Source organism: Rhea pennata, chromosome 2, assembly GCF_028389875.1.
Source record: "Rhea pennata isolate bPtePen1 chromosome 2, bPtePen1.pri, whole genome shotgun sequence".
In the NCBI taxonomy this organism is placed as follows: domain Eukaryota; kingdom Metazoa; phylum Chordata; class Aves; order Rheiformes; family Rheidae; genus Rhea; species Rhea pennata.
In genome coordinates, this window is record NC_084664.1 from 33,015,750 (window position 1) to 33,132,496 (window position 116,747).

The following is a 116,747-nucleotide window of genomic DNA, read 5'->3' on the forward strand; positions in this document are numbered from 1 at the left end:
CCAGGCCCAGGAGTCTCACCTGGGGTAACAGGGTCAGGACTGCAAAGCACATCATGGTGCATGCCTGTCCTACAGAGTAAATATGGTCCTAGGCAAAATCCTGGCAGATTACAACTGACTGGCACATTTTCTATGCTTTCCAGACCTGCTGTTCTCCCTGCCTGAGGCCACATGCTGTCCCAGAGCCCTAGAGCTAGAGACAGGCTCCTTGCCTAACTCCTTTAATGCAGCTTTCTGTAACAGGCGTTGAAAATCATATCCTCTGTCCACATCTGGTATCCAGTGATTCCCGTAGTGGTCACAGGCTTGGCTGACTGTGTAACTGCAGGACTTGTGTAACTATTTTCTGGTATAGCCTAGCATCACTTTCTCTTTTTCCATCAAGGGACAAGTTTGAACATGCAAGTATTAAATCTGTGGGAAAAGACCATGAGAAAGCTCTTTGTGTCTTTTACATTAATCACCATTACCACCCACATCATTAAAAATATTTCAGAGAACTCTGTGTTAGGTAACACTGGTAAAGATATGAATTCTTAATCTTTCAGTTATCAATAAAGGACAATGTATATACATACATATTATGCTGCTAGTCATGATTTAACAATCTATTTTATCAATATTAAATAAGGCAGGCATCAAAAAAAAAAAAACAATTGGCTTTTCTTTAACTACAATCTCTTGTTATTCTACAAGACAAACAGGCTTAAAAGAGAGAACTTCATAATATTAAGTGCTCTAGAATGAGACTTTTTGCACATGTAAGAACTAGCGCAGAGTATAACTCCAGGCAAGCTTATTTTGATGAAAAGTCTCACAGGTTGCCAACTCAGTTATAAATGATGTGTGACATTGAACTGGTTATTTTTCTTTTTCCTTTTTTTTGTTTTTTTTTTCTCTTGAATTATTATACTGCTTAAGCTGGCATTTGGAATTAAACCAGCAAGGAGAAAAATCTACAAAGGAAGGGGGGAAAATACAATTCAATTGAAAATTTCCATCTGTTTCTAAAACTCTAAAATAAATAAACTTAGGTCCAAATAGTGTTAGAAACCATGTCAACCAAATTTGAAAATACACTAGTAGATATGAAGTTCTCGTTTAAACAAAAATGTCTCTCTACACAAAGCAGAGGCCGAGTATTTAATTCATTTTATTAACCTGATAAAAGACAAAGAAATATGTGCTGCACCCTGTGAGGAAAGACTACCATTGAACACACTTGTTCCACATGCTGGGGATACTTTTGCAGCTACTATCCCCAGCTGGGTGAGAAATAAAGCTACTCTTTCAAAGGAGAGTCAATAATTACCTAGCATGGAGAACAGAGTTGTTTCCTCATTAAAGAGAAATGTCATCATCGAAACTTCCTGTAGAATTTATTCTATTTCCTCAGCTTGGTAACATTGCTGATTAATGATGCTCCCTTTTCCTCAGTTTGTTCTTTATTCTATGATGGAGTATAAAATAGGAACTGAGGAAAAGTGATAATCATATTTGATAGAAAGCCTTTAATACCCGAGAGTCACAGATTAGAGGCTTTTTCGTCTTTTATGATAGACAGATCAGTGGTACACTACAGATTTATACTCCGTTTCCTTTCGTATCTATGAATGACATGAAGATATTTTTGAGTTATATGTAGAGACCTAAGGAACCTAATTCTAGACTTGAAATCTTTTTCAGAGGTGAAACAAGGAGATAATTTGGTTTTGATGATTTTTGTTACTCAGTTCCTCCTTTCTCCCGACACGGTACTCTGCTTTCCTACTTCTCCAGCTCATCTGAATAATAGTATATCTTATAGATTTATCTTTAAGTCTCTATTAAAATGGGAAAAATAATGCTTGGGCCTTATTTTATGGCTTTCTGCTTGTGCCTTTTAATTTTTGACCCATTAGAATTTCCTGGAGTACACTGTCTTCTGCAAGCAGAAGCACTATCTGGTCCAACCACACAGTACTTTCATAAGCAATGCATTAAAATTGTTTATGCAACATCGTTGCATATTGCCATTCAGTTATCTTGTCTTTTGATGTGCATAATGCATTAGAAGATGTTGAGTAAATAATTTCCGCTCTTTGAAGTGCTGGCCTTATTTCCATTCTGCAGATGGAAATCACAGATCATAAAAACAAGCACCTCAGTTACAGTGGATCACAACTCAGAGTATAAATTTACCTGTGTAAGAAATGTGTGATCCTGGGTATTCACAGAGCAGTCCAGATCTGTGGGGAGGTCTCTGGGTGTTTGGAGTGGTGTGCTGGTTAGATACACAGTGTGACCTATAGAGAGTAACTCAAACACACGCGCACACACTCCCACCTTTTATTATTTACAAAAGTGACCTCCTGATCAATGAAGGCAAAGTTCAGCAACACATTTATCAGGTAAGTAAAGGCCTTTAATACCTTAATAGCAACATTACTAATGTTGAAAGCATACTTTATATATATTTTCTAGTCGTAAGTTTTTATAGGTATACAGTGCTGTAAGACCACAGTTTCAGAGGACTCAGCATTCTTGCTGTGCCTTGAGGAAAGAAGAGTTTACCTGCAACATGTATGACAGTAGCCTGATCTGGTTCCTTTTAATGCACGTCATTGCCTTCAGTAGGAGCTGAATCATGTTCCTATAACATGGTCATTTGCCTTGAGAGGCTCACTTACAGCCTCTTAAATTGCCTTTCTGGAAGCTTTCAAATTGTTCAGGCTAAGAGTTTGCCAGATGTTTGAAACTGAGCAAAATTCCTGGCATCATATACCTAGTAGCATCATTAATCCCTGGTGCAAAAAAAGAGTCCAGGAACATGGTGCCAAATCCTTGCTTGGCTCCATTAGATATTTATGTAATGGGTGTGAATGATGGCTTATCAAAACACAAAAATCACTTTTCTTCAACAGATGAATACATAATGCTTTAAGCATTAAAGAAAAAAATAAAATCATGAGTTCTCTTATGTGCCAAATGAAGATTTTTTTTTTCCTCTCAAGTGAATTTCTGAATTAAACTGCAGTCTGTATCTATTGTATGGTCAATAGGTCTGCATGGTCCCAAAGAGTGCCTCTGTATCTACAATCTCTCCCTTGTGATAACTGCCACGATATTATCATTTGCTCCTGCAGCAGCAGGAAATAGTATTCAAATTTTGCCTTTCTGCTTAGCCCACATAGATATTTAGTCAGAGATAATAAGAAAATACTTTGCAATTATGCTAGCTGAGAGTCTATTATCCTTCAAATCCATGGTCTGCACAGAAGAGAAAGCTGAAAAGACTATTTCAGTCATTTAGGGTATATGTTTCTCTGGCACACTCATAATCTGACCCAAGCCATTATTTGGAAGTCATTTGCACTCAATCATTTTGCCTGTTAATGAGGAGTTACTGAATCCTCCAAGCATTAATCCCATTTAGGAAAACACAAAGGCAATCTGTACCCTGTATCAAGCAATTATGATTGCACTGAGCTTGAGGAATTCAGTCATTTGTTGGAGGTTGTTTTTCCCACAACAGACCCTCTAAATAGAATTACCAAGTCTTTCAAATGTTAATTTGTTAAGAAAAATATAATAGCTAATAAAGACAATTAGGTTTGTATTGTAAATACTGGACTACAGGACTAAAGCTGTCATGGCTTGTAAGGAAAGCGTGGCAGAATATGTACTAGTAAGGGTGGAAACTATCTTCCTGCCTTAATATAGAGCATGCAGATACTAACGGCTGTCCCAAAAATAGATTTTATCAATGTAACACAGGGCTGGAGAAAGCCAGGTCTGAACCGAATATTCTCTTCCACAGAGAAGCGGGCTAGGCATGTAGTACTGTATGTCTGAGCCTGCAAATGAAAGACATCACTAATACGACACTCCTGGAAAAAAGCAGAAGTCATTCAGAGATGTGCTAGCACACAGCGCTGGCCGTGCCTCAGCCGCTGCTCTCAGCTGGAGCACTTCGTCCGCATCTGGGTCCTGGACTTCATGAAATATGTAGATGGCTCAGAGGCAGTCCAGAGGAGAGCAGCACAGATAAGTTTAGAAAACATTATGTATGAGGAGTATTCTAGAAAAGAGAAGCCTGAAAGGCAGTGGTGGGCAGGGTAGGACACTGATATGTGAATGCTGATAGGTATTTGATATGTGAAAGTTGCTGTGAGGAAGATCAGTTATTCTTTTCCACTAAGACAGAAGAAGAAAAAAATCACTTTTTTTAAACTAAAAAGATATTTGTGATAGAATTTTTTCAAAAGCCCTAGCTATAAAAGTAGCCAAGAGTGAAAGAAGTAACCAAACAACTTTGGGAAACCTCCTTCACTGGGTGTTTTTACCAATTGGTTGAAGACACATTTGGAAGGATGTTCTAAATATATTTTACCTAAGTCCAGAAAGAAATTATATGATCTATTAAAGGTTCTCCTAGCTCTGTCTTCAGAACAAAATTGGACAAAAATATTTTTAATTAATCTCTTTCACTTCTGAATATTACAGAAAAATCCTACCCTGAATTTTCATTCTTTTATTAAATTGATCTCATGCAGTTACTTTCTTTTTAACAAGCAATTTATTCCCCAAGACAAAAGCTCATAGGAAAACTAAACAAAACAGAGAAACCCTTAAAATCATTCAGGAGCAAATTCAGATGTATGTCTAGATCTAATTTTAGGGTCTCGGTGTCTCAGGAGGTATGGATAACCACAAGGGTTTTTTTTTTGGGGGGGGGGGGGATGGGGGAAAGGGAGGAGCTGTTTGTTTGCTTTTTTTCCATCAGCATCTGGATGGGTATTTGTAACACATCAAAATGTCAGGGCAATTATTCATGATTCAGCTGGCAGCTGGATTACTGCAATGCACTGTGCGTAGGGCTGCCTGTCCATCCAGGTCACTCTGGCTTCAGCCAGTGCAGCGTGCTCTACTGGGTTTGGCCCCGAGTGCCAAATAGTGTTATCTCTCTCCTCCTTCCTCTTTTTCTCCCTATATTCTGCTATTATACACCATACAAGCTGATCTCCCTCTACTCTGTAACTATATATATTCAGGGTCTCAGCTAGTTCAAAGATTTACTTTTCTGAAACTCTCAGCTGTCCGATTTAAGGAGCTATTCCTGACAGAGACTATGTATATTTGCACCAAAAAGCATAACTAAAAGCACAGAGCTTAGGTTTTTGCTTCTGAGTTCAGGGTTGTCAAAATTTATCCAGGACGAAAAAAATGAAAGCTACTTTTCCTTTAAGAAAAAAAAGTGATTGTAGATTTTGATTTATTTCCTTTTACTATTTTTCATTCAGAAGACAAACATGGTTTATATAAACGTAGAGTAGAGGTAAAATGTAATACAATGCTTATAAGTCATGGAGTCCTCGATGTCTACAAGTTCATACTCACATTCATAATTTGTCTAGCATGGCTGCGTTACCAGAAAAGCTGTTTGCTTGTCCTTAGGGTGTGCAAAACTGGACAGAAGATTTCCAGTGCTTAGTGTTTCTATTTCATCCAGAAATACTGTGAGAAAAGTTCACCACTGTTTCAACACTTCCTCTTTCAATTTCACTTGGAACCGAGGAGCACAGAGAAGTGAGCAAATGAAAAAATTGGCAATAGAAGGGCAGATACCTGAATTGCTTTAATTATTGGAAAATCACGTTTTATTTTGTTTGCTTGTTTTTTTTCCTCTCCACGTTAGGCATTGTAGGAACCTAGTTCAATGGAGTCATATTTGTATTTCAGCTCTGTTACAGTCGGAGAGAGGCAGAGACATCTGAGGAGAAAACAGTGCCTGCTATGGTAAGGAACTACAAAAGGGAAGGAGGTGCCTCAGTCTCTCCAGGAACTGTAGAGGAACATCTACCCAGTGTCTAACCTTCAGGCAGACAAAGCAAGGTAAGGTGAATCCCATTCCTTCTAGTCATCCTGAAACACCCCTAACTGAGACTCTTATAGGATGGAGAGATTAGGGAAAAAATGCTGGAAACCACGAGACTGTGAAGCCCACCGCATAACTTCATGTATATCCAGTATTAGGTTGTGTTAGCAGAAGACAACCAAACAGAGCACAGCAGACTCACTAGACTCCTAAAACAAAAACTACGAGCGCATGTTGTGAAAATTCAAGGCAATTGTGAAAGCTGCACTACAAATTAACCATATTTAAATCACCCCTCCCTGTTTTTCTAATCGCTTTAGAGTTCTCAGATATTTTTTAAGCTCTTCAGCCTTTTCCAAGTCTTACTTTATATCTAGGCAAAGCAGAAAGACTGCTAAAGTAACACACACTTATTTCAAACATCAGCGACAAAAGATCAGCTCACTGCAGGTTGTGTCAGACTTCATATCGCTCTTCCTGAGCAAGAGCAACAGGATGAGACAAAAAAGACTAGACATGTGGCATGAGACTGTTTTAATGACCACAAATAAACAAATGAAGAAAGACAATTGTTGGATGCAGGTGTCCTCCACCTCAGCAGCAAGGCTGAGCAGGAAGTGCTGAGATACGTGCATGGAGCAAGTCCCCAATTACTTAATTAGCTCTGACCTCCAGCCGAGTGAGCTAGCTCCAGTTACTGCTGGATGTAGCTCACATGCACAACTTGTGCTCGCTTGCTCGCTCTCTCCTTTTTTTTTTTTTTTTGATTTTTTTTAATTCACTGCTCTCACAGACTTGGTGTCTGCTTACAGAACTCGCTCTGAACTCCAAGGGCATGACCAGGGTCCACCTTCTCCATCTTTCCTCTGGTGGCTCAGCACCAACTCTGAGCAGTACTGAGAGGACTGGGGGAGAGCAGAAGTTCACATGGACAACCCCATGGGCAGCAGAGGAGCCCACGCCTTTCTCCCCTTAGGGCAGCTGATGTCAGCTCAGCTGTGCTTGCTCTAGCAGCTACCCACTAGTCTGAGTAGGAAGAGCAACATCTGAGCTAAATGAAAGTAGCTCTAAAATGAGGAAGGAAATAAATTAGGTCTTTTTACTTTCCTAAGAGTGTGTGGGGGCCAAGAAAAGGGCTGACCCCACATTTAGGCATTACTCAGGATGAGAAAGTTAGTAGATACAAACATCTGTAAAATTATAACTCACTACAATATCAGGTCTTCTTACCAGCACTGCTTTTCTCTGTGTACTATGAAAATAAATTGGCATGTGTGCAGGACTGATTGCTACTTTTGGTTATATTAGGGCTCCTACTGCCAGTCTACATGGCAGCCTATAAACTTAATTAAATTAATCATCTATGAACAGTCATTTTTACTATCTTTCCCTGTGTATATTCTAAGGCATATCCTCCTGTTGTTCATGTCAGATTTTTATTCATCAAGTAAGGTATGTACAGTGCTGCTGTCACTAGTTTGATGTGGTTATATACTTCAGCTATGCATCATATGCAAATACCATGGAATGAAGATATGAAATACATACGCATATTTATACAGGTGCTTTTTGCTGAGATAAGATAGTTTGCTATCTCTTCCTAATACTACTATCTAAGATAAATAGAGTTAACTTTATAATGGTATACTCCATTATCCATTAGTATAATACATGCTCGAGAGGCAGATCTAACAGCTGACTTCCATCCCACCAGAGCTGCTGCATTCAGCAACCTGAGTTGATTCAGCCATGATTTTTGGCATCATTCCCTCCACTCCCCCACCAACACTTTTCCAACCTTTGGAATAAGGATTTGGCTCTGCATAATAATATACCTATATTATTATTCACAAAATATTTTGAACTGCAAGTCACTACTATGCTCTGTTAGCCAGCTTCTAAACAACCACTCAAATGCAATTCTAGAGATACTACCTCTGGCAGAGAAATTGTGATTGACACTTGCCCTTCAATGTTCAAGAAAAAAGTTCTCTCCTGTTTGGCTGTGCTTCTACTTCCATGCAAAAGGCATTTTCAGCTGACAGTCTTTGTTAACATTCCTGCGATAAGTAATAATACAGTGCAGTGACTAACACAGGGATCTGATGCAGCTGTCATTCACTGTAGGACAACAACCAACGCCACCGGTTAGACTTTGGTTAGACAAGGAGCTATTCCAGTTTTGCTGACGTCAATGGGAAGATCACCTCTCATGGCTGGGCCCACATCCTTGAGCAGTCCTCGGCCTGTCCTCTGGCTCTGAAGCTAAGCAATGTGGCCCAGCTTGTGTCGATGTGTCTCCGTGCTTTCCCCACACCCAGAGCAGGGCAATGGCTTCTGAATGGTCAATAGAAAATGTCCCTTGTCCCACACCTGGGCCAGGAGCTGTGCCTGGGCCTTGCTGGGAGACTTAGCATGAGCGAAAGAGGTGCCAGGGACTGTGCAAAGGGTTGAACAGTTAGGATGATCCTGGACTAGAACGTGACTTTGTGTTCTGAATCTGATTCAGTTACTGGTAAAGACATAGCTGGTGAGAGCTAGATTAGACCCAGAGGTGGGTGTAGTTTCCCAGAGAAAGCCAAAGCATGTGATAAACATTTTTGTTTAAATAACATGCTGAACAGAATTACATCTATCCAACAACATTAAAATGACACTACTATTTCTGCTAGTCTCTACAGACAACATAGTTCTGGGCTGTTCTTTCTCTAAAATAACACAAGGACAAATTTTGAAAATATGTAGCTTGCATAGCTGCTAAAAGAAATACTTTCATTTGCAGGTCCTTTAAAAGAAGGATGTAAAAAATTCACATAGCTAACCACAGTAACTAAAGAGATATATTTTAAATTCATGTTTATTAATTTTCAGGGCTGATAATTCAGCTTTCATTGCAAAATCAAGTAAGTCTGTAAAGAACTAGTGCAGAATGAGTAGAAAAATGTCAGAGCAGATACATGCCATGAAAACAAGTTGGAAAAAACAGATTGTAGTTGATAATAGGAAATGGTCATATCAAAACAAACTATCTGAGACAGTAATTGGATGATCTAAATTTTAAGAAACTAGAGTAAGTGTAAAGCAAGTCACTGCCTTTCAAATTATGCACGATCTTAGAGACTAGCTCAGAGGCATTTTTGTCTTGTCATTGTAGTCACAGAAGGTGGTGTCTCACATGATAGAGTGATAACTATATTTCTGTCAAGAGATTATATTTATTAATGACTTGAAAATAATGTTTTGCTTATAATTTTTTAAAACTATTCATACTTCTATGGAAGTGATTGAGGACAAGCAAGCACAGACCACCCTGCAGTCTGCAAAAGCAGAATAGGAGGTGGCCCCAGCTCCAAGTCGCTCACTGTCTAAACAGGCAAGAGGAACATGTGGGAAGAGAACAGACATGATGCATGAGTGGAATAAAGCTTGCCATAGTAGCAAACACCACTGTTTTTCCATGCTTTTCCTTGAGTTGGAAGGGTTACACCAAGCAGGATAAGTGCAATGAAAGAGAAAATGAAAAATGGATATAGGGCATATGGAAGTACAGTGGGGAAAAGGCAAATAAGTGAGGGAAAGGAGTCTACTCCTACAAAGAACCAGCAAATTCTAGCTAGTCTCAGGTGAAGAAAGTTACCTGAGGAAAAAAAAAATTATAACAAGAGCTGTCCTCATCTCCATGTGACACTGAGAAACAGCAAATGCCTGCAGTCCCTAAGCAGAGAGCAGGGACATTGCTGCATTAGCACAGTGATTAACAAGACCCACACAAAAAAGGGGTGCCAGGAGCATTCACAGGTAGGGCGTGCAGCTGCAAACAAGAAATCCTGCAGACCAAAGTGAATTGTAAATCCTTTGTAGGAGAAGAATTTGTCTGTGATCCACAGCCTGGGCATCTCTCTCAAGTATGTAGTTTGGTAAGTATGTAAGCAAGTATGGGCCTTCTGTAGTTTATTCTGAAGAAATGAGCTGGCCTTGCTTTCTTTTTCCCTTGTTTTTATTCAGTGTGGTTGAGAAGTTGGGGTACCTATAGTGTGATATGACCATGCAGCTGATTAATGGCTAGAGTGGGGATAAAGGAAACTTGGATTGGGTAATTTTTTTAGTTTATGGAAGTTTAACCTGCACATCTTATACATTCCAGAAAATGAACTAAAACCTTACTGCAGGTATGTTTGTCATACTGATACTGTGCTTCACATTAAAATAAGGCAGTCATGGCAGTTCTTCTCTGTCTGGCTGTGCCTTAAAGGAAAGTTACGGCTCTCACAGCATTTTGTGGAGAGCTCCGTCAGCTGTGTGGGTAATGGTGTGCTAAACCCACGTAGATCCCTTCCCACGGCTGCTTGTCCCTTCATAGGAACATCTGGTTCCCAGGGCTTGGGTGCAAGCACAGAGTCAAGCGAGCAGTTCTGTCAAAACAGAGGTACTTTAGAAAAAGCCCCAAAGTAGATCTTTTAGGGAGCTGTGAAACTTAATAATAATAATAATAATAAAAAAGCAAATACTTAACTAAAATACATCTGACTGATGGAAGTTGTTTCAACAGTAAAATGTTTTACTGAATTAGAGCCTCTGAGTATTGAGATTTTGCCTGCAAAAGGACTTGGGAACTACCCCCTGAAAGTCAGAAATTAGCAAGCACTATACACAGTCTATTATAGATTTGTAATAAAATCATTATTTGCAGTAAAGTAAAATGACAAATAAACTAACAAAAAAATGTTGGACTACAGTGTCAGTTTATAAAGGGTGAAATGGGGAAATGATCGTGTATGGTACAAAAGGAAATGTAAATAGATTCTGAGACAAATCCTGGAACATTTGGTATATGAAGATTTTTCAAATACTGAGATAGAAATAACTATTGGAATGGATACTATAAATCACTGTAGCTTATTGTGATTCTAACAAATTGAGGAACTACTTCAAAGGTCGTATTTATATTCTGAAATTCAGGAAAATGTACCCTCAGTAAATCAGAATAGGAAGACAGTCTTTAAAGAGGAAGTGGCCACTTCTTGCAAATTGCCAGATTTTTAGCTTCCTTTTTATAATGAGCTCCTTCTAGCAATCTTACAAGTGCAGAATAGAAGTGTGATTTCCTGTAATCTACATTTTTTTTCTCTCTTCAGATTGAATCGACCACAACTGATTAAAGTTCTTGTTCTACTTTCATTGCTAATGCTGGAGAAAAACAAAAAAAATAGTGTCAGTTCCTTCTATTCCACATATGACTGCATTGGAAATATTTTTGGAGTAGAGTCATCATTTGACTCCAAATAACAAAAAAATATTTATTCTGCCTTTGGGCATAATATAATCTAAAGAGAGACAAGTGAGATTTCAAAAGGTAAGGTTTTTCCTTCTCCCAAATTTCTGCTTCTAATAAACACAGTGTGAAAATTCCTTTCATTTCCCCTCCTCTCCTTTTTCTCTCAGTACAGGAACTTTAAATGCTATACCAAAATTGAAGAAGAAGCTGCTTGCTATCAGCCTCTGCAGAGCACTGCCACTACCTCTAAGAACATTACCATGTTTATCACACTTGGCAGATTGCTCCTGTCACCACTGGATGCTGTTCACCTTCATTTTAATGTGTTCTTTGCACTCTGCTCTAAATAAACAATACTGCTGGTTTGTGATGTCTGCTTTTCTCGTTAAGACACAAATGCCCCAATTTCACATCAGCAGAAATGCTGATGAGATACCTTTTCCAAACGCGTCTCTGTTTATCGCAGGGATTATCACATTTTCAAGAAGCATATTTTTTTTCTCAAAATTGCAGCAGAAAGTTTGTCTGATGGAATTTACTGATCTAAAATATTTAGCAAAATAGCAAGGCAGAAAGTCCTTTAGCGCTTGTCACTTAGGTGTGGGTTTGCTTGTGGTTTCCCAGTGTACTCATTAACTGGAGGTAATATTTACAGAACAGCCCCGAAACTAATGGGAATAACATTTCTTATGGAGGAACTAAATATTTAGCACTCATAGAGGAGCTGCCTGAATTCCCTGTACCTTCCTCCTCTCTGTACATCATTAGATGATGTTTCCAGCTGAGGCAGACCAAGCCACCAATGTTACATCTCCCAGTGAGCTGGTGACTTTTTGTGGCTTTTTAGTGAAGATTCGGGTGATAGGCGCTTGCTCCTCATAAATTTGGTCTTGTGGGCAGGAGAAGGGAAACATTCTCCCACAGTTTACTGAGAAAAAATAACGGGGCACAAGTACCCCCTGGGAGCAAGGGGTGCAGGTGCAAATGCAGTGTTTGCTGCAGGGGTGCCCAGCTGCCTCCGCGTGCAGGGCCGCACGGTTACTTACAGCAAACCCAGGGCTGTGCTGCTTGGTGTTAAGCCAGGGTTTTCTATAGAGCACCGGTTTACAGACTGGCTCAGTTTGGTGCTCTCCAAAGGGAGATAATCTGCTCTCTCTGAGTCCTGCCAGTACTGATAAGCTAGTGCAGGACAAGTGTATGCTGTAACTCAATAACTCGGGAGCAGCTTTGTAGATAAATGGTCTGAGACAAATCTGCAAATGAAACACCACTCCTTTTCTTTTAAGGAAAGGAGAATTGCTTCCCTTTCCTACACACCTTCTCCTTAGCTGGCAGCCAGGTCTCTGTCTTGCTGAAAAAGATGCATCTTGTGACTCACATGTGTCTTGACTCCCTCGGACCAGTCTCATGAGATGTCAAGTAAGAGCCTGGCAGGAAGAACAAGACCTATTTTGTCTTCTTATTCCAAGAAGCTGATATATACAATAACATACTATCAGACTGTACAATTTGCCTTTGATTTGATCTTGCTTTTGGCTTCTAATTCTTCCTATCCAGCTTCTAAACCTTGGATGTTGTTTCAAGACATATTTTCTGCTTACACACCTTATAGCAGTAGTAGATAGTTACATAACTTAAAAGTATACAGAAATTACATCGGAAATAAATATATTATGAAGATTTGGGGACAAATCAATTTTGGCAATAGTTTTCAGACTTCTGCTTAAAATGCAAACTAGATCTACCATGAAACTCAAGAAAAGTTTGATTAATTGCTCTTCTTGCTTACTTAACCTGTCTCTTATTACATATCTCTGTGTGCCTTTGCTTTTTCTGGTGCTGATCAGAAGCAGAAGTACAATACTGATGCATTGAAATAAATGTTACTCTGAAACTCTTTTTTGCATTTTAATACGAATAAGGAAGTACCAGAAATTTCATTTGAAAGCCAGCTGTTGCAAAATTTCTAACACAATTTTGCAGACCAAGGACATTAAAATACAGAAGTTACAGATGAAGAGCTATTGTTTAGGTGCTTATTCCAGCACAGGGCTTATAAAATATCCAGTCATGGATAATGTAATTTGAGGCTTAAGTTTTTAGAAGTTTAACTTAATCTCTGCAAGCTTTTCCAAACATAGATTTCAAATCATTCCTTGTTTCTGAAAATCATAGGTGTTGAAGACAGGATCTCTCCCTCAAATAACTATGAGTGGCTATCTGTCATCTCCATAATCCATGAATATTTGGAATAATCATTAGCCATGTTAGTGTAATCACAGTGAAATTTCTTTAACACAGAATTTTGATCCAAAATGTGAATTTTATGTTGCACTTCCATCAAACACTATGAAATAAAAGGCAGTAAACAAGTTTAGTATTTCAAGCAATTTCAACACATTGCTGCTACCACAAAAAAAAGATATTTGTACTAATGTGCTAATGAGTAACAGATACATGCTCTCTGTTACTGTATATCTTTAAAAAACCCTACTAATGCAAATTGCTTTTATCATAATAGGAGTAAAATATCATAATTTCCTTAGAATTATGTTTAGCAAAACTAGCATAATATTATTATTGCTTGCGTGACAAAGTTTGCTACCCTTTACTGTATAAATAATATATTTAAGATAAAATTATCTGGATACCCAGCACTGTGAAGAAATTGCAGCAAATTATTGCAGTGTTTACAGTGGCATTTTGTTGATCGTTTCTTGGTTCAAATGAGTAATAGTGTCTTACTTTTTATTTCCAAAATACATAGATTTTGTTTTGTTGCTGTGATTAATTCTAAGCAGAACTACAGTGCCACTTGTTGAGTAATTTCTAGCCTGGCCCTAGAGCACCAGTGGATAATTCTGTTTTGGATCCCACAGAGCCATAGTGCTGTAGCCTGAATAAACCACTCAGTATTGGTGGCATTTTGGTCCTGGGGCTGTGGTGAACAGTAAGTTCCTTCTGTATATGAATGGCTTTAGAGAGGTTAGTCTTCATATACACTGTTGTAGATGATTCCTGAATTAGGTCTTTCATGGCAAAGGTCTGTTGAATTAGGTCTTTCATGGCAAAGGGCTGAATAGCTAAGAAATGAGGGAATAAGGACACAACCTACAGGTCATTGTAATTTGTATTTCTTGTAGATTCTGCTTTCATATATCAAAAAAGTGAACTCTTTCAGTCCACATCTCTTCTACAGTATTTTCTTGGGAAGTGTGGGTTAGAGGAGTGGACAGTGAGGTGGACTGAGAACTGGCTGAAAGGCAGAGCTCAGGCGGTTGTCATCAGTGGTGTGGAGTCTAGTTGGAGGCCTGTGGCTAGTGGCGTCCCCCAGGGCTCAGTACTGGCTCCCATCCTGTTCAAGTTCTTCATCAATGGCCTGATGAGGGGACAGAGTGCCTCCTCAGCAGGTTTGCCGATGATACCAAGCTGGGAGGAGTGGCTGATACACCTGAGGGCTGTGCTGTCATTCAGAGAGACCTGAACAGGCTGGAGAGTTGGGCGGAGAGGAACCTCCTGAGGTTCAACAAGGGCAAGTACAAGGTCCTGCACCTAGGGAAAAATAACCCTAGGCATCAGTACAAGCTGGGGTCTGACCTTCTGGAGAGCAGCTCTGCAGAGAAGGACCTGGGAATGCTGGTGGATGACAGGTTGACCATGAGCCAGCAATGTGCCCTTGTGGCCAAGAAGGCCAATGGCATCCTGGGGTGCATTGGGAAGAGTGTTGCCAGCAGGTGGAGGGAGGTGATCCTGCCCCTCTACTCAGCCCTGGGGAGGCCTCATCCCAAGTACTGTATCCAGTTCTGGGCTTCCCAGGACAAGAGAGACATGTAGCTCCTGGAGAGAGTCCAGCACAGGGCTACGAAGATGATCAGAGGGCTGGAGCATCTGCCCTATGAGGAATGGCTGTGAGAGCTGGGGCTTGAGGTGTTAATTATTCATGTATATGTGTGGGGTTGGCTAGTGTAAATAGTGCTAAATGACCTACATGTGTAACCTGTGATGTTATTGCTTAGTTTCCTAAGAGATTCTTTGCTGGCCTTCAGCCTCCAGATAATCTAAGCTCTTCCAGTGCACACCATACAATCTTTCTTAATGTAATATATTTTTAATAAGTTTTTGTGGGTGTTGTAGATGTAGTCCCCGGCAGGGTGGTGTTATCCCTCTGTAACCCTGTCAGATAGAAAAACCACAGCTGCGCGCCCTCGGTACAGGGACTGCTGGGATCTGGCGTTGAGGAAAGCTAGACTGGTCCAGCTTTGTTGAGTTGCATCCCTTATGGTGTTGCTTGAAGGAAGAATGCTGAAGTTCACAAAAATAACTAGTATTTTGTTCCTCTTGGAGAGGACTTAACAACAAAGTCATCTGAATACAGTATTTGGATTCTAGCTGAATGGTCAGTTGTTGATCATTGTAAGAGGATTTGAACTTCTAGTGGGGTACCTGACGTGTTGAAAATTCTTTTATCATACATTGAGTTGTTTATACTAGACAACGGGGGAGAAAAAGCCTGTTTGGCTCAACTTATGCAGGCTCTTTGCCCCCAGCAAAAATCCCTGGAGTGTGTCTTGAGGGATATTGCTAATGGCAGTCACAAAGGTCAATATACTCAATATTTGTGATCTAACACTCTTCTAATCAAACAGCTATGTAGGCAAGAAGAATGTGGACAATCGCAGTTCGTTAGCTTTGGCTTTGATGGACTTGGATCTGGAGCTAGAACTAAAACGTTACATGTCACAGAGGACTAGGAGGAGAGTACAGTGTTTCAACCTTCCTCCTCATCGGGCATACAAAATGGTAAGGAACAGGTTTAGATTCCCGTTCCTACTTTTGTACAGTTGTGGAAAGTTGCATTTTGATTGTCTGCTCTATTAAAGGTGAAGAGTAAGGCCTCGTGCTTTTGACAATAGCCAGCACTGCTCATCAAATGAGAAGCCGTATATTGATTTTGGCACTATACATAGATTGTTATACTTTCAATATACTAGGAGCAAAGCAGATATTTTCAGATTAGTCACTGTTCTTCCCTTAATGCTAAGGGAGAAATACATTTTTTTATCTGTTAGAAAGTGTTTATTCTCATTTCTGAGAACCATACAGATTTCTTTCCTTTAGGTGATGCATTTCTTGCATAAAAATGCAATACACACATCCAGAAAATGGCTGGCTAGTCATCATCTATTAAATTTAGGGCCATACATACTCTAGATGTGAAAAAGTAGAATATAAGAGAGTGCTGTTACAAACAAGATGCATTTTTTCCCCTAGACTCCTTAGTTTTATGAATTTAACTAATACTTATTTCACAATGTATTTTTAGGTAAGTAAACCATTTAGCATATTTTCTCATGTCTCAAGTAGGATAGATAATTTTTAGTTGCAGAAGATAAAGAGGTCAAGAGGACAGGTGATGTTATTTGTATTATTGATTATTATCTATACTTGTACAAGAGAGATCAGTACTTGTTGAATTATCCAAGCAACTTTATGAGACACTTTCTTGCTCCTAGCCCCAGTTTACTAAGCAAACTTGCATTCATCTTGAGGGGTGTGTGTGTGTGTGTGTGTGTAGATGTAAACAGAGAGAGAACAAGAATATGTCCTGAAGAGTCAGGTCTTTGGCTAAGTCACTGCAGCAAACTTCGTAGCAGTACAAAATAATTATTGCAAGCAACTCTTGCAAAAGCTCTTAACAGAAACTTGGCTGGGTAAGAAAGAAAACAAGGAGCTTTAAGATGTCATCTCTGTTGTTGATGAGTAATCTTCACTTTGAGTCTTTTCTTGTACTTTGGATGAAATATCAGACATGATTTCTTATGAAGCTCTAGTACTTTCACAAGGTTAGAGATGTTAGCTCTGGAGTCCTGGGCACATTTCTGTTGGTACGACACATGCAGATCTGATAGTTTTAAATAGACATCTTATTCCTTCTTCTATTCTGCACTTCTCTTCTTGAAATGTTGTCCCAGATGTTTCAGTCCTAAATGAAATGATCCCTAAAATATTAACTTTGTAACTCAATTGTAAAATATGGCGAGTGCCTTGATCTTTTCTGGATTAGAGGTGCTCTATAAATAATCATCCTTATTATAAATAATGTTTTTAACTTAACAGCCAGCACTGTCACACTGCTAAATGAATTACGTTTCTAGCCTGTTATTTTACAATGCCATGTCTGAGCACATAAATCATCAAGGTCTGCAGGATGATCTTTCTCCATGGACAGCAAATGTGTGTGGTACAGAGTAGTAACAGCAGTAGACGCAGCAGCAGGACACTGGGGAGCCCTTGAGCATGGGATTAGCCTGCTCTTATTGAGGTGGATAACAAGTTTTCCACTGACTTTGCAGCTTTATTAAGACCCAGTGGTTGCAGAAAAAAGTCCTCCGGGTTGATTTTTATTAGCCTTTGCTTACAGAATACTGGTCTTTATTTATTTATTTTACAGCACTAGCTGCACTTATTAGTACATCCTAAAGTCTTCTTTTACCTAAAACATAAAATGCAACAGTATTGTGATGGCTAAAAAAGTTATTTATGAAGAAATTGGAGACTTTAGGATATTTAACAAAATTTCTTATGGAGCAGGCCAAGCTTAGTTAGCTATATGCTGGAGACAACTTGTTTTGAAAACAAGACAAAAATGTTGGTTTCTAATGAGCCTATTGCAAAAAAATAAAATAAAAAAATAAATCCTGTGTTCATATACTTGAAAAACAGCTATATAAAATCAGGGTTTTTTATCCCTGTCTTTCACTAGAAGCAGCTGAATGAACCATTGTCATAAAATACAAGACTAAATTTAGGACCTAAGAAGTTCTCTCAATTCACCACTTCCTCTAAATGTTAGGGGGGGAAAAAAAAGATGTTTTCATTTTGTCTTTGTATCCAAGCATAGATGCTTAAGACCAGAAAAGAACAAACTTTTTCAAGCTAGTTAGACTTCCAAATCTACATATATTGTATGTATGTACATATGTGCTGTATATATAGATACAGTTTATATCTATATAGCATTTACATATTACATATACATTTTTTATATGTAGATTGGTCATGCTATAGTATTATATTCTTTCCTTTTAGTAATTTTTCTTCTTTTTGGGTGGTTTTCCTGTTTAGCCATTACACCTAAAGAAGGAGATCTTCCAGTATTCTGTAAAGAATTTATTATTTGTAAGCAGAGGTATGTTTTCTTTTTTATTTTGCCTGTGCCAAAAGACTGTTCCTGTGATTATATTTCTAATTGTCAGAACCTGCATCCCTTTGTTTTCCTATTTTAAGCTTTCCATGCTGGTGGGAAGTTGACTTAATTGCCTGTTCTGAAAATTAGTTTTCTACTTAGGCTCCCAAAAATCACAAATACTTTTTTAAAATGTAAACTATAACACTACAACTGTGATGCTTTTCAAACCATAAGACTGAAAAAAATAAAAACCACTAGATTTTCAGTTAGCTAGGTAATACTAGCCAGATGCATAAGTGCAGGGAATCATCCAATGAGGGTCTTTCAGGTTGTATAGATTTATTATATTAAATAATTACTGTCTACAGCAGATTAACATTAGTATCCCCAGGAAATACATGTATTAGGAAGGAACTGAGTGAATGCTGTTACTTATTAGTAGCAAGCTGACAGACTGCCTAAAAGAAAAGGTGGTACAACTGAGTATTAGACATAAGTGAAAGGAAGAGGCAAAAAAGATACTAAGATCAGTCTGCTTAAGCAGTCTGGGTACAGGAATTAGCAAAACATAAAAATATGACACAGATACAATTTCATTATCTAGAATAGGGACTAGAAGGCTTGGCATTTATACAGACAGTCGTATCATCCACGGGGGCAAATCTCTATCTCCAAGATCTGGGCTGAAAGTACTATGTGAAATCACAGACACAGATTATTAAATAGGAGAAAAATATTCTACAGAAAAATATTAAAGCATTTCCTTCTCGTGAAATTTATATGTAATATGTAAATGCTATATAGATATACACTGTATCTATATATACAGCACATATGTACATACATACAATATATGTAGATTTGGAAGTCTAACTAGCTTGAAAAAGTTTGTTCTTTTCTGGTCTTAAGCATCTATTTTCTCTTTGAGTTTCCCTGAGACAGGGATCGTTTAACTACAGTGTGAATTACACTGGCTGCAAGCTATTTCCCATAAAGAATCATCTGAGTTGCCTAATCTGTTAAATTCTAGCATCTTTTGCTTCATAGTATTTTCTTTACCAGAATTTGCTGATAACAACTAATACACTTAGAAGACCACCTACCTTGCTACCATGCCTTTCAGCAATAACAGCTTTCCAAGAAATGCATTCACTAATTTATGAGCACTGAATAATAGTCTATTGTGTCTGAATGAACACTCCCATTCTTCCTCTAACAAAGCACCTATTTTCAACATATGGTTCTCAGTATGGTTATTTACAACTTCAGTATTTTTGGAAGAGAAGTCTTCCATGAAGAAGATAGAAGGTTGCAAGAAATTAAGTCCTTTCTCTTGTGAAATAGTCCGATACTCTGGGAGAAATCTGTAAAGCCGTATTAACTGTAACAGGGTCCCCTCACATTAGAAAATACATGGTTCTTTCTTAATTTTTTTCCAAATAAAATCCAATGGTCTTTATATTATGCTTTTCTTTTCCCACATGTGATAGCTACTTGTGGCTGACAACAGTGCTAGAAATTTTATCAATATTAAGTTTTGGAGCAAAGTTCACATATCCCTAAAGAAAACACACCATCCAGACAGGACCATCTAAACTTCCAGCAAACAGGTAGATGTTCCATCCCCTTTTTAATGAGGTGTCGCTGTTCTCTTAATGTACAACAAATGTCAACGAGTCAAGTCATTCAGTCAAATTTGCAAATCCAGTCATGACAAAACTCCCACTTCATTGCATGGTGAAGAGAGCCATGATTTAAAATAGTTCTTACAGTCCTTCTGGTTTTGACTCTTAGGTTCCCAGTTCAGCAGAGCATGAATATATTCCTGAGGCACGAGGCAGGAAGCAAATAGAAGTGATATGAAAGGATGATTACTTTAATCATTAATAGAAAGACACCATAGAGACAAATTTTATAGTGGGACATTGTTAGTATGCTGGTTTACACTGCTGAAATTTTTTCAAGAGGTATTTTCTCAAGATAAAGCTGTTCAGTATTCTGAACAAAGCAAAATACTCTTAAAAATATTCAGAAGTTATGAAATCTGTATTTGTCTTAAATATATAATAAGACATGGACAATGAAGAGAGAGGGAGATTCAGCGAACTTTCAAGCCTCCTATATCATGCGATAAGGCCCTAGGGCAACTCCAAGCAGCAGTGGATAAATAAGAGTTCTTGTCAGAGAATTTACAGTCTGTGGCCTTTCTCCAAAGCTGAGCAAATGCAACCAAAATCTTACTAGGGACTCAAAGGGGGCTGAGAGAGAATATCAGTCTAAATAATTTCTGAATTAGCACTGACAATTGACTTAATAAATAAATAATAATAAATAAATATTTTAAATAAACTTTCAATAAATAAACTTTATATAAACTTAGAAGTTAAAAGGAGAAATAAAAGTAGTTTCATGGAGATTTCTGCTATCTTCTGCCTGCATGAACATTAGAAATTCTGAAACATTTTTACAGCTGGCAAATTCCTGTCAAGAGTCACTCAAAATAAAGTGCTTAACATTTTAAGGGAACTAGAAAGTTAGAAAAAGAGCTCCATTTCAAATGAGCAAAAGTGGAGGACATTTAGAAAAGAAATTTTGAATTAAAAATCACAATATTAGACTTAGAAAAATCTTGAAATGAAATATTCTACCTTCTGGGGAAAATTGTTCTTATCTCTTTCCCCATCTCTGCCAAGTGCAAGCCACATAATTCAGCAAAACTGACACTCACAAAGCTTTCCAGTACCACTCATCTGATGTTTTTAATGGAGGACATTCGACCTGTTAGCTTTCAACCAGTTATGTTGTTAAGATATTTAATATCTTTCAAATTACTGACGTAAAATACATCTTTCGTTTCTTCTGTCTATGTTTTTGGAATTGTTTTCTCATCATCTATCTATTGGTCTATCACTTTACTCCTATCTATTTTTTGGTGTCAGAAAATCGGTTTGTGACTCACACCCTGTTCCTTTCTCTGTGGCCAGCTCTTGCCTCGGCTGATATATTTGCCTTCTTCACTATTTCCTGTGTTCTCGTTGTTTCGGTCTCACTCCTCGCCTTTTCTCCTCTTAGCCATTCTTGACCTATAATCATAATTCAGACTTTCTCACTGATGAAGATTTGCAACTCTCAGTTTTCCTGTTTTGCTTTTTTTGCTTTGTGCCCTTCCTCCCCAGCATCTCTGTCGCTCAGGTCCGCAGCATTTCACCTGGAAGACCTGAAAGAACAGGCTGACGCTTTCCCTCTGGGATCTGCCCTGCCTCCTGACTTCGGGCTTCGTTAAGAGCATTTACGCGTTGCTGTGAGTGCCAGAGTGTCAGAACAGAGGTGCGTCTCCAGCATTTATTAGGACGTCAGTCAGAGTATGCAACAGGGAAAGATGAAAAACAGCTTTCTGTTTAAAGTTTATATTGATCTGACATCCTGATTCATCTTGCAAGAGTTTAACCCGCAAACACTCAAAGTCACTGTTTGGCATCACTCCAGAGCTGCTTCTGGCTGCAGTTTGCTTGCTGAATTTTGTTGAATTTTGGACAAATCCATGTTTCCCACATGTTCCATGAATGCATGAAGACATTTTCATTTGACCATTTGGCATGGCAAATCCTACTGAATACTTTGTGTAATCAGTATTAGCAATACTAGCAATACTCTCTGGTTTATTTACTGTACACAAATTGCTTCATGCCTTGTAAGAGCAGATGACCTTTAACTTAAGCGCTGCAGTTGTTGTACTGCAAGAGGATTAAAGCACTTTCATGTCAGGCTACTGCCTATCATCTGCCATTAATGATAGTATTTTATTATAGCTCTTAATATGGCTGAAACGATGGGTTTGTGAAATCATTCTAGGTATCTCAAGACAGTGCATCACTAACTGTGTGGCCTCTTTTTATTTAATAAATGCCAGTGTCTGAGGGCAAGCTGGCAAGTATAAACCTTTCAACCCTCATCTAGTTTTGAGATGCGAAGGGGAAAAATAAGCTGGTCTGTATGTAAACAACATTTAAGGTGCAATTTCTGATTCTTTAGAAAAACAAAACAAAATAAAACAAAACCCCCCATCATATTAGCTGTGCTCAAAAAGAAAATATGGGGATGATGCTTGGATACAGGACTTCTAGTAAGTTAACTCTTTTGGTTCTCACAAATTACAAAACTGATGGACATTTTCAAGAAAATTAGAAATGAAAAACTCTCTTTCTATATCCATCCACCTGCAATGGGGTGTTGACCTTTGACCAGGCCAGTGTCCATGCCTGGGAGAAGGAAAAAATCAATATCTGTTCCCTGAGATATTTTTCTGAGGTTTCAGTTCTGATCTCTCCCCAGTGACTGGAGACAACATATTGAAGTGAAGAGTAAAATGATGCAGGTGAGCATTATTTGTGGCTGGGTGGTTGTTCATATGATGACTCAGAAAAAAAAAAAAAAAAAAGAAAAAGAAAAAGAAAGAAAAAGGAAAAGCAATGGGAAGGGAGGCTTTTAAATTCAAGTACCAGCTCCCTTCTCTATTCACCCCTTGCCCAGCAAGCCATCACTTATTGCTCTATTGGTCATGCACCAGTCATGCTTCTGTTATTTGTATGAGGAACCTGATATTGCACCCTGAAGGGAAATAGGATTTTTTTGCATTGATTTCAAAGAGAGCATGTTTAGAGATTTGGATTCCTCTGCATAGACACAGGCACAAATGCTTACAGATGTGTACCTCTCGTTGCTTTATGTGCCAGTGCTGACTTTGGCCCTAAGTCTGTATTATCACCCCATATAATTGATAACCTTCTCTTCCAGCTCAAAAATGTCAACTGTAGCTGTTTTAAGAAGTATGCTTTTTCTTACTTAAGTATTGACTAACATAATCTATTGCAACGTGTGACTTTTCTTGAGGACATTTAACAGTGTTAAACTTTTTGGTTCTGCTCTCCAAAATGAGCTATAATAAAGAGCATGTAACTCTCATAATATTTTCTTTCCAATGTACATATAAAACCACTAGAGCATTTTAACATTTTACCTCTAACTTAAGCCAGTATTAAATATAATATATCTTGGCCACCATAGAGCCAACAGGAAAAAGGTCAGTTTACATTAAAAAAAAAAAGTTGGAGAGTAACATTTTGGAAACTGGGCTTTGTAACATTACCACATCAAACACATTTCACAACATTAAAACTGCTATCACTGGAAAATGTTAGCTTAGCAGATGTGTTTATTTAGGTGATTTTCAACTTAGTCTGTGAGTATCGATTGCAAGTCTATGAAGAATGGTGCACATACTATTCGGCTTTTGTCTAGCTTGTCTTGACATTTCTCATACCTAAGTATTTGTGAACCAACTGAGATCAGACTAGAGCACCCATCTAAAACTTGAATCAAAGCAAAATATTTGGCTGTGTTTCTTTCTGGTCACTCGGAAACGAAGACTTTTGACTGCTTGTAGGCAGTAGTGTAGATTCGCTCTGCAATCTGGCCTCTTTGCACTGCTCTGGCAGCACAAAAGCTCCCAAACTCCATCTGACCTTACCAAGAAAATACCCTTCAGTGGCACTTTAAATGATACCCTGAATCTGTGGCACAGAGAAAGTTTGGGGCTCTTCTAAATTACTCCAGCACTAGATTACAGTCACCACAGGTCCGTCAGATCGAGGTAGGTACCAGGTTGCTTTGTTTTGCCTTTCAGTGCCTAGTATTAAGTTATAGGTCTCATTTTTTTAGTACTGTACAGTTATCAAATCTAGAACTATTCATGGCATATTTCCCTCTCTTTTGAAAATAAAACAAAACAAAACAAAACACTTTCTGGAAATCCGAAGATCTCTTCAAGCCAACCAGGTTAAGCAGTGCAGAATCTTCAGTAGCATCTCAGACTGACTTGACTTAAACCATGCTTGTAGTACCATGTTTTCACAACTTCTAGACTCTGTTTCTCATTCTGTAAGTAAAACTCTGTGGCGATGACTGAAGTGAATGCACATATCTGTGGAAAATGCTGTCTTGAAAGGGATTCTCAGTAATTTGCATTGCTAGGTCAGAATAAGATGAAGGAAAACTGTTGATTTGGTTTCATTTTAGTATTTGGTAATAAGTGATTTGGCGTTTGGGCAATGTATTTATATTTTCTTTAAAACAAATGCATATAGATAGATTAGTCGGGGGGAAAGATGCTGAAGTGCTAATAAAGATGAAGTTTGGTTAAGGAGGGCATCCTTACACTAGCCCTATTCCGATGTCCCTTGCAATCAGCAGAATCAGTGTACCGTGACCTCAGGTCTTTAGGGCTGTCTCTGTTCTGCTTACAACACAAGTTGGCCTAATGCTGTCATATAGCCTAGCACTCTCTAGCTTTGTAATTTTTCTAGTACCCAGGATTTCTGTATTTGTGCTTCAACGCTTTTGCCTTTCTGGTGGTAAGAATTTGTCCAAACTTCATTTTTTTAAAATAAAATCTTAAGAAAAAAAGAGATCTTGCCTGAGGTTTTTTTTTTTTTTTTTTTTTTTTTTTTTTTTTTTTTTTCCTTCATTCTGAGAATCAGGGCTCATAAGAGGCTATTTCACACACTCTTTTGTTCAAGCCACTGGCTCAGTTACTAAGGACTTTCGTAATCCTCTGTCCACCCACTCACTCCATCCCCTCAAAGCCTAGAGTTGTGCCAATACAAAAAGCCATGAGGCACCAGAATTACCTAGTTTGTGTAGCTACAGTGTGGGAAGGCTCCTTCCTAATGTGAGCCATGATAGTCATTCTATGTGACTGATATTTCAGCTGTGCATATTCTCTGAATCAGGCATTATAGGTAATTGGCATTGCTTGGTTATTGCAGCTAGAAGCTGTAAATCCTGGACTTTTAGTTAATAAGATGTGTAAAGGGCCTCTGATGAGCCTTCATTAAGTATTTCCCAATAATGTTAGTAACCATAGCCAGGGAAGAAGCTAATTTAATTTTCCTTGTTCAAATATGCTAAGACAAGGGATTATTCTTAAATATAATTGTTCCCTGGGGAAATAGGGAGAGAAGAAAAAGACAGGGATGAGGTTACATGACCCCCCCTTCCCCCCCAAACTGCTTTTATGGTGTGTGTTACTGTTTTCTGTCTATTTTTTATCCAGTAAATCTGCAGCTGAATTGTATATAGTCAGCCATTATCACTGATTGTCGTCATAGGCCCAGAGCAAGGCAACCACAGAGGAAGTGGAATAAGACCCAAACAGGGCAAAAAATGAGTATAAACATACATTAGTTCCTCTAGGGTGCCTTGAAGCAAAGTAGTACATGTCCATCGCACTCTACCCTCATTATATCACCATCTTTTGAAGCCCCGCATTTTCATGTTAGAGAGCGTAGTTAATGAGGATAATTACAATAGGTTTTAATTTAGCTGGAAGCCACATCTAAGTTAGTAGCCTTAGAGTTAAAACAAAGAAACTGTGTAAGCACTGAAAGCCTTTGTGCAGCTCACGGTTTGTCATACAGCTTCAGTTTAGTGGTTTATTATAGCTATACACTTTGTCTCCATCCTGTTAAAAGCTAGTCTGCCACAGCTCTTGCAAACTGTGCTCTACAGGGCAGAGTTGTAACTTGATAATAAATACACTGCGTGCTAAAACCTGAAACTGGGTCATACAGGCTCCAAGATATTAACCAGTGTAGATTTCTCCTTCCTATGTCCTTCCCAAAAAGCTGTGGAAAAATTTCCAAGTCATCAAAGAATAAAAAATAAAAACAAAGAAAGAAAGAATATGCTGAATGAGCTCAAACTCTCCTTCTCAAATGAAAATCCCTGTCAAATAAAAATGTTTAGATGTTTTTAATGTAAACCAATGGACAGTATGTGATTACTCGTTTTATTTAGAAAAGTCTTCTGAAAGACTTTGATTTTCAGATACGAGCTAGTGTGCAGGTTGTGGGTAAGGTCATTAACCAGATACTCCACAAACAAAATATCCAAAACAAAAAAGTTGCTTTGGGCTTTGAGCCTTTGATTTTTGACTTTTTCCTGCTTATCTGCAGGAGCATGGCTCTCTTCCAGTTCAGCTGTAGCCCTGACTAGGATTAAAGGTAGAAATACTCTCTGTGTGGACTACCACATGTAAGAGCTGCACGACACCTGCAGCATGACAGAAAATCTCTTAGAAGTTTTTGCAAAAATATTGTTACTGTGGGAAGGTGCCCCTACTTGAATTGTCTGGAAGACTGCATGTATGACCTTTTAACGCAGAAAATAGCAGCCTTAATCATTTGTATTGAGTGACTGACTCCATTTTTATCCTCGGATGTCCCTTTATGTGCACTGACTACAACAGCAGATGTAGGTAAATTATGGCTCTTGAAACTCTTGAGCTATTTCCATGCAGTTCCTCACTGGGGTGCTTTGTACTCCTGGAAGCGGGGCTGTGGCAAAAAGCGTGCCAAAAAGGAGCCTGAAAAACAGTTCCCAGACTGCCCTGAGATCAAGACAGTTGCTTACTGAGCTGTGGAGGACACCTGGAGAACAGTTATTTCCCCCTGGAATTCCCCCCTTCTCCGCTTTCCAAGGTATGTAGCATGTATCCACGGGCTTTCTGAAATGGTTTCAGGGAAGACTGTATGGTTGCTTTCTGCTTCCAAAGCTGGCATGTGTCTTTCCTTCCTCCTTCCTCTACCTTGGTGACCCGGTAGCTGAAACTTTTCACATCATTACAGGTTGTCGTCCACAGAAGGCAGAGTCAGACTGGCAAGACCTCTCTGGATACTGCTGTCTTCTTTTCCTACCTCCGCATGTGCAGAAACAGCACTTTGACACCAAGGACAAAGAGGATTCCTTCATGTGTTTCTTGATTACGTAACCAAATAGTATCAGTGAGCCACCAGGTAATGAACTTGCAGTACAGCTATTTTAAGAATCAAAAAGACAACATATAAAGAGGGAAAGAAAATGTGCAGGCCCATGAGAAACTATTATTTTGCATTAAAACACAACCTAATATTCTGAGATACTGTTACAAAGAAGTTGTGATCAATGCAGAAGTTCCTCAGCCCTAGAATATAGTTTAGGATATTCTAAATAATACATTTGCGGTTAAGCCATGGACTTGGGAGACAAGCTGTCAATATTTTCCTGTAGAGGTTTAATTCTGATTGCTCAGTTCTATCAGTTTTTTGTATGCCTTTTCCAATAGTCACAAAGACCATTTCATTTCCCGCTCTTTTGGAAGGGTGAAATATGTACAGCTCCATCTAACACAATACAATTTCTAGATTTCTGGTATCTCGATTCTTGGTATCTCTTAAGAATATATATCAGGAAGTCTATTACTGAAGATTCAAACCAAGAATTCCTTGTATAAAATAATGAGTGAGAATAATTCAAAGTGAGATACTACCTGTGTTATATAATCATCATGAGGATTAATTCAGTCGTATTTTAGATGCTTTGGGAATCTCAGAAAGAGTAATAATAACTCATCATTTTGAATTGCTGTTATACATTTCAACACAATGCTTGACAGGTTTGCATAATGTATGATTAATCAATTAGAAATTTTGTACATATGCATGATACCACATGAATATTCTTCTGATCCTTCTCCAACACACTTGTAGACAGAGGGTTCTGTACAGTAGTTGAAAAAAGGAATTTCTTTTGATTCAGCTCTCACCTATGAACAGTTACAAAAAGAAACAGCTTTGCAATCACTAATCAAAGAAAAAATATTGTGTCTATCAGGAAATCTGAAATACTCTACACTTGCTAAATGCTTTTTTCAGTGAAATTGATTAAGGAGATCTTGCAGAAAAACGTAAGTGAAAAAAATGGGATAATAAATTACATACTTTAAATAGAAGATAGGATTATACTCATTGCTCTGGATAAAAAGATGTTCTTTGTGCTGTAGAAGAAAAAGAAGTTCTATATGTACTCTAAACCTTCATTCTGGACCTCAGCTTTCAACCGATTTACTTAAGTACGATGTTACTTAAACATGTCTTGAGATTTCAATGGCCAGAGCTTACGTTTCATTCTTTGGAAGGTACATGAAACTTCAGCTGCCACCAATAACATTTGTAACTGTATGCCAGTGGGCAGGAACTGGATATGAAAAAGTCTTATTTTGTGAATTATTAGACCTAATCCATAACTAAGATTCTATACTTGAAAAGGTCCAAAAACTAGAAGAATTTGAAATGGATCTGAATCCAACTCAAGAAGTTCTTAATTCAGTGAACTGAAATCTCTATATTAGATCTTAAAACCAAAACAAAAACCTTATCAATTGCCTCTTAGTGAACTTTATTTACCCATTTCAGTTTTGCATGGATAGAGTTGCAAAAGCAAATCACTCATCTGATACTAATTCTTGTATAACAGATCAAGATGGCTGAGCAAAGACAAGCTAATGGAGAAAGGAATGCAATTTGTTGACAAACACTTCAGCTAACATGTGCAAAGTGTATGCTTATGCATGCCACTTCAGTGGTCTCAGTGGCCAGTTGGAGGGAAAAAAGGAAATAGCAGTGAAGTTAATCATACTGACGCCTGTTTGTCTGATATTTTTGGCATATTGCAGAGCATTAACTACAGTGAAATTTGGCAAAGAGTTCTGATTTTCAGTGAAATCATCTATTCTGTAACATATTCTTCTCTATAATATCTTAATCTTTGGCATGTAACATACTTAGAGATTAGAAGATCAGATTAAAATATTCATTAGTCACCTAAAAATGATTACAAAATCTGACAAGGAAGAAATCAAGTCACAGAAATCCCTTCCAGTGTAGGCTGCGAAAGGCTGGACCTGGTGCCAAATGTGGGCCTGGTCAGACCTATGTTTAGAAACCCATGATAAGTTCTAAACACAGTTTGATGAAAACCTGATGCAAGTCTCTCCTTTCGCTGTCATCTGCTGACATTAATCTGTGAAGTTGCCTGTGATGTCAGTTCCGAATTATTCCCTCTTGACTGCTGACTCAAAAGCTGGATGCTAATGTAGAACTGAGATTTTTAAGGATCATCAGAGAAGGCATTAAAAATCTGAAAAATATGCATATCTCTTTGGCTGGAATATATTCACATAGCTTTTCTGTGCTCAGTTAACTGTTCTTCAACAGTAATGTTGTATTTTTTTTTCCCCTGAGGGCTGATTTCTTTTTGTTTTTGTCTTCTTGTTCAGCCCATGGAGAGGGACTATTGGCTTAAAGGTAGAAATTCTTTGCCTGAATTTGAGCATTTAAGGGAAATTGCATGTGGGAAAGTCACTACTCACTCTACACTAATAAGAAAGCTTAAAAGGAATATTAAAGCTACTTTAATAAACTTTGGAATATTTGGACTATTCAGAGGAATAAGTCAACAGAAGCTATGAGATTTTTGCTCTTGAATCATCTCAGACAAAATTTTAAGTCCTTGCAAAATAAATATCTAGTCCTGCAGAGACGAGTGAAATTTAATTCAATAAAACTGCTCATTTAGCTCTTTGTAATCACAGTGGGGTCCCAACAAGACAGCTGGCAGTCTAGGCTTGACTTCTTCAGACAGCCCAAAGGTACCTTTGTCTCAGTGTCGTTCCAGAATAATTCTCTACTTCAGAACATGCTCGTTTTAAAATTGCTACTCTGCCCCTAGTTCCCAAGCCTTTTCTTGTCCTGTTACTGACTCTAACAATCTTCCTTTGGCCACACAGAAGCGACTTATCTGTCCCTATGTTGCTTTCTGTTCTAGTTGTTTCTTTCCAACAGTAAACAAAACCAATCTGTAACTATTCCAATAAACAGGTCAGCATTCAATGTTCATAATTACTACAGAGCAGATACAAATCTGTTCATGTTCAACTCGTGCTTTTCAAATTTGGCACATTCTTAATGTTGGAAGCATTTCACAGATACTAGCGGGTTATACTTTCCAAGAAATCTAGTGCAGTTAAAATAGTATAGTTTCCATTCAAAATAAACTTTTATCCCTTTTTTCCTGTTATTAGAAGAAGTGGCACTCTATGGAAGTTCAAACACAGATGTGATGTAATTTTGAAGAAAGGATACCTCTTTATAACTACTTCTAACACTTGTTTGGAAACTATTGCATACTGTGTGATAGGGCTGTGGTGGAAGAGCAAAGATTTTGGAATAAAACCCAGAATGCGTAATCAGCCAAAGAGGAAAGGGAAAGAGGTGAATGAATGAGGGGAGAAAAAGAAACAGGCTTAACTTTTAAAAGTTAAAAAGGAAACTATCAGCTGGAAAATGAAATAGTGTAAAAACTCTGAGAATGAGACCAAATATAGGGAATTACAACAGGATGTGAAAAGAGGACAGAAAAAATATTCAAATACCTGAAAAAACGGTAATCCAAGAATGTATAAATCATAGAGGAGAAATACAAAGATAAAACAGATATTAGCAATCAACAGGAACAGGAGATGAAGGGAGTAAAATGGGAGAGAATAAATCAGAACCGATGTACAAAGTTTAGATTTCAACTATCTATCTGATATTAATAGGAAAGCATCCATAAAGCTCATGGAATACATAGAATTCCATAACTTTCTTATTCTCCTTGATGCTTGCATTAGTATTATTTCTCCAGCCTGGCAGAAATAGTGTTAGTTTCAAGAGAAATAAATTGTCTGAATTATTGTTTACTGATTTTCAGCATGGTAAGAAAAAGAGGCCAAAAATGGAACATTTTTATCTTCTCTTCTTCTCTTCTCTTCTCCTCAGCAAACAATCCTTCTCTTCTCTTGCAAGCAAGATCCAAAGCTTTCTGCTAACATTGGCAGAAGGAAACAAAAGCTGTCTTGAATACTTTATAGCCTAAATTTCCAGAGTTTCTTCTGATAACTTTTTTAAAATTCAAATTTAAGTTATAAACTTTTCAGGTCATCTCCTATTAACAGTGAGACATTTTTTGACATTGGGCTGTGGTGCTGAAAAACCTTTGTTATTGTCACCCACTTGGCCAAAATCTCAAATCCTTTGCCTGGCATGGCCCTACTTTGGTAACTGTGCCCCCAAGCAGGGCTGAGCTTTCTGGGCTAGGTGGCACAACCGGTTCAGTGTCTATAGGCACAAGAATGGACTGTGGGCTGTCAGGTCTTCCTGCAGATGAGCTCTGTGCTCAGGGAGATGATGAGATAAAGTTATCTGCTGGTGAGAATCCATTCAAAGCCAAAATCACATCATCTGAGAGCGTAGCTCAGGCATTCTGTATATTCCAGGCAGCTGCTGCAGAGCTGAGCTTTGAAGAGAGAGAAGGAAAAGCAAAACTAGCTGTTTCTTGAGGACTTAATTTAAAGCTTATTGAGGTCAACAGAAATCTTTTGATTAATACAAATCACCTCTGAAACAGAAAGGCCACAAAGTGTTCATTTAGAGACCAAAAGAAAATAGAAATCAGAAAACAGAAAATAGAAACATCATTATGTGCTGATAGACAGCTCGTGCTTCTTCCTCTTTCACTGCTACCAGGGCAGGTTGCCTTACTGTATTTTTTTCTTTAAAAGAGCAATAAGTTTGCCCCTGTCGGGCCAGAATCTGATTATTTCCACTGTAACTGCCATATGCCACTTGCACTGGCTGCAGTTTAATACCTACTCTCTTTTCAGTAATACAACATGGTGGCTTTTTAATGAGATACACACAAATAGTTTTTTTTTATGAAAAGACACATCACACCAGTGTTCTATTCATGCCAGAAACACAAGACTTTCTCTGAGATTTTTCAGGACTTTGTGCTGTTAGGTCTTTGAATCTTATTATGCCCAGACTCTAGGTAAACAAATTCCTTCTATTAGAGTCCGACATTTCAAGGCTTCTGAGGGAGAGAAACGGGATAATGTTAAAGCACACAGAATTTCGGATATGTTTTTAGGTTATGTTTATGACAGCAGTGTAATTTGGCATAGTGGTCATTGTTTGTCTGGATATTTATTATTCACAGCTCTGGATGAAGAACGCTCTTTATACAAGCAATAATTTATGCTGAATGTCTGAAAGCCATTCTAACTCAAACATCAGTGAAGAGGCAGGTCCGTGACTTAAAACCTTAATGGCTGTAATTCAGGGGAATCTTAAATGTACACTTGCATTCAGAGTAATAGAAATTTTAATCAGCTGAGCAACAGGGAAGTGTTTTATTGTTGCTTTTACGCTTTAATGCTATTAGTGAAGCATAGTTATGAAGTGATTGACTATTTTACAGTGTGTTAACAGTGCATCTTCCAGAATTTCAAAACTACTTGATATGATGTTTCATTCATAAACTGCGAGAGGAATTCCAAAGATGCCCACTGTCACAGCAAGCCAGGGACTTGGCTGCTTTATAAGTCTCTTCAGAAAAATGACTTCACTGGAGCCATGGTGCAATTTGCATCTGCCCATGGCTCAAACACACCCAAGGACCAAAATTGAACTTCCTAAAATGGAGCATACTGAAGATGAGGAAAATGTTTCCACGCTCAAGTCCAGTCTCAGATTTTAATATCATAGGCTATAATTTCTAACTTTCCTGCCAAGAATGTATTTAAAAGCTGCAAAATATGGACTGAAAATCAATGCCAGATTATGGGCAGCTGGAGTATTTTCAGTGAAGAACAATGTTTAAGCCATCATTTATATCATAAACAAAACATGGTGGAAAATGTGTGCAATCTTTCAATTTAGTTAAAAGAAGGTTCTAAAACTTTCCTTTGCAGTTTGCTTGTTAGCCTTCAGCAAGCATCCTAGGGGCTTCTGCACAAAAAGAGGCCCGCAGCACACAGATCAGCCTCTGTCTAAGCAAGAAAAATAAAGATGCCGCTGCGCTATTTTTATATCACTCTATCAGCTATTTCTAAGCCTTTTATCTACCAAGTTTTCTCTTTCTAGGTCAGATTCAAGACCTGTTGGAACCATTGGGCTTACTGCTCACTGCCAAGGCTGCAGGATCACACCCCTGGTCATTTTTTATACAGAGCACTGTTAAAGACAGAAGAAGAAGGAAAGTACAAGCTTGCTATCAATGCTGTGGCTGCTCATGTTGCAGGAGAACAAAAAGAGGGATACACGGTCTGTGCAGCTATCCTGTCTGAAAACTGCCAATGCTGCTGTTTCAGTTAGAATCTGAGCTGGGTTCATGGTATTTTGAACCATGCTTTCTTACAGCTTGTTTCTTGACAATAGTTCAAGTCCCACATTAGATTAACTTAAGATTCTTGTGTTTACAAATTAAACTGTGTACATATTTGAAAATGTTTTGTGTTTGTCATATCTGACAAAGGGGACCAAGGTACTGGCTTGTTTCATTATAAATATATTGAAGTCTCAGAAATATAGAAAAGGAGCAGATAGCGGACTTTCATTTCCTGTTGTTGTTGTGGCAGTTTTCTGTAAGGCTGGTTGTGTTGGCACAAAAGATATGGCAGAAATTGTTTGCATTTCTGATGTATTGACACTAGCGTGTTTTGATACAAACTACTGGAGGAGTTTTTACTCACTGGAACCCAGTGTTTGCTTAACTTTCCCCATTAAAGTCAAAAGATTGCTTCAGTACCTAGTGCTTGGCTGGATCAGGGCCGGGAAGAAGATTGCCAGAGAGTTCTTCAGTTTTATTTCTATTGAATTACCCCTACAGCCTCTACCAGTTACAGGTGACATAAAGAAGAAATCATAAACATGACTAGCATAAATAATTTAATAAATAAAAAAGGTCTTATCTCATGCGTTAAGGCTGAGGTAGATGAGATGGAATGGGATGAAATGGGATGGGATGGCACAGAAAAGGACAAGAGGGCAAGAATACACAGAACCACAATGCTGACCTCTTAGGTAGCTCAGCAATGGCTGACGCAATGGCTTGAGCTTTATCATACAGAAGATACAGGTTAGAATTCATTTTTTAAAAAAACATATTAGTATACTTGACCTTTTGCCTGTTTGGCAGGGTTTTTTGGGCAGATTTCTAATTTTTTTGTTTTCAGTGAGAGAGAAAGGGCAAGACTTTAAGCTCTTACTGCTAGTTAGACAGGACTGCATGGTAATAGCTCTCTCTCTCTCTCTCTCTCTCTCTCTTTTTTTTTTTAATTCCCTCTGTACGTAGAGCAAGTAGAACCACTAGATCACAGTTAACTATGCAATTTCTTCTACAGTCTATGGTCTCTACTGATTCACTTTGATACTGCTAATCTCTGGAGGTTGGCTGGAGATTGTAGTATGGAGACTTCATTGCTATTGAGCATAGCTTTGGCATGCAAGTGAAATTTGAGAGCAGAGAGGCTGAACCTTCAAGATTTTCTTTCAAGGTCAAGAGAAAGTTATGGCTGCTTAGAGAATGGCTATTAGTTAATTAACAGTAAGTGAAGTGGCAGGAATACAACAATGAAGAAAAGATATCTGCATAAAAATCCCAGGAGACCACATTTAGACCTAAGGTTCCTGTGTTAGCTTCTCAGCCCCTTCACCCAGCTTGCGTTACTGAGGCTTTGATGTAGCAGCAACCTAGGTCCACCTTAAATTTCTGCCACTTTCTCCATATCTGTCCATCATATATTAGGTGTAGGCAAAACTGACAGTGGAAGGGTCTATTGCACTAATGCAGAGCCCTGTGGGCTGTGGTATTGACTTGCTTTTTTCAGCAACTCAATCTAGTCAAGAGTTCCTGAGAGTCTCTGCATTATGCGAAGGAATTAAGTTCTGTGACAATGAGATGGATGTTCTGTCTAAATTGGAAAGAGGAGGAGGAACAGTAGGTATGAGTCACTTCTCCGTGCAGCATGTTTCCCCTCATACCTTCAAATCAACAGCCAGCAAAAAGAAAATATTAACAATATATTTTATATTATTAATATATTAGAACTTTAGTTCCAGAAAGGAAAGAATGTTTATTGGGGTTTTCAAAGGCTTGTCTAGTTTATAGTCCTATGCAGTATGAAAAACAGCAAAACGAGAAAACTAGAAGATTTTAACTGAAAGCTGGCATAAAGAACCACGTCCCTACGGATGAATTCCTGCTAGAACCAAGTTTACCAGGACTGTGTTATGACAACTTCCCCTAGTTATCGAAGTGAGAAGCAGGGAATATCAGAGCCCTAATAATCCAAGCTACAAACAGTCTCTTCCTGGCCAAATGGGGGAAGAAATTGTTCTTGGGCAGAAGCACAGCTCCACCTCTATGGGCAGCAATTACGAGGAACTTATATAGAAATCTCACAGATGACCATTCTTTCACTGTCACTATTACAGCTTTGTGATCTCCTTGCAACATTACTTCACTGTAGAGCTCCCATCATTGCTGTGCTTGATAGAACTACACGATGGTGGGGAGCTGACTGAAAGGTTTGTGTGTGTAGATATTGAGCAGTTCATAAGTAAAATACGTTCCTTGGAATTCTCCAGGAGCTATTAGATCAAGAGAAATGTTAGTAAGTAGTTAAAATGATACAGTACCTAAGGTCTTGGGAGTGATTTTTGTTGCTCAGGTGTAGTTGCTTGGAATCCCAAATTGAAAAGGCATTAATTCCAAACAGAAGTAGGGATAAGTGTGGTGAAAAGATAAACAATCCACGTTAAGAAAAAACAAATCCACCTTGTTCAAGCGATAGAGAGCCTTTTAACTTACAAGGCTGTCTATTTCTACATATTCTTGAACAATTTCTTTAAGAAACATGCTGGAATGATTTCCTGAATCCTGCCAGAGTGTCTGCAGTTCTACTTAAGACTGGCATTTTACTGTAGTTCAGTGACCATGTGTATATAAATTCACACACTCATGCATATAAATGATTTTTAGATGCCAATGTTAAAAATACATACAACAGGATAATGGATTTCTGGCAGTTTGTCTCAATCAAAAAAATGTAAAAAATAGTGTCCTGCATGGAAATTATCAATAGAAGTATAGCTTTTGAATGCAAGACTTAAAATACATGCCATTTCTTTCTCCTATAAAATTAAATAGTTCAAAAAACCCACAAAATGTTCTGTGAAAGTGCAGCAGCACCTTGGAATTTGTAGTGCTATACTAAAGCACTCAAATTTGAGTCTGGTTGGTACCAAAAACATTACATTCCTATTGATTTCGAGCTTTAAATGCAACATACTTTGAAAGAGCCTTCTATACCAAGAGTATAAAAGAATGAATCAAAAGTCTCTTGTATCTCAAGCTAGAACCAAAAACAAATCTGAGGAATCAAATTTGTGAGGACTGAACAAAATCGCTATCTTTCCAAAGGGGATGAGATATACAGTCACTTTTATCTGTATATTTGCAGTACCTGAGTTTATGCCATTTATGGTAATCCAGTTTAGGGCTTGACGATCTCCTGGTGAACTGTTTCATAATTTATAGAGATTTGCCTGAATGTTCTTACTAGAACGTTCCCCATTTTCAACCAGAGTGGAGCAATTCATCTTTTCCTTGATCCTGTCGATTCAGCACATCAGATGTTTCTGTTGTGCTGATAATTGCCTAGTGAATTTGTCGTTTCCCAGTGGTCTGGTAGAGATGTAGCAGTGACTGTATGCATGACCCCTGAAGCACAGTGCTCCGTTAATTCCATTCTCCAAAGGAACTGCATCCTTGAAGAGAAGACTAAGCTACCTCCTTCAGAGAAAATTAGCTCCCACTTATTTCATAATTTGGGCATATTTTAGGCTGTGCCAAGATAAAGGAAAGCTTGCCAGCAAAGTTTATGATTCATCTCTGCATCAGCAGCACATGAACCTGCTTTTTGTTTGACTGGAAGTTCTCTGGATTAAGCAGATGTGGTTTAGCAGTGCCTTGTACTAACAGCTCAGTGCCAGTAACTGACTTCATCTTCTAGCTTTGCCTCATCTTAATGAAGAGCTGATTATTATCATGTCACTGGTCTCTTGGGAACTGCACTTCTTGTGTTCCTTGCTCACAGTGCGTGAAAGGAGTTGAGGGGAAGAGAGAAGAGCTAATAAAAGGCTAAAAAGTACCTGGCATCAACAGCCGAATTTACTGTTACTCTACAAGGAAAAGCACAAAAGTCTACTGGTAGAAATACCCAGCAGTGCTGGTGAAATCTCATTCCCTAATGCTGTTGAATCAACTGGTCATCTGAACAATATTTGCCGTAGGTTACCGGCTTGTGTCTTATTACAGAGACATGGTAAAAACAACTTCATGTAATTAAGGAGCCCCTTGCACCATACACTCCTGTGTATACATTTTATGTTAAATTCAAGCTATCAGATTTCCAGAGTGAATTACCATAAAGTCTTACTTGAGCAGCAGCCTAGCATACATTGTAAAATGTCACCCAGTAACTGCTATACCAAGCCCTGAAACTTGTGATTGAATCAACAAATTATTCATATTTGACTAATAATTCATGCAAATTCGCAATGTGGCTTATTAAAATGCACCTATGGTTAATGACATGATTGGTAGAAATTCTGAGACCCCAGAGTGAGTGCTAGCTGCTTCCCACCCTGCTCAGGCAGCAAAGGCTCTTGGTAGGAGGAACCTACTCACCGAGTTCCCACAGCCGGAGTCATTCTTCCACTCACAGGCCCTTAAACACCAAAAGGCAGCTATGCTATAGGCAGTTGACCCTTTGTACTGGTTGTGTTTGACCTGCTGGACCACAGAATAGAAGAATAATTAGCTGTTTGCAGAGCCCTGCCCTGCCGTGCCTGTAAGGGATAGCCATCGGAGGAAAGGCTGCCCTAAGACGAGCAGAGCTGTGTAGGCTGGCACTTGCTTTGGCATGCCCCTGGAAATGAGAAGCAGACTTGCTTCTTGCTGTGCAAACATGTCACTGACGGCATAAAATCTGAGTAAAATATTTATCTGCTAGATTCAGCGTGTGCTTGTCAGTATGAATTAAAAAAAAAAAGAGACAACTTGTGGAAACATATCTGAAAGGAGGAGACATTTTGCCTACTCTGCATTCACCTGGAATATGCTGTCCTTTCATATCTGTCACTGGTTCAAAAATATTTCCTCTTATATTTGTCAGCATACTTTTGGACAAACCACATTACTTCTCTTTTGTCATTGTAAGAGGTCATAAATAATGATGCTTATCAGAATGAATATATTTGAATATTTTGTTTCTATGAATGTGGCAGCAGATACAGAAATCGCCTGTGCTGGGCTGTTTAGAAATCCATCTATTAGTGACTAATAAAACTGCATCTGTTGAGAAGCCCGTCAGGGCTAAGTAGAGCTAAATACTTAGATCCAAAGAAAGCGCAAAACAGCTCACTTCCAGGATTTTGTTAGGCAAGAGAGACGGCTCATGCTCCAATTTGTCTCCAGCTCAGCTGAAGAGAAGGTTTAAGTGGTTTACTTGCATCCAGATACGAATGCTGAACCTTGAGCATACAGGACATGCAAGCACTGAGAGATACCGAAGCATCCAAGACAGTATGGAGGCATCTGTCTACAAGACAAGGCTGCCTTGCAAGGCTTTGGAGTAAAGTAAGCCAAAATATAAAGAGGAAGAAGGAAGAGAGATTTAGTTAAGCAGCTGATTGTATTGGAATATTTTGTCTGACCCATTTTGGCTTGCATGATATCTTGAATGTGGCTTGATCTAACTACTTATCCTGTAATTATAGAGAAAAAAGAATCCTTATCTTTTGCTTTTTTAATTAGGACAGAATATCACTAAATTATAAGTTCTGATATGCTTTCTTTTCCCTCCAAGCAATTTAATGTATATTCTAGCTTTTCTGAGCTGTTAATCTTGCGTATAACTCCAATATTATTAATTTAATTGGTCAACCAGAGAATGGTGAAGCACAGTCATTGCCTTTGATGTGTAGCCTCCGCAGCAGAGGCAGACGCAGTGGCAGCCTGAAGAGGCGAGCGAGCGGATTAAAGAGCTGCCTAAACTGGTGCTGCTATAACCTGTGAAACTTTGCCTTTGACACTCACCCGTCACCGCTTCAATTCACTGGGCTGTGCAGACGGCAACGTGGGGAATGACGCGCTGTATCACAGCGCCTTCAAAGATTATCACCGGAGCTCGTCCAATACAACCACCTAAAAGTTCCCTCTGGCTGCTGGGGCTGAGAGACCACTCAGAGCACATCAGCCTGAGGATAAAAATCTAAAAGTCAAAAAAAGTCAAACCTTGGAAATTTAAAAAATTTCTTTCAGTTAGAACTTCCCACACTGTAGTCGCTCTCCTTCATTGTCTGAGATCAGTTTTACATTTACTTTTAAAATATCCATATAGCATTACTTTCTACCTTAGAAAAGGAAGTGTGAAGCAGGGAAAAAAGCTGAAAAAGGCATACTTAAATGCATATAATTTTTTCAGGGCTGTTTCTTTTTTCTGTGGCCATCGCATAAGATTACATTTTGAAGTAAAATTGGGTCAGAATTTACTACAGCATGCCAGAAAGAGGTATCTTGTAAATGTCTAATAGCAATATTCAGGTGTAAAAAAAATAAAATAAAGCATTGGAAGTGCTACACTTATAGCATGAGCCTGAGAGACCAGCCAAAGTAATTACAGCTACCATTTGGTAGCCCAAATGGTTTCAGTTTTTTAAAATGCTTATCAATTTTGAGTGCTCCTTTAAAGCAACATATAGTAGATTAGCAGTGGGGCTAGGTAACCTGGACTCTCTATGACAGTAACTTTGAAAATCAATTATCTCTCAAGTTAGCTCCAAAAATCATGCAACCTCTTTAAAATGCAGTTTATTATTATGTAATTTAAATAAATACCCCCCACACAGGCTGTCGTGGAAATTAATTCCTTAACATGGTGGTGTCCTGAGGATTTCATATCCAAAAAAAAGGAGAGAGAGAAAATTTCAGCTCTCTGCTAAGTGACAAAGTTTGGTGGCTTGTTATATCAGGTAAATACATTCCAAAATCAATAATAAACCATAACAAACATTTTTATTTTGAAGTAAAAGCTTGTGCTTTGGAATTGCCAACAGAATTGTAAAGAAAGTTATTTCTGAGAAGCAGGCAAGTCTGTAGTCATCAACATACCATGTGGCAGAAACATGAATCACTTTCTCATGGAATACACTCACTGTCTCAAACTTTTATTTTTTAAAATTTATTTATTTTTTCTAAAGAGGAGTCAGAGAGACAGAAAAGTAAACATCAACATGAAATTAACTTACGGAAATTTCACAGAAAATGCCTTTCTTGAAATAACATTTCTGCAGTAATTAAGGCTGGTTTGAGCTGGAAAATCTGTAAAGTCAAAATAAAAAGCTCCACAGCTTCCTTATCTGTAAATTTCCTCTTTTAAAATCAATAAACATCAAAAAAAAAAAAAAAAAAAAGAAAGAAAAAAGAAAAGAAAAGTGAGAAAAAGCATGCATAGAATCGATGAAAAAGGACTTAATCTTAATTCTTATGTTCTTACGTTCTTCACTCTGCTCAAAGTCAGGACAGCTCAGTTTACCTGAATGAAATTATTTCTACTTTAGAGGAGAATAGCATTGGCTCCTTGCTTTGAATAGGCTGTGAAATGACTTTCTCATTGAGCTGTTCGTTATAATATATCAAATCCCATGGCTCGTTTCTATCCATGATGATGTCATATATTAGGGAATAATGACTAAGACCCAAAACTCACAGTCTTGCATTCGCTTTTGTTTTGTGTTCATTTGACAAAGTCTTATTTTGTTCCCATGGTTTTCCTGTCCCCTTGGCTAACTCTGCATCGCATTCAAAGTGCAGATCGTCCCTCATTGAGTGCTGACTCTTACCTGGCAGGCCTGTACCCTTGGCAGAACGGGTAAAATGTACCTGGTTCTGATGTGTCCCTGTTGTTTTTACTGCTGTAACAGCATACACCTTCATGCAAGTGAAGACGCCTACAGCCAAGCTTTAAGCTTTCAGCAGATGGTAATGTGGAATATGCCACCCGGTTAGCCTGCCTGCAAGGCTGAACGTTGTGAAACTGCTGGCCATTGAACAGAGAAGCTGCTTGACTGTTGATTGATAGTTAGTAGCCAGGGGGGAGCTGGTTATACTCACTATGGGCAGCTCTTGTAGGCTAGCCCATCGTTACTGAAGTATGGTTGTAGCTTGGGATTGTTACCTGGAAAATATAACTTGGGAACGGATATCAAGAGCAGGGGATGAGAGGAAGGAAATGGGATCAATATATGCCCTTCAAGATCAAACGGAGAGCTTTACAGGCTGATTTCTCAATGAAAATGGTAGGATAGTTAATTTTCAACAAAGATTGATAGCATCTTTGATACCAGCCCTAAAGCTAGGCAGGTTCCTGGTGGCAGATTTCAGACAACATCTGCTTCTTTCCCCATCTCGCTGCCCAGTCCATGGTACTGGAATATTGGAGAAGGGACAAGCTTTCTCCTGCAGCTGCAATAATGCAAGTGCTATTGAAACTGGTGGCACTCGCTCATGCGTATCAACAGGCATAGTTTGGCTTGACACATCCGTCTGTGCTGCCAAGAGCAGAGCTGAAACAAAGACCTGAAATATCCCCAGATCTGAAATACAAAGGATCAGTGTGCAGTACAGAAACCTTTCACAAAGGTTGATGTTTCACGCACATTGACCCTCTGTGCCTCTTGTTATTCTCAATAGCCTCCAACTTGATAAGATGTTAGTGGAGTTGATCTTAAGGTCACACAACAACTTGTAGCATCACAAGAAGTTTGCTTTTCCGTATATAAATAAATTACATACAGACTGCTGTCCTCAAAAAACTGTCAGTTTTCTCATCCCAAGGAAAACTATACCACTAACCGAGGACATGATAACCTGTACACATTAACCTACCTCCATTCTACTGGTTTGTCTTCCAGGCTGAAAATGTTGACATCACCCTCCATTTGCTTCAAGTCCCCCAACCCATTGCTTTTCAATTTTAGCTTTATTTCTTCCCATAAAACTGATAAGTGAAATTCCACTCCTCAAATCTGATCCAAAAACTTCCTGGAAGCTCTCTACCCCAGCTGGGTCTCACGCTAGCTTTATAACCACCAGCCCCTGCCTGATAGGTCTCCACAGAGAACACTATAAAAGAAGCGAGGCCTTGTTTTACTCCAAATGCTGGTGCTCCTTCTTGGAAAATGAAGCATGGCTAGAACAAACGTCGGGGGAGGAGGGGAAGAGAAGGAAAGTCATGGTTTTCTCCTAGGCAGCGGACTTCTGAGTTGCTTACACAAACTGGCTGCAAAACTAATGCTTGTTTTCACTTCTATTTGCTACAGGCTGGGGTTTCTGATTTATAAGCAGTGCTTGCTTGGAGCTGTTATAGTGTACAATCTAATAGTTATGGTGCATTTTTAGAAAAGAAAGAAATCCAAATTAAAGAAACAGGCGATAGTTAAGGTTGTCCCCCAAGGTCTGGATGGAACAACTGGAAGAAAAGAAGCTGAATTGTGGTTGGTAGAGCAAAGTCTTGCCTACATGCTTTGAAGGACTGCTAATTTTGTTTTAAAGCTCACAAAGCTGGCAAGGGGCTGAAGTTCACAGTCATTTGCATGTTGTGTGACTTTCTCTATAATTACTGGCATTTCTGAAGAACTGGCCTTCCTTCCGGGGTTTTGTTTGGTTTGTTGTGGTCTATACCACATCACTTCTCTTAAGAATGGAAAAAAACTAATAAAAAGAAAAACACCTGTGCTTTTAGATTAGATTGTTAGCATCCACCAAGCAACATTAAGAGTTCCATAGACAACAAAATGAGTCAAAACGCGCGTTAGCTTACTTTCAAATTTCCTGATCTTTTTTTATTTAGATTATGCAAAATTACATAAGCTTCGCTTACTTTTTCTCTCTCAAGACAGTGAAAACATTATCTTCTGTTATGTAGCCCATCTTATCTGCTATGAAATGATTTTCCCACAAACCACTTCCTCCAGGCTTTATAAAGCCAGCAGACAAAGAGGACATAAAAGTATGGATGAAGAGTAACAGTAGAGAAAAACAGGAGCTGTTTGGGAGCAAAGGATTTTCAGTCATGATTCCTGAACTCTTTTGAGTGTCTTCATCTAATATCTAGTTCAAAAAGTGTGAAAAAGTCTGTTTTCATTTTAAATAAATGGGCTGCTCAGACTTAGGTTCAAACCATAAACCACCATCTAATCTATGCAGCATTACAGTTAGAATTGACGAGTGAAAACTCCTATATAAAATCTCCTAAGAGCATAGCTGAGATCAGGGCAGATGACTTGGTACTATCAGAAGAGGCAAGTTCTTCACAAATACTTTGTCCGTACTTTTTGGGGAAGAAAGGACAAACTGAAAACTGAATAGAAATTGAATTGCTGCAAGTTAGCTTTTTTACAACAGATTTAAGCTACATTCATAGGAAGCTCAGAACTTTGTTCTGCAGATAGATGAACAGTTAGACAGAGGCTGTCTAACAATTCTTGTTAAAAATTGGAATTATTATTCCTGGTTTGCACTTGATGCTAAAAGTTTTTCAAAAAACACAGAATCCTGGGCAAAGTTAAGAAAAAAATCAACAAGGAAGTGCTATGAGAATTTCAATTCAAACGTGTTAACTTTTGTAACCTTAACATGGTTGTGTATTGTAATTACGTTTTTAAAAATAAGGTTTACTCAGAAATCTATCCCACACAGTTCTCTATTTATGTTTATACTGTGCTGCATATCATTGCAAGGTCAAATTGCTTGCTCAGCCTCATAACCATAGTATGACATTAGCATGTGTGTAATTGAATGACAGAAAAGACACATTTAATCACTGGTTCAAATAACTAAGGGTGCTTTATGTACCTGTAGAATAACTCATCTCAGAATATGTGTAAGAAGTAGAACTTGGAATTGAAACCTCATTCAGAGACTTTCAAAAGGCTAAAAATTTGCAGTCTGAGTCGCACAGCTAGTCATTGGAGACGAGCGCTCTGAGGGATCAGATCAAATCTTGCAGAGTAATGTGCTGTGGACAGCAGTATGCCTTCAAGGGAGAGCACGGGTGGCTTGGAAAGCATCTTTCCATTTTAGTTATTTTCTTTTCATCTGAGAGAGGGTGGAACTAAAATAGGATGCTTGCAAGAAACTTTGGGATATCATCAAGACTTTTCAAAGATTTTGAGAAATGAATGTGAGAGATGCTAATCCCAGAAGAGTGAGTAACAGCTACAGAGAGATCCCTTCCCAGAACTGTCTGGTAGTTGGAGCATTCACTTTAGCTCTGATAACAGCAGATCAGAGAGATGAACATGAACCACTTGCTCCAATCAGTGTTCCCATCCCCAGTTTATTTGTCTATATGAATTACTATTAATAAAACATGAAATGCCTTTAAGAGGAGCATAGCCAAGAGCCTAGTGTCAAGTTGAAGCTTGTTCATTCTCATAAAAAGAGCAGTTTTGGAAGGAATGGCATTTTCCAGCAAGAACTTACTTTATGGAAGATCTCTCAGTCAGCTTTATTTCAGAGGCAACCAAATCTGTGAAAATGGAACAAGATCTTAACAGAAGAACCAAAATCAAAATGTTTGTTTCCAAGGTCAACCTCAGTACTTATATTTCCACTGAAATCAACAAATTTCAGGTTAGATCTACGGAGCTGAACAGTTTCAACCTATAAACAATAGAGAGAAGAAAAACATTTGGGTTTCATTGGCACTTAATTGAAATTTTCCTTTAAGCACATCACTGCATGAATTTTTGTCCTTTGTTTTCCTTCCTACTTTATCATTTCTACCTATGGAATTATTATTTTTTTTAAGCGAAGGGCCTTCTGTCACTCCATTTATACAGTGCTTACATCAGTAACCCTGATTTCATCAGCCTAGCCAGAAAAACTGTAGTAACCATGATCAGTAGATCCATTCATCACTTCTGCACCGCCTATGCTGGAGTTATATACATATATAAATGCACGCACACACACACACACACACACACACACATATATGTACATGTCTTGGCAGTACTCTGTCTGGGCAGTAGCTATCTGGAAGGAACATGGATGTATCCTCTTGCCACTTCTTGGTCTTAGCTGATAGTTAACCACTTTACCTGCTCTATTCTCTGTCAATTCTGTATCTTTATTTCCTCCTCTGTCTTGCAAGTCTTACCACTTATCATCACAGTGACCACTGCTGACCTTGTGATTAAAGTCTAACTGAGGCATACAGAGATATGCTGTTAATACTTTCCCCTTTGGAAAAGAGATGAGGAACATCAGGTTGGAACCAGAAACAGGGACAACGCAAGGACTGAGGCTGCACATGCCTGAGCTTAATTGCACTCAGAAATTGAAAAGAGATGGAGCAGCTGTCTGTCAACATAAGCACAGATGCAGGTGCTTGGTTCAAGGGAGAAGTGGCAGCAGTGGGTCAGAGCACTGTATGTTATAATAGCTGTTCAGAAACAAGCACAGATTTCAACCTCTGGTTGGTGTGAATTGGACAAAAATGCTTTCAGAAGAGATCTGGAATCATGTAACTCACTTTGATTCTTGCTTTTTGACCTGTGGATACTTCTCAGCTGTCAAGTATAATTTATTTAATTTCCCCTTAGGAGACAGATTCAGTTTAAGCAAAACTAGCTAATGTCTTCTGTGATTTTTACACAGTGCAAGTATCCATAAAATGATGTCAGCTGAACTATTTTTGCAGTGTTGGGGAACCTATATAGAAGTAAAGTCAGCTGGTTTCTTTTTTATTAAGCAATTTTCTTCTGTTAGTTCTAGTTAGTTGTGAATTTCAGCCCCAGAAGTGCCAAATCCTAACCTCAGCTATAACCATATGATTCCCATGAAGTCATTAATAACAGCCTGACTTTAGGGCCCTGTTCATTTTGTCAGAAAAGCAGTTTCCAGATTTATGAGTTACTGGATTTTCTTACTTAAATGCCTTCCTTAGGGAGACATTAGATCTGTGGCTTGCATTACCCTTCAAACAAGGAAAGTAGTAGAGGAATGACTTTGTATCTTCCACTGCCTCTGAAAATGTAAAAAGAGTGTGAAGACAGCATAAGGAACTTCTTCACAGGCAATTATAAAATGTGTGTTAAGCAAGTTTGGACTCCTCATGTACTGTCTTGTAAAACTTAGTAATGCGCTAAAACATGTGGGAGTCTTTTTCCTCACTCTATGTATATGTTTGGGGCAAGGGGGCAGTGCTGATGGTGGAATGGGGTTAGAAATGGGGAAGCTTCCTCCCACCGGCCTGTCCTTACAGTTCTCCAGGGATATGGAGTTTCTGAAGCACCTAAACTGCATGGAATGAGTGAGGTTACTCATTACAGATCTGACAGGGAATATGTCAGAAATACTGCTCTTTTCCCTGCCCATATTGCAGAATCACAGAATCACAGTTGCATGGGACACCTAGATAGTAGCTAAAGCAACGTATTTCATTTATTCTTAGCATGAGAAACTATGTATGCTGGAAATATTTAAGGCATGAGTAAAACTATCCTTTTCTCTGTGTTATCAAATTTTGTCTGACCGTAATGGTATTAAAATACACAACTAGTATCTCCACTCCTCCGCGTCCATATGGAGAGCTTGGTTTCACAAGCTGAGGCTTGTGACACCAGAACTATGAGTGCCTCAGACTGATAGTCTTCTTCTGCTCTCCTCACTGGCTAGCATGGCTACTTCTGAGCTCTAAATACGCTCTCCAAAGACTAAATAAAGCTTGTGCTTCCCCTTTCTGCTTTGCCAGTTGAAGAGACAAAACAGAACTGAGTTATAATTCCCAGCTCTCTGCAGAGCACACAGTGTATTAATGATGGAAATTCTGTTTTGTGAAAGAACATTGGATTTCAACATGTTTTTTTGTTTCCAGTTTGGAACAAGTGCTCCAAAATTTGCAATTCCTTGGGTGGTGGGCGTGAGGGAAGCCAAACAAATAAAAGACAGTTTCCATTACAGTGTATAATAGGGATAATTCCCTTGACCTCCTACTTAGGGAAAAAGGTATTTAATGACAAACATTTCATTCCGTAACTGTAATGCACATCCTCTTTGTATTTGTCAGGGCCCATTTCTGTTTTAATGAAAGAAATTATGATTGGAGTGTCATGATTACAGGAAGCATTTGTGTTCTGAGGCCAAATGGTTCCATCAAAGTTTTTCCAATGAGTGCTAGCTGTATCATTTGGTAGTCTTGCTTTTCCCCTAGGCTCAGCCTGACACAACAATAAAAGAGTGCAAAAACCCCTTAAAGCTCTTTTAGGGTTGTCATAGCGGTATGTACTTAGTGAGGAAGAAGGAAAGAATATACTCACTGCTCTTCACCCAAATGAGCAAAAGGGAATCTCATTTCAGAGAAGAAAGAGATGGAGACCTAGTCTGTTCTGTTCTCTTTGAAGTGTTATAATTAGAGTTGATCTGCTACAGGAAGATGTATATTCTGAGTCTAGTTAGAAACCATATTAACTTGTTTTCTGTAGAAACCAGAAATCCTTCTTTGGTCTTCCCTGGGAGTGACAGCAATTGTTACTCAAAGGCTCTCTCTAGTGCACATCAAGCCTTTTGCCTATTTTTATCCTTAAATTCTAGACCTACTTTTCCAACATACAAAAAAAAAATATGAAAAATGCTATTTTGTAGGACAAACTAGAATGGCTCCTAGAGGATTTAATTGATGATAACTTATTCTGCAAATGCATTCTTGAAATAGTGTTTATAAATATCCCACTTAATGGAAAAAAAAGTTATGAGTGGTGATAGAAATCTGTCTGGCAGAAAGTATTCGGTTAACTGCCAGCAAGTACAGATTCCCAGTGCAACTGCAATGCGGGTCCAGCTGTGTTAAAAAGCCATATATTAAGGATAATTATAACATTATAAATCACCACTGAAAATTGTTTACTCCAGAGGTAGCCTCCTGAGTCAACTGCTACTGAAGCTTGGAAGCAAACTAGAAGGCAAAAATAAAAAACTGAAATAAGAGAAAAGAATGACATCCCCTGCCCCGAGCCCAAATAATGACTTTTGAGAAGAATGAATTTATTTAAGCTTCTATACAAAAGGTGCTGATTTTCTTCTCTAACAAAAAGACAAAGCCAATGTCTAAGAGTGAATATCATCACCGGAAGAGCACTTCCAGCTTATTTGCAGACAATATATGGAACAAGACTTTAGTGAAAAAATCTGAGCTCTCCATCTGTTTACTGTAACAAGGTGACAGGGCAGTGCTGTTGATTTCCTCTGGGAAGTACACCCTATATTAATTTCATTTTATTCTTTTATTCTTTTTTTTCCTCTCAGATACATATATATCTGGAAATATATATTGGGAAATATATATATATATATATATATATATTTTCAAATAAAAGGATAGTTAACATATTAACTGAAATTCCATATTCTCAATGTCTGTCAGCAGCTATAACAAGACATAGCTGAAACTAAATACTGGAAGTGGGGAAAAAATTCTCTCATGGTAAGCAGCACTTTTGCAGGAGATAAGATGCAATCTTACACGCTATAAACTACAATCAAACAGAAACAATCAGTTTGATGACATATACCACATCTGGGTCATAGGCAGCTTGACAGTGTTTTCGCCTTGAGCCATAACTGTGTCATCTTTAATGTGACATTTAACATATTTAACCATGAACATGACATATCTTTAGACATCCTTATTGTCTAAATAGCCTATTTTTACATGCATAATTGACAACAAGAGCAAATAAAATTCAGTATGAAGTGACATTTTGTAAGACGTTATCAGTTTTGTCTTGTAGCAATAGTCTAGCATACGCTGCAGAACATGAGGCATATCCTGGTTCGTTTTTCCTTAAATACTGCACATCAGTGCTCTACCTAACATCCAATGTAAATTGTAACAAGACATGTGAATTTTTCCTGGAATTGAACTGTCCTTTATTTTCCTTTGTATTTTCTACACTTTGGGACTGTAAGTTACTGTGTAAAATCCCTGTAAGTGATTGCTGTGACTTATAGCAAAGACTGAGGGCCATACCTTTGGAAAGAGTCAGTCATAGCTACATATAATGTCACTGAAAAATGTGTAGAAGTATCTGGATAACACATCTGGTGATGCTCATATCCTAAATGCTCTGGAGTCAACAGTTTTCCATAGGGAAGCTTTTAAGGAGATTAATTCATTACATTTTGGGACCAAACTGTGTTCTCTGAAGAGTACAGATGAATCAGATTACCTGTTTATAATGCTATCAGTTCTAAATTTAGAGTAAAACAAGAATCTTCTAAGGTATCAAGCTTCAAACTGTGTTGATAAAAAATATAATTGGGTTCCTAATTTTGTTTTAGTTTTCTGCTATTCCTACATTTATTATCAATCTTCCTTACTTATTCAGAATATACTGCTACTTAGAAGAGCATACTTTAAATATAATTATCTTGATAAATGATAGTATGAGAAATTAAATCCAGACTATGGAATTTCTTGGGAAGATTCAGATTAATCATCTTGATTCTCATCAAAGCTAAAAAAAAAAATATTTTTTGTGCCTTCAGCTTTGTTTTTTGTGAGATTTTGGTGTCCAATTTTAGCTTTGAAACATCTAATGGATAAGAGTAATTCCTCCTCAGCACAGTTCTGTGAAATTATAAAAAAGTATATTGTTGCCAATTCTATTTCTATGTAAAGCCTTCATTTAAAAACATTCCACACCTTTATGTCTGTAATATACACAGCAGAAATGAGGAAATAGTGTGCAGTTTACATATGTGTGTATGCGTATAAATGTATTTATGTATGTGTATGTATCAACTATCAAGCCCTATTATCAAGCCCTTGTGGCTTTACAAAAAAGCCTAAATCATGAATTCTTTCCTTAGCAAAAGGATTTTTGTATTAGTAAAAATTCAGCTAAGCTAATGTTCAGAATTAAGAGAAGAGATTAAATCAGAAGGGAGATGCACTTCATTTTTTTTTGCTTTTAATTGATATTTTGAGCACTTATTTGCAGCTCTGAGACTTTTAGGACTGGACCACTTGACAGCTATATCGGTTCTATGACTGAGATTATGTAGCTTAATTACATTTCTTAAGAAGACTGATCATTCTGGTAACAGTCAAGAGGGCTGAAAGTACAAAGACATTTCAGAAGGGTGGAATTCAGAAACTGGAGAAAGAAGAATAATGCCTTCCTCGATTTTTTACTAAGCTGAGCCATTGCTTTATTAGAATAACAGATGTTTATGCCAGCAAAGGATCTAGTGTTAGAAATTCAGGGATCTGCCACTTCTTATCAAAAATATGTTTGGTCATATAGGTTGAGCTTTATCTGAAATTAGGAAGAATATATGGGGAACTGTCTACATATTCTTCTTTACAGCAAGTTATTTTGAGAACATCTTTGACAGAACTGTTATTGCAATGTGTACTATTCTGATCTAATGCAGACAGCAGCACAGACATAAAGATGGCAAAGAAGCCTGTTGTGTAATCCTTATGTCTATGGTGTTGTCTGCGTTAGAAATGGAGAGTTACTACTCAGTATTTGCTTTCAGGAAACTGGAGATCTTGTACCTGTACCTCTGCATTGGAATAGAAAATGGTGCACATTGCAATAACAGCAGCAGATGCTAAAAGTGATAACATATTCACATTGTCAAGACTGGTTCTGTATCATACTTTGAACTTCTTCATCTTGCTGTAAATCTGCTGCTTAGACTATCTAAAGGACACATCATTTCACGCACAGTTATTTATCTGAGATCCTGTCAAAACTGTGTCTGTTCTCATAGAAACGTATATTTTCATTTAGTCACAGGAAACTTCCTCATGTGAATTAAGAGAATTTACCATGAATGACCAGCTGACAACCACTTTTTCCCCAGACTTTAGTTTATTCTTTGGTATTCCTTCCTGGCAGATTGGAAGAGTCTCCCAAGTGCAGCTTCACGTAGAAGATAGAAGAAGTTAGATTTATTACATGTCTACATTTCTTGACTGATATCTGCATTCTACCTTTTCTTTGATCATTTTTCTAGAGTGCTTTGGAATTTTAGAAATTTTAGGGGTTTCTAAACCTGAGTGTTTCTTGACCAAGGGTTCTGGGATTTTTAAAAGAATCAGAGATAAAATGCTGCAGCAGTGCTACGGAAGAGCTAGACTAGATGGTCATAATGGTACATTCTTCTACCTTGTAGAAGATTTTTGGTAGAATAGAGAAAAGAAAACAACTCCAATAAGTAGCTGCATTTTCCTAGTTACTCTTAAACTAAATGACCAGATAGTTATGGTACACTTCAACATTACAATCATGTCAGTACTGTATAAACACCATTGTTCAAAAAGTACCTGGTACATTTTGCAGTACTGAAGTGATTGTGCTCTTAGAATTGATTTACTTTTTTGGTCCATTGATGGAATATGTAGTTTAGTTTTGAATAATGTGAAAACAGAAGTTTCTCAGACACAACTTTGTGCTAAAATGGGGCCTAACAGAACTGAGATTTCTTCTATGATTTGATGTCTGTAGCGTGTTGGTGTTAAGACAAATAAATATGGCAAATGGGATTATATCATTAGATGAACCAAAACAGAGAAGACGACTCTTATCTTTTTCAGAAGAATTTAAAAGTTTTCAAACTACCATCTAAAAATTAAGTTTTACAAATTAAAAGTTTCTTTTAGTTCCATCTATCTGATGTCTGATACACTACTTAATAGTGCTTGTGTGCTTAGAGTAGTAGTTTTCCAGAATAACTAGTAAGGATAGTCTCAAACGTTATACTAGTAGTATATATGCTGCAAATTATTGCTGTGCTCTTCACTGGAATTTCATGGATGCTACTTTGTGAAAGTTTTCTATGGCCAGCAAGAAAGTTCTGGCTGACATGATAAAATTGCTGCTGTATGCACAGTCTCAGCATCCTGAGAGATGGCTTTGAGTTGATGTTTTGGCTTATATATGGTAAAGCTCTAATCAACTCAACCAAGAGAAATGTTGGCACTTTAAATGCGAATGAGAAGCAGCATTGGCTGAAGCCAGAACAAATGGATCTTCCAACTATATGACAAAGAATGGAAAAAAAATCTGACCAGATCAAAAGGTCATAATAGACAAAGATTTTTATAAAGAAGTAAAAGAGTTCAGGCTTTTCAGAAAAGTAAAAACTGACAGACTAAAAGGAGAATCAAAGGGGTATATCAAATCAAAGGGATTATACAGTTTATATAGTAGAAGAGACACCTTTAACTGCTGGACCATGTAAGGTCAAAGAAAGGTGACCTGGAACCAAGAAGAAAAAAGAGGTGTAAGCAAACTCATTCGCCCTGCGGGACCACACTTTGTGGAAGGGAGCTCTCAGTAGGAGAGCGAGTGCTCAACGGTGCAGCCAGCTGTGGGGCCGGTGGTCACCTCTGCGCCAGGCGCTCCTGGGGAATACAGCCCAAGCTAGCAGCCAAAGAGCTTCAGAGCTCCTATCCAAAGCAAGGAAAATGAGGCTCACCCGTCTTCTTGTCCCCACGGCTCTGTGCTTCCGTTTTGCAAGGTTTACAGTGAGGGTAATGATGTTTGCATAATAATGTAAATACAAGGATGAAAATGGTACTTGCTGAGCATCAGGGTTACTTACAGTATACAGCAGAATGCCCACAAGCTAGCATTTGGATTTGTACTGTAGATAAGCTTTTCTGTGTTAGCTTTTGGGAACATTTGAGGGTTTTATTATACATCCTTTATTTCCTAAATTTTGACTAATAACAGAGCTTGAACATATACTTTCATCTACATTTCAATAACTATTGTGTGCCAGGTGTGTTGCCTAATTTCCTTTGTCCTTCTAGGATTTTTTTTAAAATTTCCACAAAACATTTTTTTCATCTGTACATATTGAAGATGTATTGTATATCCATAACACGTACTGAAGAAAGAAGTGATAAAGCCATTCGCTTTTCAGAGTTAACTTACTTTATTACATCATGTCTGTTTATTCTATGCTTCTTTCCATGACTATATTAATCCATTTTAAACTGTTGATTCTATCAAACTAAAACAAATTAACATAAACAGTAGAACAACAAATTTCAAATGTGGGATTAATTTAATGTAAATTTCCTTTTTGTTTGCTGTGCCTTGGTATTTTGTCACCCTTACATGGCCTTAGGTTGTTGATTTTCAGTTCAGATGCACTTCTGTAGTGAGTGGCTTCTTAACATCTTGATCCTTTGCAAGAGGACTGCTGTCTTGCTTGATTATATTTCCTCTATTTAAAAACAGAGTGAGCTGCTTCATTTTGTTTTTCAAAAATAGTTTTCCTTCCATTGAATACTAAGAGCTACTGAAAAATAGTATTTTTTTACCAGAAGCACTTTCTGATAAAAAATACCAGGTTTTCAATAAAACCTGATGGAAATACATTTTATAGGAGAAAATGGTTTTAATGGAGTATTCTCAAAGAAAAGTAGTGATCCCAACCAGTTTTAATAATGGAACAGTTTTGTCAAAATAGAAACTTGAATTAGAAAAGTATAGTTAACAGGTCTTTATTTAAATGCTTGGAGTTTTAAGTACGTGTCAAGTGTATTTCAGCATATTTATTTTCTTGACACGGTAATTTTTGTCAATTATGATACAACATGTCCATAACTTTTCATTTTATTGATAGGTGTTATAGGAAATATCCCCATGAGGTCAATTTCTGATTAAAAAGACAAAAGAAATATCTTTCAATGTACCTACCACATATTAGTCACTAAACTGTATAAAACCTTGAGTAAGCTCACACTGTGCCAGTGGTAAAGAATGAGGAAATGAAAGGGATTTAAAACATTCCCAAACCTTAGGATAAGAAAACATTAATGTCTTTGATTGATTCCGGAAATCTCCCCACATCTTCCTTCCCTCTGCTGAAATCACACTGCAAGCGTTTCCTTCTCCGACTGCTCTCCCACCGCATCGCTCTACCTCTGAGGACTGTTTCATTGACTTGCTGGGTTTTACCACGTCAGGCTTCTTTCCCCACTTGTTTGTCTTTTGAAAATGTATAATTGCCCTGTTTTTTAGCTTGCATGTCTTCTTCTGACATCTCTCTTCTCCAGGAAGAAAATATTCTAACATAACCAATATAAGCCAGTGCAAATAAAATAATTAGAAGTAAGCCTTAATAAATCCTGGTAGGCTGTTTACCGGTAGGCAGGATGGTGTGTCTGAGGTCTGCCAGCCCTGATGAGGGGGGAAGCAAAGCCGACCTGGAGCCCCTCTCCAGATGCTGCTCCGATGTGCCCCGATGCCGGTCCGCCCACACATCCCAGGCTGAGCCGCTGCAGCGACGCTGTTGGGCTTTTTGGACATCAGTATACAATGGATATGCTTTGCTATTTACAAATGGGAACATCCCAAAAGAGGAAACTAAAAGAAAGGATTTTAAAGCAATCAATATCACTTAAATAGAAACTAAGGTTCTTTTTCAGACTAATTCTCCCTAATTGCAATGAGAGTTTCCCTTGCCTTGCTTGGGGTGTTGTTTGGTCTGCTCTGTCCCTCAGCGTAACCTGTTGCTCGTGGAAATAATAGAGAAAGCAGACAATTTTCAGTGTTCAAAGAAACATATATATGAATTTCTTATACCTAGAACTGCATATTTGTAGGATATTTTATATCTTTACTTTATAGGTCAGATTGCAGTTATTTTTTCCACTTTTCAGTCTTTCCTTCCTTTACATTAGTTAAAAGCAAAATAATTGCAGGTTTACGTGCTTTAAGTTCCCCCACTACCTTTGTTTGTACCAACATTATGTAGCCATCCATAATTCGGGCTGATAATTCTGTCTATTTAACCTTTTGTTTGGCTGAGTTTGATAACTTTACATTATAGGGACATCATCAAGGAAATTAAGTAATTTTGTTATTTCATTTGTATAATTGAATTTGTCTGAACTATAGCTGAACCGGAATCCAAACTTGGGTATGGAGGCCTAATACATGCTTGCACATTTAGCATGAGAAGGAAGGTTTTTTCAGATCGGAGGTTAATTTTATACTGGGACAATTGGACAATTGTCATAAACGATCATGGAAACTTGCGGCTGCTGCTACAGAGGATGAGGGGTGAAGTAACTGTTTGCATAGGAGAAAAGTGGTGTGAGCCAGTGGTGAGAGGAAGGGATAGGAACAGATGTTCTTGATAGGGTAAAACCTTTTAATGTCCCCAACCTACATGTCTCCCTTAAGTAGGACCCGATCATAGCATGGGACTCTAACTTTACTAGCGATGGCCCTATGAAGGGCAGGAAGTGCACATGCAGCTTACAAGAAGGTAATGTGCAGGGGATGCTGGAGGCTGGCAGCTTGACTTTGATGCTAGCACCATCTCAAGTTCTGCACTCGAGTCAATTGGTCTACTGTGGTCACTGCTGTTTATAATCTTAAAACATCTGCATGGTCTCTGACCAGATAACTAATGAGGCTCCACTGTTTGATTGTTTTATCTTAGATATTATCTTAGATATTCTACATTCCAGACCTAGTGGCCATTAGATTTTAAATGAAGCATCTCAGATCAGTGATGGGAAACTGTTTTAGCATCTGATGAGAAATTTATTTTAAAAATCATTGTAGCTTGTCACTGCTAATGCCCACACAGACCTGTCCGTGCAAAACTTGGCATTGGTACAAACACTTTGTGGTCATTGGCTTAGACAATGGAAAGGCTCTTTGTAATGTGAGTTTATTGTTGAAATTGAGTTCTATACTATTCTGCTAGCCAGGCTGTTACTGTCCTAAAGGAATATTTTTCTTCCTAAAATACTATATTCACTCAAAGAACTCAGCTCGAAAGAAGTACAATGCTTTTTTCCATCTGTAGAGGATAAGGTTAAGCTACCTAACTCAGATCACTAGTTCTGTTTGTCCAATATTTTGGCCCACCATTAACATATTTCACTTACTTCAGAAGAATGTGCAAGAAAATCTTCAGTAGTTTATTTGGAGTGATTTGGTATTCATAAAAGCTTCTCACTAACCCTGTTAGTTTGAGATCATTTTATGCCTTGAAACATGATAGTTCTTACTCATTCCAAAATTACTGCTCTACTTGAGAGCCTTGATAAAAGGCAATCATTGAGGATCGGGTTAAAAAATGTAATACGCAGACAGTATTGCAAAAAACACTTCAGTGGGAAGCATGTTACATTGCCTAGCAATAGATCTGTGTATCTGTGTTCCAATTATTTGTTGATGCATTCTACGGTCTTGTTTGTCCTTGTTGTTTTGTTTTGATTTTAATGTAGACATACACTAAGCTTGATTCTGCCAAGCAGTGTTTTCTGGTACTGTATGACTTATCTATTTATGTACACTTGCTATTTTGTTTCCTTGTTCTCCAAATGTATGTAGTATATTTACATTACTGCATTAGTTACATTACTCAATGCTGAACCATTCACCTAAAAGCAGGATGTGAATGTAGGAGATGCAGATGAAATACTATACTTTTCACTGCAGTGAAAGAAAGGTAAGATTAATAAATAGACTAGATAATTCTACTCGGAAGATGGGTGCCATTCAAGGGTAGAGTAAGTCCAAGGTGCCCTCAAGTCAGATGTGCCCTCATATCCATATCGTATCTAGGGACTCTTAGACTTTGAAGATGTTTGGACCAGAGATGAAAAACACCCAGATAGGGCCCACAAGTGAACTGAAACCAGAGCACACTGCTTTTGTGTCAAGAAAAGTGGGAAATGTTGTCTCCAGATATGAATCTCATATTATGATCATGCCATATGGTCTGGACAAGATACTTCTCCTTTCCATGCTTCTGCTACACTCGTCTCTTTTTGGCTTTCATCTTAACTTTCAGTATGTTGTGTATCAGTTTCCCAGCTGCTTCCTTACTCACGTATATGTGACTTTATTGCCCTTCACTCACTCTGCTTGTAACTTTCCTGCAAAATAAATGGTCAGACATGAGTCATGGTAGGACCTAACCACAGATTGCAATTGAGGTGCTCTTTGATATCTATTATCTCTTCAAAATTCATCATGAGAAGAGTGACAGTGTTAAAAATGAGCTTGTGGCATCTCATCAGAAAAGCATATTGCCTGGACCCTGCTACCAGCCAGTTCAGGGGTATCACAGCAAGAGGCATCCAAAATTGTCAGAAGATGAAAATGGGTCCTTAGAGAAGAGTGCTATGCTGGTTATCCTGTTCTGTATTCTTTTCTGAACAACATTTCAGCTTTTTGATATTAGCTTGATTGTAGGGGTGGAGTTGGATGAGGTATATTCATCTCTGTATCGTAAATTTAGCTAGCCAGAATGTAATGCAGCATTTTCATGCAAGCACAAAAAACAAGCACTTGCCTTCCTAAAAGCAAAATAAGTGAAGATCTAGTGCCTTTCCCACAGATATCCCGCAAGGAACTAGGAAATCAAGTAGAGCTGATTTACTGCTCTTTGTTGTTATACTCACAGCACAATTCTTTTTTTTTTTTTTTTTTTTTTTTAATCAACAATAGCCCAAAGTAGTTGGAGAGCCAATATTTTAGAGATAGTTAACGCAATACAAACATTCCACACGCAGTTGATTAAATGAAAAGCAACACTAAATAACACTCTATGTATAGTACATATTTCATTCATTGCACAGACCTGGCCTGGGGCTTGTTTAAAAAAGCACCAGATGTTTCTCCAAGAAATGTATTTGTCTTTGTGTGATGACAGATGCTCTTTGAAATCGCGAAGTATGTAATAGCAGAGTTTGCCATTTGAAATCAGGAAATTCAATTTGTTTTCTCAGAGGCACAACTGAAGGGCAAAACCCAGTAAGAATTGCTGTATAAACTAATGCTTTTTAACATTATGTGCTCATCTTGCTACTTTGGACTTCATTTCCAACACTGTTCCCAGACACAAATGGGAAAATCAGCTTCCAAATATGAGACCTCTGCCAGTGGGAATTTTTCCTATTCTTTCCTAGGATGTTGTTTTTCTTAAATACAAGTTTACCTTTCATATTAGTCACTTCATATGGTCTTGTAGACTGAATTTTAAACAAGCTAATCAAATTGCTCATGGGAAGAAAATGTACTCAGGATGAACTAATTAAACAAAGGAATTTCCTATATATTATGTAGCATATAGACTCAGTAATTTTCATAGTGTAGCAAATCAAAATGGCAGCATGTAGCAAAAGATGAATACATGACTAAACTCAATAGTAGAATTGATTTACTTCTAACTTTTCAAAACAGCTGTCATAAAAAAAAATCACCACTAAAATGATGATCACCACTGTAGGTGAATTGCCATGGATTAAAAATCCTGAGAAAGTAATGACAAAGCAGAAACAGGAGATATAACTGAAAATAATATTTCCATCAAACCTGCATTGAACTTCTGGAGAGAAAGCAGGCCAAACTTGCCCTGTTTGGGCTTCTATTGCAAAACTAGAATTTCTGCCAGTATCATGGCAAAGTTTGCTCCGGTTCAAACCTGAAAGATTTTCATATAAATTTAGCTGATTAGTAATACAAAGTAGTGATACAAAAGTGATAAAATGTGACACAAAGCATGTAAAACACTGTGGTCTGGGCAAAAGTTAAAGCATAACTTTCAGATCATGAATCCCTGAGAAGAGAAAACAGTGGTTTGAAAACTCTCTCATAATGTATATGTCCTGTGACATGTCTGAATATGCAGGATGTAATTCCTCTCACAATGAAATCAGCAGAGTTGTTTCAGGCTATAGTGATTAAAATCTAAATTACCTTGAAGTGTGTAAGTTTACAAAAGTTTTTCAACTTTTCTTTTTTAAATCCTTGATGTTCTCAGTACTCAGCATTTGTTTTGGGACAAGCTCTGAAAAAATATAATTATTATATGAAAACATTTCAAACTAATGCTAAGAAATATTTTTTGCAAGATATTTGGCACCTTCTGGGTTTAATAGAACCCAGGCAGAAATAACACAGAAAGAAATTTCTTGAAGTATCCTAACTTTTCTGCTTCAAGTGTGACATAAGCTAATTTGTGCTGAGGGATGCTGGCATTAAAAATATGAGTGTTGTATCAAGGTTCAGCTCCATTAGTCTATAACAATATAAAATATTCTTAATTCTCTAGTTATAGAACTTATTATGGATTTTTCCATTGTTTTGAATGGACATAGACAAGGTACACCTAATCCTTTTCTCACATGTATGATTGGGTGGGTCAGTAACAATAGCCAGGAACAGAGGAAATTCAGGGACAAGACTTGTTCGCACAGGAAAATTAGTGTGCAAAAAAATAGCACATTCAATTCTGTGCCCCTGAAAAAGGCGATCCTGCTCTGCTGCTCCTCTCCACCTCTCCCTGCCTTGTGCCAACAATAACATCTGTACAGCCATGTGCTAAAGCAGATCCAGGAACTGATTGAGGTTAAAACTGAACTAGCAAGAAAAAAAGAGTTTAGTTTCCTTTTGGCTGGTGCAATGGCAGCATACCCCAGTGCATTTAGTGAGGAGGGAAGAGGAGGACTCCCATTCCTCTAGAGGAGCTGGTCCCAATCTTTGATAACGCAAGGAGACTTGGGAAACTAACTTCTTAACTTGGGCATCTTGGGTTCATACCTTCTCACTGTGTAAACCCTTTTTTTCTTTTTTTTTTTTTCTTTTTTTTTTCCCTCAAGCTCCTGCTAACATGTGCTGAAGGCATAGCAGACTGCTTGGCTTTCAAATTGTCCCTATGAAGACAAGGTCAGAAGCACTTATGATGCTGTATATTGCCCTTCTGGTTTACAGTACACTAACTTCCCAACCTAGAAAACACCCTAGAGAGAATAAAGCTTCATTCTAATCTCACACTGTAAAAATCAGATCCCTCAGATGAGTTGACTGGGTTTGTATTAGAGCAAAGTGAGTATAAAGAGGTCAAAATCTGAGAGTCAAATCGCAGAGCCAGTGTTGGGGAATTCCTGAATATAACACTTCTCCAGATTTTATAGTGTATACAAATAGTGGTACATTTATGCCTACTTCCAGTAACTGCTTGCCCATTACAGGCAAAACATGTGTCTAGCTAAATTATTTTAGGAAGTACCCATTATGATCTTAACCCTCTAGTAACTGGTATACAGGAGACCTTCTCAGCCTGTGCAAATTTCAAATCTACATGACTTCTATTATCTTATGAACTTTCCCTTTATTTTTAATTATTGAACACACTTAAAAGGTCTTTCATCATAAAATTTAAGTCCTCAAGATTAGATAATGTGTTATTTTTACCTGTTTTTTGGTTATCACTTAGAAATATTCCTGGTAAATTGTGTGTTCTTATGTGACATCTGGCTTTGATGACAGTGTTTCCCTTACCAGGTAATATGTCCCTAGGAGTGTCATACTGGAACAATTAGAAAGAGAAACACAGACACGTGGCTAACTCTTTCTGGGCCTAGGATCTTAGAAGTCACCTTTCTTTAGATTGTGTTGTGATTTCTACTTTTTTTTTTCCAATATGCTATACAAAATTGGAGATCAAGTTTCTGTGTATTAGACTTGAATTCAGTGTTGCATTCATTCTTGGCATCTAAAACATTCCAGCGGTTGCTGTAGTGCCACCTTACCTCTCATCCTTGATCATGTCATCTCACTGTGTCTCTAGCAGCCCCTGCATTGAGATTAGGTTCATCTCATTAGATCATCAAAAAACTACACTGACAAGGAAGCGCATCACTTGCTGCTGTTTGAGCTTGCTGAAATGGTGTGGTGCAGGGCCTAGTGCAATCACTAGGGCAGGGGCTGGCAGTGGGTGGAGGTGGTAGCCCCAGGATGGCTGTTAAGGCCATAGAGGAGCTATAGCAGTCAATGGATGGACTCATCAAAGTCTGTGATCCCTGCAAACTCAGTGGAGAGAGGTAAACTCCTTCAGATGCTAATTCCAGTCAAGTAACTAAGAAATCTGTCCCTCTACACTCACTTGGAATTGCAAATTATATTGCCTCATGGAGTTTGTATGAATACTACTTCCTTATGCCTAACTTCTAGCTGCTCAAAGCAGCAGAGAGGCAGTCAGAAGATTCCCACCAGCTTTCAGTGAGAATCACTTGCAACACTCCTATGTGAAAGCTCTCCTTGAAAAGTCTTTCTTCCAAAGTCTCCTGACTTGAACATGGAAGCAAATGACTTCAGCTTACAAAGACATCTGACGTTAGTGGCTAAGAGCAGTGTTCTGAACCCTGGGCAATCTCTGAGAAATTTGAAATGTAACTTCAGTGAAGAGAGGATTTCACCCTATGGGACTAATTTTATGCTTAAAGAGAGGCACATTCTTGCATCTCCTGCTGAACTGGGGCTTTTGTGGAAGCCTTTTTTTTCTATATTTTGCTTCAGGTTTCCCACAACTTACAACATTTTAGTTCATCCTGTCCCATCAACGAGACTATGAGAACGTGAACCTGAAAGAGACAGCCTAGTTCATAAATTCCCTTCTCCTACCATATTATACAATCCCAGTCATTAGTTTACCTTCATCCATATCTCCAAGACATTTTTTAGGAATTTAATTTTATCCTCCAATCTTCCAAAATGTGTTATGTGCATGTCATTTTGTTCTTTTGATATTGTATTTAAGTAGGATAATTCCACAGCAGCAAGCATGCAGGGGCCATCAGCGCAGACCAAATACACATAAAATTGTTACCAAATGTTCTTAGTATATACTTTTTGTTAAAAGAGAAACAAAAAACATGCATAGTCTGATTTCTCAACATGGCCACTTAATTACTTACTTAACAAGCATCAAGTAGTATAATGCAAATGGATTCCTTCAAGATTTTAGTTCTTTTAGCTGCAAGGTAGAAAAGATTTTCAGTGAGTGGGTGGTCTAAGAAAATTGCCTTTTGTTCAACAAATTTTCTTGAGACGTGAATAGGTCTGTGTTTTATCAAATGAATCAGTGCAGCAGTGATATATTATCAGATAATTCACAAGGCAAATTGGTGGAGATGAGGGGAGAAAACATGAATGAACATCTTTTACAAAAAGATTGACTATTGAAAGTAGGGCTACTGGTAATGAGCTCCAGACATATTGCTGTAGGAGCGATAAGAACAGGAAATGCTTTGGGCAACATTGTTTGCAAAAATAGCCCTTTTAAAATGCAACATGGCTGGCCTGCCTTTAGCAGCATAGCTGTTGAAAGGATTGCATTAAATGAATTGTATGATAGATGACTCTTGACATGCCGGGCTCCTCCTTGTTTCAGATTCTAGGCTCCACTTTATGGATCATGTTAAGATCTGGGGCTGGAACAGGAGACCCTTTCAACAGATAACATGAAGAAGTAGCTAATCTTCTCTATAGCTCCCTGTTATCTAGCATTAATGAAAAAAATTAAGAACATCAGCTTATTTTCATTTGATGGGAAAGGCTTTTTGGTTTTTCTTTCACCCATGAAAGGAGAGCCTGACACAATCTGGGAAAGCACTGGCATTCAAACAAGTATTCTTCTGAACTCAGACAGTTATATAAGTTTCACTGGGTGCCACTGCCAACTTGCTCAAAGTAATTTTTTTGATATTACACATCATTTCAGTGATGTTGACACTGAAAATTGGAATATTTGCTACCCCTTGTTCTGAAGACTTCATTTGTTTGAGAATGTTAGATTCCAAACAATGTTGTTATTCATCACTAATTTTTTTCTCTTTTCCCTCTAGAATAAGCTTCACTTCAGGCCAAGATTGTTGGCAAGCTTCAAATGAGGGAGAGATCAGTTAGATAGTAAACAAAGTCAGAAATCCCACTGTCATGGATGCATTTTTGTTGCATCTCCCCAAATATTCTCATCTGAAGATGTGCAGGTATGTAAGCACAACTGCAGCTTATACAAAAGAGTAATTATTGAGGTCTTAGGATTTTGCTATTGGCAGAGAAAAAAAAATGAACAGTTTCACTTTGCAGTCCCTAATTTAGGCACAGAAAATTCACAGCAGATGTTCTTTATTTTCAAAGGCTTGGCTCTTTGGAAGGCGATAAGAGTTTTGGATATATATTTCTACAGTTTCCACTAGCACCTTTTTCAATTAATTTGTTTGCTGCTTTGATAAAAACAGAAATGTTTTTTTTTTCCTTCCCCAGACACTATAGTTGAAACAGAGATATAATTAGATAATATGATTTAATTATTGCCTCCTTGCAAAAGAATCTACTTATATAACTTCTTGGGTTTTTTACACAATCTTGGTTTTGAAGCTCAACTCCCAACTTTTTAGGTTGTTGCGAAGGAGATTCTCAAACAATCAGAAGTGAAGCATGTATTTTCTCCAGTTCTCTACTTTCAGCTGTAGGTAGAATTAGATTTATGAAAGTGTATTTTGTAGGTAGGCTGCAGATATACAGTTATTAGGGTGGCTAACTTATTGAAAGCATCTTCTCATCTGATAAACAGGTAGTGATGAAATAACTTGTTGATAAGTTAATCTCATAATAAGTAGGCTTATGGTAACATGAAAACCACCATCTTTGGAAGTGCAAAAGACTGAAAAGCCATCAATATTCTCTGTATTTAAACAGTCAAATGTTTAAATAGAGTAGGTGAGTGACAAGGAGGTGACATGCCTGAAGTATGCCTATTCTTTTTCCACATGCCATCTGAAGCCTACGAGAAATTGGATATAAATGTGAGTGGCAGAGATTTTGCTCTAACTGTGGTCAGAGACACATTGGCTTGAAGGCATCCCTGCCCCTATAAACCACTTTTGGTCAAACATAAGTATTATATAATTTGCTATTTAAGAGCTGTATTTTTGAATAATTTGATTACTCCCAGGAAACTAGCAGACAGTTTGAATTTGGGAAGGCAAAATTTTCAGACATCTTTAGAAAATAGATAAAAGTGACTAAACTATCAGCTGTACAGTCCAGTAAACTAATTTTTATTTTCTGACTTGAATTTTCATCTTCCAGTCCTAAGCAATGTATATTCTTGCTTTCATTAACATGGCTAAGGGATAAAGCTTACCACTAGTAGAGTTCTCCTTCTTTGCTATTTTTCAGAAAATATTAATATCCCAATTCATAAGTATCTAATGCTGTCTCAGTTGTCCTGTGTCACATTGCACTCAGGGATGTCCGAAATGATGTAATGTCCATATTTAAACATCTGAAATCTTCTTGATGAATTTGGTAACGTAGGAGTAGCAGGAGGTTGTGAATCAGGCAGATGCCAGACTTGATCCTATCAGGTTTGTGGAAATTGAGGCTCAGTGTCTGCAGCAGTGTTCAGCATTTTGAAAATCCATTTTTAAATCCTGATAGAAGAAACTTAAAGAAATGAGAGAGAGTTTAAGGACCCCTCCTGTTCAACTTAAGTTTTGAGGGGAATAGAACCCAAAATGCAGCTGTATTTAGAAATCCATTTGTTTTTCAATTTGATTCTTTGTTAATGAAAAAGAAAAAGGGAAGTAATTTTCTTCCCTAAAATCAATAATCTATTAGTCTGATGAGAATCATGCTACAGCTAGCAGCCAGTTCCATAAATTGCGGAATCTGCTCTGTAGTTTGCTACTAATTAGTGAGTAATACTCCACAAAAACAATTGCGTGTGAACCCTTTCCTTTAAAAACACAACCCTCAATGGGAGTTGACTTCCTTACTCTCCTTTGAAAATTCCATTCCTGGTATTTATTATTATATTAGTAAGCAGTTATTATTTAGAAATTGTTACTGGCTAATTGCATTAATTGGAGAAGGCAGATAAGGAGGAAACCTCGTGACTGACTAATTGCAGTAAATAGTAATGCATGTCCTCTTAATGATGAAGATAAAGTGAATTCTGCAAGAAACTCCACTAAGGAGCTGCAGAGGGTCAAGATGTAGGTAATTTCTTGTTCTGAAGACACATATACTATTAAAAGAGCTTTCCATTCTTCATATAGTTGTACTGGCATTTTGACTGCAGCTGTTATTTCTCAAAGTGCAACTAATCTTAAGTTATTTAGAGAGTGTGGCTGCTGAGCCCATAGCTGCTTGCAGGTTGTCACAATGACCAAAGGAAAAGAAAAAAATTAAATGTCATATTTACGCGTAGAATCTTGGCAAGCACCTCATGAAACTGTAACGCTCATATCGCACATTTATTGAAGTAAACTCTTTTCTCTCCTGAAACAAACACAACTGGTCAGAACCACAAGTCACTGAAGCTTGGTAAATAGGCCAAGCCCAGTAAGAGGAACTTGCAAGGACTTAAAAAAGGTCACTGAGTTCCAGACTGCGCAGCAATGTGTGCGAGCGTGCATTACACACTCTCTGAATATGCTTTAATGTTGTTGCTCCAAATGCCTGCTTGGATGTTTTTCTGGTTGTTTTTGACAATTTCTCTTGGCATGGGTCTGTGATCTATGTAGACATGATAAAGGAGACATTGTTACAACAGAGTCAGTGACTCTGAATCATAACCCTCCCCACCCCCCTTAACCATTTCTCTCTTTTACTGGCAACTCACTAAAATCAAGGATGCTCTTGGATGTCTATTCTCTCTTACTGAGGTTATTTCCTATGCCTTGTGGTATTTTCATGAAACAAAGAGACTGAGTAAATGATTTCTTTAAAAGATTGATCTGTGGTGTTTGGGAATAGTAGGGAAATAAATTTGTACCCACAAGCTGAAGTACATCTTTAAGAGTAATTCACTGCAGTATTAGTGAGTGTGGTAAAAGAACATCAGAGCGACCACAGCGGGTCAGACCACAGGAGTCTGCAGCCCTTTATGCTGCTTGCAGCTGTGACCGACAGCAAGCGTTAGGGTGCATGCAAGGGAGAAGCACCAGCTTCTAAGATCTGGTGGGCCCTGTAGTGCACTGTGACGCACAAAACTGAATGACACACACTATATAGAAACCTCTAATTCAGATGGAGTTGGAGCACGTAGTGTCTCCACTGAGGCCTAAAAAGGGAATAAACTGAATGTGGCACCCCAGATTGGTATACCACAAAAATACGTCTGACATGGATTTGGATTAGGCTGGGTGCACATTTAGGGCTTTTTTCCCTTTAATTCTTTTTGAACTAGTCACAGAAGTTTTAATGCCATGGAATACTAAATTTATATCTTTACGTTTCCAGCATCCTTTTCTAATACATGGATAATTTTGCCTCTCACCATAGAATTATTTGTCCAGTCACTGTATTAAAGGAGGAGCAGGCACTGAGTCAGGATCAGAAACGATGTAAATTTATTGGCAACGTGCCCTTTTGTGTCTTATCTTTTCTATGTGTATCTTTTAAAAATCTGTCTTATGCCAGAGCCATTTAAAACCAAGAACTCAGATCACTTCTCACAACTTCCTTGTGCTCTCTCAAGGTATTCCGCATTTCTTAAGAATAAAAATCAATGTGAATTTGGATATGGATGGAGGCATGAAGTCTATTATTGGTTTAAACTGAGAAGCAATAACCAAACCTGCACTGCTAAGCAAACAGCTGACATTTGGTTCTTCAAAGGAAACACTTAATTTCCAGTACAAAGAGAAATGACTTCTTTGAATATGAGTTTTCACATGAACATTTATACACACACTATGTCTATAGACTACTGTAAGCGAATGCAAACACCTCAGCCTTGCTACCCTAGTGATCAAACTTTTTACTCTAATACAAAAAATTCTTTATTTAAATAGGTTGCTTCTGATTTAAGGATTGATATAAGTCTTCATACTGCACAAGGGAGCCTCTGCACCCTTCCTCCTACATAAGAAGTATCATTTCTCTGACTGTTGTGTTTTAGCATACCTAACACAGCACCTGAAAGACAACTGAGCTGCCAATGTTAAAAGGTAAAAGATGGGAAAACTGTTTACCTCAGTGTAAACTGCATCAAACATAATTCAGGAAAGCACTTGACATAAACAGTTGATAACAAGTTTGGTGAAACTATATCAAAATAATATCCTCACTTTATTTTCTATACATTGGTATTGACATATTTTAGTGGTCACATTTGAGAGTGAAAGTGCCACCCGGATTCTCTGATATAAATGATGTACATATTGCCTAGTCCAGATTTTTAATAGCATACTATACATTGTGTACATCTGGAGAAATATGCTGACTTGTACTAGCAGAGATTGAAACAGAAATTGGTCCACAGTGTTTTACAGATGCTTTAATCCCCATCAGATCTAGAGTTATTAAGCATTAAAATTAATAATTAATGTAGCTAAAATTAATTGACATCATTAATAAATGATGGTTTGATTCATAGCATCTTAAAGGTGCAGGTGACCCTCATTCAATGAAACAAACTCATAAACAAACCTTTTCTGATTTGTCTCAGGCTGAGGCAGACTGATCAAATTCAGACCGAATCTATTTCTTTTCCCAGCATCTGCTCTCAGTTTACATGTCGTACATGAATTTGAAATCAGTGGAATTACGTATGTGTAACTGAGAACAGAATTTGGCCCTTCAGTTGTCTCTGCACCTCTCCTTTCTCATAAAATTTTATTTTTCTTAGCAAATGATTTAAATATGTTCAGTTATATTCTTGTCCAACATAGATATCTGCTCATTAGGCATCTGCATTGTGGAGTTAGCTGCGGATCATCAGTTAAACATGAGAGTTTAAACAGATCCCTATAAACCATGGTTTGTTTCAAGTCCAGCACAGATGCAGAGCTGTTCATCTTCATTTAATAGCTAGTATATCCCTAAGGTTTTGGTATTTAAATGGCATCATTTTCCCTTCTATGCCTCATAATCTTCATCTTGCACCTCTTCATTAAATATTACTTCCAGGCCATGATACTCAGCTTACTGTTATTTAATTTTCCTTAAATATTTTCCCACTACAGCTCTCTCTTTGGAGCCAAAATTGAAGTGTTCTTACAGGCTGAAATCTTGGTAAAACTCCCACTGAAACTAATACAGCCAGAATCTGGCGATCTGTTTTCATTCAGACAAACTCCCCTTCATGGCAGCTGGCATTTGTTTAGAAAAGCTCAAGGCACCTTTGGACCCTGTGTTAGTCTGACTGATTAAGACTTAGAGAGAAACCCAGGCCGTGGTTCTCCGTAAGCATTTTGTTACTAATCTTTTTGCTAAGCCAACTGCTCCTCATGAAAATCCTTCTATAAATGTTACATCCGTTAGCACTGCATTCCCTGTTGGTACAGCTCTGAAGACTAAGTTACTTTTCAAAGCACCTTGAGTACAATACCAATACTGTTTACATTACGTATTCATAAAACAAGAATAAATTTCCACAGTATTTATGCAAACGTATGGTCTAGCTTGTGTAAATTATACATTCCCTGTGCACCAAGAATGAACATGGGTTGAGCAGTTAAAAGGAAATATTACTTTTTCCAGCCCAGTTTAAGCACATAAGAAATCAAAATTAAAGATGATAATGTTTAGATCTTGGGGATTTGGTAGAGAGGAAAAAAAGAAAAAACAACATGAATGTGAATAAAAGAACAAGTTAACCTTAAATTCCCTGTTGGCGTCCTTAGTTTGCACATGTGTTTGGCAAACATGAAATGCTTGAAATACGAGACCTGGCGGTGTCATGGTGCCAGACATAGTTAACATTAAAAATATTCTTCCAAATTATTAAAAGGTGCTCTGAAACTGCTGTAAAAACAAAGAGTTTCTAATGGTAAAATAAACCCCTTAGACTGACAGTATGCCTGTATTATCCTCCATTAACATTAAAAGGAATTGAGATGCATTTACACACTCGGGAGAGATTATTCTCTACAACCTGCAACTGTGGACGGTCTCTAGGTTGCAAGATCACTGGCAATTTGACTTTACAAAGCTTTTGTTTCCTCCCACCACACCAACACATAGACAATTGCTGTAGCCTGTTGTGGCCAGCAAAGCCACCCTATCTTTCCACAAGTCCTCTGTGGTTCCTCTTGCCAGAATTTCTTTTTGTACATTGATCATAGGAAAGAAGGGTCAGCATTTATTCAATTTCCATAATTTTATCAGGTTCTAAATTGAACGGATAAATAAGGTATACATTTGATGTGATTAAAGTACTATAATTCTTCTAACTTTATTTCAAGTTCAATTGATGTCAGTTCATCTAGAATAAGTGTCTCCATCCAGAATGCAGTGATTGCATGAAATGCTGAAGGTCACTTAGAGGTAAACTTTCCTGTCTTTGTACGGGACATACACATTCCCATTTGACTTTTACAAGTATAGCATGGTTTAAGGGGAACTGCTGCTTAGATACTGAAGAAAAACCAACAGGCTGGAAAAGTGTCCTAATTTGGATGAAAAATCCATTTGTTTTAAAAACTCAAGTATTCTGAAAGTATAAAAAAAGTTTTTTTCTGACAACAACAAAAAGGGTTTCTCTGACATTTTCTTAATGGAATGATACCTATTTTTTGTTAAAATATTTTTAACTTAGAAAATTCAATATATATTAGATGTTAAAAATGGGGAAAAAAATCATCTGTTCAAATTGGGAACACCATTCTTTTTTAAATAAATTATTTTAAATTTGGTTTGCATGGGGCATTTCAACATTTTGTTATGTACTTTTTTTTGAAAGGAACAAAAAAAAAGTGTTTGCCAATGAAATGGGCAAGTTGGTTCCCTTCCAGGTATGCTAAAGTGTAAATAAAGCAAGGTGACTACCTAGACTTTTCCTGGTGAAGTTGTACTATATGAATCTAAGGAATTCTACAGCTATAAACAGCTGAAAAGCATGAGAGAGCCATTGTACACATATGCCACAAAGCCCCTGGCATGTTCTACAAGAAGAAGTTACTAAGAATCACATCAAAATAACAAAAATCTGTGTTAAACTAAACTGACTCAGTTTCAGCCGCTACAAGATCTACTGCATTAAGAAATACTGTGAATTTCTGTTATGAAGGTTGTTCAGTACAAAGTGAGATATGTTTGTTTTGGGGCTTTTCATAGTTATAACCTGGCCCACCTTCGGTTCACCCACTTTGCTTAACCTGTCTTATTAATTTGCTCATGAGTTTAGTTCACAGCCCTGCTCAGTTTAGCCGTCTTCTGACAAATGACTGTAGTTGTCAGTCAGTCTGCTCCCTGCAGGAGAGGGTGTTGACTGTGCTCGTTAAAGTCACTGCTACCTGTATAGCTGCACTCACCTAAGTATATGACAGCACCGAGCTTTCATAAATCAGACTACAAGTGTCCCTTGGGGATATAACTCCTCCAACTTTGGGGAATAAATAAGCCAAGCTTTACTTACTGAGGCTGAAACAATAGAATTTAGTGAGTCTTCTTTTGCACTTAAAATACTGCAGGAATTTAGCCACAAGACCAAACCAGATAATCTTCTTGTCCCCAGATCTATGTGCCACATTCTGAAGTTGCATTATTCTGCTTGTCTGCACAAGTTCCTTTAATGTTCCTATACAGGCAGTACACAATACTTAGTGTTGTGAAGACATGCCATGTTTAGAGTTTTGTTGTGTAAGATTCTGAATGGAGTGGTGGTCATTTGGACATGTCAGCGAGGAGGACGGCTCTCACCCTTGTGTTCTAGACAGGGTTAGTTTTTGATACAGCGAACTACTCTATAAGGGCTAGCCACTTATGTTGTGTTGAAATTCCTGAAAAAGGAGATAGATCAGTGTTTTACAGTTTTTTCCATAACTGGTATTTTATAGGCACATAATTTACTTATAGATTATAGCAACTGCTTGTTGAACTTGACCTAGATAGTCCTGAGTCCTGTCATCTCAATATATTGCTATATATTCACAGCCTTTTGTGCTGATAAACAGGAAAGTACAAGCTAACACTTTTCCATATACTATTTTTTCTAGGCATACACTGTAGGTTGTTTTCCAATTGTGGCCCAAGGTCGTTGTTTTTAGCCTATCATCACAAAAACTCTACGTGCTCTGAAGGTTCATTATCACCTATCATGTTTATTGGCTATATTGATATGCCTACATTGCACAGTGCAACTCTATATAAAGCTGTTACCTGAAGTCACAGAGGCAGGATGACTGCATGACTGTGTAATAGAAGCACTATGACCACAGCCTTCCGGGTTAGTTGCTCTCAGGGACAATATATCCTTGAAGCCATGCAGACCTGAAATAAAGAAGGTTAATGATACTTTTGTAAAAATGTGCATTGTCTTCCTTCGTCTATTCTGATGTTTTCCATCAAATGGGCTGAACATGAAAAAGGCTGATGGCTGGTGACTACCACCAAAAACTATAGTGCATAAACCTGGGTACCAAAGAAATGACCGTCTAGTGAAGGCTAAGTGAATGGATGCATGAGGTGCAATGAGGTGATGAGGGCATGAGAACATAATCCCTTGACCTAAAGCAAATTTCTGAAAATATCTGCTTGTACTTGCAATGCATGTAACCTTCAGTTGTCTTTAAATCTACAAAGGCCTAAGATATAGCCAGTGCTTAAAGGTTTAAAACACTTTTTTTTCATTATTTTCAAGAGAAGATGGGGGCAATGACCTATGGAAAATCATCATTTGTCTGATATCCTTAAGGGAAAATAAACTTGCTCAATGGAACAACAAAATTCTGTTACAGTAACTGCACTGGCTGTAACCCAGCAAATGCTTCAGTGTTTATAATTCTCCTTCCCCTATGCCAATAACAAATTTGGTAGAATAATTTACGAGCTGAGATTGCATTCCCTATCCCAACTTTTATTCACAAGTTACTCAAGGTTTTGACTGTTACACATTGCTCACCATATAGATCCTGGTTAACATAGGCCACCCACACCCTGGATGATAATTTCGAGCAGTCTTCTTCTCATCTTCTTCCCTAGCTATTTTATGTTTAGAAGATCAGCTTGAGCTAGACAGAGCAGGAGAAACTGCGCACAGGCTGTATGGGGTGGTCTACACGGAAAATGAAGATTAAACATTGAGTTTAGTGATATAAAGCTTTGGAGGATGGAGGAGAAAGTAGCACTGTGTGAAACTTCAGATACCAAGAATTTCTGGGAAGGGAGAGGCAGATATGAGCTTATTAATGCTACGCTACATTAACCTTTCAGAAGTGTCACCCTAGTCCATGAATACGCCTCTATTTCTCAAATAAACTTATTTGGTTTACTGACCTCTTACAACTCTTACAACTATGGGAACTGGTGATAGATGTGGTCACTGAATGCCAGAGCTAACATAACTTTAGCTATAGCCCAATTCTTACATATTCTCTCTGTTAAGGAGGATCAGCCTTCAAGATGGAGATCTCCATCCAAAGATGGAGTGATGGAGAGTGGCCTAGCAATAATGTCTGCCAGCTCCCTCAGCACTCATGGGTGCATCCCATCAGGGCCCATGGATTTTTGGGTGTCAGGTTTACCTAAATGATCTCTAACCCACTCCTCCTCGACCAAGGCAAAGTCTTCATTTCTCCAAACTTTCTCTGTGATCTCTAGGGTCTGGAATTCCTGAAGGCTGCCCTTAGCAGTAAAGACTGAAGCAAAGAAGGCATTAAGTAACTCTGCCTTCTCTGGATCCTTTGTCACCAGGGCACCCACCCCATTCAGCAGCAGGTCCACATTTTCCCTAGTGCACCTCTTGCTGCTGATGTATTTGAAGAAGCCCTTCTTGTTTTTGACATCGCTTGCCAGATTTAATTCCAAATGGACCTTTAGCCTTCCTTGTCAGATCCTTGCCTATTCTGACCACATTCTTATATTCCTCCCAAGTGACCTGTCCCCTCTTCCACATTCTATGTACTTTCTTCTTCTATTTGAGTCTTGCCAGGAGCTCCTTGCTCATATGTGCAGGTCTCCTGCCCTCTTTACTGGATTTCTTACTCATAGGGATGCACTGCTCTTGAGCTTGGAGGAAGTGATGCTTGAATATTAACCAGCTCTCTTGGACCCCTCCTTCCTTCTAGGGCCCTAACCCATGAGATCCCTGAAGAGGCCCAAGTCTGCTCTCTGAAGTCCAGGGTTGTGATCCTACTTATTGCCCTGCTTCCTCCTTGCAGGATTCTTGAACTTCACTATCTCATGGTCACTACAGCCAAGCCTGCCCCCAGCCTTCACATCTCAAACCAACCCTTCTTTGTTTGTTAGTAAAAGGTCCAGTAGTGCACCCCTCCTAATTAGCTCCTCCACCACTTGTGTCAAAAAGTTGTCATTAGTGCTCTGCAGGAACCTCCTGGACTGTTTGTGCCTAGTTGTGTTGTCCTTCCAGTAGACATCAGGGTATTTGAAGTCCCCCTTGAGAATCAGGGCCTGTGATCACGAGGCTGCTTCCAGCTGTCTGTAGAAGGCCTTATTGACTTTCTCTTCCTAATACTATCTGGAATGCCCTGTATTGAATGTTTTGCATTTTTAAATCTATGACCGTTAAGAATTTGTTATATGGGCATCTAAAATGTCACTAATTTAACTGGCAAGAGGTCGGAATATAATCTGTGTAAAAATGCTTGATAGTCTCTTTAATTTAAAATTTCTTATACTTTCCTGCTAGTAGTTCTACCTCTTAGGTCTTTTTCATCTATTTCTTCAGTGTGAGCTTCACCAGTTAAAATTTTAAGTCAGTCAGTCAGATTTACAGCAACTTGGCATAATGTATATGGTGAGAGTTGAAGGAAGATTTGAAACTCTTTTAGGCTTATCTAGAAACTTGCTTTGAGGGCAGGTCCTCAACAAAAAAGTCATGAGCTGCATCTACTGCTTCCTCTTAATTCAATGACAGACTCTCAGACTCTATGGAAATTGTTAGCTTTTAAAGACCAGTCTGCCTTTAATTATACCAATAAACTCTGTTTGTCTATCTGTCTATTAGGGAAAACATTGTTGGCATTGTTTTTAATACAATGTTTTTAATTTACTTAAAGGATAGGAAAATGGAGTTAAATCCATTGTCCTCCAAGCAGGACTTAGAGGAGGATGAAAAAGACTGCTGGGTTTGCCAGTGACTAAGAATGGATTTTCGGCAGCCTGACACAAAACTTTTAGTAGAAAAACTTTTCCTGCCAAAATAATGCAATGAAAAGTAGAAACATAAATGAAACACATGCTAAAAGTAACAGGTCATGGGACACATCCTAGAGTTACTATTAGTACCTAATAACCTCTTAAAAGTGGGAACTGCAGTCATGAAGCTCTTGGGTAGGAGTTAACTACAGCCTACAGGAAGCTTCATACAAGGCTTTTGGCTCTGGAGTGGGGAAAACAAGCATGAGGGACCGGCTATCAAGGAGACTGTAATCCAAGTCCCTTCACAGAAGCCAGGGGTGTGTCATGTTCATCCTCGTTTTTTAGTCACTCTCAGTAAGTTAAGATATATATTCTCAGTTTTCTACCTGTCTGCTTGGGGGAAGACTTTGAGGGCTGGCTTGAGGTAGGTGCAGGCAGTATGCTCTGTGTGTGCGTGCATGTGTGCGTGTGTGGCAGCCCAAGGGGAAAGGGAGAGGAGGAGGAGTATGCCCTTCTCAGAAGTCCACTTAGCCACCCCATGGATGGGGGTAACCTAAGCATAGGGGCACCCCACGCATATGGGTCCTCGGCACCCTGCACGTGGACCAGCCACTTCTGGCATCCATTCTGACATCTGCCTGTCGCCTGGGCTGGATCCCCCAAAATCAGGTGTTTGTCTCACAGGTCACTGAGATCTGTAAGCCACCTTGGCCAGGTGATTTCTAGCTACTTGCAGGGCAGGACGGACGGATAGAAGTTGGGTCTCCTGAGTGCTGAAGGCCCAGGCCAGCTCAGCTAGTGTACGCTTACTGTTTTTCTTGCTGTTCTTCAATTCACTATTTTCTTTTTCATTATTCCAACAAAATATAAATATTCCTTTCTGTCCTCACATTTCTGATATAGTTATCACATTATAGATCTGTTATTCCATGGCAGTTTCAGGATTTTCTCTGCTCAAAGCTAAGTTTATCACTCAGCAATTAATTCTCAACAGTTTATAATTTTGTCTTAGCATGCAAACAGTGTGCTGCATTAGCATTTCAGAAACGGCACAGTTACTAAAAAGAACTCCTTGAAAGTCAAGTCTCTTGGAAACTTATTCTGACACTAGTAAAAGGCAAAAATCCTAGTTAAAATAAAACAACGGTTGTTTATATAAGCAGATTCTAGTTACTTTAATTATTGCTTTTGGCAAGATTCTAGAAGTTTAATCTTTCCTAAATCCCACAGTAATGTCTGCTGGCTAAAGGGTTTAGTTACCATGAAAAATCTTCAGTCAATACCTAAGCTAAATGCAACTATACACTAGGGTAGCCTTACCCCAAATAGTTTCACTTGGATGAAGAAGATTGTTCTCATTTACTAATTCAATTAGAAGCCTGAGGAACATGAGATACATATAAATCTAATTTCTTCAGCATAGTAATTTAAAAAGACTTCAGGTCTTTGAAGTTAAAAGATCATATTTATATTTCCTGATGTCAATCAGTTGTTGGAGCCCAAATTGCTCAGCCACCTTTTTTGGGAAAGTCAGTTATATAAGAACAAAAAAGAATATACTGTGGATAAAACAGTGGGAATGCGCTATTAGCTGGGCAGGAGCTACCCTGGTACGTGTCAGTGAGGATTTCGTCGCAGCTGTGATTCCACACCAGCCGCAGGGGGCTGCGCCTCGCAGGCAGCTCCGCGACTCGAGCCGTTCGTGCAGGGTTGGTCCCAACCTCCTCTGCAGTCAGAAGGAAATTCATGTTCACTTTAGTGAGATGTCTTTAAAGCTCTATGATCTACCACCTTGAAAATTTATTTCAGCTAGAGTTAGGTGAAATATGGTTTGTTAGCATTTCTTGTACAAGGGGTGACTTAAAGCCCCGTATGATAACGTGATGGCACTTTTCTCTCACGGTCCTTCAGCACCAAGAGAACCTTTTCTCTTCTCCTGTCCAGTGTTTTTCCCTGGCCTTGTGACTCACTCCAGCCACGTTAATTTAAGAAAACTAGTGCAGTGAGACTTTCATGTTTGCTGGTGATAACATTTCCATTTGTTTTTTAATGGAATTCAAGGTGGACTAAAACTCTGGGAACAGATCTCATGATCCAGTTAAAACATTTCACTGAGAGTTTTGGTTTAATAAATAAAGATTATTGGTACATTCTTTGTCTTGTTTCTATTAGAAAATGTTTGGGTTTTGCAAAAATAGATGAACTTAAAAATACAATTTAAGGCATAGTTCCACTTATTTTAAAAGTGAAATAAAAGTTTACATTGGATTTTAAAATATTCCATCAAAATAATATATGAGGTAAAGATCTAATTATTTCTGGTGAAAAATTTCACTGTTGGCAAAACCCAATTTTTTTAACTAAAAGTTTTGGTCAAAAAAATTTCATCAGGTCTAGTGGCCACACTGTCGGAGTACCCAGCCATCTGATTAGCAATTACATCAGGCCAATCCACACTCATGTGACATTTCTGTGAGTAATGAGAAATGCAGGTCTGTATCACCACCAAATAAGCATTATATTAGTTTGATATAGAGAACAGTAGCATCAGGAAAAAAATAAACGATAGTAAAACATTTGATAATGACATCTCTGTGAACAACAATTTACTCAAAGATTGTACTGAACCATTGCCTCAGTATTAAAATGCTAAAAATCTTCACATTCTTAAAGGAGACTTTTTCAAATATATAAAATGTGTAAGTACAAAACCACTGTGCTCATCACTCATGATAACTGAAGATTCCTTGACAACATATATTTTATTAAAAAAGGAGAAAATAAGAGAAAAAACACAAGATTTCTTCGTTTCTTAATAGAATAGGTCTTTACATTAAAAAAACTCCTTAGAAAAATTATTTGGACATAAACCCGTGGCTACCTACAGCAATATTCTAGAATAAATAAGTATAGTATGAAGAAAACAAAAAATAAAGTTGTGCATGGTACAAGGTATATTAAAAAAAAAAAAAAGGATTTAAGCCCATTCCTGTTTGGATCAAAAAAGTAAGTGGTGTACAGATATTGATTTTTAAATATTTTTTTACTTACCATTTTAGCAGTGAGTAAAGTGGTCTATAAATACTTCTTTTTTACAGTATATGTTGCCTTAGCTAGTATTTCTGAATCATTTAGTGTGCTCTGGCATAACACACTAAAGAAGTATAAAGAAAATATATTCCACATCTACTTTTGTAACAAAAGAGTCCATAAACTGTGTCACAAATGATGTCGGAGATAGTGCTGACAGCCTTTTTGGTAACATAAGAAAGAAGGATAATGGATATGGAGATAAAATGGGAAAAATAAAATGGACTAAGCTATTTTTTTCACATTCAAAATTGAATCTAACTCTCCTCTAAATGCCTTTTGGGCTATTGGATATAGCTCTCCTGACAGCTGCAGATGTAGTCATAGCAGTATTAGAAAAATACAAGTTTTTTTTTTCTAAGTTCAAGACCTGAGCACTGTCTAAAAAGGGAGACGTGCCTTCGAGCACTGAACTTTTGATATTCTTCTGACTTTAATGCATACCAACACTTGGAGTTCAAAGCATGGATTTAGTAACCAAAGGAAAAAAAAAAACATGAATTTCAACCATGATTACATAACAACGTACAACATAACATAACTTCTAGTTGGGAAACTTTGCAAATGCCTGGCTGTTTTGTTTTTCTTTCCCTTTTGGGGTGAGGATGGAGCAGGAAGAGTGGAGGGTGCTGAGTACGATCCTCTGAAATATTTCAAAGGGAGCAAACATTTCTGACGTGTAAAAGTACAGATTTGTAGCAGGTAGTAACATGAACGCCTTCAGCAGCTACCGTATGTGCTCCTGAGCTGATGCGGATGGCTATCCATACGTATAGAGACAATCCGGATCGGCTCCTGTCCACTCCTTCTGGGCCGCGCAAGACCGGAGCCAGGGAGTATTCGCTGGGGCTGGCTGGGCAGGAGGCCGGTGCTCCGACTGTATTGGAAAAGATTTGAAATGGCCCTAAATCGCAGTCAGCACCAACTATTCTAAAACTGCAGTTTTACAGCTACTTTAACCCAGCAGGAGTGCAGGTTGGTGGGTCTGTTTTGGTTTTGTTTTTCAAGCAGAGCAGTCCCCCCGTCTAGTTCACCCTGCAGCCATGTGAGGGCTACGACAGGCACGAGGAAGGGGGTGAGACCTCCCCTTCCAGAAATGGTGTAGATTTTTGCTGAGTTGAAGAGAATGCCTAAATACAATCTAAAAGTAGCTGTTCCTGCAACGAAGGATTTGAGAGTATCCAGCGGGAAGAAGCTCAGAAATCCTTTCTTTCAAAAAAACGGGCAGCCGAGGGACTGATATATTTGACTACAAGCAACAGGTATTTTTACAGAAAAGGAATTAATATGTATGAACATTTTAATATTTCCTACTCAATCCACCCACCAAGTTAGGCCTAGAGAAGGATTATCACAAGCTAATGAGATGGTATCTTAATGCAAATCATGTTTCCTGTCTCTTAAGCATATGAGTGACTTACAGTGTTGTGACAAATGTCACATCATTACCACTGCCTATAAATTGTTGTTAACTCAGACAACTCAGACCAGAACTATGCAACAAGAAAAATATTCACTTGCATAAACTGGGCTTACAATGCATGAGCTTGGAAAGTGGAAAAAAAAACCCAAGACATTATTTCTAGTAGTAAATTAAAAAAGTTTCAAAAGAGGGGTGTGCTATTCAGCCGCCCTTCTGGGCAGGAAGACTTTATAGAGAAGATTCAGAAGACTGCAGTCTACTCTCCCTAAAATACTAGACCTAGTACTGTCCTTATTTGTATGGTAAATCCCCTCCTTAGGACGAAAACAATTTAAAAAATGGTCAAATAAGATCAAATGCTAGTGTAAGAAATATTCTCAGCCCTTGGATTAGAGCTAAACTCTGGTCTCACTGAAGTCAGTAGAAGCTTTACTGTTGATTTAAAATAAACTATTTCAAACTTAAAATTGTGTTAAGAGACAATTACCATCTAAAATATGCTTAACATTTGAAGCAGGGGAACTTCAAGGGAACTTGAACACGAAGCAGAGTGCTGCTTCCAGCTGCACCACGGACCTTGCTGGCCACATTCACAGTTATAATTAGGTTTCTCTTGCTCATTTGGCAATGCAATGTCTCTATTTCTTCCCAGCATCTCTCTCCAAGTCACTGAAGATGCAGGGCTCTGCTCCAACCTTGTCTCCCAGTCCATGCTGTAAGGGTGTCTCTGGTGCGCAGAACCCTTCTTCCCTGGCTCTCAGCCCAAACCCCAACCTGCAGCCAAAAGACCTCCATCCTTCATATTGCCTCCTCCTAATCTACTCCGACGCTGGGTAAAAAGCTCTCAGTTTCTTTGTGAGTTAAAGGAGTGTAGAAGTGTATGCTTGGGAGCATGGAAACTGAAGCTTTAGGGGTAAAATTTTCTACAGAAGCATGTTGTCAGAGGACACTGGCTTCAGTCAATTGCCCTTCTGTGGCCAACTATGCAGTGCAATGACAAAGTTAATAATAATAATAAAAAAACTTTTCTGACCTCAATAGGGAACTATATTATGCCGTGAAGAATATAGCCTGATCTTCTTGTAACTTCTCGTCACAGTATGGAGAGTCCGACTGCAAATGCTAGATTTAAAAGAAAAAAAATTCTTGTTTAATATTTTTATCTCAAGTGACTTTGGACTCCAAAAAGGACAGGAGATTCAAATTTTCTCAGATGAAGAATGCTGAATGTAAAAGTAGACTTGAAACCTCATGTTCAACTCTCTCACTAGGTATTTGTGTGTATATGTAGGTAGGTATATGTACATACAGGATTACAATCAATTTTTATTCACACGTTATGGGAAGACAGGAATAAATATCCTTGGTTTTCACTTTGCAATCATATTTATATCTTTGTGCACTTAAAGATAAAATAGGTACTACCTCTTATTGAAAAACAACTTGTTTTTTCTAAATTCTTGTATATGAAATGTATATTTACTTGTACATAGTGCATAGAGATATTATGTAATATGAGATTTTAAAAAGTACATACCTGGATGACATTCTATCTCCATACTTCTTGTACTATAGAATTATTCTGTCCACAGTCAGCAGGTTTTGATAGTAATTTAGGGAACTTTTAATTCTTTAATTCTTTAGGAATGAGATAAAAATAAACAGCAAGTTCCAAAAAATATTTTCCCAGTCATTTTCTAATTGTTTTCAATGAATTAAACCAAAACAATGTAACCTTCATGAATTCCCGGAACATGTTACTCATAGTTGTTTTGAACCATAGCAGGTTGGTTGCCTCAGAATTTATTCTCATTAGGTTCCCAGATAAATAACAGAAAACCATAGTAAATAGGAAAGGATTAGAGTTATTTATTACAGCACCAGTGCTAAAGGGATATTTTACATGATTTCAAGCAATTGGAACAATGAGATCTAAGTTTTTTCTTAGAGTTAAGAATATAAGTGCTTTGCTGGACCAAAGCCACCATGTTCAGCACTGAATCTGCCTTGCCAACACTTTTTTTTTCTGTCAAAATGCAACTTAGTTGAGACTAAAATTTTTGATTTGGTAAAGAAAAAAAATATTAAGACTTAAAATGAGTGGAATTGCTGGTGAAAGTATGTCACAGATTAGAGATTACCTTGGGGAATGGGCTTTACTCTTCTAGCAAAAGACATGGGTTTAAATTATGTTTCTGATGGGCTCCAGGCAAAGATTTTGCCTCAGGTTACTCTGAGCAGGAAAACATACGGACTCTCAGCATTGACTTTCCAAAGTCCAGGTTTAGAGTATACAAGAGAGACATGGAGCTGCTGGAGAGAGTCCAGTATAGGGCTACAAAGATGATCAGAGGGCTGGAGCATCTGCCCTATGAGGAACGGCTGCGAGAGCTGGGCCTCTTCAGCCTGGGGAAGAGAAGACTGAGGGGGGATCTGATCAATGTGTACAAGCACCTGAAGGGAGGGTGTCAGGGGGATGGGGACAAACTCTTTTCAGTTGTCCCGTGTGACAGGACAAGAGGCAATGGGCAGAAATTGAAACACAGGAAGTTCCGCCTGAGCGTGAGCGGGAATTTCTTCACTGTGAGAGTAACAGAGCACTGGACCAGGTTGCCCAGAGAGGTGGTGGAGTCTCCTTCTCTGGAGATCTTCAAGGCCCGCCTGGATGCAACCCTGTCTGACATGCTCTAGGTGACCCTGCTGGGCAGGGAGGTTGGACTAGATGCTCTCCAGAGGTCCCTTCCAACCTTACTGATTCTATGATTCTATGGTTCTATGAGTAAGTGCCTTTCCCATCAGAGAGCTAAGCTTTCTGAGTTACTCCCTTTCTCATTTCTTTCTTGATTTCATTCAGCATTGAAACAAGAATGGATTTTGAGACTCATTTTTTGTGTGTGGCATGGAATTGCTCCTGAAGCAGAAATAATCAGTAATTTGCAAAGTTCAGGTCCTAGTGAGAACAGGGTCTCTAATAAGTGAGCAACACAAGAAACATCACAAAACTATGGTCTGGTAAATACTTATAATGCTACGGTGCGCAAAATAAATGTACTGTCTTGGTTTATTAAGCAACAGTTCTTACTCAACCTTCTTCTTCTTTTTTTTTTTTTTTCTTTTTACAGTGAAAGGCAGAGAGATCTGTCTGAAGGAGGCAAAATGGAATCACTGAGTGATTCCACAGGTCAGTCTAAAGTATATGTGTGATTTTCTAAAGAATTTTGAAATCATTTCAGCTCAGCTGAAAGCAAATACATGGCCCATCTGAAATATATTTGCTAGAGCTGGCCAGAAGATCTTAAACAAGATACTTTATTTGGAAATCAGTTGTCTGAGCCTAAAACAATTTCAATTAAAATATGTTAGGTGCCTCTTTAGATCCCTATCCTCAGAGCAGACACAGCTGGTGACAAGAAAGTCAGTCTCACTAGCAGTGAGTAAGATAAAGGGAGCTTACAATTCACTGAAGATGTTGAAAAAGATTGATTTGATCTAGTTGGGATCTAAACCACATTAAAAATACAAAATCAAAAAAAATCCAAAGCATTCCTTGCAAACCAGAAAACCACTTTCCACCTACCTCCACTCTTAGCCTATTTCTTGCTGGTTTCTCTGCTTGGTTTCAGCAGCCAAGAAAACAGTTCAGTAAAAACCCATCAAAACTCTTACACAATTCAAGATTCAGGGTGTACTATAGTTCAAATTACTTAGTAGAAACAATCTTAAAATTTTACAGAAGATACATTGTAAGCTGCAGATCATGCTGTTGTTTTACAGGGTGATTTCTAATTGGCCGCTGTTAACTCTAAATCATTGAATTTAATGATGATATTAAGAAAACCAATTTTATACATCTTTTTTTACAAGAAGTTGGCATTTAGCAGTCATAAGCAGCGCAAAGCAACCATATTGTGGCTTGCCACTGTTTTGTTGCTGCGATGATATGATAGGAAGTGTGTGTCAGGTTCCCTTGGCAACAAATGGAGGATAAATGACACACTCTGAATCACCAATGAATCATTAGGAGAGTTCTGCTTCTAATTTTTGGCTTCTATTTCCATTTAATATTTAAATTCGCAATAGTTTTAAAATGATGAATGCAGGTGATCATTTCACAGTATTCCCAAGAATATGGTAGTATTCTCATTGTTAGTCCTCCTAATACCATTAAAATAGGAAGCTTTAAGAACGAGCATTTACTGTTTATGTCACTTATAATTTAAGGGTCTCTGGGTACTTTATAGAACAACAGATAGGAGTGGGGTAAACATTTCAACTCACACTGGCCAACAGCAGAACCACTGAGTTCAGCCTAGTTCAGACAGATCTGGATTTCACTCACAAAGTTCACAAGAACTCACACCCTGTGAGCACATACAGTACTACATACTATGGAGGCAAATGGGCCACAATATCTTTTACTGTCAATAAATGCATGGATTTTGATAATCCAAAAATTAAGTGATAACACGCTAATTTGAAGAACTGGGAACCATCTCAAATTTGAGACATGATGGCACAACTGAAGATAAGAAATAGCAGGCTGTGAAAAGGAACGATAAGGTTATCTACTTACAGTACATATATATACATATATACACATACAGTGTATATATATGCTTATTATGTGCATGTATAGTTAGTCATCAGCAGCAGTGACAGTGTTGAAACAGTTTTGGAGAGAAGTTACAAGAGCAACATTAAGACTTCAGACCATCACTGGTTAATGTTTTTAATCATATATATACTATATATAATCATATATATACTTTTAATCATATATATACTGTTTACTATAAAGAGTCGCATAAAGTTTATTCTGCACTGATTCTTATTCCTGCAGGAGTTCATTCAGTAGTCCTGGGCTGGCTAAAGGTCTAGGCTCTGTTGTCTTGACACACCAGTTAGAATCAGATCCACTGAGTATTTCAGTCAACCTTGTAAGAAGCTTCAACCCTCCATTGATTTTGTTCATCCACTAATATATGACCAGCTGCACTCACTGAGTAGGCAGAACTAGAAAAAGCCTTGGGAAGTTTTAGTACAGAAAGTAAAGAATTTAATTCTGCAGATTTTCCATCTAAACATTTACAGATTTGAATATTTACAGGAACTCTGGGATATTTGTTGTAAAAATCTTTATTAGCTTTAGTTCTATTTTCTGTTATTAACTGATTACATTGAATTAGCAATATAGTAGTAATAGTAATAAGCTAGTAACTAGTAATATATCCAGCCCTCTGTGATGGTGGTCATATGTATGTTACAACACTCCAGAACTTCTAGAACAATTGAGCTAAATTGAACAAATGATGCTGACAGAAAAACACTTTAGGATTGTCCAGCATTACAACAGAGACATAATGTAATAACTACAATGAAAAATGAAATTTGCCTTATAGAATCACAGCATTATATGCTCCACATTAATACTTGCATTTCTAGCAACAGAAATTTCAACAGAAGAGAACCATGCTGCATGTTGCACTGATTTATCTTTTATATCTAAGCTTAGTAACTCCTTTATGAAATGTTTAACTCTGGTTAAAGGAAAATTAATGAACACAAAACTGGTTCTGGCTGCTATTCCAGGGCACAACAAAGCGTAGGTTTAAATTAGTGTGTAGACTATTATCTTGGGAACAACAACAACACTGCTTTTCTTGACTTTTGACTTTTTTGGTGCATGTTTTAAATTATAGAAGCACATTCAGCTGTGAAAGATCTTGTTGGGTCATTCCATGCTCTTTGCTTTCTGAGTTGAATTCAATCATTAAAGTTTGCTTCCAGCAAAAACTAAATGTAGACGTTTCAAAGCAAGGACACATTGTTCTTAACTAGTACTCTCTGTCTTATAAAATTGTGCATGTATTCTGCCAACTTGGAAATCAATGCTTCTAAGAAAAGTGGAGATTATTGGTGTCTTTACTTGAGCTGAGTAGTTTCTTATTCTGTAACTGTTACATTGAACAGTGGTGAATGTACCTCACTGCAGATCATGAGGTGAAAATTGAAACCAAAGATTTCCTAAAACTTTTCCCACAATGCAAGCTCTAGAAGTACACTTGGATGTTCAAGTTGTGCAGTCAAAAGCACAATGTAATGCACATTGTGCCTGTATGTTCTGTTGTAGGTAGAAACCAGTGAATCTTTACCATGATAAATGAGCGGCCCAAATAGGCAAAGACTGACTCTGATCTTGAGTTGATAGAAGGCCCTTGTTCACTCTGATTGTTGTAATATTAAACTTCAGAATAAAGCTTCCATAATCATAAGGAAAACTTAAACCCATAATTCTCCACTGATAAAGCTCTAGACATTTCTGTGCTTGAAATTAGTGGGCATAGTTGCCACTGTGTTGACCTAATGGTTGGGCGACAAAGGCTGTGTTTGGCATTATGTTTTTGCTTATTCCTGATACAGCAACTGCTCAGGAAATTTTTTTGTACATCATTTTTTGAACATCTTCACCCCCCCCCTGGAGATTAAACCAATGTAGATTCATCAGGTGCTCCTCATAAATTGTTGGACTTAGTTCTCCCAAATGCAGACAAATTCCTCCATGTGTTACAGTTATCAATTAAATCTTCACAAAGTAGGACTCCAATAAAAAATTTAATGTCTGTTTATGCTGCAATCTCCATTTTTATTTACATCAGTACCAGTGTCTTAAACTCTAATTTTCCAAATATATTTAAGGCCCAAGAAAAGTTTCACAATGGCTGATCACACTAGAAGACAGACTGAATCTTGTCTAAATTAAATACATATAATAAGATCCACTTAAGTTCCAGAGAGCAATAAAATCCACCTACTTTCAAAGAGTGTTTAATTTCTAGTTCTTTAAATGCTTAAATTCACCAGGAAGTAAAACTGTTGTTTTCCATGCATTTCTCTCCTCACATGTCTCTTCTCAGGAGACAGATATCTACTTCCCTGGATGTCAGGGTGATCCAGAATTGGATAAATGGGCAGCTGAAGCCCAATCCCATCCACCAGATAAGCCTGGCAAAGGAGATGTAGTCAAACTACAGCTAGTACCACGCTTTGGACACCTGTGTTATTGTTTACACAATAATCAGCAATCCCAGAAGAGGTAGCAGGGGCTCCAGACTAACCCCAAATCTCAAAAGGCTCTCCCAGCTATTAGGCCCAACAATAACTTCTTCAACTCTCCATTTTTCCCTTTGAAGCTGGACCACAGTCTAACTGGAAGCGCTAGTGGGCAACCACGGGAAACCAACCGGTTAAGGCTTTCATCTGGGGGAAGGGCCAGGGAAAGATAACCGGAGTTCATAAACTCTGATTCTATTCCCCAGACTTTTTTTTCTAAATATAATAATGGCCTAATGTAAAATGTATTTGAGAGCTAGTTTAGGAAATCCAATTCTGCCCGCCTCTTTTCCCCTTTCAGTGTAAGGTTTCTAATCCTCGGGCAAGTATCCTAGCTATTATATCACCATATAAACAGTGGGCAATCTTACAGTGCCTTCCTCAGATACCTGTCCTCAGAAGAAAACTAGGCAGGCTGGTCCATGAATAGGTTGACACATCTAACATCTCTTACTTGTTCCTCATACCCTCAGTGTAGTTAGATATCTATATAAAACTAAGGGGAGAAGTTAACTCTTAAATTGCCTGTGCATTAACTCTTAAACTGCCTGTGCATTCAACAGAAGAAAAAATCACCTGTGTTAGACATCCTGAATCTTTCTGTCTGGGTCTCCAGAGAAATCTCGCTCCTTCTACAGAGGTATAGGGGATGTAGGAGCCTCTGACAGTGAATTCCTCCTTCCTGGGGCAAGGTAATTAAAACTATTGGTAAACTCAAGTTAGACCCTGGATTAGGGTTTCACCCTAAAGATTTTTGTTGAAGCCACCCATGATTAGAGGGAATGGCTGCCTGCATCTATCTCACTGCACAGGTAGCTCAGTTTTGTGCTAAGCTGAGGAGCGTGGGATTGCCCCCAAACTGGACCAAAGTAAAGTTTCACTAACTCTGGATCAACGGTGAGGAAAATTCCGTATATATATATATATTTTTTTTTAGGTGAACAAACGCAGACATTTGTATTCAGCATTTACATGTTGTGAAATATACTAAGTGCTTATCCTGACATTTAAATTTCACAAGGGCAAAGTTTCTGCTTTTATAGACTAATCTTATCCACCTCTAAAACAGTCACTCTTTCCTTTGTGATATTGTGCAACATCTTTTCTCATTTTTTTTGTTTCTACTTCCTTAGTTAAGGAGCAAAATAAAAAAATGGTACCTTGGGAGTTCAGGAAGTTATTAAGAAAAGAAACTTATTCAGAAAAGGAACTTCTTTTTTTTCTCATAGATGCCAAACACAGACAGAGGTTTTCTTTCTTTTTTTTTCTCTTTTTTTTTCCCAAGCTGAAACATAGCTGCACACTTTGGTTGTTTGATTCATTATATTCTACCACAGAGAAAAGTAACTGAAGATTGTCCTTTTGTTTACCGTCTCCAAACAAATTCCTATATCTGAATCTACAGCCTTTTTTCAGACAGATGGCTTTATTTTACAGTTGCAGTCTCTACAGTTCCACCTGGCCAGCTTCAACCCAGTATTTCATCAGTGTCACAGGTGGAGATCATTTGCTGTGACTTCAAGGTTATTATTCTTTCTCTTTGCAGATGAGGGATAACAGATAAGCTATTACTATTCCCGAAGGGAAATTATTTTCTCTTGTACTAGCAGTGAGTCAGCAACATGTTATGATGTATGTGATCATCTCACTGCAAGAATTTTCAAACATACACAAGGTGTTAGCTCATTTGCTGTGCATTACCTATTTCTTTTTCAAGTATTCTTCCATTCAGGGAGTCCTTCTGGATTAAAAAAAAAGGGGGGAAAAAAAAAGAAAAGAAAAGAAAAGAAAAGAAAAGAAAAGAAAATAGTATGACAAAACAAAAATAATGTAATTTATACACGCCTGGAAATATGTGATTCATTTTACCCAGGCTCTGTTACATTTTTTTTCCTTCTATTTGTTTGTAGATGTAGGTTGCATGTCTGCTGTGCCTTTGACTTCACCATTTTGTTTGTTATATTCTTGGTTCCCAGAATGGTCTGTATTGAGAAGGGTCCTATGGAGGCAAGTGCAGGGAATTGTCCAGCACCACCAGAAGGCAACCCAATGCGGATGAGGCTCCTGCTCTGGAGCCATGTAGATCTAGGAGGTTCCTTTCCTCTCCTTACTCTGAGTTGTAAGGAAAAGCACAGGAGAGTGTCTGCGAGTGCCCATCTCTCAAGATTATCTGTAAGAATGAAATCAGGTGTTTTCAGCCATTCAGATGATTTCCCCAGATTTGACTATATTTACTCTGTCCCATGATGACTGGCTCTTCAGCATCCTTTTAGTTTTTTCCTCAGCTTCATTTAACATTTCCTTCCTTACCCTGTTCCCTTCCACATCCTGACATACTTTTTTCTTTCCCTTTAGCTTAGTCCTTTCTAGCTAATAAGGAAACTAACATGAAAGTGCTGCCTTCGCACAGTTCATACACCACTTCCTTACCTTGAGCCTTCCCTTTCTATTTGGTTGATAAGCTTTACAGGAAATCTATTTATTTGTGTTTGTATAGCAGCGATTACAGTGAGGCTTCAGTCTTTGCTGGCCCTCAGGCACTACCAAATAGTATCGTAATGCGTCTCCTTAAAATAAGAGCTGTTCTTTGATGATGAGAAGCTCACCTGCAAGATGAATTTCTTTCTTCTGTCTGCTTTCTAGACAAAAACATGCAGGCTTTTAAACCAACATTTTCCATCTGAAACCATGGTGTTTCATGTTTAATAGGGGCTTATTTTTAAACCCTCACTTTGAAGCTGGTTTATTTTGTTTAATTAATCATTGAATAAGAGAGTAAGGCACAGGGTGTAATTACCCCAGTGTGTCCGTGTACTGCACAGCAGTAGAAGCAAAATAAGTCCTTGCAGAAGCACTTTTAGCTTGTCATGTACATAAGGGAAAGCAGCTTGGTGTAATTTTGCCAATTTTATTTTGGTAATTACTCTAGTCTTTCAAATGCTTTATGCTAGCAGTTTTAAAGGCCATCTGAGATTTTTGGGGAAGGGTGTTTCTGATCATTCATGTAATAAACCCAAGCAGGGTTCATCTGCCTTATCTTCATTTTTTAACCTTGTTCACTGAGCAAAGAAGGAAGATGTGTTTGGCCAACACTTTCTGAAGTATGTTTATTCTTAGAAAAATCAGTAGCGTAATAAATCAACCTAGATGGCTGAGACAAGTCTGTTTCACATACCTGCCATAGGCTTTATCAGGGAAGCAGTCAACAAGGCTTAGTTTTGTGTAGTAAATGTAGCCCTCGATTTACACTTACCATTAATGCAGTACTGCACTGTGGCTTTAAAAGATATAGGGCAGGCTGGCAACAGTGGGAGGTAACGATTTGTGAAAAGGGGCTGGAGAAGTGACTGGAAGAGGTATTGGGTGCTGGGGATGGTGGAAGATAATCTATGAGAAGTAACCTGTTGGTTGTACTGCACAGTTGCATCTTGCTTGGTATACTAAAATTAAAAGAATTTACTGAAAACAACAACAAAAAAAAGAGAAGTGGTATTTTCTTTAATTCTGTGAAATGGAGTAGATACAGTTATTTAGGCTATGTCTGAATCTGAGGGGGTTTTTTTTAATTAATTTATTATATATATGAGGAGGAATTTCTTCACTGTGAGAGTAACAGAGCACTGGAACAGGTTGCCCAGAGAGGTTGTGGAGTCTCCTTCTCTGGAGATCTTCAAGGCCCACCTGGATGCAACCCTGTCTAACATGCTCTAGGTGACCTTGCTTGCACAGGGGAGGGTTGGAGTAGACAATCTCCAGAGGTCCCTTCCAACCTCAACCATTCTGTGATTTTGTGATGTCAATGCGAATTGAATTAACTGCAGTGACTACTTATCTCCAGACTGCAAAAGAAGGAGGGCAAAGGAGAAGAGCAGCTGGACCTGGTGGCGCCTGCCCTTAGCTGCCAGTAGGAACATCCTTGGCTTCATTAGGAGATTCATTCAGGCTGTCACATTGGTTTGCATAGTTAAAGAGTAATTTTTAAGTGCTTCTAATTTTCTCTTTACCTGCCTGTTGAGCAGGTACATCTGAGACGTGAAAGAAAAGGGAGGAACTGGAAACATTTTTCTTAAGTCAGAGGGTTTGGGTGGGTTTTTTAGGTGGGAGGAAAGTATTTGTGGGTGTATGGGATTTTTTTGTTTGTTTTAGGTTTTTATTTTTTCAGTTAAGTAATGTCACCTCTTACTGAGAAAGTGCTATCGGTGACAATTATCTGGAATTATCTGGATATAATTTACCTTTTTTTAAATCTATTTTTCCCCTGGGGCATTGCACACTTGTGTTTTTTGGGTACATTTGTAAAGCTTGTTGTCTTTAGTTATCAGTTCTCATTCTTTATATTTCCCCTTCAGGGAAGAAAACTTTTCTTCGAGGGAAGAGCTTGTCTTAAAACAACAGAAATGAAAAGTGGGTGGACTACTTATTTTGGATAAAAACATATAGTCTTAAAAGTCACTTGCTTCGTTACTCATTTCTCTGTTACTCATGTCAAATCTATTTACTTCACGTGCAGGAGCAACTTAATTTCAATTATTTCCACACTTTGGGCTGAAATTGTATCAAAAGACAAAAGCACAGATGTGTCTACTGCAGCTTGCACCTCCAGCTTTGTAGCTGGCCCACTAAAGTAGCCTTCAGCAGTCTGAAAGTAAATGCTTGCCTCTTTGAGGACAAATGAGTCAAATAATAACAACTTAGGCAGAATACAGTCATAAAATAACTGATACATACTCCTGAAAATTTATCTTAAGGATGAGGATTGATTATTTCTATTCTATTAATTCAGATTGTAATGATGTAGTTTTAATTCTGGCGTTATTATTCCCAAGTAAATTACTTCACAAAGTAAAATATTTTCCTATTTTTTATTTCCATTAGAAACTTTCTCTCTTAATGTAAAATTTCAAGCTACTGTCTCATCACAATACCTTAAATATAAGATGGTCTGATCAATGAGTTGTTCTAAACAGTATTTGTGTCACTGAGACACATTTCCCTGACTTCTTTAGTATTATGTGCACAGAACTTTACACTTTTATTAGTTGCACTGAAAAAAATTATTCTGTAGTATTTTGAATGACTGTACGGATATCTCCCATTTCTTATAGTCTTAGAGACTGCAGGCAAATTACTAGCCTTTCATCTTTCTGCTAGAGGGGAAAAAAAGCTGTAGGAAAAGAAAGTTTAGAAAAAACATTTGGGCAATGTAGTTGAAATGTGAGACAAAGGAGGGTTTTTTCAGGGAAAAAAACCCTAAACGATAGAATAGAAAGGGAAGGTGAGAAGATAAGTTACATCTTCTCTTACCTTTACATTTAAAATTTCTCTGACATTTCTAAAGTTCTTTGGTTTTAAATTTAATAAAGGGACTATTTATTAAAATGTAGATATTTTACTTTGGGAAAAGAAGCTTCTAATGGATGAGTAAAATTTAGGGAAGAGTTTTAATTTGGTTGGTGTGGGGGGGGGACAGGAACACAATCTATTTTTCCTTTCTTCTGAAGCAGTGTTAGGAAGTAATGCTCAAGTAAATTAAGGAAGTGTGAAAATATCACATAGGATCTAGTTCCTCTTCCTTGAAACAAACAGGATTAGCCTTATTAGACATGATTATATAAGGAATTTTTTAGTAAAGTGGAGCAGGATCTGCCTGAATCATTCTTAAAAGAGGATCTAGCAACTGATGCCACCCTGGAAGTGGGTAATACGGGACTCTTACCTCAGTGCAAACTAATAAAGTTGAAGCCATGGTCTAGTGTGTGGGTCTTAACTACAAGGCTTGGTAGTAGCCTAAGACCATGCTCTGTTGATTGCAGCTGATTCTTCCGTGCTGCAAGAAAGGGAGAGCCACGGTGCTCAAAGGAAAGCAAGTAAAAGAGCCGAGCCTAGTGGCTAGAGCAGTCTGCCCAGGGATATGGTGGAGGTTCCCAACCCAGGAATATATACCTATTTGCATTGGATCAACGTTGAATAAAACCAGAAATAGTCCTGAAAGTAAGGGCTACAATGCCACTGTTTTGTCAAAGCTAAATCTAAAATAAGCATTTAAATTAGATACGACTTTCATCACTATCAGCTTTTTAGCTTCTGTGCTATTTGAAAATTTAAGAAGTGGTTACACACATATATATGTATGCATGTATATAGTCATAATTTTAGAAACAGTATCATCTGCTGAATCATTACAGATTCATTGGATAAAACAGGAAAAATTCTGTCTAATTCTTTTCTGTTTGAAATTCCTGTGACTCATCCAAAGTTCTTTGATGAAATGATGAAATTCACCAGAAATCCATTGTTTGCTTATATCTGAGAATTATAGCATTAGTTAATTATATTATTTAATTATGTTTCATTTTGACCATGAGATGCCAGATTCCATCCCTTCTATGACTCACTTTTTATAAAAGAAATCATGAACTCACTCAAATGTTGCTTGAACTCATTAACCCGAAATATCAAAAAATGCAATTCTACAATACTACAGAACTTCCCAAATTCTCTTTGTTCAAATACTATTTCCTGAAGTTCCTTTAATGCTGTTCCCAGAAAGTAACTCATGACTCTTTATAAATTATGAAAGATGTTAACTTAATGACTGCACTAAAAATGTGTTTTCCTCTTCCCTCTACAGCTTGAAGGAAATAAGACTGCCAAAGCGCTATCTTTACCACTGATCTCGTACTAGTAGTGTACATGTAACCTTTTCATGATTGATTCTTTAAAGCCTGGCCAAGTGGAGTTTTTACGTGTTATTGCAGATCTAATTTCATTTTCAATAGACTGCGTCTTCAATTGGACAAATAATTGTACATACTTAAGGTTAAATATTAATTTCATTAAAATGAGGACAAAAGTTTCTAGCTGTAAGGTGGCCACAATTTTGCTCTGTTGATGCAATTTTCTTACTAATATGGCACACTGGGTTTTTTATTATTATTCTTTTCTTGCACTATAATAATCTGAATGATACTACACTGGAAGTGGCTGACTTTCATTGGCTTGATGGATAGGTTATCCCAGTGTCAAGAGGTGACTTGGAATATTCCAGTGCTAGTTTCAGATACATTCTGCTGGTATCATCAAGGCCATGTCTGAAGAGAAATTTTCTGTTTATGTAGTGATGGTAAGTGGAGCAGTTCATATTCTTAGTGGAGCAGTTCATATTCTTAGTTATGTTGTGCCCTGTGGCAAGCCTGCCAGCAGAGTGCTGTGCTTGTTTTGTGTGGAGAACCTCCTCCACATTCCAGCTTGAGCATATCTATTGTTTTCAGACACAAACAGATGTGTTCCTTACCTAAGGGAAGCTCTCAGAAATATGGAAGTAAAACAGAAGAAACTGATGTGAAACCACAACAGTATTTGACCTGTCTGCATGCATCAATAATCTCAACTTTAGCTGAAGGCAGAGGTCTGTTGCATTCAGTTTTATTTATTTGCCTGGATTTTGCCCTCCAGTATTTCAGAACAATAAACAATACACATTTTAGCGTCTTTTTTTTTTTTTTTTTTTTTTTACATTTAAATTAGGATTTTTGTTAAACATGTACATGTTTATTAACTCATTCCTAGTTGTTACATGCTGAGCAGTTAAGATTTGTTAACAAGAGCTAGTGAAAGGAAGGTAAACATACATTCTTTTTTCTGCCAAACCACCTCATATTCTACATGCCAGAGTCTCAAGACTTGTAATAAGAACAAATTACAGATTCAGTGCAAAGCTTTTCCTAGGCTCTGATAGAATTGGCTTCAATGCATTTTTGTTTGGATGCATCTTTGCTGAATGCTAACAGAAAAAAAAATGTGTTCATCAACATTTGGTTTCACTTGTACACCTTTTGCTTCCTGCAGCATGCTAGTCTCATACCTTCAAATCAGAAGAAGGTAGACCAGATGTCTGTGTAGCTTGTAGGTGTGCACCTAGGTGTGCACCCTGTGAGTGCTCTGTGCTTGTGTGTCTTTCTCTCCTCTCTCACAACACCCATCTGTTCTAACACAGTTCATCTGATGAGATCATAAAATAGCAACAACAATCCAAAAAGTAGTGAATATCGGAGAAGGACAGCAGGATAAGGGTATTGGGAAAGAGCTGAACACAATGAGATACAAAGGAAGGGGGGAAGTGATGGAGCGAGGCACAGTGCCCCAGCGTAGCACCATGCTGGAGCTACTTCTAGGTGAGTTAGTAAAGCAACATGACGCTGGCAGATCCAGCAGCTCTGTCACACATCATGCTGTGCTAAGCCTGATGCTGCCTTTGGTGTCTGTATTGTACTGCAAAGCAGACCTAGCTGGCCTGGATTAGTGACCTCCCTGCAAGGTTACATCCATCCTACAGCCATTCGCAGAATTAGCATCTTGGAAGTAACAAACTTCATTTAAAAGTAAAGCTGCCTCAGGCATAAAAGAACTGCAAATTCTTGCAAATAAAATTTTCTAAGGTGAAAGTTTTAACTTTCAGTTAAAGTGAAAGTTTAATGCGTTGCTATTAGTGACTCATGTTAATGCTCAAAACTGATTGGCTGAATATTAGACTTTAATAGAAAATAGTTATAAAGCTCTTTATTTCTAAATTTTCCAAAAAATGTTAACTTACTTAAAGAAAGGATCCTGTAAGCAGAAAAGTTCTCAAAAGGGCAGCTTAAGGCAGCTGTTGACTTGATGTCTCCAACAATGTAGGCCTAGTTTTTAAAACCAAAATAATACTTCTATGCATTCTCTGCATGGTGATTGACCTTCTTGTTTTTACTACTGTTCTCTTTGGCTTCTTTTCCTTTCTTACCTGTAGCTAGGCCCTGACCTACCACGGCATGGCAGGAGGGGGCTCCACAGAGAAAAATCTTCATTGAGCTCTGATCTCTAGATGGTCTCAAAAAGCCACTTCTGGGAGACTTCATGCCACTCATTTCCAGAAGAGCAGCCGGTGCCGACTGTACGACCTGCAGGTGCCTGGCCCTGCGTGCCTAAGCACATGCTTTTATTCAAAACTATGGACAAAATATTCTCTGAAGTAGGCAGTGAGCTGCATTAATATAATTCAAAATCAAATGATTAATACTGTGTTAATTCTTTCTACTTATATTTTCCAAATGACCCTGAGGAATATTTGTGGCTTATACTATACTAGGTTTTGTTAAGATGATGGTTAACCCTAGTGTGAGGGAGATCCCATATGCAAAACTCTCTATGCTACTTATAATGGGGAAATATTGGCTAAAGAAAAGGTATTTATAGCAGAATGCAGCACTTTAAACTTTTACCAAAGCCTTCGTGCCAATGGCTCGGTTATTCGGCCTGTGCATAAATTACATGTATAAGACTATGTAGAATTCAGGATTTTCACTATTTTTTAATCTACAGACACCAGACTGTCATAATAGCAGCTTGTTTTTGACTCCTCAGATGGGGAATGATGAAACCAGTGCTACAAGAAAAAAGGCGTGAAGCTAGAACATGGTATAGCAAAAGGTGATGGAAGAATTCAAAGAAATATATCCTTAGAACATGTAAATTAACATTATTTATCATCTTGTAAATTCCAAAGAATATATTTTTTAAATTTAAGTACAGTAAGTTCTCTGTGTCATAAAACCCAAACAGATATAATGAGACCAAATATGAACTAGAACAACCTGCAAAAAGATAATTAGTGGTTCAAACCCTTTTACTGAAACACGGAAGAATTTAATGTCTCATTCATAAGTAAACTGCAAAGTTTAATTTGCTCATAGAATAGCCAAGATTTCCTGCAGAAATTCTCAAGAATTAGTTATCATGATAGACTGCTATCTTTGTTCTTTATTTGTTATTTCTGAATGTGTCTGATATTAAAACCTTAGTTTCCATGCTACTGCAGTGTGATTCATATCTTGTGGTTAAAAAGGCTGGCTTTTGTTTCCAAAGTTTGTGCTGTGAGAAAACATCTGCTGAAATGCAGATAGTTTGTGGTGTGTGGATGAAATATATATTCTTTATAACCTCCTCCAGTAAGAACAGTCATCACGAGACATGTGACAACACTATTCACACAATCACTGTAGAGTTGGCACATCGCTCACTAATTGTACGATTGCAAACATTTTTTCTTCTGTTTAGAAAGAAAGCATTCATGTGATACTTGCACGTGCATATGGTTTGCATAATTTCCAGGTTGTAAATGGATACATTATTGTTGTTGCAAGAGAGATTATTTCTGTCACTTAAAACATATATAATAATTATTATTATTCCATAAAATATAATTATTTGCATTATGTAGAACAAGGCTTCTTACAATAGCAAGAAACACTGTTGTTTAACTGAAAATCCAGCTTTAAGTCCTTAAAAGCAGAGTGTTTTTCATATTCAGACATAGTTTATTGGGCTTTAATAGGAGCAGTCTAACATGTTACAGTGGGAGTTCTCAATGACAGGAGCTACTTGTTGCTGGTAGCATCTCCCAAGGATGCAAACAGCATGCATACAGCTTCTAACTATCTTTCTGATGAGAAAACCATGTTTTTGCCTCTCATATGCTTCCCAATCACTTTTCTCAACCGAGGACAACCGTCAGAAGGAGCAGTAGAAGGTCCCATACACTCCACGGTATCTACCAAGTTGCCACCTTACCCTCCCCAGTCCTCCCTGGCTTGGGGAATTCCATTCAATACAAAATGCCACAAACTGGAGCCCCGTCTCATATTTCTTAGCTTGAAACAGCCCAGCCTCGCTCCAGTGTCCTGAGTGAGAAGTACAAGATCACCTGCAGCTTTCCTGGAAGTGCATCCATGCTGAGTGGAGAGGATACAAAAACAGCTGTTCCCAACTCTGTACATATGCAAACTTGAATTGTTTCATGTGCTACCGGTAAAATTAGTACCCCAATTCAGGATGTCTTTCTGGAGGAGTAGTGTTTCTGTTTGTACTACTGAGGGGTGGATGCAGCTGTGTTTCCTGGAATCTTTCTGTGGCTGACAGAATGCAATAACTGCATTTTGTTACATAGGCAAAATCTGGAGTTCCACAAAATTTTGTGTGTGAGAATTTTCATGTGCAAAAACTAAAGTGTTGTGGTAGACAAACTTTAAATTTGTTGAACCCAAGCTGCCTTAAACAGATTACTGTGTGCTTATACATGTGCAACAACTTCAAAATATTTGTATTTAATGCAAATGTAGCTTAAGCAAGTACTAATATACTGTTTTCTACCACTTTTAGTGTTCGTATAAGGAAGAATTTAAGAAAGACAAATCTTGTGGCATTTTTTTTGTAGCAGTGGACACCCTCAGCATCACAAACAGCTGCTGTTACTTTCTCGGTTAAGGGCTTTGCCAGGCTTTTCACAGAATCACAGAATGGTTGAGGTTGGAAGGGACCTCTGGAGATCATCTAGTCCAACCTCCCTGCTCAGCAGGGTCACCTACAGCATGTTAGGATCACATTCAGGCAGGTTCTGAATATCTCTGGAGAAGGAGACTCCACCACCTCTCTGCGCAACCCAGTCCAGGGCTCCATCACTCTCACAGGGAAGAAATTCCCCTTCACTTTCAGGCGAAACTTCCTGTGGTTCAGTTTGTGCCCATTGCCTCTTGTCCTGTCGCACGGGACAACTGAAGAGTCCAGGCCCATCCTGCCCATCCCCTTGACACCCCCCCCCTCCGCCCCCGCAAGATATTTGTGTACATTGATAAGATCCCCCCTCAGTCTTTTCTTCCCCAGGCTGAAGAGGCCCAGCTCTCACAGCCGTTCCTCGTAGGGTAGATGCTCCAGCCCTCTGATCATCCTCGTAGCCCTATCGGAATCAGAACTACTTTCAAAATGTTTTTATTTTCTTCAGTCCTGATTTTTAGTTACTGGAAAAATTTGGCCTGACAATTACTATCACACAAGAAATAAGGTATATTCCACTCCTGTTTCCAGTGCATAAATAGTGCAGTGAACCACCGATAAAATTGGTGATAAAATTATTCGTGCAATGATTTGTTTAGCTGTCGTGTCAGCAGGCAGATGTGGAGGGCCAGGGAAGAACGAGCTATCCTTTCACCCACTGAAAGTGCGAGCTTGTACTGCTGCTTTCTATGTAACACTTGTTCTACAGAAAAAGATAAGGCTCCAGTTTTCATCATTGTCAAGACAGTACTGCTGGAGAATATTACGATGCACTCATATACTGTTAAAAAGCCTGTCTGCAGTGGTGGGCTTAAGAGAGCTGTTAATCTTAGCAAAGAACAAGCTTAGAAACTCATTATAGAATGAATCAGTGTGAATAAAATACTTCATAACAAAAGGTTTCTTCCATGCACATATATACACCTACATATGGGGAAACACGTTGTTTTTCTCTGAATTATTTGATACTTCATTTTAATGGCATGAAGATGATACAAATTGATTGCCTGGCTGTCACATGGGAGAGTAGAAAGCACAATGAGTTGCTGTAAGCTTAGCATTTGTTCTAGTGAAACTTGAGTGCTGCGGCTGTGATGACATGTTTAACTGCAGTGGGGAAAGCACCAGGGACCCGGACTAGTAATGAAGAGAGGGGAGAGGTTTGCTTTACTGGAGTGGTTACAGCCTGTGAAAATCTCACAAAGTTTTCTGGTACTATATCTTTACTGATTTTAGCTATTGAAGCTGTTTTAGCTCTTTAGATTTTTTTTTTTTTTTAAAGACACATAATGAACATTAACTGTGCTACTTTCACAGTGAAAGCTAAAAGAAAGCAGCGGGGAAAACAGTGAGGAGAGGGAGCAAAAAATTATGTTTAGGGGTTATTATCTTCCTGCTGCAAATCCTTCATTAGAAAACCAGCTGGCAGGTGCTTAACCATTTCCTAACCATCTCTACAAGTAAAATATATCTTCTCTGCAGCCCTGAGCAAAGATAATGACAACATGAGCTATTTACAGGAGATTGTGCTAATCCCAGTCAGTGGCAATAACTGCTGTTTAAATCTATCCTGCTGCAGTGTCTCTATGCATTTTCTAAATCTAAACAACGCAAAGGCAAATCTCTACACAATCCATCTTTGTATTTCAAATAGTCCACCTGAAATTCTTCATATGATCTAGCCTGAACGCTATTCTACGATCTATATATTAGAATAAAATACATAGCTCCTAGTACTGTCAGAAATTTTGCTGTTTATAAGTATTTCTCATAGTCACGAGGACTAGAAGTCAGCTGCTCTGTGAGGTATCCCAAGCAACTGCACTGCAACTGTCAAAAATAGATGGAGAATTCCTCAATGTTTGTAACAGACTTCACTCTAGATATTTAAGTACTCATCCAGGCAATATGCATACATAATTTTATACTGAGTTGCCTTTTTTTCCTGTTTATTCATACAGCCTCACTCCTTTAACAGAAACGCTAAAGAAAAAAAAAAGAAATTAAAAATATATAAATAAAATCATTGGATGCACACGCTCTGCCCACTCCTCAACCATACAAAATGCAATTGAGACATACAAAAAGTAGGTAAGAAATTTTGCCAAAGAAGGTAACGTTTTGCAACAGATAAGAAAATGTTCCATTTCCTTCACAAAAAGAAAAAGCAAATAAATGACAGAAAGAGAAGAATATGGCATTTTATTCATATTTAAGTAACTTTTTTATTCATGGTACATACAAAGATAACACATAATATATAAATTTGTCCACAGGAAAACTCAGTTTCATTTCTTAATTCTGAAAATTAAATGCAAAGAGCATTCTAGATTTTAGATAATACAGAAAAAAAAATACATAGTGGCATATTCTGACTGGTTCTTTAAAACACTGATGTGAACAAGTAGTCCCACAGCTAAATAGTTTATATTACAGATATCCTATGTTCTTCTAGACTGGTATTTTGTTTAGCTACTTCCTACCACTGAAAAGCAGAAATGTGTACTCTGTTTGGTAAGCAGCATAATATTAAAAGACTGAATATGCATCTGAGATAGAGTATTTCATCATTGCTTACAGCTTTTCTCATCGCTGTGTGTCGTGTTTTTCTCTATTTTTCTTTTGGACTTCCTTCTTTTTCACAATTTGAAATGGAGCTCAATTTCAGAGAGTTTGTAGGACTCTCACACAAGTTTTTGTAATATTTGCCAGGGCTAAAGCAACAGTTTTGATCTGAGATGCTTGAAGAAAGTGGGTGTTTCCCTATCCTCTGACATTTCCATAGGCCGAGCTAAACTTTACAATCATATATGCCTGTTACCTCAGTGGGACTGCTCTCGCATGGAAGCGATCAGATGCTCGTAGGAGGGACCCCCCCTTGGAAAGGGAACGAGCAGCCTGATCAGTGTAACGTACACTGCCTTTACATGCAGCAATGACCTCACTCAGAACGCTTTATGGAACTTATGACATCGGTGACATTTTGAGAAGTCATGTTTCCTTGATTGTCTTTTATTTATTACACACATGACTGCTAGCACTCTTCATTTATTTGATTTTCAAAGACTTTTATTTTTAATCTTGGTAGACACGGGGGAAGTCGCGGGGGAAAATGATTCATTTAGTTGCTCTGTGTGGGTGTGTGAGCCTATGGATTTAAAAAGCCGCAAGAGTACAGAGAGATACAGTGGGAGGAGAAATTGCACTGAAGATTTTGTCATCTTCAGAAGCAACGGGTGTAGTTTCACATCTATATTTCTTTATTTAGTTATATCAGTGAGAACGAAAACATGATTTTTTCAGTCTTGGCTGGATTTCCGTTATTTTATCTGATTAACAAATATAGTAACATCTTGTCTATCAAGTCGTTGAAGACCTGTGTGGTATAAATGCCAAGAAATAGCAGAAATTTCACATTTTCACTTCTAAACTGATATGTGTGAATAGTCACTGTGCCAAAAATGGCAAATGTACTATCCCCATCTTAGACAGCTGAACAGATGAGGAGAGTAAGCCTTAAAGTACTACTGGGCTGTTTTGGTTTGAAATAACTCCAGGCAAAGGTACACTGTGTAATGGCAACGGTTGTGCAAAAAAGGGGTGTGGGGTGTCAGTCACCTTTCTAGAGCCAGCCTTCCCTTTTCTGTGATGTGCCGCTTAAGCTTAATGAAAGACACATTTAAAGCCTTGGCACCCACGTGGAGAATGAGAGCAATTAGGTGCAAGTCAGTTGGCATCTTTTAAGATAAAACCAGTGGTTATGAGATAGCCCTGGGGGTGCTCTGTGAGCTCTTGCAGGAAGGTGAGCATGCAGTGGCCAAGGGAGGAGGAGGAGAGCCGGGAGTACAGGACTCGCCCTGGCCCATGGAGCAGCATCTGGAGGGGTGAGGCTGTGGCAGCTGGAGACAGCTGGGGAAGCTGAAGTATGGGAGCTAGTAGCAGTTGAGCTAGTTAGTTTTCTTATAAGTGAAAAGGTGTTAGGAAGAATGGGTCTATAAACCTGGCATTGTCGAGCATGAAGCTAATGGCAGGTCTGAGTAATAAATTTTAGAGACAAATGCTGTTCTTCCCTGCCAAGCCTGGATAAATAGGAAGTTATTGGGCTGTTTCTGATCTCTGTCTCTGTCAAGGAACAAGATAAGAAGTCCCTCAATATAGGGATTAATGTACGGTTGTAGCTTATGCAACTAGGTCTAAACTTCTCCCTGGTGAAACATAAGGTTCCCAGCAGAGGGAGCCTGCCTGGATGATAGGAGAGAAAAGTCAGAATTGGTACTGTAAAGGATTCTGCCTACAAGAAATATCTCACAAGTATTGGTTAAGCATAGTTTCTTCCTTCTCTTAGGCAAGAACAGTCTTATAACTTTCACTAGGGACCACAGTGGCTTTTGGCACAAGCTAAATCCAACAATATGAAAGTAGCATAACGCTTGCTTTCTGAATTCCTTGCCTTGACCCTCACATTGTGGTCTCCCAAGGAGAAATTCAGTATTTCTGTGTATTTGCTCTGAATGCTCAGCAAAACCTCACAGAGTTAAGGGTGGCTTGGGGGCTCTTCAGCTCATAGAGATGCTGTGGATTAAAGACTGGCTGAAGCAGACTGTCTGCCCACAGTTGCCTTTTGTTACAATTTTTATGCTTCTGGTGCATGTGAAGCCATTGACTCTTAGTCTGATAAAATAAAAATATCTCCTGATCTTTTCAGCCAGCAGGATGGACATTTGAAAGGAACAACCAGTTAAAACCTATTCAGTATACACAGGCAAGAGAATGCTAATGTGCTAATATGATCAGTGCCTGCTGATGAATGAATGAAGTTTCTCTTGGATGTTCACCAGTTAAAGAAATCAAAGTGATTTTTTGCTTAAAATGAAGGTAAAATCTGAGGCTAAGATGAAGAAAATAAACAGGAAGGCAAGACGGAAGAGAAGTGATCTTTGCCAAAGGCCAAATGAGCCTCGCAGACATATTTGCTGGGCCTGTATATGTACTGTCCTGTAATGCATGCTGGGGGGAAGAAACCCAACAGGATTTGCAAAAGGAAATTGTGGACCTAATCTGGTGCCCCAGGTCAAAGGTTCCCTAACACAGATTTAGGAGCTCAAAATTAATAGCAAGTCAGGCTCTCTAAATTTTCAGTGCCTGCAATTAAGGAAAACATAAGGTCATGTTTTCAATTTACAAATTTTTCTTTAAAGTTTGGCATTGCTAATGATACTTAAGTAATGGTTCTTAGAATAATTTACTCATCATGCTCGGACTTGGCTCAAGACTTCTTCTGTATTTGTATATATTCAGAGTCGCCCATGTCTAGAGTTTGTTAATTAGATCTTTTGAATCTCTTTGCAGAGATCCTTTTATTTAAGATAGTAGTAGGAACATAATAAACAAAGCGAGGAAAATAATCAAATTCAACTGCCTTTAAAATAATCCACATTATGTAAGATGTGGATTAGATACTGGATAGTTGGAGGCCCCATCAAAATAAAAACAGCAAGAAAATGAGTGATACTTTTATGGTAGTTAAAACCAAATGTGTTCAACAGCTTATTAGAAAGATTAATCAAATTGCATCATGTTGCTGCCTTAATCCCACTAAAGAATATTAGTTTATCCACAGCCGTCTTTCATCTAACACTAGACAAAGTCCTATAGTACAGGCAGCACTCAGAATCCCTTTAATATGGTAGATCCTAATTCCATGGTTCTCACTGGCAATGTAAATGGCTCATTTTTAAGAACAATTTAGTTAATATTTATATTTCTAGTCAATTAAGACCCTTTTTTTTCCTAATTTTTGTAGAGTTAATACTGAATTAATAATCTCAGTTATTGCCTTTATTAACTGAGATACTTTTTTTTAGTTTATTTTCACACTGAGACTTTGAAAAAAGATACTTCATTTTATTCAGACATATTTCTAGTGACTCCTCTTTCGTGTGGGGTTTTTTTTCAGAAGCCTCATATTTTAGCTTGTCTATGTTGTTATCAACACAGGATCTTTCTCAGTGCCTGGAAGACTTGGTTTTAAACCACTAGTTTCTAGTTTGTTTCAAATCTTTCCCCATAACATAATTTCTTGCCATACAGAGTAGCTACTTGCCAGATGTACAAATTATTCTTCACTTGCCTTCTTTCCTCAAAATTATAAATTTCTATACCAAATTTATTCCTAATTTTAGAACTAATTGTTGCTGATAGTAATGTTTCTTCAGTGTAATTGTTACTGGAAATAGTCCCAGATGTCAGGGATCAGTGTCACCAAACTTCTGAAAAAGACTTGATATATTTTTTCTTATGTATTTTTCATAGAACTTTTATCACTCCTAAGGGTAATCAGCCAAAACTTGGTATAAACAAGTAATTGTGGAACTCATAACTTACTACAGAGCCGAATCGTCACCTTCATAATCTACTAGAGCTATATGTCAACAGTTGGCTTTACACCTTAAATAATGTTCTTCTAGTATTGCTTTTGCAGACATTATATGTATATATATAATTATGTATATATACACTTTGGGAATTAACTTTGTTTGCTTAATCCATTAGGTTTCTTTTCTTTTTATTTTTCTTCTCCTTAAAAGAAGATGAAAACATACATGAAATTACATCACAGTTGCAAAGTTGCTCCATAGCTGAGGTGTCTTACAGCTGACGGCTTGAGGGCTAAACCAAGTTTTATGAGCTCCAGAATTGAAATGTATAAATATAGGACTGCTGAGTGTAAAAAGCTATACACTATCCAGTCTAGAAGATAATTTTTACAGTGAAGGAAGATATGTCAGTGGTTTTATGCCCCATTGGTATATATTTATTACAATACTCTCTTTAATCACATGATTACATGTGGTCTTATTCCATAGCACTCTAATTTATTCCTAGCTCTCAAGAATTACATAAGGAGTCAGATTTAAGATTTCTCAGGCTACAGTAAATCCTAGAGTTTTTATTCCAATAAGCTAAATTTGTTTATTATGTTTTTGTATGTAGTAATAGTAGATCAATGGGAGAGTTTACAAAAATACTTTTGGAAGCTTAATATTGATTATCCTTTTTTTTCCCCCAAGATTCATCTTCTCATCCATCCTTATTCAGGCCTATCAAAAGCCTCTTTTTCTAACTACCTCATAGCCTACAACAGATGTTTTGCTGATCCTTTTCTCAGAGAAAGAAGAGAACACACAAGCAACTACTCTCCAGGAGCACAGTCCTGATCCCTTTAAGGGCTTACTTTAAGCCTGCCATCTGAAGGATTTTATGGTAAAGCACCTGAATGGAGAAAATGCTTTTAACTTGCAGGGAGCTCCTTTCTCTGGAGAAGCGATGACTGCAGGGCTGCAAAGAGGGCTGACCTCAGTCTGTGTAACCCAGATTCGTCTGCCATCCCTCTCTGTCTCTGTGGCAGCAACACTACAGAAGCACAGCATAAAGGCCAGAATATCATATTTGACAGCAGTCAAGTGGTGAAGAGCACATGTGCAAGCCCCATACATGATTTACATGCATGCTTGTGTAAATCATTGAACAATCCCTAAAATAATGATCAAAGCACAGTTTATCAAATACAAACCTTGAACACTCCCCTTTCTGTATGTTGTTATTTTACAGAGGTAATTATGAGTGTATTTAAATATGGTAAATATATCTTAGACTATTTCAGATAGGTTTATTCTCTGATATGTCTGCCTGACAATGGTACCACATATTAGCATATGATTGGATTCTCTAATCCAGAATCAGCTGTTTCTGTTTCTAAATACTATGATCCTGTAGTTTGTGTTAGCTATTCTGCTTAAGGGCCTAACTTTTTAGATGTTAATGACAAGGTTACAAGTGCTTAGTTTTCCCATTCCTGCCCCTGTAACATTAACTATGTACAATCTTTTTTTTAACATAGATGATGAGAAAGAGAATTTAGCGTCCTCTTTTTGATTTTTTTTTTTAACCAAAAGACAGAGAATACTCAGAATACTCTTCTGTGCTGGTTAAAGAAATAACGTTTTCTTGCTTGGCACATTCCCTGGCATGATGGGTTCACTGAAGAACAATCTCTGATTTTTATGAAATCCATACTACTGTAGGCTTGAATGTAACATTTTCAAAAGTAAATGATCATTTTTGCTGAGGGGGGTTGTGCTCCTGATCCAGAGCTTTAGAAGGGTCTCCTACAGAACAAGAAAAATAATGTTTTAGATTCTTAAAACTCTAATAAAGTTATTAAATATATGTAGGCCAAATGAGTTTTTGTTTACAAAGCAGCCTCTTTGGAGTCAGAGTTTTTGTTAGGGACTATAGACACCCAGAAATTTTCACATCTGGATTTGCATGCACACAGATACTGGATATATTTGAAAAGTAGTTTTGGATCTGAGCTTTTTATCTTTTCCTTCTTTCTAAATAGTTTTCTGTTTTATACTGCTGCACAAAAAGGCCTTTTTGAACCAGTTAACACTTTGAAGTTATAGTAGAAATATTTTTATAGTAAGGAAAAGACTGAGTGTTATTTAAATGTATATCACTCACTTTGTATCTAAGCATCACTTTTTTTCTAGATCTTAGTTTACAGTCCAAGGACTCTCTGCACCTTTTATTTTCTACACATGAACCACAGACATTTATTGAACTTCCTGTGAAACTAACTGGCTGGAACTTCCTAACAATTGTTATTCATATTGTTATTATGCTGAAGGATAAAAGACAATGAACTTGCACTAAGTGGACTTGCCAATGCTGCCAATGCTCCTGAAGTTTTTCTGCATGGATTCTGGGTCAAAAGATAAAAATTCTGAGAATAAAGAGGTCTGACTATCCAGAAAACAGTTTACCTCACTGTTCTTCCTCTTTTTTCTTTTTTCTGATTTTTCCTTTTACCTTTGATTAATTTCCCTTGTTTCTGTAAAAACAATAAAATAAGCAAACATATCAAGTTGAATGAAAGAATGACAGCTATAGAGACATACCTCTATATTTTTTTTCACTCTCTATTGCAAAGTAGCACATTAAAGAATACTGAAGTCTTACAATTAGTGGCATCTGGCATCAATTTGACATTACAGGTTCTTTAGGTGAAATATGGAAGTGTTACAATAGATGCTGAAGTGGGAAGCCAAAAACTGTCACTTTGAAGCAGAGGTAATTTTCCAGCATGATGGATGCCCGTGCTTCCCTTTGTTTTAAGTCTGGACAGCTGACAGCCTTACCCATTGCATTACTCTTGCACCCTCACGTTAGCTTTCAGGCTGCACTATTTCATACATTCCTTCAATATCTTTCCACCTATCCATCTCTCTGCTTATCTGCCTGGAAAAAAAACTTTAAGTTCAAAATTTCGCCTATATGTTGTATTTAGTGTCTAGTTGCTATGAAGGCTGTAAAGGCAGAAATGATTGGTGTCTCAGCTGGAGGAGGGAAGTGGTCAAACTTGGTTATGTGACCTGGTCAACTCACAAGTTCTTCTCTTTTAACTGTGAGGCTCCAAATTCTTTCCCCCAAATAGGTGTAACTATAAGTCAAAGATCTTCACATGTTAGTTTATCAGGTTGTGTAACCATAAACAAATAAGATATTTGAAAAAAATATTAATCCAATACCATATAGACAGGTTTGTTTTTCTGCAGAATAATTTACAAATACAAAAAACTATACAATTACATCAAGACAAAAAATCATGAAATATTCAGTTATGTTCACTACTCTAGTATTTCCTACTGTATGTGACAAAAAAAAATCCTAAAGAAAGCAAATACAGCAGAAGGTACACTGGAATACAAAATATATCTTCCTTTCTAATAATTTAAAGTACTATGGCTAGCACAGAAAGAAAATTGTATTATTAGCATTTGAAATAGTCCTACTGGAGTACTCTCTCTTATAATAGGAGAAGAGACAGCACTCTCAGTTTAAGTAAATTTAGTAAAAATTTTTAAGAAAAGATATCATATTCAAAAGATATTGTGAATGTATGTTAATAGGATGACAGCATTTGTACTCCAAAAACACAATTAGATAATTTAAATATATGGTTATAATGTAAATATTGATCATTATGATTCTACCAATGTTTAAAAAATAAGTTCCTACATTTACAGTCTTTCTATCTTTTAAATAAAAGGTTGGGTGCTTATTCACAGGAGATCTGTCAACACATTCAGAAATTACCATTGGTTAAGAATGAAGGAAAGACATACCCACTGACTTCATCTTTTTATCTACTGCATAACAGTTAAAACGTTGCCTTGGGCATTATAATTATATAATTATTATAATCAAATTTATCTATGATCTGTCTTTTTTTTCTTTTCTACTGTGGAAAACACTATTTCTTTTACTGTTTATAAGAGATTTTCACAGATGAGAAGAGTGTAAGAAAGTTTTTTTATTTGCAAGTCTTTAATAATAATATTAATTGATATATTTTTGAAACTGTCTCCGAGTTTTACAGTCTGTGTGTGTAGAGTGCAGTACATACTGTGCTATACTGTGAATTCTTGCAAAGGAAAAAAGTGCATTTATGGTTTGTAAATATATTTTAGCGCCTGGAAAGTTCTCCTGGAAGAATAGTGTTATATCATGCTGCATGCTGACCCCTTTGAAATCTACCTAAAATATTTTACAGATTTTTCTAAATTGGAATATTTGCACATCATGGTTTGTATGATGATGACTTATCCTTTACACTTACAGAACTATGTACAGTTGTTAAGTTTAGCAGTACTATATAAAGCATTAAGCTCATTATGCCCTAAAGATTTATATTATGCTGAGGCAACTTCATTAGTTGTATCCTAAGAAAGACTCAATTGTAATGAGGTAAAAGCTTGAAATGACATTGTTAACAGTAACACAGCATAATTAAAGAAAAATATTTGCTTACATAACTATTTTCATTAGATCTGTCTTTCCATTTGTTTGGTCCATTTGCTGTTCTCATACAATGCTGTTTGACTTCCAGGTGATTCAAAGCATGAAAGGTGATGAAGCTTTCCAACCTTAATTCACATTGTTTATGCAGATTATATAATGCCTGATCTTGTGTTCACACTCTCAAAATTCTAAATTCATTGGATTTCTTACAAAATGTTACATTAAGTTACAGGCATCTTAATTTCCTTTTTCTTTTTTTTTTTTTTTTTTTTTTTGAATCATTCATGTCTACATACGAATCACGATATGGAAAATAAGCAGCATCTACTCAGTTTCAGCCTGGTAGACTTAGATAACACCAGTCACGAATGGAAGCTGGTTTACATTTAAAGCAGTATTTTTACTCAAAGCAAATGGAAAGCCTAAGTGCCTCCTGGTGGTCTGCTAAATGCGGAAGATGAGAAACTTACTGAAGCTCTAAGAGAATACAAGGGGAAAATCAACAGATTCCCACAGAGGTCAATTAATAAAAATCAACACCTTGACTTCAGAAATAGAGACAGTGATATCTCATGGGCAGACTTCACAGCAGAGCTATTTTCAACATACTGAAAACAAAAAAAGAAAATAAAGATTTGATAAGCATTTTCATTTCTACTCAATTTAGTCTATTTATTCTGTCATTAGTTTTAATACATCCTAAGACGAATGATCCTATGAACATAAAGGCTCATAAAGGATTGCTGCATGATCAGATTAACCTCTCTTCTTTTCTACTCCACTGCCTTCAACGCTTGAATCAGTTCTACTTAATTTTCGAAACACAGCTTGAGTGCTCTTTCAAGGCTACTCTTTCCATTTTATTGTCATGGTATTATATTTATTTATTATTTTATTTACGTATATTAATATTTATTGGACCATTTCTACCCTACAGCCTGATTCTGTGCAATTATGTATCTGTTCCATACGTCAGAAGTTTTCTTCCCCTTCATTTTTATAACTTTTTTGTAACAGTCCAGTTGTACAGCTCATACACAGGGTTATGATGATATTAATAATAATCTCTTTCCTTCTGTGCAAACTGAGATCAGCAACCACCTGTTAATACCAGCACTGTCTGCAGTATTTATCTTAAAATCTCAAAGCCCACTAAATTTCACCTTAAGCTTAATGTTAGATGGATTTATGACTCTTAGCACATGCTTATAAAAGTTTTGAAATGTCTGCTAATGTGACTGATAGGAAGGATGTATGAATTTTCTGTTTTCTCTTGTTGCTTGTTTTCCCCGTGCCTTCAAAAGATCTATAATTGTGTGCGTTTTCATGAATGTGTCTTTGTGCAGTAAACAGCTGCAGAAAAAACAAAACTCATTGTGATGAAAGGGTAATGTAGGTACTTTCAATGACTAATACGTTTAGCTTTGTATTGTTGCCTGTTTGTCCAAAAGCAAAGACTTAAATAAAAGAAGGCAATAAAGGAAGAGTTAAAGAAGTGAGAATGAAGCGTAAAATAATGGTACTGGTAAGACAACTAGTTTCAAAACTGTAAAGAAAAATGCTTGTACAGTAGGTGCATTGGGATAAGAACTCTTGGGAGGAGTACAATGTACGAGTTAGACAGCCTGGGATGAAAGGAAACTGAAAATCCCACAAACCATTAAAATAGAAGGAAGTTTGGCAAAAGAAAAGAGAAGCTATCAAAAAAAGTGTCACTGATATCTCTTCATGAGCACAGAGTGATTGTTTATGCCTAGTCAGTAATGGCATTTGCTGGCAAAGGGAAATTTTCAAAGACCTAGGTTGAATCTATGTGTAAAGAATGTTTTTGCTTGTTTGTTTCCCTAAATGCAATTTGCCTTAAAAAAGTAATGTATATCACTTTATTTTTACATCCTCCATCAGGGAAAACATGCCATAACAAGTTCCCAGAAGTAAGGTCCTGTAGGATCCAAAGCACAGTGAAACTTGAGAGTGAGCCAGGCTTAATATTTGTGACAGGTACCTGATTGCTTTTCTGCATAACTGAATTGTAGAATGTCGGCTCAGAAGATAAAAAGGCCTGAGGATCCTTACAGGCAATACAGGCAGATGGAAAGACCAAACCAATAAACAAAAAAAATTTTTTTTTTCTGAATCCTACCACTCAGTACTCAGAAAAACATGATGAGGTTGCAAAAGTATTCGTAACTCGTTAGCTTCTGCTAACCTTGTATTCAGTAATACCTCTTCCTTGATTGCATTTAGACTGCACAGCAGGAGTACTCCGCAATTAATCCTGTCTTTCCGGATGCTATCTGGATGCACAGTGCACAATGCTCTCCTTCCTATCTGCTTTTTCTTCCAGTGGAAGCTTGAGTGTTGGGAGTGAGGGAAAGAGAAAAAGATGTTGAGCTGCACCTCATCTCATCCTGCTGTAGGATGCAGCAAGCACACGCACCGAGACTTGGGGACTAACAGTTCCTGCAGTTTGGATGAACCACTAATTTCAACAGAATCCCTTTCAAAGCAGTATTACCTGCTCACAGGTAATGAGGAAGTCACTTCTAGTTTTAAACAGAAGTGATTTATGGGAATAAGGTAGGCTGGAAATTAGGCAAGTAAAATGAAAACCATAGTTTTCTAGAAATGAACAAGCTTTTTCTCCCTACATCACCTCTGCAATAGTTTCAGTTACAAGAGAAAACAGGAAGAGTGCCACCAGCTTGCTCTCCTGATTATAATTTTCTTAAACAAGTTCAAAAGGAACCGATTTGTTTCCATCTGTGTGCCTCTGTACATCTGTTACACTAAATAGATTGAAGGGCTTGGGAGACACTACCAGACTAAACATAAATGATTTCTGAGCTGTTTATAGATGGAAATGACCTAGCTACTCAAAAATAATGTTTTTATTCATAAAGGAAACAAGGAAGAGTTACAATAAGGAGTACTGTTCCAAGGTTATCCTATAAGTTAGGTCATTTATATCAAGTAGTTCTGAAAATATGGAATATGTGCATCTGTACTGTTCAAATGCATGCAAATATATTAGCTTTGTGGAAGAGGCTCTATTAAAGGAACACAACATATCAAATATTATAATTATTAGATGTTACTTCAGCATACGAATGCCAAAAACTCCTTTAAATGCCTAGTGTTAATAATAATAATTTAATGAGTATATTATATTGTTTCTTTTTTTCTCCCTTGAACCTTTGTGGCATAAGCCAGAAGTACTTGCTCATTTGTGGAAAATTCTGCTGTAAGTCTGGTATAGTCTGCTGTTACAAATTATTTTTTTCTGACTGCATGTTAGCACATAGAAGTCTTCATAGGATGGTTTGTTGCATATATGTGATAGAGCTTAGACTGATTATGGACAGCAGCTTTAATAAACCCAGTGAGGATCAGAAGAGGTTCTTCCACCTACCACCCTAAGCAATCTATAGCATCATCAAAATTAATGTCATTAATCACGTCTGTATGAAATTGTTACTATAGAATCATAGAATCAGTAAGGTTGGAAGGGACCTCTGGAGAGCATCTAGTCCACTCCCCCCCCTGCTCAGCAGGGTCACCTAGAGCATGTCAGACAGGGTTGCATCCAGGCGGGCCTTGAAGATCTCCAGACAAGGAGACTCCACAACCTCTCTGGGCAACCTGGTCCAGTGCTACGTCACTCTCACAGGGAAGAAATTCCCCCACGGTCAGGCGGAACTGCCTGTGCTTCAATTTCTGCCCATTGCCTCTTGTCCTGTCACACAGCACTACTGAAAAGAGTTTGTATCTGTTCCCCTGACACCCTCCCTTCAGGTGCTTGTACACATTGATAAGATCCCCCCTCAGTCTTCTCTTCCCCAGGCTAAAGAGGCCCAGCTCTTGCAGCCGTTCCTCATACGGCAGATGCTCCAGCCCTCTGATCATCTTCGTAGCCCTGCGCTGGACTCTCTCCAGCAGATCCATGTCTCTCTTATCCTGGGGAGCCCAGAACTGGACACAGTACTCGAGATGAGGCCTCACCAGGGCTGAGCAGAGGGGCAGGATCACCTCCCTCCACCTGCTGGCAACAGTCTTCCTAATGCATCCCAGGAGACCATTGGCCTTCTTGGCCACAAGGGCACATTGCTGGCTCATGGTCAACTTGTCCTCCACCAGCACTCCCACGTCCTTCTCTGCAGAGCTGCTCTCCAGAAGGTCAGACCCCAGCTTGTACTGGTGCCTAGGGTCATTTCTCCCTAGGTTCAGGACTCTGCAGTTGCCCTTGTTGAACCTCAGGAGGTTCCTCTCTGCCCAACTCTCCAGCCTGTCCAGGTCTCTCTGAATGGCAGCACAGCCCTCAGGTGTATCAGCCACTCCTCCCAGCTTGGTATCATCTGCAAACTTGCTGAGGAGGCACTCTGTCCCCTCATCCAGGTCATTGATGAAGAAGCTTAACAGGATGGGAGCCAGTACTGAGCCCTGGGGGATGCCACTAGCCACAGGCCTCTAACTGGACTCCACGCGACTGATGATGACCCTCTGAGCTCTGCCTTTCAGCCCCTTCTCAATCCACCTCACTGTCCACTCGTCCAACCCACACTTCCTGAGCTTCTCTATAGGAGGATGTTATGGGAGACAGTGTCAAAAGCCTTGCTGAAGTCAAGGCACACAACATCCACTGCTCCCCCCTGATCTACCCAGCCACTCATTCCATCAGAGAAGGCTATCAGATTGGTTAAGCAGGATTTCCCCTTGGTGAACCCATGCTGATTACTCCTGATCACCTTCTTTTCCTCCATATGTCTGGAGATGACATCCAGAACGAGCTGTTCCATCACCTTACCAGGGATGGAGGTGAGGCTGACTGGCCTATAGTTGCCTGGGTCCTCCTTCTTGCCCTTCTTGAAGACTGGAGTGACATTGGCTTTCTTCCAGTCCTCAGGCACCTCTCCTGTTCTCCATGACGTTTCAAAGATGATGAAGAGCGGCCTGGCAACAACATCCACCAGCTCCCTCAGTACCCGTGGGTGCATCCCATCTGGGCCCATGGATTTGTGAATGTCTAGCCTGCCCAGAAGGTCTCTAATCCTATCCTCCTCAACCAAAGGAAAGTCTTCCCTTCTCCAGACTTTATCCCTAGCAACTATTCATCTTCTTATTGCTAAACTGTACTTAAACGCTGAAGGAAGAAACCTAGGAAAATAAGCATCAGTAACAATATCAGGAACAGAATGAGTCAGACACACCTGAAATTCTTGGACTTAATATTATTCTCTTCTAATAAAATCCACAGCCATGATTCTGAGGTAACCATATTTCCAACCATCAGGAACGGGAACATTTTAGGACAAAAATCATACACTGGCTGTTTTCTTTATTCTATTCCACCTACAATAGAGAAGTTTGAGATGAATTATCAAGGCAAAGAAAACATCAAGCTCAGTTTCTTCTATCTGTGTAGCTACAAAGAGAAGGAAAGTAAAGGGGAGATATACACAAGGTAACCACCAGGTTCCCTCCTTATCAGGATAAATGGCTTGTTGTGTTCCTAAAAGATGACTTTACAACAAGCTTTGGCCTCAAATAATGGAGTCCACGAAATACATACTTGCTACTTATTAAGAAAATTATGGGAATTACTTAAATATTTTATACAAAGATATCAATACATCTCGAACAAACATGATTTAGGCATAACATTCTGGAACATGAACTGCTGAAAGAGCTGTGGCTGGGGAGAGGTTCCTACAGGAAGACTAATATCCCAATATCCCAAAGCCAGTTTGTTTTCAGATCTTCATTTTTGGACAGGCTTTTCTGTCCCCCATTTATTGCAGAAGGATTTATGTGGTGGAAGAGGTAGAGGGTTCCCTGTGTAGGTCTTTCCCTGAGGGTTTCGCAGTTATTTTAAACTCCACACAGCCAAAAGGCCACCAAAGGACTCTTAAAGGGAACAAGCTGAACGTTGTTCCCTTTCTTTGTCTATTTTTTTCAACCGGTTGATTCTAGAAGGTGGGAGTAAAAGGGCTACATCTACCTGGTAAATTAAATATTGGGAGGCTGGACTAGATGATCTCCAGAGGTCCCTTCCAACCTTACTGATTCTATGATTCTATGAAATAGTGCCTAGATACAGGCAAAGATTCATGTACTGTAGCTCAGTCATACACATATTGTTAAATTTCTACAGTAATCTTTTGTATAGGTTTGATTTGGGATCACCCTGTAGTACTGTTGCCAGGCACTACAGGTAGTTTCAATGCAAAATAAATAAATAAATAAATAAAATAAACCTGTTTTGGAGAATAAGGGAATTTAACAGAACAGTTATGACCAGATTATGCCAACTGGTTTCTAGGCCATGGGTTTTCTCTGTCAATACTTAAGTTACTGGACTAGATGTATACTAGATGCAGATGGGCTACTTAAACAAGTTGTATTGAGTAATGATAGCATTATATTCAAGAAATTTAGTAATTTCAACCTCTTTCTGTTACTGCCATAGTAACTACTGCCAGAACAATTCTGAGAAAGGTCTTTTTAATGTAACATATTGATCACTAGATCGTACAGTGAATTCCTAAATGAACAGTTACAAAATAATAACTTCCACAGTTCTATGACCTAGTAATGGAATTCTGTGATTTCTCTCTTCAACTCTTTTTTTCATTTTTTTTTAGTGTCTTCTTTTTAGTCAAACCAGGGACCAAGTTTCTCCAGCTCCTTAGCCATTGCCTGTTTTCTTTTCAAAACACACTTTCATTTATTGGCTCCTTTCCAGATTTTTTTTGTCTACTGTGCTTATTTTCTTTCCTTTTATCCAGTTTTATCTTGCTCTTAAACTCCAGTTGTTTTCCCAGCAGTGTACTGTATGAGTCCCACTTTTAGAGTGCAAGGGTTTAAAAGTCTTCAACTCCAGACATTGATAAAATTCCAGAAGACTTCTTTGTTATGAAATATCTAAAATTGTACACAGAAGCATAACTACTTTTAGCAGAAAATAAATGTATACCTTGCACCAAGTACAATTATTTTGCTTTCTTATTATTTAGCATGCATACTACTATCTGCAAGATTTTCTGATATGATGGAATTAGGGAACTGAACAAAACATGGACTGAAATTGATGAATATTTTTAGTAAAAATAGAGCTAGTAGGAATACTTAGAAGAAAAAAGAAAAAACATCTAAAAGAGTAGTTGCTTTCTATTTAATAAAGTAGTAATTTTCAGTTGTAAGTCTTGATTCTTTTACGGTCGAGGTAGCAACAAGATCAAAAAGATCTTCTACCTTTGGAAATATCCTTAAACCAATTCACAGTGGTCTTGGACCATTATGCAGACAATGGGCCACCTTAAGTCAAGCTTGGAGGTCAGAGAAAAGGTTCAGATGGATCAACTCACAGCTGTTTGTTTTCTACTTAACATGGATGAGTCCACCTCACCCAATTTATGTCCTCATTGTTTGGTTTCTTTGCAAATTCCTGCTGTCTATTTCAAAATATGATAGTGTATTCCTTTGAAGGATTATCGGCTGCGTTTGAAGGACAGAACTTTCTAATTTAGCATCTTCATTGGTACTAGTGCAAATGTAAAAATGCTTAAAGAATATTCAGAATTGAAAATGAACACTCTAGATATACTGTTCTGCTTTTTTTGTCCATGTTGTTCTGCTTTTATTGTCCATGTCTACAATGAACAAGCATTTAAGAGACAGCTTATGTATGATTAAGATTGTCAAAATCTTACTTTTCAGATAGCACCTGAGGCTCTATGTTGAAGGTGAAGCTATATAACTAGAGGTGAATATTAACAGGGAAGCCATAATAATCAAGGATCTAAACATTTTTCTTGCCTATAGAGCACATTGATTGGAAGGTTTTCAGAACAGTCTTTACTAGCAAGTGTTAAATACTACAAGCTGCTCTGTGGGCCAGACTGAATTCAGAGAACTGGAGATAAAGGGACGATAAAGATGATAAGTGGCTAGCAACAGTTGTAGCTTGCTTAGGAATACATGTAAACACAGTGTAGTTAGGATACTTAACATGATAAACGTGAGGAAAAGAAAAAGGATAAAGCAAACAATGTATCAACTGGCTTGCCGGCAGTTTTCTGTACATGCACATTCTGCAGTGCTGAGAAGAAGGAAAAACATGCCCTGGCTACTATCTGTTGAAGAAAAGATACCCAGTCCTGTTACCTTTTTCCCAGTATTATTGTTTACTGTATGCAATGTGGTAGCTCTCTGGATTCATGATGGCAGTTTCTCTACATTCCTGTCCTAACAGAATCACTGTCCTCTGCCACCGTACTTTTTCTCTTGATGTCCTCAGGTGTCTCAGTCACAGCTGAAATCAAAGAAAATTTTCTACAGAGATAACAGAAAAACAGTATTCACACTGAGCAGCAAAAGATGTTATAGGTCTAAACTACAAAACTGACAAAAATGGCAATTGTTCATTAGAAGACACTTTCCAACAGTAAGCCCTGCAGCAGGTTCCTCGGGGAGGCTGAGGAAGCTTTATCACAGAGGGCTTTTAGGGACAGCCAGGGCAATTAGCTGTCAGATATGACACAGGTACCTTATGCCTTTGAGAATTATGGATTCAATGAACAACTAGTTTTCTATCATGTCAGAGAAAATAATTTGAAAGGAACTAACAAATATTACGTTTTTGCTCTCAGGCAGGCTATTTCCTGAGTAGGTATTAAAATCACTATATTTTGGCTTTATTTCTTGTTTTTTGTTCTCTTGCATGTCCATGGAAATCTCTCTATGTGATTATATAGCTAATGTATTGATTTTAGCCTTGGCATTTGGCATTCAGACATCTGTGTATCTATTTTGACTTTTTTCATATTCTTCTGTACGTAAGCCTGTTAGATCTGATA

The 116,747-nt window shown here is 38.0% G+C and overlaps 1 protein-coding gene and 2 long non-coding RNA genes across 6 annotated transcripts; all 3 read left to right on the top strand.

The window, feature by feature from the left end:
- The first annotated feature begins 3,806 nt into the window (after nucleotides 1–3,806).
- On the top strand, nucleotides 3,807–11,502 carry LOC134136073 (uncharacterized). 4 transcript variants are annotated; one of them, XR_009957421.1, is made up of 4 exons: nucleotides 3,807–4,030; nucleotides 5,722–5,874; nucleotides 10,993–11,210; nucleotides 11,300–11,502. It is a non-coding gene; the product is annotated as an uncharacterized LOC134136073 (long non-coding RNA). The 4 variants fall into 4 exon arrangements; XR_009957422.1 differs by lacking the exon at nucleotides 3,807–4,030 and adding an exon at nucleotides 4,037–4,679; XR_009957423.1 differs by lacking the exon at nucleotides 3,807–4,030 and adding an exon at nucleotides 9,719–9,774 and having other exon boundaries at nucleotides 5,577–5,874.
- A 401-nt stretch (nucleotides 11,503–11,903) lies between these two features.
- LOC134135923 (uncharacterized) lies at nucleotides 11,904–81,243 on the top strand. The gene is given in 5 exon segments (XM_062567611.1): nucleotides 11,904–11,990; nucleotides 14,823–14,844; nucleotides 14,847–14,932; nucleotides 71,583–71,618; nucleotides 80,863–81,243. Coding segments are annotated over 5 exon segments (612 nt in total).
- Nucleotides 26,797–33,461, top strand: LOC134136074 (uncharacterized). Its single transcript, XR_009957424.1, has 3 exons — nucleotides 26,797–26,858; nucleotides 27,006–27,173; nucleotides 33,162–33,461. It is a non-coding gene; the product is annotated as an uncharacterized LOC134136074 (long non-coding RNA).
- Nucleotides 81,244–116,747: the final 35,504 nt, after the last annotated feature.